Here is a 121,896-nt window from a genome sequence, read left to right on the forward strand (position 1 = left end):
AATTTACATGATTGGACTTTAAGTAAAGCTCCTTAAAAATTAACACATTTTAGCCTGAAACCAGTCATGCATGCACATTTTTATGTTTTATTCACTGCTCTGTCTGTACTTTTGCTAGTGTTGTTTAGTTCTCTAGCCTGCTTTGCACAGTTCTTAAATCAACCATTAACATGCCATGCAGGAGGTTCACTGGCTTATTGGGAGGGAAGTATCTTCAATACTTTGAGGGGAATTCAGTAGTACTTAGTAATTACCAGGCTGAATCAAAGAGGCTGAAAAGCAAACTTTTTTCCTCTGCTAGAATCTAATTGATTATCATAGCTAAGAGTTTGGCATCATAACACTTCAAGTCATTCAAAGATATAGACGTTATCGAGACACTATGCTAAGCATGTGATAAGACTTTATCAATCTTTCAGTACTAACTCCCACTATGTTTTCAAAGTCATGTGATCAGTGTTTACCAAAGTGCTAAAATGAACTCACTACTGAAAAGAAAGCAGAGTGATGTTATTTTGTTCTGTTTTTTGATATAAATCAGTGTCAAGTATAGTATAAGTTCAATGCAAAATCGAGTGCCATATACACTCTCACACATACTTTATCATCACTAATAAATACAACAAAAATGCCCACAACTTAATGAAAGACAGTGTCCCTAATTGCTATTTTTCTTTTTGATCTAGATCTCAGTGGACACAGTGCAAATGTAACTAAGCGTTGTTTGTAAAGCATTACGTCACAAACAGAAAGGTTAATAAAGGACGACCCATTGTTTTCATCATCTCCAGTAATACATTAATCATCCACTTAATTTAAAATAGTCTGTAATAGTATCATCATTAACAACAGTCAGTCGAGTTGGCTACACTGTCTCGTGATAGGTCTCCTGTTGGCAAATGAAGCACCAGTCTCTTCTACCAAAAGCCTCTCTGCCAGGCAGCAGTCCTCTCTGACCTACTTCAGACCTGGCCATCCCCTCTCTCCACATGAGACCTCTCCGGTGAAGGACAGAGGTGAGGGAGCAAAGAGGTCAGAGTCTGTATCTGATTCGCCCTCTGCTATGAAGGGTCTGACCCTGGCACAGAGTGAAGGTCCAGCTTCAGTCCCAGCTCCAGCACCCCCTCCTGAACCTGTAAAGAAAGAAGGCCCAAAGAAGTCCTCCTTGGCCTGAGAGATGCTGAAGCCGCTGAAAGAGCGCTCCAGCTCCTCGTGATCAACAGATGGGATGGAGAGGGATGTGTCACTCTCCACAGCAGTGGCATCCTGCTGACACCTCTGCCTCCTGTGGCGCCTCCTGCTCTGGGAGCCGCTCTCTTTGCTGCTGCCACCCGGGCCAGAGGAGGAGCGGTCGTGAACCGGAGCAGGTGGAGGGGGAAGGCGGAACAGGGTGGGTGAATGATCCCCACTGCCACCAAGTGGCGAAGGGGTATTAGCCACACTGCTGTTCCAGGCAGGCTGGCTGAGGGGGTGCTGCAGCTGGTGTTGCCAGGAGGTAGAGGGACGGCTGTGGCTGCCAGAAGGAGTACCCACCGATCTCGCCACAGGCCGACCCAGTAATGGATCTTTCTTTTCCAAAGATCCATCAGAGCATGGGACTTCAGCAGCTGAGCACGTCTTCATTTCTTGTAACTCCTTCACATCTTCTTTTCCTTCCTTATCCTCCTTGCTCTCTTCTGGGCTGTGGTAAGGCGGGGCTGGATAAGGCTCTTTGGAATTGAAAAAGGCCTCTGTTTCAGAGCGAGGGATACCCATGCGCTGCACATATACATTAACGAGGAAATCAAGTTTCCTGTCCATGCAGACCACCTGTATGGAAAAAGAAAAACACAGAATTAAGAAATTGTGTTTCATTACACGAAACAGGAAGCTATAAATACATCAACACCAGGAAATCTAAAATCAAAAACACTCAGTGAAAACCAACTTGTATGGCTTTTTAATACCTGAGCATGAAATTCTTACCTGTTTTTCCACTTTGACCAGACGTCCCATCATGCTCTGGTCTTCTGCAGCCTCTCCCTCAGCTTTAGGACCTTTACCAACTATCTGGTCAACTCTAGCATTTGAGAAAGGTAATGTCTGAGATTAAAAAAACACTATTCTGCCACAAAAATTAAACTGCTTCTTTATTGAACAAGTTCATGATGCCACAGTGTGACGGATTTCTACATGAAAAATAAGTAAAGAAATAATTTATGTCGATGATGATTTTCAAACTACAAATAAATGTGTTTTGAATTAATGAATGATGGTCCAACACTTGAGCTTTTTCTTAGAATGTATAGATTTCAGTTGGTGGATGCATGCATAATGAGATTAGGTCTTTAACAAACAAAGTGTGAATATAATGAACATTTTATCTCGGGCCAAAATGCATCACATGGCATGCTTTCGTTGTGCTTCATGCTTCATTTCCATTGCATCCTGTTGGGGGAGCTGTCTCTCTGTCTTTCTAGTATGAGAGCAAGCATCTAGCACTGTCAAACCCCTGTTGAGTGAGGCCATATGACATAGCTCATTAATATTTAGTGAAAAATCCAAGGTATGTTTCACCTATTTGGGCCTTTCTTTATAGATGGTGCTATCTATGCTTTAAAGACATAACAGAACTAAGGGTGCCATGGACAATCATTCCATGGCACCCTAAAAAAGCTGTGCACAATCGTTGAAACCATTTTGATTTAGATTTTAAATCTGCTTTATAATGTTTCCTTAGCTTAATGAGATAGTCGCTTGGCTTAAACTCAAAAGGGGTTCTATTAATCAAAATAATAAGGTAGCATGTAACTTCTCCAGTACTTGGACTATGGTATAAAGAGCATAATGCTGGTAGAATGGTCATTCTAAAGGTGCAGTCTGTCAACCTAACCTAGGACCTTCAGTGGACTTCTTATGGCGAGGTGTTGATGGGGGAGGGGGCCCGACAATCATATCTATCCTGGCAAGGCACACAGAGACGATATGAGTGCAATGCAAAATGAAGCAACGTGGGAATCACATCAGCTATGGAGAACAAGTCTCAATATATTCCACTCACAAGACATACAGTGAGTTGGACTTGCATTGTGGATGAAAAGTGTATGTATTTCACTGTTGGAATATATTTTTTTTACATGTTAAACCTTCAGGGGATCAAATGTGAGCAGTTTATTTGTGAAAGATCAATATAGAAAACAGTGTGAACTGCAGTATACTGAACATCAATATTATGAAAAATCAGTAAATAAGAGTTTACTAATATAAAACTGAGACCTGAATACAACACATGTAGCTGGGCAAATGAAACAGGCAATTTAATGACGTGTGTCACAACATGTGTGTATCCAGTGACACCATAACGTGATATTATTACATCACATTTCTACTTCTATACTGAATTAAAACACATTACTGAATTATAATACTATAACTGTAACAGTAAATAACTAGCTCAACTATACTGTATAATGAGTCTGTACTTGCCTGGACTGTAGGTTCTTAATACGAGACAGCATGTCCAGGTGACCTGCAGAGTACTGCTCAATCACATCCATGACATCATAAGGCCGCAAGCTCTCTTTGAATCTCCTCTTTGATACCAGGAACTTCATGACGCTGAGGAAGGACACATTGTTTTCACACATGCCAAAGTCAAATAAGTAGACACTTCATAGCAGGTGGTTTGTTGAAAAAGCACAGGGGTTACTAATGGCATGGCTAAGAGTACCAGAAGGCCATGACAGTATAAATATTCTTTTATTAATAAAGTGAAACCTAAGTTATAATAAACTGGCATCAAGGCTAGTAAAGTTAACTCCATTAATACAAAAAGAATGTCATAAAAACAAGCCACAATGTGAAGAGCTACAACACTCCCAATAAAGCAAACTCTTACCAGATTGCCCTTATTGTAACCTTCAATCCTGGAGGCAAGTCTTGAGTGAGAAACTCACAGTGGCAGCTTTTATCATCACCAATTTCTTCTCCTGGAAGGCTTGCCTCTACGGAGCAAAGACAAGGACATTCTTAACCAATATTTCATTATCTTTCACACAACCAGCGTCAACAGCAGAAGCAAAGCAGAGCTGTTGCTTTGAGCTTTGAAGGTGCAAAATTCAATTACCAAGTTGGTTTCAAGCCAGTTAGCCAGTTTGTGAGCGTAGTGAGCGAGCTTTGTGGACAAAAAAAAAAAAAAAAGAAACACTTGGTGCAGAATTGAAGGATAGTTGAAGGATAGGAATGCTGATGGGATAAAGCTTTACTGAAACCTTTAATGACAAATACTCTCTTCCCACCACCAATTACAGTCTAGATTAGCATTATAACTACTGTATTTAGTTTAGCCAGAAGGCTAATGTATTCATTTTGAAATATAGCGCAGAGAGGAAAAGGTGTTAAGGCCTAATCACTGTTGATCAAAAATTTGATGAGAATCTGGTAGGGAAAGTGAGATCTTTCATGCAATGTAAAGCAGGGTTTTGGGGCTTTTTGTTTCTGGGTCAATTTAGGATTATCTAGGCACCACTTGACTTGAACCCTGGATTAACTTCTACAGTCAAACTGTAATTAAATATGCATAAACACTCTTAACAATCCTAATGACTACTACAATCATTACATGCTTGTTCTCAGCTATATCCATGCTTCAGACCCTTCAGTCAACACCGGGGGAAAACACATATAAGAAACATCCAAATAAAAAGGGTTCATGTCAAGTGAACAAATCTTCACAGCAGTTTTTGGCATGCAGGTTTCTCAGACTGGTGAAGCTGATTCGTCTTTTAATTGTGTTTTGACATAGAAGCCAACCAACAAAATATCCCAATGTCTTACTTATTAAACCTTCAATTGCTGCAAAAAGAGAGAGAGGAGACATGGAAAAAGATTTGTTATGGATTCTAGCAGGATGACAATGGCAGACAAATCAATTCCAAACATGGGAACTTGTGGAGTCCACTGAATGGGTGCTAGTTCATGTTTGAAAGGGTTGGGCCCTCTTCTCTTACATTTTCACCATCAACTGTTACTATAAATCTTTATGTAACACAATTGGTAAACTTTACAAACATATCTAGACATTACAGAGTACATTAGAGTCTAAACTGAAGACTTGTCATGATGACTTGTCTAACCTGGAGAACTCTTCCGTCCAAAGTCTTCGTCCTGCATTTCAATCAGCACTTTAACATGCCATGAAGCGGGAGGAGAAAAACAACTAATGAGTATTGCTTTAAATTGTTGTCAACAAAAAGGCAAAGAAATGGTGACGGAGAGAAATATATTTGCTGATAGTGATTCGGTGGCCTGGATGACATATGGATGTATTTGGGTTGTCTAGCAAAAAATGGTAGCTGGACACCAGCATCCAAACCAACACTCCTCCGTCCACCTGTGTAATGTTGAAATGCCGGTTTGTCTTCCTCATATGTTAGAATCCATGCAGGAGTAACTTTATAGAGGCTTTACCTGTTGCTTGCTTGGATCAACACACTGTGAATGCTTAAACATACTGTTTGTAGTCGTTTAGGTTGGAAGACCAATTACAGCTCTAATTACAGGAATTACCTAATGTACAGACGTGAACAAAATTGTTGGTACCCTTCGGTAAAAGAATGAAAAACCCATAATGGTCACTGAGATAACTTGAAACTAACAATAATAAATAAAAATGTACAAAAAAATTAAATCAGACATTGCTTTTGAGTTGTGGTTCAATAAAAGCATTTTGAAAAACAAACTAATGAAACTGGCCTGGACAACAAATGATGGTACCCCTAGAAAAGATTAAAAATAACTTGACCACAGGGACATACTAAACTAAAGTGTGTCCTGCACATATTGCACATATCATTCACAAGCTTTAGGTCCACGGGACTGTAGCCAACCTCCCAGGATGTGGCAATAGGAGGAAAAGTGTTGCCATCTGTGCACGGTACAAATAAATCTCAGGACTATCAAGACAATTTGGAGCAAAATGTGCTGCCCAGTGTCAGAAAGGTTGGTCTCAGTCACAGATCATGATTCTCCAACAGGACAATAACACAAAACACAGCTAAAAACACCCTAAGAACAAAACACTGCACTATTCTGAAGTGGCCTGCTTTCAATCCAGATCTAAATCATATTGAACACCTGTGGAAATAGCTGAAACATGCAGTCTGGAGAAAGCACCCTTCAAACCTGAGACAGCTGGAGCAGTTTGCTCATGAGGAGTGGGACAAAATACCTGTTGACAGGTGCAGAAGTCTCATTGTGAGTTACAGGATGGCTTGATTGCAGTGTTTACCCCAAAAGGCTGTGCAACAAAATATTAAGTTAAGGGTACCATCATTATTGTCTAATGAAACTGTAAATGTCATCGCAGTGGATTTGTGGGAGAAAAAAAACTCTTCAACTCAAAACTAAAACGACTGTTTAACTCTATTTATATTAAACAGCATATTGGTTAGTTAAAATGCTCAGCATACCATAGTTTTATTGGCCTATTATTAAGGCTTGTTTCTCTCTGACCACAATTACAAGAATGATAACAGTAAATGTAATTTAATGCATAATTTTTGAATTTTGATGTCTGTTTTATAATACTCCAAATGAGCCTTTAGTTGCGTCAAAACTGATCAACTGACTTTTGGGAAAGATGCTTATTTGAGCTTTTTCTGAGAGCTGAGTTTATTATTTTATGATACTCTTCCAAATATTCCACCTTTACCTGAAGACATTTAGAGGGAAAATACATCATTTATTTCACTATGAGCCACTGGCTTCGCTTTTTCTAAAACAAAGGTACTGCCTGTGACACTGTCTTTGTTTGTCTAATCCTGGTCTGTACTATCTGTGATTATTAATCTGGTCAGATGTTATTTTGTACTGTGTGGAGATCTCTCACCCTCTGAGTTTTGGCGTGAGGTGCTGCCTCGGACTCTAAAAGCGTGCTTCGGTCCTCGGTTCTTCTCAGTGAAGCTCCAGCTCTTGGTGACCTTGCTGGGACTTGCCTCAGCCCCCTCCTCTGCCCCCGGTGACTGGGCCCTTGCTTTTGCAGCAGGAGCCTTGGAAGGACTGGGGAACACCTTATCCTTCAGGCTGGCTTTGCGACTACAGGGAGCAAGCATTGAGAAGGGAAATTTAATCAATTGAATTGTTTTTTAACCATTTTTTCAGCATCATTAATTGAAAATAAAGTAACCGGTTATCTTTATCCTACTGTTTAGATTGTGTAATCTTGGGATTTAGCAGAATTCAGCACTAAATAATCTTACCTCAGCAGAATTGCAATTTGGGCAATCTCCTACAGCAGAAGGAGCCATGTCCACATACGAACATAGTAGAGCATTCACTGGGCCAGGCAAGCAGCAGGAAGCTACAAGCAAGCATGCATGGGAAGCAAAGTGACACTGCACATCTCAAAAGGAAGGGCTGTGGTCTTACTCTATGCAAAAAAGTGAACGCAAACCATGCAAAAATAATTCACTATTATACTGTATGTGCTGCCTGATTCATGGGAATTGGTCAAAAGAAACATCATTTGTTAGGTAGTCAGCAATATGCACCTTGACTGCTGAACAAAAGTTTATAAGGGCTGATTAGGCAAAACAGGCAGCAAGCAAAAGAACAGCATAAAGACATTACTAAACAGAAACCATAAATCAACTGTGACAGGGCGGTAAACAAGGATGTATATCTGACTTTTTGCTGCATAAAAGGTAAAAGGTGTTGGCAAATTAGCTCTTGTGACTTATTTTAGGCATAAAACTGTTCATTTACACATCCTTGACAGAGCATTACACTATACTAGTGTAAACTAGTCTGATATTTATTGTTGAGTGAGCGATATATTAACTAAAATATTCATTTTCAATGATTCCTCTACCTGAACTGTACTCCTGTTTCAAAAGGAAGAGGAACAAAGGTAGGAATGATATGAGACACATAGACTTGCAGTGCAGTTGTTAGTATCTGTGTAGTATCTGTGTAGCAACTATACCTAATAGTTCTCGGACAGCACCCACAAAGTCTGTCTTTGTGTGCATTTTCATTACTGGAGTGGTGGGCAGTAGAGAAGACACAAAAAGGTAAAATAGTCGTGGATACAGTCACAAACAGCAGTGTGTGCTATACTGTGATGCCAGTAACACTTTATTTCAAATATATTCTATTGTTGATTATTGTATTGTCAATACGATAGCAGATAAAAATGCTTATCAATAACTGAATGATGTTACCTCTTCTTTTTTTTTTCACTAGAATTAATTAAAATTGCTGTTATTACCTTTACAAACTATGCAAATGGATTAAAAAGGGACTAGGTTGTGATAAAGTGTTACCACATTGTCAGTAATTACACTTGTTTCTTTTGTCAACAGTGTGACAAAAATCAAGCAAGGCTTTTAACGTGTTCAAAATCACTTTTTCTCAAGGTGATGCTGAAAGCTTGAGTATCAAAGAACAGCTTGTCTGTGAATATTTAATAAAGCAGCTAGTTGGGGTACGAGGCCAAAGTGAGCTGATCTTTGAGCACCATGTGAGCAAATGCAGCATGACCGTTCTTGAAGGAGGCACTTAACACAAAGCCAAATCCATTTCTGACATGTGTGAGGACTTACTGTAATGCCTTACTCACACAAACACACACACACACACACACACACACACACACACACACACACACACACACACACACACACACACACACTCCCCCAAGAAGAGTGCCTCAGCAGCAGCTAAGAGCAGACTTGAAGAGAAGCCAAAGGGAGGTGAAGAGAGATTAAAAAAAAAAAACAAATCAGATCACAGACCTGGGAGAGGCCTCTGGCTGAGAGTCCTTCCTGTGAGAAGAGAAGACACAAGCTGTTAGGTACACTGTGGAAATCAGTCATGTAATACACCATACATTATCATCAAATTGCTCCATGGTGTTAGGAATAAGTTGCAATGCCAAAAACCACTTGTCAACTAACAGGAAGAACAGGAAGAAATATTATGTCAAGCTGTTTGATAGTAAAAGAGGCACTGCTGCAAACCCAAATAATAGACAAGACCAATGAATTCTTGGCATTTAATTCACTAAATCAGTTGAACCAGGTGCTAATTCTCTAAAGAAGCTGGATCTTATGTAATATCAGCTGGTAGAGTAACGTTATCATAACGTATTACAGCTGACCACTTTCGTAATACAAATAGTTCCATGAGCTTTGTGATCTATAATAAAAATAACAATAAACTAAATCAATGCAATCTGCCTTTGTTAATTAAAGATTATTGCCTTATCATGCAACGATCGGCTCCGTAACTCCTACTCATACCTGAAAGACTTGCTCTTTAGATTCCTCAGCAGGTCAAGTTGATTCAAGGGTGGGATAAGTCTGCAAAAAAAAAAAAAAAAAAACAAAGAGCACCTCATCAAGATGTTTCAATCAGCTCAGTATGGAAAGGTTAAATCTTGCCGTTGGGCGCTTTGAAGCTAATTCTATGTTGATAGACAGTTATCTGTTTTGCTGGTCATAACCTTTTCACCTGAAATTACAACTGGATTGATAGAAAACCAAATGTAATTTTAACTAGTGCAGACAAGCAGCAGCTCGTCATCTACTTCTATTTGCACACATAGCTGAAATCTGCATTGTCAAGCACTGGAGCCTTTTTGCTGATTCATAAGTGGTTAATTTTACAAAGTAGCACTGGCAGTGTTTATCTTTTGAACAGCAATTCAAAGAGGTTCTGATGTCACTGCCAAGACTCATCTGCTGTAAAATTACCCTTATTAAAGCAGAAAGTGAAAAGCAACACCAGAGTGTGATTATTCATGGCAGACAGTAGTATCTGAATCAACAAAGGAGTTTGGAACGCAATAAGACGAGGACATTGTGTAGATTTTTTATTAATGTGGCTTCTCAGATCTTAGCAATGAGGCAAAATGCGATATGGGAAAACAGTTGTATTTATTGGAAATTCTGAATAATGACTTTTATTTCATACCGATACATTGGAACAGATACGTTCTGCTCGTAAAACTCCCAAGTGCACAGCAGATCCGTGCGGGAAAGGTTGGTTGCATAAAACCTCCAAGCAGCCTGGATGGACAAATACAAAAATATTTTTAGCTGTTTGTCAGAGCACAAAGCATCTATCATCTCTGCCTGATAAGCCTGTAAAAGGTGATGCTATCATAGAGGGTTTGTTATTTTTTTAAACTATACCTGGATGAGACCTGCTGCAGGAGTACGTCTCTTCTCAAAATGTTTCTGTCGGTGTTGCTCTTGGACTTTCAGGGCAAAGCCAGAACCCAGGATGCCCTGTGTAGATTCAGGGTGAACAGAGACACCCATTCAGAGATGTGTGACCTTTAATGACCTCTATTGGCCAGAAGTTAGAATTGCAACAACAGAAAACTCTCCTCCAACATCCTGTAAAACACTTTTGCCACAGTTCAGTGAACAAAAACATCCAGTGAACAGGCAATATCACAGATCTGCACATGTCTGCAAAGCCTGGAGGTAATGGAAATGCATGAAAATGCTGATTTTCCCTACAGCCATCAGACGTCAGTAAGGTAAAAATAGTGACTGCTTCCTGAGTTAACTGAGTGCTGATGCAGCAATCCACAGTATAACACACATTTTAGGTGCGATAGACTCAACAGATCTAATGCTGAGTATGAGATCATCAACTCTCAGTTGTAATGCTGAACATTTAACAGCATCTGACTGGAATTACATCAACACATTTCTGAATGCAAAGGAAAAACGACCAGAGTCTTTGTGGATTCAGAGGAAGCATTTAGCTTACTGCTAAGATCTAAGTGCCACAAAGCAGATTGCAGATACTGATTGCTGCAGAACTGTAATAGACTGAGAACACATCAGATGGCTGCTACATACAGGGCATTTATCAAATCAGATATTTCATAGCTGAAAAACCACAGTTATAAGTGTTGTGCATGCTGCTTGTTAATATTACTTTCACTTGAACCTTTTCAATAATGACAACTCAATATGTCTGCTGTGGAATATATCCATTACCGCCCTACATCTTCATTGAGCATATGTTTAAAATAAGGAACCAAAAATGTTGTTAAGTGCGCTGTAGTGGGATTCCGTGTAAGTGCCCTTTGCTAATTGTTTCCCAAACAATACACCTGTCCAAACAGTGGCACTTAATTAACATTAAAAAGTGCCTCCAGCTCTTCAGCATCTCTCAGCCAGCAGACTTTGCAGGAGCATTTATTTATCCCACTTTATTTGTTGTTTTTATTAACTGCAGCTTCTAATATAAAAACATAAAGCTGAAAAGTGCTAAGTTTCTACTGTGCTGGTGGAGCCAACGCTTCTTGGAGGGGTGAAGCGCAGTGACACAACACCATTAAGCACTTAACACCATGATGGACGGAAGCTAAAGCAACATAAATGTGCTCTTCTGCTACCAACACTGGGTACAAAGTACTCCCTCGTACTTACAGCAGGAAGTGCAAAGAAGGCCACCCCGATCATGCTGAATGTGGCTGCCAACAAGCGTCCATACCAGGTCTTGGGAACCTTATCACCATAACCAATGGTGGTGAGAGTGATCTGGTGAAAAGATAAACCAAGATCAACATTAGCCCTCCAGTTATTTTATCACTACATCAACGAGTGCTAGTTTTAGTTATTTCTCAAAATGTATGCTGTCAACATACTGTTTTATTATCAATGTGGTCTTACCAGTCCCCACCAAAGAGCATCAGCATATGTCTCAAACTCATCATTTAACTCCTTTTCCACAGAGTAGACCAGAAATGAGGCCAGAATCAGACACAGAAAGCCTATGTACCAGGCTGTGATGAGCTCCTACGGAGAAAAGCAATACAATAAGCATCAGGGGATTGAAAGTAATAAAGTGTCATCTGCAATGCAGCATAAACTAGTGATGTAACCCCTGTGAATTGGTAAGAAATGTCGTTCCGTAATGATGTTGGACATGATCACATGATTACAGGCCCTCTGAGACAAAATAAGGATTTCATAAACGTCATTATTTCCCTTAACTCCCTGTATTGTGCACACACACATTCTCTCTCTCTCTCCTTCTTCTTCTCGCCACATCACAAACAAACTTTCCACAGCTTAATAGCGTGGGGAAATAATTCTATTTTAAAGCTCATTAAAATAAAACTGAGAGAAATGTGTTTTCACAACATGACAGAATTACATGGAGGAGAATCAGCTGAAAAGAATGAGTCACTCTGCAAAATGAAGAACTGAAACTGTTTTAACCAACATTGTGGTTGATGGTTCAAACTCCAAGTGAAAAGATTTTGAAAAAGATTTGATTTTAATATATATATATATATATATATATATATATATATATATATATATATATATATATATATATATATATATATATATATATATATATATATATATATATATATAATGTTAAGTCTTTAAGGCTCTTATTTTTTTAAAGTTCTGTACAGGTAAGATGCTCTTACTGCTGTTTGTGCACTGCCATGAAACAATTCACTGCCACTTCTGTCTTACACATCCTACTGTAACATGACTCATGGCTCCAAGCTTTCAAACTAGGTATAACACCTAGGTATTTATGCCTAAGGTCAATATGATAACATCAGAATATTCCTATTTTAATCATTTCTTAGAGTGCTGGTACATTTAAATCCCCACAGTAGGATTCAGGTTCACTCATAGTCTGATTGTAGAGTTAAAAATGACTAAAAATATTAGAATTAAAATTTTGAACTAAAACCATAACACGGCCTACTTCACAAAAGAAGTTTAGAGACGTTATCAAATGCTCACTTTAACGCCATAATCAGCTATGGTTTTAAACAGCACATACGAATGACCAGCTAATAACCCCCAACGTCTAATCACAAACTTAAAAAAGGTAAAGGAGCAGTCAACACCTTGAGAATGTGTACAAAAAACATGATGCCAGTCACTCACCTTGCTATGGGCATAAACCACAGATCCGAGCAGTTTCCAGGTTCCTCCGCGGCGGTCCATGCGCAGCATGCGCAGGATCTGCAAGAATCTCAAACTCCTGATGGCAGAAGTGGCAAAAACATTGCCCTGAGATCCAGCTGCCAGTACTGATACTGAGGCAATCAGCACCATGATGTCTGGAGAGAGACACAACATACACTCATAGATATTACACACAGCAAGCCAAAGATACAAGGACCAAGTCGTGGTGAAATAGCAATAATGTTCCTATGTAGTTTGAAAGTTGACTGAAGGACATGGTGTTAGTGATAATTACTGAGGACTATGGTAACGAATACATGACTCATAACAAAGGTGGCTATCATCACTCAAACTCTCCTGCAAATCACACAAAACACAAAAACACAAAACACAGTAATGTGCATGTTTGTTTCTTCTGAAAGAGCAAGGTGAGAGAAGTGACAGGCAGCAAAACACAACTCAGCCCTGTTTTCTCACCTATGACACAGAAAGGCTTTCTGGCGAATTTTAGCCTTCCTCTCCACCCTCTGTATCGGCAGCAGCAGCCAGCAGCCCATATCCTTACAATGTACTCCACTCCAAACACCACAATGGTCACAATTTCCTTAGCAATGAAACAAAATGATGGAGTTAGCCCATCACGTGACATGTGAGCATATGCAGTGGCGTTTCACACCAAATAAGATAATACCCACCAGGATGTACAAGGCACTCTCTGAGCTATTTTTGAACTCTCTGATGGTGGCAAACACTGAGAGTATAAGACAGGAGAAGACCAAGAGGAACCTGAAAGAGAACAAAAACATTTGTAAAACTTTTTTGTACAGAGCGACATCGCATTTACTATAAAGGATAAATTGCAACCTGGGTGCCAACTCGAATATGTGACTATCAGCTGACGTTGCCATCCACGGGCCTCAGAGTTCATTAGGCATTAGTGACTGTAGCAGTGTGTTTACTGGCTGTTGGTCATTATTTGCATTCTGTAGAAGTCATTAAAGATATTTATTATATTCAAATCTGATGAGCATTAATGTCATAGCCAGCCAGAGGAGATCACAGTGCTTTCCTGGGAAGTAGACTACGTGTGATATGAAGAGGAAGAGGTGCAGCAGTAAGCCTGATGAAACCTGAAGCAGGGTTTTGACAGCAAGTACCTGAAAAGAGTACATCAGTTACACTTCAAACAATAATCTGAGCACAGGATCAGTTATTATTTAAACATTAAGCAGCCAGTCCCAATTAAGCTTATTGGTGTATCGCAATGGCAAAGCCTGTGTACACGCTAACTCTTTATCATATTCTTTTTTTTTGTTTGTTTGTTCCACTTCAGAGGATTAAAAGATATGCCAGCAAAATGCAAAACAAGCTATTTGAAAATTCATCTGTAGCTGAACCGTATGGAGGTCCTTCTCTCTACAAAATATGGGTGTTTTTGGTGGTTCATGCATCATTGATGGCTGCAGCAGTAAAAGCTTACTTTGTAGGGAGCACTGAGAAAGCTTTTATAACCTTCTGCCTGAAGTCTGTAGTGTTTCAGTATAGTTTTGATCAATAACTGTATGTATGGATCTGAACGTCTTCTCTGATACTTTGATTACATTTATTTAACAGTTAAGATAAGGCTGTGATAAAATTAACACTGTATGATTCTGGCCATGTTTTAGTTTTTGTATTCCAGGTCAGGAAGTGTTTGTCCTTTGTCTCCCTTGTAAAATTGATCACCTCCATCACCTTGTCTAACACGAGTGAAGGTGTAAATTAAACTTTGGGGTCAGTTTAAATGCATTTTATACATCCAGCAAAGCGATTTTGAAGATCTAAGGTTTATAATACTGTTTATAAACCAAACTGTTTCCCCAAAGTCTAGAAAGACGTGTGTTTTGTTGATTCATGTTGCTCCTGCTCTGGTTTTTTTGAAGACGTCTGGCATTTCCGCCCTCCACTGCAGTTCAGCCAACCATATTAAAGCCTGTCAATCACACCGTAACCCCAACCCTAAAAATACAATATCTTTTTATGTAAACTGAAAATATGTCTACAAACAGGCCACAACAGGTCACAACGCTGCATTGATTAGACTGATGAAGATATGGCATATTTAGCATTGAAAACTCAAAATGACCATAATCAAAACCCAACACAATAGCAAAGTGACACTTTTTCAAAATGACATTATAGGAGAGCTTTAATTTTTTTTATATACATGTAAACAATGAAATGAAGCGAGCTGGCTGCAATCTAATTAAACATCAATATGTGCAACTTTACTTTCTTGGTCTTGCCAAGCTCATCAGTAACTACTAATGAGACACTTGCTGATAAGGGAGAGAGACAGAACCTGCCTCCTAAAGCAGTCATATGATTAACCCCAACACCTGCTCATTTATTATTCATTTATAAAGACAAAAGTCCCCAAAACAATCTAACACGTTCATTTATAGATGTTTTATGTGCCTTTTGGTGAGTGGGCTTTCACCTTTTTATTTAATTTAGTTACAAAAAAGGGACAGAAATTCAACTAGTAAACTGTATAGTAAACGTGAATTTTTCAACATATCATGCTGATTTAGTAATGCGCTACAGCTTTTACTCATCGACGCAATAATATGAGGATCAATGATAAATTAAAATAATCTTCCGACACCACATGCCGCACTACACAAACAGAAACACACACATGATCCCAGAGCTCTATTTTTACCCCCATTTGATCTGGATTGCCACCAATGTCCTCAATAAAATCCCAGTTAGGATGAAAATCACACACACTGTCGCAGCTGACAAACATCTACACACACACACATCAACTTGCAGCCAGAGACGTCGCAACGAAATCAGAAGAAATGTGACTATTCAGAAACAATCAGCCACGTTGGAGGGACTATTGTTGGAAGCAGAAAAGCCTGCATTTCCTCCTGAGCTGCAGATAAAGAGCCATTGATTTGCCCGCTCAGCACAGCATTGCCTACCCAGACATACTCATCATGCTAAATTTAGACTGTGACAAACTCAAGGAGAGCAAATAATGAAGAAAGGATTTTTTCATTAAGCAAATAGCGTCTGTAAAGACCATGTGCCTGCAGTGCACGGTCCACTCAGTGGGCTCTTCGGGGAAGTCTGAGCGTGATGATGATGTCTCACTGTTCTTGTGTCAATGAATACACCAGTGACCCTGCTAGTGTAGCTCGCGGTGTCAGTGTGTTCCTTATGAAGCTCAGAGTTGCTGCATGCAGAATTCACTGCAGCTATACACAGCTTTGCTGTTCTGAAAAGAGCAGTCTTCACTTTTTATATAGTGTATAAAAATGAGTGCAATTCAATGACATCTTGGTAACACGTTATCAGGCAGTCAGTAATTTACAGGGTCATTTTTGTGTATAAATAGGGTATTAAAATACGTATAATACATTTATAGGGTATAAAATGTATGCAATCGTATGTCGCTGTTCTCTGTTTTTACATCTTTAATTACAAAATACAAACATGGTGGTTTAGCATTTGTTTCTGACTTTAGTTTCACAATGTACACGTTACAGTATTTACAAAAGTATGATTTATTTTTCCTTTACTCCACCCAGTGCCTGATTATTACTCACTTATTCCAACTATATCTTAATAAGTTGGAACACTCTATATATCTTAATATATACTGTAGTTCATACACAAAAATTACAAAATTACAGTCTGTATGCTGTGACCTCAGCAATATGAATAAAATGATTTATGTTTATACTGACCTTATACTTGACTAACTGATTAATTACCTGAAAATATTTGAAGCTAACATGCTATATGTAAATTTCATTGAATTCAACAGCTGCTTAAACATAGTGTATCAGTAGCATGAGTAGAAAAGAGTCTATTGTGTGTGATATTTCTCAAAGGTTTGCCTATATTAGCTATCATTAGCAAACACTGGTCATTCAACACTAAATGAGGCTGTAACAGCAAAACCCCAGCGTGTGTTCAGTGAATCACAGGGAGCTTTTTACGATAGATAATTATTATTTTTCTGGGACTTCTCATTAAAGTAGCAGTGGGAAACTTTAATTTCTTCATCCTAACCCATGTATAGATTACCACATGAGCCTACTGGATTCTTGTTTGAGCCCCAGAACCTATAGTTAAGCAACACACAGTGACAACAAAGAGATATAAAACAACAAAGAAACATGAAAGATTACTAAGAGGAGAAATAGAATTAGTACATGCCACGACCCACCAAAAGGATTTAGCCTTTTACTTGCTCACAGCAGAGCCCTCTTCTCCTAAAACAGACCATTCGATCACATACACTCCCAATCTTGGCACCAGCATCTGTCTGCTACTGTCCTCTGGCCAGCTCAGCAGAATAGAGAATAATTGGACCATGTACTCAATCTGTCTCTCTTAGTCACTTTAAGAAACTTTCAAAGAACCTTTGTTTTATTTCACTGATTGACCATTCTCCAAACTATTTGCTGTCCCACTCTCCTTCCTGTCATTTTCAGTATTACTCCTGTGTTCCACTTTGGTGCAGAACTGACACATCTTGTCATCTCACAGCTGCAGAGGCCTTTTAAGTTTCTCACACAGCTGGTGCTCCCTACTAGAGGACACCATAATGAGACTCCTGTTGGCACAAAATCAGCAACAGTAACTCTGAATATACCTTCACCAGTACCTGGCAATGCTGTTGAGCTGTCAAAAGATATACTGACAGACAGCAGCTGTCCTTCTGACAACAGGCTGCTGTTGCTGTAAAGGTTTGCACAGTTTCCTCCACGTATTCACTGCATGCTACATTTTACAAGATGTTTGATTCAGATTTACTGTGGAATATCCTTAACTGGAAATTAACTGATGAGGAAGGATGGCCTTGGTCTCCGACAGCTAAACAGCTACACAGAGAAAGACAGCGAGTGAGAGAAACATGGAGGCAGCAGGACAGACGGTTTTCTGCATATAGGTACTCGTGTTTCACATATCGATCACTCACACATGCATTACAAATGAGACCGCAGAACAAAACACCTGCCTTACATTTCCAGAGGAAACCCTTCAAAAAGAAGTAGCTGTTGTCAAAGCACAAGCACGTTTTCGCAAAGTTCAAGGCAGCGGGGTGATTCTGTTTGCCAAATGCCGTCATTTGGAGCAGAGATAAGGAGAAGAATGATGATTTGACTGAAGTCAGCACATGATAGTGTTATAAATCATCTGTCTGGAAATAAAAAGGAGTAAGGAAATGAAATCAAGTGTGGTGACAATGAATAATGTATGAATCAGACAAACGGAAATGAGGTGCAGTTACTTTATGCAGATAAAGGTGTTGTGCTCTTATGGATTTGCTCCAACTACAAGTGTGAGGATGACTTGAAGTCTGTTCAGTTCTATCACCTTTGTCCAAACATATTTCTATTAGAGGGAGTTACACACAAATTTACAACTGTATTTTCAGATAACTCTAATTTTAGACTTAACACATTGTACTGACCCTCTTCTAACTAGGTTGGTCGGTGTAGCTTGGCTCTAAATGAGGTATTGTTAGACAAAATATAATCCTGCATTAGATTCAGCTACAGTTAAAACAAAAATTAGTCCCAAAAATGAAATAAAGCACAGTCCTTAATTTTTCTGTGGAGATAACCATAAACATGTTATAACATAACGCTGTTTACAGTAGCTTACAAAAAAATAAAAACAAATACAAAATCTCCACTAAGTTTGAGCATTGTCAACAGGATTGAGACATGTGTTCAGAGTGCCACTTTACATCATCTTTCAAAATGTCAACATGATATTCTTTCTTCCTGATCCCCTGCACCTGAACAAGGTTCAACCGTGTGATAGGGTTGAAGGTCTCTCACTTCATTCGCCAAACAAAAGCAGCATCAAGGTGCAAAAAGAGCTCAAGTTCGGTCTCATCACACCAAACAACAGCTTTCCAAAACTCATCCTCAAGTTTCCGATGTTCACGGCCAAATTTCAATCTGGCTCCGACGTGCGACTGCATGAGCAACATACAGCTGTAGACACTGTGAGGTGCCTAGTTATACTTCTTACCAACAATATAAGAGTATTGAGTAAAGAGTGTTTAACTAGGGGCTTTAACATTGATATTTTTTTACTGGTGAATGTTTTATGAATGATGCAAACATTGGGCAGAATTTTAGGAAGATAGTTGTCTTTAACTATCTGAAGCTAGCTGTATCTGAGTGATATCAGCCAAGGAAGTTCTCCACAAAAAACAAAAACGAATGGTGAGCAGGGTGTTTTGGCTGGCTGTTATAGTATTCAGTTAATATTTCAAACTACCCAGAGGGCTTTTGTGAGTGTGTGTGCGCCGTTTCACATTAAAGCACGGGATTACTGTTGGGTATCTAGCTGTCTCAGGGGAGCCTATGTGCTGTGCACAGTGAATTCCTTAATGCTGTGGCCATTTCAATTCCTCACTCCCAAGCATGCGGTATCACTGAACCAGAAGGATTTGAGGCTGTTTAGAGGGCAAACTACTAACTGCAATTTATGCACCTTTCAAGAAGAGAGCTTACTAATTAAAATGCTGTGTAACTATGTTGGTGTTAAATCATTTTCTGACCTTGATAGCAGTTTTCTACAGGTATACCTGCTTGTACAAATAGTTGAATAGTGTCTTCTGTGGCTTTTGAGGGGTCTAATTCACGATGCATTGGCCTCTGCAGCACAAATGATAACTATTCTGTTTTAATCCGCCTCCTGCAAGTCGCCCAACTTTGTGGAAGTTGATCACCAAACTGCTGCAGTGCTTCATTATTATGTAAGGATGGACAAAGGCTTTCCCCTACAGGTTGTTGTTGTCATTGGTGGCTGCTTGCCTCAATGCTGACTACTCATCACAAGTCACAGATCATCAACCTACATCTTGATGAGTGCATCAGGAGGAGGCTACAAAAGCTCCCAGACTGTCTCATCTCCTCCTGTAGTATCCAGAACACTCCCTTTGCCTGAGCAGATACAGAGTCGAGTCCACATGACTGTGCAGAGCCGGACTGCACCGTTAATTAGTGGAAGTACTGAGGCGGAGCTGTCCACAGACAGCGGTGCTGAAATCAAATGTTGGCGCAACATGGATTAATTCAAAGTGACTGTAGACATCTTACATCATTAGAAACACGTAGAGGGGGAAGACATATATATTAAACATCATCCCAGCATCAACTGACAATATGACACAGCCTAAGTTATAGCAGGACCAATGCAGGTAAAAAGATCCCCCTCCTATAATTAAGCTGTAGCCGGCTGGCAGCATGACAGCGTTTAACCCTTCAATGCACCATGAACATGATCATCAGCCGAATAACTCCACACTAAACCCATGACTCAGTGAAAGCAGCGTGCACCAAAGTAAAAGGCCACAGGGACAGAATCAACACGCATCACTCACACATAAGCGTGGTAGATGAACGCCCATCCCCGCGGTCTTTCCAGCGCATTATAAAGGAAATTCTGTAGTTTCCGATAACTGGCGTTCTTCTTCGACGGCCTGGGTCTCCCGGCGGAGATGCTGGACCTCTGTCTGCAGAGGATGCTGTTCCGCTTGGTGCTTTCCGAACCCGCAATGAGCAGCGCCCCATCCCTGCTGGATTCAGGAGCCCCCGGGTCCAAGCCAACAAACCCGACTTTGTGCTTCTTCTCTCCGGCTTGAGTTGGGTAAACCCCGCCGTTGAGAGATTTCTGCACCATCCTAAAGTCGAGACGACTCTAACCAGGAGTTGTCCGTGCCCTTGCCGCGGGGATGCATCACCGGTGCTGAGGGGTGTGTGCTGGTGGTGAATGCAGTCGGTGTCGGTCCCCCCTAGAAAACCAATTGCAATGTCCACACGAAACTGCACAGTGTGTGCGTTTACGTGAGCTCCTTCCGGCCACTAGACAGACACAGCACGGGGGGGAAACGCACACGAATCAGTCCAGTCTGATCACGTTGGTCATTAACAAATTAGACTTATCCGCATTCATTTAATGGCCCAGAAAGGAGCAATGCTGCAAAGTTAAAATGCACATACATCCAGCACTCTTATACTGCAACAACATCTGGCGTGGTTTGTTAAACTGGAGCATTTTGTGTCTTTATCTAAAATATATCCCGAGATAACCTTCATCACTCTGCACTCAACTGCAGCCCAAGAGAGAATCTGCAAAGAAGGCTTTCATTTCATGAGGCATGTTCATGCAATATTCATACAAGAAGCCTTTCTCAGACAGGGTAATGGACAGATAAAACTATGTCAATCTGTGTTGTTAAGTTTGCATTCACTGAGTAAGCACCTGTGCATGATCCAGGCAGTAACTGGTGAAATGTGAAAGTATTCATCAAGACTGATAAGACATGAAAGTGAGAATTGGGACATCTCGGGCTGCTTTGCAAACACCTTTTTGCACATTTTAGTGTAAAACAACCGCACCTGGAAGGGATATATGATAGCCAAATCGTATAGCTGCATGGGTCAGGTTAGCGAGACCTCTCTCCTCTCCATCATATAAAGATGTTAAGACATGCGATGTCATCTGAAGCAGAGTAAGTGGATTGAAAGAAGAAACCACTTCAGTTCACTTTCAGTAGCAGTTAGTCATAGGCTGCTCATATAGCGTGTACAGGCAAAGATGTGTTATCATTTTCTGTGTTGTGGTGTCACTGGGTGATGCGATACAGTGATTTCATACGTCTCAAACTGCAGTTATAATACTGTCTAAACAAGGTTTATACACAACATGTGCAGGAAACGCTGCAAAGTAAGAAAAAAAACAAGATAAACAGGAGATAAACAATCTTTTCAGAAGGGAAACCGATGAACACCACGTCAGTACTGCTTCTTCACTAAAGAAACACTGTCATAATGAGAACATTTTATTTACTAGCTTGTTAAGATTGCATTTACAACGATAATTTTAGAAAGATTCAACAAAGATCCTTTGTACAGTTTCAAGCAACATAAAATTGCAAATAAAGTATATACAATAAGGAAACATTAGAATAATGTAAATAAATGTGTAATCGGTGACATATTTCTTTGTCCAGCTACACAAACATGCTGCAGTCATTAGCAAATTTACACTCAATTAAGACAAGGTTATCATAACTAATGCTGCATTCAGAGTTTATACAACGTACACTGCTCGGATTAGGAGCAAATTTGATATGGGAAAAGATGATGATGCAAATTGTTTGTCTTTATATCTTTTTGCCAGCTAAGAGATGTTTATTCTCAGTGGCCATGCTACTACTCGGGGGATGTGTGGAGACTATTCCAACATGCTCATCTGGAACCAGACTGCTTTTAAATAAATAAAATGGACCACGTGATCTGCCTAATGAATGCAGCATGCTGAGAAAGACTGTTGAAACGCATGTCAAACCATTTTAACTCTCAAAAACAACAAAGTGTCAGTGTCGTTACACTCCGCAAAGAGAAACTGTTTCTCTTCAAATACAGTCATGAATACAAAATGTTTTATATACTATATTATTATTTCCATAAAATAATGCATTTTAATTTATAGCATTACTCTGCTGCTGTAAAACATATCCTATCTTTTGCTCTGACATTGTTACAGTTTGTATGTACAAGAAATTAAAATCTTCAGTAAAATAATGTTACTGGGATTCAGTCCTGAAACAATCTCTTTGTTTACGTCATCCGCAAATTTCTTACAGTACTTTTTGCTAACACAGCAACTTGTATGGACCAATCATTGTGCTTCTTTTAATACCTACAGTACATACTACAGTCCCAAGACAACATAAAAGCCAATTTAAAAGTCATCATAATGTCTTAACAGAAGGTAATCCTTCAACTAGTACATTTTAATTAATATATTAATAATTTAACAATTATTCAGAATCCCAACCTGTCAATCTGGCTGCTTACTAACAAACAGCCTTGTATAGTTTGTTTTAGCTTCCTTTGTCCTGATTCTCATTAGCTAGCTTCTGTTTATCTTCGATTCCCTGCACTCCCTGAAGATATTTTCAACACTTCCTGACGTAAATAAATTCCATACACATAAATAAAATGAAATACACAAGCAGTTACGTCTAAAAAAACAAAACAAAACTGCATGCCACTGGTCCTTTAAATACTGTTCAATACGTAGGCTGGAATGCTTGTAGATTCTTTAATACCTGATATAGTTTAAGTGATTAAACGCTCCTTCTGGACACAATAAATAACTATCCTTCATACAGTGCAGTAATACAGTACTCACACTAAACCTACAGTAATTGCACAGTAACCACATGCAAAGGGCTGAAGAGCGAGTAGCCCCACCTATCACCCATCTTTTCATCTGTCCCTCTATCCCTACTTCCATCTTTCTGTCTGGTGTTTGACTTTCTTGCATCTATTCAGTCTGCTTTCTTACACGAATATCAAATATTCTACTTCACTTGCGGTCCAAATATTAAGCCCTGGCAAACAAACAGAAAATGAGACAGCTCTCTGGAGTTGCAGTCCAAGGCAAAATGGATGACAGTCAGCTACAGGTAGTTTGGTTAATCCAGTTAATAAGAAGAGCTCGGTTATGAGCGTAATCACTGTGGATGTTGTCTCTTCTCTTCTCTTTCACTCATGCTGTTAATACTTTGCACCAGTTGTCAAGTTGCTCATGTCACCTTTGTGCAGGCAGTCCATTCAGTAATAATACTCTCTTGGTGGTTCATCAGTATAGCAGTCCATGACTAGTTTTGAGCTTCAAGCTGTGTCAGTTTCACATCCAGGTGACTGACAAAAGTCATCTGTACAGTTTTGCGTAGCCTCTCTAGTGGTATTCATGTTGGAATGACCCCTGTGTAGCAGGGCGGACAAGAGGTTTTTAATTTTCCATCAACATGGTCTCTTGGAGGAAATCGGTTGATGCTTGGCCTCCTTTGTTACGGTTGTCTCTCATCTTATCGTTCCTTTCCACATTCACCCCTTCTCTTATGAGTTCTTTGCAGTGACAGTTTTCTTAGAGGTCTCCATCTGAAGGTGGCAAACAGAGTTTGAAGAGCCTGTTGTTGAAAAAAAAAAAAAAAACAGTTTAAAATGAGGGAAATTTGCTTCATCTTAGGTCACAAATGATGCAACGGCATGGGTTGATTAGCAAACTAGAAGTGGTTTGATGAAATACCTTGGAGCCGATGGGGGCATCTGGTCCATTACCTTGAGATTTTTAGCATAGAGCTCAACTCTAGCTCCCTGGTAGAAGAATACATAAACGGTTTAGAGCTCCACTGTGATTATTGCAGATTGCTCAATTGCACATCAAACATGAAACAGTAAAGTAGTGGTTATCTAGATCTAGACTAATGACCTACAATCTAACATAGCTGCTCTGTCAACAACTTTAATATTTATAAATGTAGACTTTATTGTGCTGTGTGCACCTCTGTATGATATTCACACCGTTACATCTCCACAAAAACAGAGTTCTATAAGCTACATTAAGAAGACATTATGACACAGCTGCTTCAACATAAAGACAATGGGTGTAGAAAAAAAGAAACTACACTTAGTGAGGAGGTTGTATGATCATTACTGCACTCCTGGTTTGAGATAAGCTGCATCAGAAGTTTACCTGTTTGCGCAGTATGTCTATGGTCTGCATGATGCACCGTGGCATGAGGCCATGGTTCCTGGCCAGGATCATCGCCTGCTCCAGTGTCACACTTAGCGTACATCTGCAAAAAACAAAAAAGCCAAAGTTTAATGCCCCATGTACTCTGTAAGAAACACACACTAATAGACTTGTCCATATGTGCACCTGCTGGATACTTGAAAGCAGAAATTAATTCAGACAGTGAGTCAAGACTGCACTTTTGAGGTTCAGTGGTGCGCGTCATCCCTCCTCCACTGTGTTAATCTTTATTCCACCTGACAAGTCAGTGATACTACACAAGCAGGATAATAATGTTGGCGTGGTGCCAGGCTGACCTCTGCATGCCTGTCCCACACATCGTGATGTGGCAGGCTCCCAGGCGGTTACACAGCTCAGAAGACACACACAGCACGCTGACACCTGACGGGTGGCCTTGAGCACTCTGGCGCACGTTGACATAGGACTGCATTACTCGACAGAGGTCATCCAGTGTGTTGAGGGGCCGCAGCAGCTGTGAGGGGGAGAAAATGAAGGCCAGAGAGGATCAGAGGTTAAATGGACTGCTAACAACATTACACAATACAATATCATAAACGTAGCATCTTATCAAGTCATTTGGACTGATGTTAAGTGTGGAGGAAAAGTGGAAGAAAACATGCACTTGCTTCTTTGAAGACCAATGACAGTGTAATGCAATAAGCAAAATACTAATAATTTAGTTTGAGAGTAATGAAATGCAGCAAAAATGAACAACTCGATTTGCATTAGAAACAAGTGAATTCATCGCTGTTTCAACACTTAACACTAGAACCAAGTAGAGTGGCTGTCTTGTTAAGATGCTGCACCAGGAGAGAACTGAGCAAAACCATCACAAACAACACAAAGAGGTGGAACTCTTTGCAGTCTTTCTTTTGAAAGACAACGAACACCTAAATACTGAAACTACAGTACATTCTATTAAGTTTTAATTACTCATTTCTATTTCAGCTATAGTCAGTTTGGGACACTAGAATTTTCTTTCTAATCTAATCATCACTGACGTTCAAATGGAAACAGTTTATAATGATGTGTTGAGGTTAGTTGGAGTTAATAGAGGAGTCTTGAAGAGCTAGTGGGGATTTCCAATGGACGGAGCAATACACCAGTTCATCTTACTTTTGAAATGGTTGGTTGAAGGTCTCTAACTTCAAGGCCCAGTATCTGTGCTTGCATTTATATTCAGTCACAACATTATATACAAATGAACGTATGTTACAGTATAAGAACAGGATATATTCTGCATGGAAAAAGACTAAATAGAAGGACACATTCTGAGAACAAAGTGTTAACCGTGGGAAACAGAAGAAAATAAGTGTATATCTACCTGGTCAATCTTCATAGCTGTGCTGTTCGAGTCTGTAGGGAGATTGGACTTCTCCAAATAAAAAGCCCTGTTGAGGCAAGAACATCTCTATTTCAGTTTTTAAAACAAATAAAAAAACCTAAATCTACAGACTTTTCTCCTCTGACTCACTTTGTAAGAGAGCTGAGTCATCTAGCATCTAGTGTACTTCACTATATAGGATATGCTTCTGCTACATTACACATCTCATCATTTATTGATGTTACATGAGTAATTTCCAGGAAACTGGTGCACACATATAAGAAATCCACATTAAACCACCACAACAATGGGATTTTGTTATGAACATTTCTGGATTAATGATACCATAACAACCTTGAAAACAGATAAAAGTAAAACAGCCGTTTCTGCTTGGTTATGCACCACCACAGGGTGAACTCTCACTTTAAGGTGAAATGTATCCACAGTGCTCATGAGTAAGCCGCTGGAGGGCTGTGATGCAGTGTACCTGAGTCTGCGGTAGTAGGCCTTGACCTTCTCTAGTGAGACAGCGTTGATGTGCTGCTGGAATTCCTCCATGGCAATGTTGTCCTGCTGGGACACTCCCTCTGGACGCTCCAGTGCTGGATAAAAGAGGCAGGAGGCATTTAGATCAACACACACTGACACACGGTAATGTGACTTATCAAACGTTAAGCTCAACCTGATTATAAAATCAATCCAATCCAATCAATTTTAAATATAATCCAACCCTTGTCTTAAAAATATGCAACTGTATAGATATATAGTGATCATACAGTAGATATGGCAACACACACACAATCACACAAGCTTCAGCATCCGCAATAACAAAGTGCTCAATAACTGTAGCCAAGACCATTTTCCAGTAGATGGTGATGTTGATCCACATATCTGCTGCATGAATTTGAAGCTGTGCTGTAGCACTTTCTTCACCACACAAGTATATCAGGACAATATGACCTCTCTCATTGCGTTCGTGTTCCAACTGGCACTTTTCTATGGAAAATCAATGGCTATTTGGCAGACAGGCATAATACGCTACTCTATCCACTCATACTAGTCCTGCAAAGACTGATGGAGAAATAAAAGGAGCATGGCAACAAAGGAGAGGATAAGGTGGAGTGTTTTAAATGGCCAATAAAGGTCTTCGATGTAATATAGTAAAAGCATGTGAGCATCAGCAAATGCACATATGTGAGGGGCTGAGTTTAAATGATTACATTATATATTATTATAAACAGTATTTATACTAGGTTTGGTGCTGGAATGGAGGTGTTACATTTGCCACTGTTATCTCCTCCTCTAACCCGTGGACCATGGCAGTTTTCTCACTTACTCCAGTATCTCTGTCCCAGTTTGCCCAGTCTTACCTTTGGTAAAGAGGACGGTTTGGAGCTTGAGGCTGCCTCCGTTTTGCAAACGACTGGGCAGCTCACTGAAGTGACAGCTGTCTAGGTACAGGGTGAACCTCAGGGCCTGTCGGGTGCCCTCCACCTGGTAACACACTGGTGTGTCTGCAACACACAAAGGCAGAATAGAGGTTAACACACTTATAAATTAAAATTTGAAAGTCTACACTCTCAAATATATTGGATGCAGAACTTAACATTTCAAACTCCCATCTACCCTAACCCTAAGCATAAATGGACAGAGGTCGATACACAATTTTATCATGCAGTGACATGTTAATGATGTATAATGTACAAAAACACAAGTAGAGTAACATTTTCAGATACAAACAATGCGTGACTATTAATAATTCATTAGTGTAAAGTTGACTTGTGCTGATTCCTCCTTACATTTTCTGACTGTGGCATGTGAGCAGTTCTCATAAACTAGAAAAAATGACCTTTACTGAGCGACCTCTAGGGTCAGTGCTCTTTCCTAGAAAACCCATCAAGCCATAATCCTGTGGAATTGGATGTGATGCTTCACGCTGAACTCAGCTGCCTCAGACTATGTGGTGCTTACATGACTCTAGACTACCTATAGCACCCAAATTGCTGAAGATGCTATTAGCAAATCAATACTGGACGCTGCCGCCACAAACCATCTGCCAACTCTGCAACAGTCTGAGCTGAATATGCAACTTCAGCAAAGCAGTTTGGTTTGGTTTTTTATAAACCATAAAAATATGTCAAAAGATATCAGGGTCTTCAGACAGCATCTACCTATACATGTCTTCTGAATTATAATGAATATAAGTACAGTAGAAATAAACAAATCATTAGTGCGGTCAATCATTGGTTTGCATACTAATGCACAAATAATGCATGTGTACACCAAATACTTTCTGTAGCTGAGCATGAACCTAGAATTGTGCATCCAAGCCTCATCCATTGCTTTGCCTTCTAAAATGGGAAGTGCATGTTGTGCTTTTCCTTTGAGCAGCAATCTCTGCTGGCCATATTGAGGCTGCTGAAAAGAGAACTGATTCAAGATGCAGGCGTCCTTTATATCTCCTGGTTTAAGTGCTTCGTGTAGCCTGCAGCTTGTTGGGTGAATAGAGATACTGTGGTTATTAAATTCACTAAAAAATGCCTAGGTCTTAAACTACTGTACATATATCAAGACAAGGCTCTCACAATGTCCACTTTAAACATCTTGGCTTCACCAGAATGGCTACAGTATGCTAAAATAAATATTCTGACCTTGAGCAGTCAGAGCAGACAGAAGCAATGCAAACCACAAAATCAATTTGTTACTGTCATGCTTCAAGAGAATATTTCTCTACCACAGCGCACACGGATTCTGATGAAAGAATATCACACACCGTAAGTATTTGCATTTCAATGTAATGTGTGTGTGTGTATGTGTAGATCTTTTGGTGCTTTGACCCATGTGTTAGTATTTTTATTTGAAGGGCCCTAAAAGTGAAGCCCTTCACAGCGTGTCATGTGGTACCCGGTTATCTGTAATACAAGGACAATGAGGACTCCAAGAGACTGCATGCTCTGGCCTTGTTTAAAATGATTTATGGGGCCATTATAGTGTTATTTTAGCTTCCTATTCAATTACTTTCCACTGAAAAAAATTAAATCTGCAATGGCAAAATGACAATTTCACCCCCAAAATCTACCATAAATCAACATAATGGAACTTTATTCAGACTTGGTCAAATCATACAGCTGCTCATTAGCAGCAGTCTGGTTTGAATAAACCAAGTCTCTCTTTGTTAATAGAGTCTCTTACTTGCAACGAGACACTCATCCTCCAGTTGCCTGAAGAACACAGTGACTTTGTCCAAGTCCAACAGGGCCGCCTTGGTGTCTTCCAGCATGGTTCGTTCCTCTTTCTGTTGAAGTAAAGAAAGAAAGCTCAGACTGCACACCGGGTAAACCGTTTTTGATAGTTGGAAAGACATCTGCATGGGTAGAAATTCATACAGGCACTGGGCATATGCTTCAGGACGACACTATAGAAAATATACAGCAGTTTATATAACACAATATAAAAGTTTAAACTGCATCTTTAAAAAAACACCAAACCTATATTATAAATTAGAAACCTTATTAGTTTTACTTGATTGACAAATGGAAATATCAAATCTGTCCTCACCACATGTGGTGCTAGTGTGGACTGGAAGCACAGTAAAGCACCAATCGCAGATATCTGTTCCAGCCACTTGTGGCTGGTCTCCTTGCTGTCTTCCTGGTACTCGCCGGCGTTATTGAAGCGCGACCGCAATGCCGCCAGCAGCTGTTCGGCCAGTGTGCACAGGGCACCCGTTGCTGCCTGGCAGAAGATCACATCCCGTCGCAGCTGCAGAGATGTATCTGGTGTTGGGAATTGGACAGAGAGAACTTTTGTCAACAGGTCATGAGTGCAGGTCATAGGAGTATGAAGTGGGGAGGTTATGGAGGAAGGAGTTGAAGAGAGGTGGAGCAGCATAAAAAGGGCAGGTACAGAAGAAGTAAAGGCATAGGTGAAAAAGGTGAAAAGGTCAAAGGGCAGGAGAGAGTGAGGCATCCCAACCTCCCACTTTAACCTTCTTCATTACACATGTGTTGGATCTGCTCCAATACATATACTTTATTCCATTAGCCTAGATCCCCTGAGAGGATTTCTCCCATTGATGAGGACCATATGCCACTGTGCACAGTTCAAAGTGACTGTAGCATAACGTGTTTCAACACCAAACCTCTTTTCTGTAAAAACATCCAAAACAACTGGTGTCAACCTGAATATGATCCTTCTCTGGAAAATTAAAATGGTACCGAAAATACTTTTTTTTCCATGGAAACTAAGTAAATTTAAACATCTGCTTTGTCTTCAGTATAAAGCAGATGTGACATTTGGTATGGGGCCACTGCAGAATCACTATTAAAATAAAAGTGGACATGCATAAATAAAAAAAAAAGATAATACCTAATCAAAATATAACCTCATTAAGTTATGAAAAATTAAATAAGAAAAGACAACTTTAATGAATGTTTTATTGTTCTTTTTTTTAAGTTGTTTTAAGGAGCTGCAGATGTTCTGATCTAGAACTGGCTGTAATTTTCATGTGATGGATGATCTCATTTGCAAAGAGCTCTAAATTGTTGGAACGATTTAAAGTGCTCCAGTTATGAGACCTTTCCTGCAGCTTGAGACTGACTCCTGCTGAGGGAATGCACAACACATTTTGACATTTCTCCTGGTAATTTTATGTAAAATTAGAACCGTGTTCTATCTACTTTGATTATCTGCCACCACTTTCCTCTAACTGTGAACTGTTTGTTAACACTACCTGTGCACTTGAGAAGAGCCAGGAGAAGCTGGTTCTTTCCATCTGTTGGGGCAGAAGAAAAACAAGATGGAATGAGGAACTGTAAATACACAGTCACAAGACAGAAGTGTGCATGTGTGTGTTCCACTCACCGTCCACAAATCTCTGCAGGCTCTCCACAAGAGTTTTGATAGAAGTTGGCAGGTTCCAAGGGTCCTCCTGGATGTTTTTGTTTATGACGGAGCGACAGCGAACTGTCCAGTCCTCCGTTTGGCGAAACTCTGTTCACATAAAACACCGGAAATGTGTGTATGTGAGTTAGTGCAGACACACACACATAGTTATGTGCCCACAGAAAAAAATTCTGTGTATACCTGGTTGGCTGTGATCAGAGTAAAAGTGCTTGGTCTCCTCACAGGCCTTAGTCATGACCGGCCCTTTGAGCAGGTTGTTGATGGAATCAACCTGTGCGTAGAAAGAGAGATAGATCATCTATCAGATCTGCTCTGGACTGTACCATTCAAACACACACACACACACATAGTGAAAGTTTCTGGCAATTGTCTTTCAGCATTAACAACAACACTTGTTTCCAGGCCCCCTGAGCGGCTGTTTACATGTGGAAAGAACTATGGCAGCCAAAGAGGCTGCACCCCACGTGGAGTCAAATGACACCGAGTGATCATAGGAAGAGATGAAAAGGCGGACGGACGTGTTGACCTATCTGTGAAAGCCTGTGTGTCTGTGTGAGCGTGCAGGGGAGAAAAGAAAATGATGGAGAAACAAAAATAAAGTAGAGGAAATCAAGTAAAAGATGAGAGAGAAAACCAGGAGCCTGACCACTGGACAAAAGGAGCTTCACTAGGTAACTCAGCCCAGATGTTGACCATCACAAACACCACTCCCCCCATACCTTTGTTGAGCCACTTTGCAGGGTTGGAGGGGTAGGGGGTTTAATTTGTGTGATCTTGCCTTTTGTTCTTTTGATTTGGTTAAAACGTAGTTGGTTAAATCAATTAGGAAGTCACAGAGTGCAGCAGATCAAAGTCAACTCAGGTTTCACTGCACTCAAACCCCTCAACTTACCTGGTTAAAAAGGTGCTCCAGGCAGCCATGCAGCTTGTCCTGTTTGTCTGAGGGAATCCTCATGTCACACGGCAACTCATCCCCTAGCAGCCGAGAAACACCAAACACAAAGATGAGGAGAGGTAACACATTGGGGCACCAGCATTTCACCTTTACGTCAATGTAAATGAGAGAGAATGAAGGCTGACGAGTCATTTGGGCTAGCCAATCACTGCGGCCGTTTAAAACTTGATGATCATAAAAACAATGTAATAAACAGCAGCAGACACATACTTGGCTCGCTGCGCAAAAATGTGGCTCTGGGGGTTATGAAATGAAAATCTCAAATATCTGACCTAAGTCACCCCAAAGAAGTCTCTGTGGTATTTCTCTACTTTGGTATTCTGAAAACAATCTACTGATCTATTCTAATGCAAACATCTATCATTTCTTGATTTGCTGCTTAGCTTATATTATTATTATTATTATTATACAGCGCTGTCTATTTACCCCAGCATCACTTTGGATATTAAATCATCATTGTTTCACTTGCAGTGAGACGTTATTTATATAGATTATAGATTTGTACAACTATAATTTTCAGAAATATCAATTCACGCCATTTGTTACCTGATCCCATCTCATCACTCCCAAGGTATGAGCTGTTACTTCGCACACTGGTGTAGGACAGCACTGAATCTCTGTTGCTGTTGCACTCACTGTAATAATGTACAGTAAAACACACACACACACACACAGTTAAAATGCATTGTAAAGAAAAGGGTTAATTACATTGTTAGACCACAGAGAGGATTTAGACAGTGGTGTAGTGGTGTCTTGTAATTATGCTGCCAAGCAATCCCTCTGATTCTATATGTTTTTTTTTTCTGATTTACAGTATGCGAGACCAACAGTAATTAAATGTTTCTCACAACAGCTACCTCGAGTTTACACGAAGAACTGGTTCTTAACATTTGACTAATAATAAATACTGTATTTACATTACTTACATTTACATTATTACTTAAACACTGAAATGAAGCCCAGCTGTTTACATGAATTCAGTGCTGCTAGTGTCTTTCTGCACAACCTCTGCCAGCCAAGGACAGTTTTGTAAAATAACTTCTGTCTGGTACGTGATTCGACATGATTACCGGGAGCATGTGGAAGATTTATGTGACTCAAATTATACATAGTTTGTGAGCACGCTCGTGATCCCCTCAGAGGAGCTCAGAATGATTCACAAGCTGAAATACCATGACAAATGTCCTACAAGCGACTGTGAGCAACAAAACGACAACACTGGCTTTGTCTTTTTTACCATTATCTGGTTTGGCTGGATGACAAAATGGGAGTCTGCGGTGGATTTCACCTGCCGGGTTATTCTGTGGTCAGGGCAGGCAGGGATGTCTGCACTTCCATTTCTCTCTTATGCTCATGCTCCCCATTATTTTTTACCTAATATACAACACACACAGTTTCCTCGCTCCCTAGGGGTCATGCATTACTCCCATTCTTGCTATTCTGCATGGGGGGAGTTGTGTTTTCTAGCTGGACTCGGCAAACACTCACAAACACACAAAGAGGTGATGTCCAAATTGAGTTTTACAAACCTTTCAAAGGTGCTGTTCACACTTTTTCTTTTTAAATGTGCCCACAGTGATTTATACACCTTGACATACAGGTGAGAATAAACTCATCAAACATACTGGGAACCCAGCATGTGTTTACTCATTAACAGCTGCCTCTAAGGCTGCTTCTTATGTTGTAGCCACTGCCTGTTCATTCAGTACTGTGTAGTGTTACATGAGGTTTTCACAGCAGAAAATAAATGTTAATAAAAATGTTAAACCACCACTGGATGATTGATTTTGAGTGTGGTGCTAATGGATATATTGTTGCACAATGCAATGCACAGGGGATATATCTTGGTTTGCTTCAGGAAGACAGGAAAAGCTTTGTTTTGGATTTAGTTTAAATGTGCGCTTCTCTGGGGAAACAGAAATGATGTACAGGACTATTTTGTTGCTGTTAAGCAAGAAACTATGATCAATCACATTCTGATGCCAGACAGGATAGAGCTGCTTTCTATCTCTGCTGGATCTGGACACAGTCTGATACCAGACCAAAGGTCTTAACAGGGCCACACACACATACACAGATGCGCATTTGAGAGTTTAACAATTTATGCCAGACACTATGTACTAGACTTTGGAATGAACACATTACTAGCATGTCTTCAGACACGCTTTTCTTTCCATCGTCTGTGTGTGTAGCAGCTATTCTCTCCCGTCTTTGTTCTCCTATTTCGTTCTTCACGGGCTGTACTCGGCCAGTGACCTCTGACTGTCGAGCTCTGCAGTGGTCTGTCACCACACTGGGCTTTAATGTCTGATTCTTTCAGCACAGCTAAAAATAAATAAAAATAAAATCCAACCCCTGCCTCTAAAACACAGTAGCATTTTTCATCACATCCAAACTTTCACAAGTGAAATGATTCATTCACATTTACTATGCAGCCTTGTTCTGCTACTTTAAGTATTTGTTTTCCACTGGGCTTCAAAACCCTGAGTAAACACCTCAGTGTGTGTACCTTAACAGCCTACACTTTCCTTTACATTTTATTGCAATGAGGTAGTTGTGTTTCGCATGCCGTGGCCGCGCTTTAATGACAGAGTGGGCGAGGAGGCCGCGCCCCAAACTTTTGGCTCTATTATACACCAGCCCACCACACCAGCAACCAATAACTACATCTTAGTGGGTGGTGGAGGGTGGGGCTCAGTGGAGCACTGCCCAGTGAGCTGCAAACTCACTGACACACACACACACATGCACGCACATCTGAATGAACTCACAACAAGCAAATGACATAACCAGATCTGACCAAAACATTTTGAAGTAATTTTTAGCCCTCGATCTCGACTGAAACATCTGGGATGAGTTGAAGCCTCCAGCAGGGGGGAATGAGCAGTATCACAGATTTGGGAGATAAAGGAGCCTGAATGTTCTTTATGTTTTCATAGTAAAGTCCACGGATTGAAACAAGAATGTCCCAAGTCTTATCATTTGGTTTATATAAGGCAGCTTACTTATAAAGGAAACTTGACACAGTCTTTAACCAGTTACCTGTAGGAGTCCCTGTAGCTCATGGTGTCATGACCCGAGTCTTCCTGGTCATCCTCGTTCACCTTAAAACAGACCCTCTTAATGCCGCCCTGCTCCACTTTGTCCTGGTCACAGCCATCGTCGCAGGGGGCCAGGTGAGATGGCTGACTCGGCTCGTAGACTGGAGGCTCCTGGCCCTCCCCTTGAGGCTGTGTGGGCTCCGTGATTGATGACAGAAGGCTAAAAAAAGTAATTCCAAAGTTAGATTTGAAAAATGGAAATAAATGTAGATATAAAATATAGCTAATAATGTTTAGGTTAAGGTTAGAGTTGGCCAGGACAGCCCTAACCTTATATTTACTATTATACATGTGCATAGATCCGTTCACAATCAACATACAGTACACATCCATTCATTCACACGGTCCCGCCCCTTCCTCGGCACAGACACACACTATGTCTCTCTTTCTCTTGATGTTACTCTGGCTTCACTCCCTGTTCCTGTAACGGGACCGGCCCATAAATATTTTGGGCCTGAAAAATGTTCCTTTTGTAAATCTTCAGCTTTAAACAAGGCAAAGGTCAAACAGACAAAGAGAGTCTGACAAACAGCCTCGGGAGACTGGTGTGGGGATAACAGCTCCTGGCTTTTTATGCAGAGATCTCTAAATGTCAATGTGAGGGCTACAAAAATAGTCTACGCACATATAAACACCAGTGGAATGTCAATATTTGAAATCCAGCTGCTGAAGATGAAAATACATTTTCTATTTGGATATGAGTAAACACATTCTTTTTATTTGATAGATGGCATATGTCATGGGGGATAAAAGTGAGCGACTCATGTGAAATAGGCCCAAAGAAATATCATTTAAACATAGAACAACGATAGATGGATCCATACTTGTATAAAAAAAAAAGGGGTTTAAAGCTGTAATACTTACACATCTATCTGAGCGACATACTGCCTCATCTCCCTCACAGCAACATCCAGTCGGCTATACAACTGAAGGTAGGAATCCTGGGTTTCTGTGTCTTCCTGTTTGAGCAGGAAGCTCAGCCCACCCTCTCCATGACCACCCTGTCGACTGTCCATCAACCCCTCTCCTCCGTCCACGGTCACCTCTCCATTCCCCTCCGCCTCGTCCCCTTCCAGGCCAGAGCAGTTCCAGGAGGGAGCCCCCATGCTGGTCACACAGTGCTGAGTGTGGGACATGGGGTTCAATTGTGCTACAAGAGAGTAGAGACAAGAGAATAAACAACATATTTCTGTTGGTTGAATGAAACAGACTTCACTCTCTGACAATTATATCTGTACCAGATGTTCCTATGAAGTAACACTCTTGTCTGTTCTACATTTGGACTTGATGGAAAACAACTTCTTAAAGGGCTCTCGTGCAACTTTCATATGTGCAGCGAGAGCAAGATGCAAAATTATTTATTTGGGTTGATTGCCAAAACAAGCTCCAACAACTGTAGATATCCAAAAAGTGCAGACTAATGAAGTTCTTCCAACCCAGAGTGTGTATTAGTACCCAACAGTCACTAAGATTAAAAATAAAAGATCTTCTACGTGTCTTTAAAAACATGTATACCGTATGATTTTTCATTATTTCAGGATATAAGCCTAGTAATTTAATTCAGTTTGTAACTGCAATACTGAAGCTACTAGCTACTCTCACTGGGGAAAACATCATCTCGCATGGATGTTGGCTGGCTGAGCCGGCAGAATGCATACTTGAAAACTACCAGAGCTGAACATCTTACCCGTACAACTGCTAGGCAGATGTGTGACTGGCAGATAGAGCTGAGAGGAAAGATGAGGACAAGGCATCCTGGAGCAACGCAAGCAATGCTTACTGTTTGTCGTCTAGACAGCTGGGTTGCATTTTAATCTAGCATGCTGCAAGCAGAGGGAGTTCAGCAGCCGAGCTTTAAGATTCTTAATTAAAGCTGGGTCAAATAGACAGACGGCAGAATAGTTGTTTGTATCTGTGGAGATCAGGATTTCTAAAGGTTTTTAACCTCTGCCGCAGCAGAAGTGAGTGAATGGTACACATTCCTGCACTGCTTTGAGGCATCTTTGCTGACATCATTCACTTTTCATGAGTATGGCCTGGGGCTAATGGAGTCTTAATGGCACACTACTTGTCTAATTTACTGTGAGAATTCCTGGTGAAACCTTTTGGCTACTAGGCTTAGGTTGTGTTTCCTTCTGTGCATTGATTGGTCATAATGGTAGGTACTCAAAACGATCACTGAGCCTGTGTTAAGTGGGTTAGGCTATATCGTCATATATCGTGAAGGAAGTCTTGGCTATATCTTGGATAGAGGTGTATGTTTATATGTATGTGTGTGTACTGTGCCTACCTTGGTCAGGGTCCAGGCCAAACAGGGAGTTTTTGCGCCCAAAACGAAGGTTGAACGTCCTTCCAGCAGAGGTAGTGCTCTTGGGATAGGAGACCTGCATCAAGTTGACGTGGCAGTTGGTGGGAACAAAATCCATGCAGCTCAGGGGGTGAGGCTGAGCACCAGCCTGCCTGAAAGAGGGCCACACCTTGTTCCTTAGGTCCTGAGTAAACTGGGGGGGAAAAACAACATATACAGTGAAAACCCAACACATACAAAATGAAGGTAATCAGCCTATTCTGATTAGCTTAGATAAACATCAATATTATTCAATAATATTAGTGTGTTTAGTAGAGTGTGGATTTAAATGTCCATTTCCCACTGTAAAGCCTCTGGTGGCTGGAAAACAATAGCCAGTAAGAAATATATGCTGACAAGTGTATTTTTTTAATCACAAGTGAATAAACAAACTGTTTAAAGTGGCATACATCTAATCGAACCGTCTTATATGTACTGTATGTGTCTAAGTGCAAGTGCATCTTTGTACCTGCTGATAGCTGCTGATACGCCGTCGGATACTCTCCAGCTTGGTGTCACAGATCTGTCTGAACTCGTACTGAGGCATGGTAACTACTCGATCGTTCTGGGAGATGAGCTGGCTGCAGTTATGAACAAAGAGACTGTCATCACTAGAAAACGCCTCCAGGATCTGTAGAGACAAGAAGCATTGGAAAGGATGGATCACTGCGAGAATAAAAGTTTAGATGTAGAATAGCAACATACGGCTGTTTTGGTTCTCTCAGATACAAGTGATGTGATACAGTGATTACAGTCAACTTGCCAGCTAACCCAAACACTTTAATTAAGCTTCACCTTATCTTTCCTCAACTACCTTAGCAGTGAGGCTGAAGCAGCCTTTGGGCTCCACTATCTTCTCCAGGACGTGGCTCTTAATGCCAGCAGTGCTGACGTACTCGTAGACCACGCCATGCTCCAGGTGGATGTTATCCACCGTCAGACTAACCAGAGGCAGATCATCAGAGAGGGAAAGTCTCCCAAGTCGGTAATCTGTGGATCATAATATTTCAATTTATTTTCAATTAAAAGTTTAGAAATTATATGAGCTAAAAAAGTTATTTGTTTATCAAAACATCATTAGTTTTGGACAGAAATAAGATATAAATGTCTTTAGTAATGACACTTGAAAGGGTGTACTGCACATCGGCACATGGGCGTCCATAGGACAGACACACTGTGATTCTCTTTCTCTCATCTAAAACTCCTTAATCACACTTTTAAAATAATCCTAAGAAGAAGTGTTTCACCTGTTCCATTGGGGCCGTTCTCCTCATGGTCAAAGCCATTCTCTACTGGATAAGGTCTGAAAGGACTCTCCTCCTTTTCTCCTGCACCTCTTTCTCTTTGTAGCTCTTCCACGTCCTCAAATGCACGATACACCCACTGACACTAGGGGAAACAGGTTAGATCTCAACAGTCATATGAAGTATGACTACAATGTGCGACACATCATTGCACTGGTAAGAAGTACAGAGTATAGTAGGTGATTTAAGAAAGAGAGCAAATGAAGAAATGAGGAAATTGTTGGGTACGTATTTCTATGTGTCCCATGAGGAATGGACACGTTTAACAAATTTGACTGCACCTCCCTGTTTCCCGTCAACATCCCGGCAATTTATCCTGCTGTTTAATAAACAATCAAAGATTTACTTTAAGTCCAAAATAAGGCAGCTCAGCCGAGCCTGTTCACTGGGTGTGAGCAAGGAGGATTAATCAGACGATAAGGCCGGGCTAAATAAAACAAAACACAACACTGTGTTTTAAGGAGGACATCCTACTCTGTCTGCGCTCTTGTGAAATACTGCCTGGGAACACGGATATCTGCTGTAGGAACATCTAAACAACCAGACATGAGTTTTGCATTTTGACATTGACCATGTAGTACAATCCTGAATTTAAATCAAACACGCTTGTCAATATGAATGGATGCTATATATTATATGGGTCACTTCTTTTGCTCGGGGCAGTTTAATATGTTGCGATGAAAAATGTTCAGATTTCATGAGAAAATGGCACATAGTATTTTTAGTTGTAGCTCCTCAGGCCACACACCACTGAAATATGAATGTTGATGGAGAAACACGAGGCATGATACCACCTAATATCTAGAAATGAAACATCCAGTTGAGAAGAGGAAATGTGCTGCACTTGATGCTGCTTCTCAGAATCAGTAGTAGTTTTTTTTTTTTAAGTAACTGTATTTAAACAAAGCATTTTTCTGTCTCAGAGTGATTTTGAGAAACTAGTCCACGCATTTGTTACTTCCAGACTGAATTATCGTAATTCCCCATTACTAGCACGTCCTACATCACTACACTACAAACCCCCTGTGTTAGTTTGTTCTCATGTGTCCCCTCACCATTTGAGGAGGCTCCAGGTCTGTGTGCTGCGCGGTGAAGTGCTCCAGGACCTCTGGGTAGTCGCTGTGGTTCATGTTGTTGCCATTAACTTTCAGGACGACCTGGCCAGGCTGAAGACCTGCCCCGACCGCCTCCCCACCTGCAATGTGTGAACACAGGATCACAGATGAAAAATCCCAGGGTTACGGAAATACAGAGGGACTGTATAAGAGACATTTTATCTCCTTGTGGCCTTAATGTCTGTATCTGTACATATTGTTTTGTTTCTGCAGGAAAATAGAAAATGATTCAGTTCAGTGCTCTAACATTTTGCCCCAAGCAGCTATTAATGTCTGTAGAGCCTGGACGTTCAGTCAACACCTCCATCATCTTCTGCTCTGAACTAAAAATACTAAGGCTGGAATCACTTCCACCCAGGGTGCCAGCAATTACCCAACTATGGGAATACTTGACCCATGGATGAAAAGCTCACGGGGAGACTGATTTTGGATGAGAGAAACACAACAACTGGAGACTCCTAATTCTGTTTCTCACACAGAGAAGACAAAAAGAGAAGTGAGAGTGGAGATGGAGAGAAGAGAGAGGGAGAAATAACCATAACAAAGAAAAGTTAAATCACGTTGCTTGGCCAAATGACAACTCCTCTCCTCACTGCTTTTGTGCGTGTGTCGTATTCATGTCTGGTTTACACAATAGAATTCATGCCCAATCCAAGTTGTTATAAAACCCTTGTTTTCCTATTATGCCTCAGTCCAGGTGATACAAACATCTGGTGAGCTGGTTCAGAAAAGAGAGCAGAACAAAAGTGTTTGTGTCTCTTCAGCTACCTATTGTCCTTCTAGCTGTGATCACAGAGCAGCGTGTGTTTGTGTGTCTGTGCTTCAAAAGTAGCCTTTGGTCTATCAGGGGTTGGAAACCTGACCACAGGCTGTCTGGTTGACAGGTGGCCATAAAAACCTATTAGACGCTGAGCCTAGTATCTCATCTTACCCTTGAAGTCACTCAGAATCATTCTTTTATCTGAAACCGCAAAAACTTTGAAAGCATTTACCATCATTGAAAAAATCAGATCCTTACAAATCTATTCACGGATTAACAGTTATGTCTGTTGTAACCGGATTCTGATTCTTCCTGGGATTTATTAAAAGAAAAACAGATGATTCCTCTATTATACATACAAATGGACGGTTTCCTTTTACTTTTTAATGTTAATAAGATGTGGTGTGATGATATCTTGTGATATGGTCTCTTGAAAATTCTCTCTCTTACTAAACAACCCTAGTAGAATCAAAAAATATAACAACAGGATATAAAAATATATATGTAATGATAAAATGCATCGACTGATATCACTTGAATGGGACCATCTGCCAGGGATAAATACTATACTTATACTAATGGATTATATAATTATAGTCTCTGCTTTAGTCTTTTGCTCATAGCTTATAACAAGCTTGCATGACATGCATGCAATTATGCATGACACATCTGTCAGAGCTTGAGTTGCATTTTGGGAAGTGGAGTTTCAATGGGAAGAAGCATGAAACCCAAATTAATTCAGATTCTGCTGATTAACCTTTTTTAAAATGTCAGTTGTGAGTCAGACAACGTTGAAGCAAACCGTTTTCATCTGTTATTGTTATCACACTCTTCCAAACATGAAGCAGTAATTTTGAAATTAATCCACTTCCCTGAAATAAAAGTTCAGGACTATGGTGACTGAACTGGCTCAGTGAGACAGGTGAATCACTGTCACTCACCTTTCCTGACAGCATGGACATGAGGAGGGGCAGAACCACAGAGTCTGAAGGAGAGCCTGTCTGGGTTGTCAGGGATCTTCACAATTCTGTCAGAGAAAAGACCAGTAAGACCAGTGCACACCGTCTGCATGTGTATGTGTGTGTGGATACGTGTTTTAGTGTTTCCTCACTCCTTGGCCTTGGTGGCGACCAGCAGCCGCAGAGAACGCCGCATGCAGAAGGCCTGATTGATCATGGTTTCCACCTCGGAGAAAGGCCTGAGGAACAGCAGGTCCTCGTTGATGGTGTAGATCTTCCTGCCGACCTGCAGACCAGCCATCTGGACAGACAAACAGGCAGGGAACAAGCTCTTACTTTTAGGCTGCTGATTGTTTTCTCCATCTAAACTCACTGTTTGTATCCTGCTCTACTATTTCCAGGTGTGAACTTCATTCGATATATGAATTAGCTTCCTGGTTTGTATGATTCAAGTTTTTACCTGACGCATTACTCAGAATCAAGTCTCTCTTCAGTACAGTATGTGCCTCCAAGGAGCACGGCATAAACAAACCATAACAGGAGAGAGAAAATCAGTGTGCACAACTCCAAATATTTTCACAGCCTGTTCAGTCTTGTCGTGTATTTTCCAATATATTAATAGTTCTTCATGGAATCAAGATTGGCTATTAGATATTATAAAGGTGCGTGACATTTACACCTGAGTCTCCTGTCTGCAACTTTTCTTCTTTGGTTAATTAAATATAATTTAATCAGTCACGATGCATGTAAATATGTGGAAATACAGTAACAGCTGCACAAATAAATAAAACATCCTCAGCTTTGCAAAGTGAGTTATCACCTTCTAAAATCCCTTTTTTCTATGACACAGACACAGCACCACAGCCTGCTGCATGCCTTTAAATGCAGTCATCTTGCACATCTTCAGTCACATTGAGGGAATAATGCCGCCTCTGTATGTTGGCTGTGTGAGTTCAGTGTCCTGGGCACAGATCCGGTGGGGTGGCCTTGGCTGAGCTGGGCCCCGTCTCTGGATAATGGCCCAGGATGGATGTAGGAATGACTGGGAGGAGCCACCGCCATCTGAATGTGGAAGGGTGTGTGTCTGACTATACAACATACCACCACATACAACATACAACCGCTCTGCACGTGACTTTCTATAACAGTATCATATATTGAAAGAACCCTGTGTGTGAGTGTGCGTCTTTCAGCCTCTCTCAGAGCCCCATGGGAATCAGCTGAGCTTCATTCACTGTGCTGGCACACGGGCTGTGTCACAACTAGCAATCCTGTTATTGTGTAGGATGAATAACAGAGTAAGAGGGGGAAAAAGAGAAATGGAGGGAGAAAAAGGACTGAGAGGAAGCACAAGAGCGAGGATTTACTGAGGTGGAAGCAGGCCGAGGAGAAAAAGATTATCCAGCAACAGAAGAGAAGAAGTGTTATGTGTAAAATAACAAAAAGGTCCATCTTATATCAGAGAGACACAAGAAAAATGAAGGTAAAATCAAATGGTGGCAAGGTATTTAAACCCAAGCAGCTGGGGGAAAGGTTTTTCAATCTCTGGATCAGCAGAAGAGGAAAATTCCACAAACAACCAGGACACCGTCTTGTATTTTCGAATATAAAAACATTGGAAAGATCGCAAAAACAGGCTTTTGCTGCTGGTCATCTTTGCCAGATGTTTGTCCCCTGTCCAACCAGAGTGGGGTGACACGACACAAAAGTTGAATTACAGGAAAAGACAGGCAAATGGTCTAGTTTTAAGGTGGATTTTTTTTTTGTGTGTGGCATTGTGTGAATAATGGCTCAACAGCCAATCAGAGCAAAGTCCTTTTAAAGGGATCACAGGCAGACTGACAGAAGCCGGACAAACATTAGACAGCCATTACCTACTGTAAGTAAAGCCCTGGGGTGGGGAAGGAGATACAGTATGTGTGTGAGAGTGTGTGAGAGTGTGTGTGTGTGTGTGTGTGTGTGTGTGTGTGTGTGTGTGTGTGTGTGTGTGTGTGTGTGTTGACCATTACCTCAGCATGTGAGCCCCTGGTGACAGATTTCACTACAATGGACTTGCTTTTCTCCTCAATCTCAAATCCGTAGTCTTCCTCCTCAGGGTGAATCTAGCACAGAGAAAATCCCCTAATTACTCCCACATTTACACCGGCGACAGATTGTTAGACTTCTTCACAGGTTTGGTGTAATGAGTAAGAAATAATACACATTTTCATATGTGATCTTCATTTCATCTGGTTCACTATGTTCTACAGCTAAGATAAACACTCTTTCTAGCTATCTAACTATCTAACTATGTTATCATGGCTTCGATCCTGCACGTTTGCAATTTGTGATTTTTATAACTGTGTGTCAGGTGTCTTGTTGCTGATGATGTTCTCTCCCTCTCAAACTGTATTCCCAAGTGCTGTGAGGCTTAGTAAAACGCCGTCATCACCAAACACATTAGCCCGACCTCCATTAGGTAAGCTGCTGGGGCCATCTTCCTGCTGCTTTGCCCTGATAAGATAGGGATCTGTGCTGTTACATGAGAGGAGATGGCTGTGGTAAATAAAGAGTTCCTGCACTTCACTTCACTATTCGCCATGAGGTAGAATTAGTTCAGCTAATCAAAGACAAAAGGCTTTTCCACTTCTTGTAGAAGGCCGGCTAGCATGTCATCTTCCCACTCGGATGCATCTAGGTTTCCCTAAAGAAACCCTGCTGCACTGCTGACTTTCCGTTTCAGGCTATGGATAACACTCTCTGCTAAGCCCAGATCAGAGTACTAATTTATGTGGCAAATATAAATGAACATGCTACATCAGCGATGGCAAAAACTACATTTTACTTGGCCCAACTGTACGAGTTGGGCAAGTTGTTCCTTTAATTATGCAGTTTTGTTTACTAAAATAATCTCAGCACATATGTGTTAACCACATGTTCTGATCATGTAACTCAACAGCACAGAAACACATTTCCTGTTTATTGTCTCACAAAATAATGGTGGGTGGGACGGTTTTTATCTAACTTTATGGCACTAGTTCAAATGTGCTTTCAAGTGGTGCTAACAGCCAAATGAGATATTGCAGATTATGGATGTAGTGCTTAAACTTTTCACTTATGGGGTTTGTTCTCCCAGCACCTGTTTTCTCATGTCATGAACAAGGATTGTTAAACGTCAAATTAACACCACAGCTAAAAGGAAATGAGTCTCACATTAGACTTGGTGTTGAGGAAAAAGAAGGAATGTAAATATGCATGCACTGATAGAGTCTTTATGAGGAAGAAAAACAGCTTTGTGCTGATCAGACTGTGCTTTAAAGGGAACAAGGCAGCATGTTAAAAAAAAAAGAAAGACTGGTGTGACATGAAAGGTCACAAGTTATGGCTGTGAAACCATTTTCATGTTTCATATTAAAACAAAACAACGTGTACTAGGCCCTGTTTCATGGCTGTCTAGTTAAATTAAAAGTTCCCATCGTCAAATGAAGACAAGTGTATAATATGTCACCATCTGCTGTCACCTGTCAGTGTTTTATCTGCTGTCTCAGCAGCAACACCAGTTATTTAATCCTAATACCAATTCAATCCAAATGATTATATTTGCACAGGACAGAACAGTCATTAAGACGCATCTCATCAAAGCAAATATGGAGGTGTTCATTTCCATCAAAGCAGCCACTAATTCTGGGAGGAGGGGGTCTTCATGAGTGCATGGTCATGCTAATTCCCAGCACACACAGGCCTAAACAAATTGCACTGATGGATATTGTAGATGTCACTATGTTAGTTCAATTAGCTAATGTAAGTTCTGTATCAGGATACAGGGCAGCTGTATACAACTTTGTAGAAGCAGCTTTTTTCTCTATTGTATGCGTCCTTCCACCGTTTCCCATCCGGCGCTACATTTAGTGTGTTTTCTGCAGTATAACACATTCCTTTTATTATTATCAGATTTGTTTTAAGAGAAAACAAAAACTACAATGTGAGTCTGGCACGTTAGCCAGAATTTGACAATCTGTTTATCCATGAACAATTTATGTGCGAGAACATTTAGAAATGCATGTGTTTGTGTGTGGGTGCATTCGCATTGCAACTCACCACCAGGGACTTGGCCAAGATGTTTTCGATGAGTTTGAAGTCATTGCGTTGAAGCTTGCTGCTCTTGGTGCTGGTTCCCTCGGTCTCCTCATCCGCATAGAAACGAAAGAACTGGGAGTCATCTTTGAACTCACTCTTTTCTAAGACTGAGGACAAAAAAAACACATCTTTTGATCAAAAAAGGAGCCACTGCAGAAAGTAATAATGAGACAAATAACAGTGGGATATGTCTCAATCTAACATTCAGTGTGTTCCATGATGGCACAAGCACTGTTTCTTCAAAGACCTGTAGAGATACACGTGTTCGCCTGAGCGGAATCAAAGGGAGCTGCCACTTAATGTGTCTTCATGCAAACATGTTAATGGTTAATTAGCTCATTAAGTAATGATGCTAGGTGAAACATCTGGAGCCAAAACCACATCTGGGGCACAAGTAGCGCATGCCACGGCTAGCGAGACTCTCGGGACACGAGGAAATAGTCTGTTTTGTTTCTCTGAGTGTGTTTGTGAATCCCACTGTTGTGCTGAGCCTCATTTCAACAGATGGGGCACGTTAAACAGGTGACGAGCACATTATAGATGCTTCTCCAGTCACAAAAGTACTATAATAGATTTGTTTATTGCTTGTTTGTTAAAACCAGGAAATTAGGTTTTCAATTACTGTATGTTACAAGTTATTCATCCTATTACTTTCACTTTAATTTTCTTACTTTCTTTGACACACTCTGGGAGGAGGTAGTTAGCACATTGCTCTTTTTACAGTAATTTTCCAGCCATGATGACTTGCAGATTTAATTTCTTCAGCTCAAAACACTAACTGTGGATGCAACAGCAACAGGTGCAAATACGCAAATAAACCTCAGCTTTTTGGTGTTCGTATTTGTGCTATAAAGCCCTGATGTGATATTTTATTGTTGGACAGAATTAGGAAAATATGGTAGCAAGCAGCATAAAACTGACTTTGAAAAACATTTAACACAGACACAGACATGTCCTAATCCGTCATGTCTGTGTGTGGGTGTCGCTGAATGACTCTCTAAGACCACTGTAACATTTGGGCTTGTACAGGCAACACAGAGAGCTAATGGTACCCAGCTGTTCAGAGATTCAGAGAGCATCTGGCACCCTCAGATCAACAAAAACCTTTACAAAATGATTACACGTGCATGCCACGCCCCCCCACACTGGCCTTACACCATCGTGAACATGACTTATTTCCTGTAAAACACAGAGGCTGTGGCAATACAATGTCATAACGCAACATATTACTGGGGGGTGTGTTAAACCAGAAACTCATACTGTAATACATATTACATGTAATACATAAGTACACACACATACACAAACACTATACCTCTGCTAAATAATCATTTACAGATTTGTTAGCTGACCAAAGAAAACAGGCAGTAGAATGCATAACTGTGTAATCTACAATATGGTGTATATTTTTAAAGCTACTTGTAAATTACTTTTTGGCTTAGGAACTATTTCACTCTGTCCTATAACAGGACCAATGGAGGGTGTCATCTGTATACTGAGTTTGCCTAAAGGGCAAACTGCAACAGGTGTTCATGACAGATGTATAGATGAATGATGTAAGTAGGCAAAGACAGATGAAAGGCATTTAGCTGTGTTATCTGTTATCAATGATCTTCCCACCACTGAGGAGACTTATAACCTCATAATAAATAAAACCAAACAGACAAAGAGACACAGAAGGCAGAAGGCAACAAGGTCAGAAAAAAGGAACAGTTGTGCTGAGTAAAGACTTAAGAGAGTGACGTGAGGAGAGGTGAGGAGTGCAGACAAGCTGGGAAGAAGAAGGCCATGACCGTGAAGAAGGGCAGAGAAGGAGACAGAGACAAAAGGAAACGAAGAGTTGACACCTTTCAACAGATGGCAGTAAGAGGTAGGTGTACGCGCGAGCACCACTTTACCATCAAAGAGTGAGAAAAAGTGAAAGCTGGGTCTGGGAGTGGCTGTGTGTATTACACACTGAACAGTTGCAAAATGGATTAATTAACTCTTAGTCATGTACAATTTGAATTGTGTAAATCCAAACCCTGACACTGGGTACATTCTGATTCATTATTTGCACTTACTGCTGCAGGACATGTCAATACACAACCTGAGAAACACCAGGGAGCCAGAGTAAACTTTTATTATGTAATTTAAAACCACAATTGTTCAGTGCTTGTGGGCACAGGATCCCCTGGGATTCCAAATATTTAATTTCAATTTGAACTAGATTTAATTTTAACAAACTTGTCCATCTAGATCCTGGAATTCTAGCATCATTCTCTATGTACATCGGGAAACACTATCAACTAAGACTGTACTACTTCTTCTGAATGCACAGTTTAAACTTAATACACTTGGCCGATGACGATGACCAGTTCAATTTTAGGCTGTAACCAGTGGTCATGGTTCAATGGAGTGACCCAGACAGCCATGTGGCAAAGCAAAACACATCTGGTTAGGGTACACTGCTAATGCTGTTTACATTCAACAGGCTGGTTTAGAACCAAAGCCGCTCCACTACAGTGTGGTCACTGTGGCTACTGGGACTTGGCTAATTTACATTCCCCCTTTTTTAACCTATGACAACATGACAGAGAGGCTAATATTAAATTTTTGCGGTTGATTATGGGGGGGGGGGGGGGGGCAAACGAAGGAAGAAATGCAAGATGAGGTAATATGCATCACATAAAAAGAGAATTACAGGGCAAACAACAACAGCTGTAATTAAATGCAACCTGCATGTTTAGCAAAAGAGAACACTGTAAATGATCAGGAACAGATCAAAGACACACAGCAAGTGAGCTCCTTTATATCTTGTGCTGAAGAGGGTGTAAAAATTTCAAATGAGTTATTCTGTGTTGGCCCATCCTTCACATGTATGTGTGCGATAGAGAATTTCACTGACCGTGGTGCATGAAGCCGCTGTTGCAGAGCCCCACACCCAACGTCACAGCGTCTTCTCGGGTTGAGCAGTCTCCCTGGGAACCCAAATCAGTGACGCACACAGCGGGTCAGTTACAATGCCTGTTTATACCTTGTTGAACAGAGCAGACTGCAGCACAGCTTACCTGAGTTACATATCTGTGTGTTTGTTGGTGCAAAGATGATGATTTATGAGCTTGTTAATGAATGTGTCTATAATGCAGATATCGAATTTGAAATTAGGAGACTGCTTTTATATATGCACATGTATTTATTTATTCATTGAAATAGCACCTACTGCATTACTTTAATAAACTGACTACGAGTTTTCTCATAACTACACCTTTATAGAGGGAGAAATACACATTTATCTTTTTAGACATTTTTTACAGTCTGTACCAATTTGTTATGTAAGAACGTACTGAACTGTGACCACTGTGGCTATATTTTTCCAGAATTGTGAAATTTCTTATTTTTGGAGGGAACTCAAAATCCCTGGCTGTGCTCGTAAAGGTCATTAAACGAGGACAAAAATCTAAAACATCATTGTAAAATAATCACTGTTCCACAGCCATATAAACCTAACATGATTAAAATATATTTTTAAAGGGTTAGTTCATTTTGCATTGGAATGACTGCAAAACAATGAAATGCACTCCTGGAGTGAAACTGTATAATTGCACAAAACATATTCAAAATAAAAACTGTGACTTTCATTTTGTGCACTGTGTAGTATGTTGTGTATTTAGACTAGATTTTACCTGTGACAGCAGCCAGTCCACCAGTTTGGCAGCAGGCACTACAGATTTGAAGGTTTTCAGATGGTGATCTCTGTCCCTAAAAGAGTAAAAAAAGGTTTCAGAAACTGTTTCTACTCAAATCTAAACAAAAGTTGTAAAATCTCTATTCTATTTCAGTTAATGCAACAACAGCGGTGTTGTTGAGACCGACACATTTGCAAGTACAATAGAGAGGTTTCACTTTTTTTTCCCAAATCTGCCAAGTAGTGTTTTTAATTTCTGATGCTTTGAGCTTGTGTCACATTACGCAGTGGATCAGCATGCTCAACATGTAAACATGCAAAACAGGAAACACTACAAAGGATGTGTGGTTAACTATATGCCTTGATCAGGGCTGATAAAATTAACAGTATCTACTATTCGTTTTAATATCTCAACATTGTAAGTAAGACATGGGTTGTGATGAAAGATCAGACTTTTTTTGTGTTATTATTTTAGGCACATCATGTTTGTTAATACTTAGACTTAGATGAAGATACTTTTTTTTTCCCCACTGTATTCAATGACTAGAAGTGCACTGGTTGTTAGTGCAGCCTTAAAACGACAACAAAACATCCCTCATGTGCTGCACAGCTGTTTTCATATCAGTGAGCACATCATATTCTCCAGAATAATACAAGATTGATTACATTTGGTTTATATCTACTTTATCCTGCTATTATTCACTGCTTTGTAATGTTATAAAAGCAGCGGGTGCTTTGTCACTCAACAAAGTTTAATAAAACAGAAGCAAAGTTTATGATTATTTATGATTGATAGAGTGCCTAGCATCCATCACTCAAACGTTATAATTCATTGGTGCTACTTGCAATGCCAATTTAGTGATGGAAAAAAAGCTAGGACACATTACATAATAGATGGGTGGCAGAAAGAGGGATTGCCTTTGTATGTTAATGAGATTTGTCCCCAGACCAAAAGCTCTTTGTTTGTACCAGTGGCACTTCAGTCAGCGAGTGAGCGGTGGAGGGACAGATAGGGAGATGGACGGGGAACAGTATGAGGGGAAGGAGCTGCAGTGGACACACAACGTGTGTGGAGAAAAGTGTTTGCTGTCATCATTTGAACTCCGACTTTCATTATGTAAAAACTAACAATATAAACATAAAATTCATTAAGTCCACAACACTGCGAAGACTAACAAACAAATGCTCACAAAAGCAGCTTGTTTTATTACCTTAAGACCTCCCTCATATAACCTCAGAGTCATTAAAACCTGGCATCTTCAACCTGAACTGAATCTTAAACGCACAAACCTACACCAGCTCCAAGTACGGCTCGCTGTCCAAGAGGTTTTGGGGGTTGTCATTTTTGGCAGAGCTTATGTTTGTTCAGTCATTACAGAAAGGGTGACTCAGGCCAAATATGAACCCTTCATAAATATTCATTCATGCACCTGGAGAGCAGGAACATTAGCATGTGTGTGTGGCGGGGTGAACGGAGGAGGAGAGAGAGGAGGAGGAGGGCAGGTACTTACTTGATGACAGGCGTGTGGAGGCTGTGAAGGCGGCAGTACAGCCTGACGCCCTGTAAGAGAAGAACAGCAGAGGCGCTGAGTCACAGAACATGCACACCTTGGGTAAGCAAGTGCAAACAAGACAAGAGATTTCACAGTTGACTGTGAAAGAGTTACCCTACGGCTATCGTTTTAGGACAGAAAAGGTAATGTCTCTAAATGGGAGCCGAGAAGCTGCGGTCACCTACATTAGCTGAACTGAATGAGAGAAGTAACTGTTATAAACAGTCACACTGACGCTTGTATGAATTACAGATAAGTGCATATGTTCAATAAATGCATCAGCAAGTGTAGAAAGGCCTTTAAACAATGAATACTGTGCCCCAATGTTTCCCATATTTTTATTTTTACAGTCTATCCAGAAGCAAAGTTACCTTGGACATGATGTCCTCCATCTCGCTGCGGGCCTTGTAGGTGCCATCGTCATAGCGGAAGCGGTACAACACTTGCTCATTCTTGAACTGATGCTTATCTGACACTGAAATAACACCAGAAGGAGAACATGTCATCTCAGTTGGGGTCTAGCTATAAATATATCGTTGACTCATATTACTTCATTTTCTACAAACTGTTTTGTTTTGTTGTCTACATTTGTTTACCTGTTCATATGAACATCGATGTTTCTACTTGTTTTGTCTCTCCCTAATTACTTTACATGGATGACCCGTCTGTAATGCAAAACTCAAAAAACGCCATGATTTCTGGTACCGCTGCTCCATCCACTGATATATTCAGACATCAACAGCTAAAAATTGAGTTGGCTCAAATTGAGTTTGTTTTCACCTCATGTAAGCATGCATAAAACGACAGCATAGAGTTCATCCTGACTCATATCTGAGTGGACACACACAGACACATCCCAAGTTAATCAATAAATGTCATCTGAGTTGAAGCATCCTTGTATTGAGCTCAACTTGGAAGAAATTTTGCCAAGTGATGCAGAGTTCAGACTGTCATTAATCTGCCTGCAAACAAGTTTCATTTTGTTTGGAGTATAGTGGAGAGTTTAGGCTTTTATTGTATTCTATTGCCAATTGTTTACGCATTCAATGTGCTGGATCTGTTGGGATGGAAGTACAGAAAAGAGCCAAAGAAGAAGCACATTTTGGTTGCTGCAGTAAATTCTGTGTTGGTTAAGTCAAGACATTCAAGAATTTGACATAGCAGGCTGCCAATTGTCATAAAAATCTCCCAGCCAGTACTAATAAACCCAGAAATACCCCTAACAAGTTCTTATTTATAATCAATCCAACAAAGAAAATGGAAAATGACTAAAACATTCACAAACAGATTCCGGCTCAAGAAGCTAACAGTGAAATCTGCCAAACGGAGGCAGTTTGGTTCTACCACAACAAGTTGGCATGAGCTCAAACAAGCTGCTGGTTTTCTCAGTCTAGACTTAAAATGCCCTCATAAAACCTTAAGGAATGCAACACAAATTCAGCCATTGTAAAAAAATCAAAAAAGGAATTTAAAGTACGTGAGAATGATAAATAGATAGACTTATAATGGGAGCAAAGAGGATGTCAAATCCATAAACATTCATGTATGAACTTGTGTGTTTTAGTAGCTCAAACTGAGCTGTTTGGATAAAGGCTGCATGTTGTACTACAAAATATGTGTGGCTGACTGTCTCTTCCTTTATGTATCTCCACACAAAACTAATGCGTGACTCAGTGGTGGTAAATAGACAGATTCAATTTGCCACTCCGTCACATAACCTCTCTGTGTCTGATGTCTTTTCACCGACAAACTAGTGACTTTACCTGCAGGGCATGAGCATCTCCAGTTTGCCCACAAAGCCTCATCTCTATCCCACAGAGCCCTGCATGTCATCATTGTATCTGTCTGTGGTTGTGGGCAACTGGTGGGGAGAGTTTTAGGGGATTTTCCACAGGTATTCTAGAAAACGAATGTTGGGTCTCTGCCACTTTCCCTGGGAGAGTGGGGTGTTTAAACTGTGACATTAGTTTGGACAACAGCCCTTTTCACCACCACTGGACAGTGGACAAATCAAAGATTTATAATTAGCAGACAGTGCCTTTGGATCATGGAGGCTTCTACCCAAAAACATTAAGTTAGGAGGTACAGGATACATTCATGGCATGAATGAGTCAAACAATTATAGGAGGAAAATGTGAATCAGAGAAAAAGAGAGTTGGTAAATTATAGCAATTAAGACGACCTTGTCTTGTGACAAGAGGATTTAGAAAAAGTATCTAAATATGAGTAAAAACTATAGAAGTAGATGACAAAGGCTGAGGAAGCAGAGTAGACAGAAATAAAACATTCTATTTTGCCTCACCGTGGTGAATGATGCCATTTTCCAGTAAGGCTTGTCCCAGGTTGACGCCTTCGTCAGGATTACTGATCTCTCCGCTCTCTATCAGCCACGACACAAACTCGCTGGGGACACAAGACAGAGCGGTGTATGATAAAGCCTTTCCACAACAAAATAAAAAAAAAAAAAAACAATCCTATACTAATCCAACCCTTTATGTATATTGCAATCAAACAATCAATGACGGAAAACAGAAAAATAAAAATTTGTTCATGCCATACAGTTCTTTAAAGAACAAAAAGCCAGATAAAGATAATGCTGTGTTTACTTAAAAAAAAGGTATGCTATTTATGTAAAAATTAACCATTAACAAATCAACAATTAAACCTTAAAATGATTTGAAATTAAAAATGAAGATTATCATCTTCAAAAATTGACCTTTAAACTGCGTGTATTGCATATAGAGTATGTTTTGCAAGCGCAGTCTATTGCTTTCAGAGGGCCCATGAAATATTTTATATTCATTCTGAAGCTGAGCTAGCCTTTATGTTGGCTCCTGGAAGCCTGATGATGCAGTGGCATCAGCATGTTACTCAGTCAATAGAAAAGGTAAATTGTTTTAATAAATAACTTTGACAAACACTGCATTTACACTGTATCCCTCACACCTACTTTAATAGGTACATTAACCATTCAAATTGAAGCACTTGAGCTCTGCTCACTCCTTTTCACACCCAAAGTGCACTAAACAAATGTTTGAGGGCGAAAAAAAAACAACAATGTTCCTCTTTTATACTGCTGAGTGAAGTCACTTCCCCAGATAATGGTCAACAGTGAATATGAGAGCACTGCAGGAGTGTGTGTCTATGCATGTTTACATGTGAAATGTTATGGACTACATACTAAGTTTTACGTTACATGTGTGTATTATAAAGACGCTTTAGCAGTAAGTAATGAAAAGTCAACATACTAGAAAATACAGTATGGTTTCCACTGTACACCAATCAAACCGTAACACTGCAAATTAAAGTTCAACCAGAGAAAACAAATGTTTTTGAAACACTTCTTTCTTCTTTTTTCTTTTTCTAATATCTTTCTGGCGTTGTCTCATCACCACTTGTCATTGATATCAATTTGTTCCAGCTTCAGTTTCTTCGTGCACAGCATCAGCAACAGCGTACATCAACACCACACAATAACATTGAAGACACTGACTCTTCTTCTCTCTTCACTGTGCTTAGTTTTATCATGTTTGCACTGTGAAAGCATCAAAATCTACTTAGAAGTAAAGTATAGAAGAGAACTAGGGCAACGTTAATATATTTTCCCCTATAGAGGTTATTTAGTTAGGACCTAAAAACCTCAGAGATATGATGTCTAATCTTATTCTTACCCTAGATGACAAAGCATTGGGCTCAAGTAATATTGTGAGGAATATCAGAGTTATCTTTGACCAGGATATCTCCTTTACAACATAGAAATCTGTAGAACTGCCTTCTTCCACCTCAGGAATATTGGTAAAATTGGAGCATCCTTTCTGAAAGTGATGCTGAAAAACTATGCAATATAGTATATACTATACTAATGTCCATGCATTTGTTACTTCCAGACTGGACTATTGTAATTCATTATTAATAGTTTGTCCCAATAACTCACTAAAAAGCCTCCAGTTAATCCAAAATGCTGCAGCCAGAGTTCTGACTGGAATTAGACAGAGAGATCATATTTCTTCTACATTAGCTTCTCTCTACTGGCTCCCTGTAAAATGCAGAATAGAGTTTAAAACACTTCTCCTCACTTATAAAGCACTTAATAATCAGGCTCCATCTTATCTTAAAGACCTCATAGTTCTATATTTTCCCAAAAGAACTCTCTGTTCTCAGACTGCAGGTTTACTTGTGGTTCCTACAGTTTCCAAATGTAGAATGGGAGGCAGAGCCTTTAGCTACCAAGCCCCTCTCCTGTGGAACCAGCTCCCAGTTCAGGTTCTGGAGGCAGACACCCTCTCGACATTTAAGACTAGACTTAAAACTTTCCTTTTTTATAAAGATTATAGTTAGAGATGGATCAGGTGACTCTGAACCATCTCTTAGTTATATAAGCTATATATTATATAGCTTAGTCTGCTGGGGGACCTCTACTGATAAACTGAGCTCCTCTCCTCTATCCATTCAAAGACTACCACTGCATGTCATTAACTTTGTCTTTTCTCTCACCTTTTCTCTCTGGTTGTGTTTCCCCCTCTCCATCTCCCTCTATCTGTTCTCCTCTGCAGGTATGCTTGTTGTTGTTTTTTGTTGCCTGCTGTTCTTTTCTCTCTCCTCTTTCCACTAACCCCGACCAGTCGAGGCAGATGGCCGCCCACCCCGAGCCTGATTTTGCTGGAGGTTTCTTCCTCTAAAGGGAGATTTTCCTCTCCACTGTTGCCTAATGTTTGCTCAAATGGAATTGTTGGCTTTTCCGTCTTTATGCAATTATATTCGGTAAGGTTTTAAACCTTTAACACTGTAAAGTGCCTTCAGATGACTTCTGTTGTGATATGGTGCTATACAAATAAAATAAAATTGAATTGAATTGAATTGAATTTCAATACCCATAATGCTGCAAGGCAAGCACTGGCATGACTACAAATGTACCAATTATCCAATAAGAAAATGTAAAACATGTTACCACAGACTATTTTCCACTGTGAACTGCAGACAAATGATGGAATTACACCATCACGATAACAGGGTGCTATCAAGCCGGCAGTCAGCATTTCTGTTTAATGCAATAAGCACTCCAAGTTAATTTTATCAGTAAAACAAATGGCAGCTAATGCATGTTGCACACATTGGCAGGAAATGACTGAGTGATAAAATGAAAAAAGTGGAAGATGGTAGAAAGCGACTGAGAGTGAGGGAAACAGGCACACTGGCATCCAACAGCGGAGCAATGACCTCCGACCTACAAGTGGATGAAGGCAACACGGGATACTAAGGACACTAGGTCTGACAAGATGTGGACACACACACACACACACTCACACACACACACACACACACACACACACACACACACTCACACACACACACACAGTATATAAGAATATAATTCCTGGAAGGTTGGAGGATCCAAACCGTCTAAGAATATCAGACACAGAGAGAAAACACCCAGATAAGGACTTCATATGACGCCACCAAGATGAAACATGTCTCCCAGAAACACGATTAGATTTTTAAACAGCTCATTAAATTCACTTCTTGGCAGAGACTGAGGAGATACTAGTTAATGCGCTGTTATCGTCCACTACGTTTACTTCCAGAAAAAAAAAAAAAAAAAAAATCATAATGGGGACGCATTTAATGATTTGTACATATCACTGTAGGGCTAAAATTAATGGTTCCTCCCAAATTTAGTTTTTAAAGACAAGCCAACAGTCTCTACCATTGCCTTGTCTAGTTTTTTTTGTGTGTTTGTTTCCCTAAGATGGTGCCAGAAAGAATTTTAATTGCTGCTCAGGATCTCACAAATAAAACTTAAGCAAGTCTCTCATTGTCTATTCATTGCAGTGAAACATCAAGGGGACAGAAAGGGGAATGGCTTGTTGCAGAGCCTCAGTAAAAGTTCCTCTGCTAATGAAAGTGTGGGTATGTGAGTGAGTGTGTGTTCAATGATATGAGAGTGTAGGGAGCAACTTGGCTCTTTCTATAACCCGTGAGAGGAGACTATGAGGGGGGCTCATTACAGACAAGAGGATGTAGGGGTAAAACTGTTTAGGCATTTTGCCAGGACTTGGGGAGACTGGATACCAGCTCTTTTGAAAGCCTCCTGATATTACGTAACAACGATTTGTAAAGATCCCCTTGTGAACAGCATAACATTGCAGTCACATTCTTGGAACCTGAAGAAACCAGGCACTGAGTAAGCAAAGGAACTCACTTTCCCATGAAGCACTTAGGAACGATGCTCAGCTTCCTGCGTCTATCCTTTATCAGGTGCCGACTCTTGGTCATCATCATGTGGTAGAGCTTCTCCCCCTTCTCTGCGATCATTACATAGGCATCTCGCTCCATTCCCAGTTTCAGACCTATGAACATGAGAGAGACAAAAATCTGATTCAAAAGAATCTGTGGAGTTTAAAGAAGTGAACATCTGGGGTGAGAGTCGATAAAATATCTGGGAATGAAAAAAAATGAATAAACAAACGTTTAGCTCAGTAAACTGACTAGATTACAATGCCAAGGAAAATACAATTATGGGACACAACTTGCTTTTCACAGCTATCTACACGTTTCAAACCCAACAGGCAATGGTTCGCTGTCTAGACGGCCTGTTGTGTTCTGGTATTGTGCATACGGAACCACGCCAGAATCAGAGCATGGCTGCCTGGTTCTGCCACATGTTTCTGAAACAAACCTAGATGCTGATCTCCAAAGTTAATCTCAACAGTTGTCTTTAGAGTAAGTAAAGTTCATGAGGGCAGTGTGATTTTGATCTTGTTTCTGTGCTTATTTGTTAACTACTGTTCCGCTATTGTAAAGCAGAACATGTGAGGGCCCATTGTAAGGCCTGCCACCCCAGTAAAACCTCTCCAGTGAGTACACTATTGAGCAGCTTAACCTTATCACAGAGTTTGATGAACTCCTGAACTGCACAGCGAGACTTTCTCACTGGAACGACTCACTGCGCTGACTCCCTAAGCTGCTTAACTCTACTGGGAGTTGAGTCAAGTATTCGATTTAAAAGCAACAATCCACCTAATTATCCCTATCTCATATATTTGTGACACCTGTAGAGAATTCTGATTATTCAACAACTCTATATTTTGTCCATGAAATGTCTGATGTAGTGATAAATGACCAGGATTTCTTCACATTGTTTGTCTTGTCCAGCTAAGAGACCAAAATACAAGGATTTCAAGTGTATTCTGAGTAAATGACCAAACAGACGTACACTGTTTGACAATAGCTGTGTGAATTTGCTCGTCTTCCTGAGATATTTTTCTGAATAGAAATGCAGATTACTAGACAGGTATGTCTTGTGATGCAGCTACAGATCATTATGTGCACACTGGTATTTGCCTATAGGCTTTGCAGAGTGTTCAAGTGCAAATTTTAGCAGAACACAAGAGATACCAGTGCATATGTTAAGTCAGCCTTTGTCATGAGTCTTTTAGGTTAGCTTGGTGTGTCAAGGTCTTTAATACTTTCTGGCACTCTGTTCAGTACTATGCAATACAGCTGTAAACAAATATCTTTTGAAATGCAATGAGCAACTTAAAGCATCTGAAGGCATGAAGCTGAGTGACAAGAGTTGGGGTGGGAGTCTGACCAGCTGAAAAGGAATACAAACAATGTAAGAAGTTACACGGCTAACTTTTGAATCCAATTTTCCCATTGAGTCTTGGGGGTTCTGCACTGGCAGCCTGTGATGGAGGTGGGGTTATATTACATTTGACAGCAGCTGGAGTAGACTTAAACAATGAATGTCATTGAACAACAGACGGGGTTTGTCCAGTGCGGAGGCCCCACAGCTTCTGCTCCAGCTGTCAGAGTTCATCCTCCACCACTCCTTGTCTTCCTGCACTCACTGGCATGAGCTAATACTCCTTTGCATTTTTCTGACATATTTTCCCTATACTTACATGAAAACAGTGATAAGACAAAACACCTCCAGCTGGCAGTTGTTGACTAATGAAAGTCTATTAGGAGGGTTGAGGAGAGCCACATGTCCAACACAGGGAAGAGACACAGCAGTGCACAGAAAAGGTCAAACTAAACAACATAGTTCAGGAAAAGCAATAATGCATGAAGGAGGAGAAGTGAAAAAAATCATTGCCAAGATTTATTGCAGTCAAACTTAATCATGTAGCTGTCTAGACTGGAAAAAAAAGACTGAAAGCAAAGTATACTGTCAAAAGGGTAATGGAGAGGGAGAGTGTGGGGAACCTGGGCACTGTGACTGATCTGGCATCTGTTAGCCTCAGGTCGATTTCCGCCGTGTTGAAACTTAACACCACAAGCTACAGCACACTCCTCCATATTTAATCGTACTCTACAACCCTTTCATCATAGGATCAGATGCTGATGATGTTGAATTCTGCTACGAACACTTTCTTAAAAAAGGTCTAAATTCTAACAACAAATAACAACAATAAAAATGCACATAATTTTATTGACTCAACAAATCGACTACTACATGACAACTCATTTTCATCCAAATTGCACTGTAATAGCTTTGGGGGTCCAATTTTTAAGTGATCAATGCTATGAGGTGACATGCTGGGCAACCCATAAAACCTGGTTAAAGTCATTCACACTGTCTAATGCACACACGGTAACATAAACAGATGGCCAGATGGCCAGAGTTGAACAGGTGGGAACTCATTTTAAGGCAAAAGAATCACATAATTAAGAGTAAACTACTTAAGAAACAGTTGGTTTTGAGTCTGTTTTAGCTCTGGAGCTTGGAGAAGATGGATCAGGATGCACTTTAGTTTCTCTGCACACTAATTTGAATGAGTTCGTTCCTTCATTGCATGGCTGCAACACAAACTGTTGAAATGAATAACACTCAGTGTTTCCTTTGCAAAAAACACTTTTAAAGTAAAAATAAATCCAGGACCATTAAAGGTGATGTGAGTTATGTAATTGTACTTTGCTTTCTTTGAAATTACTATTTTGAGCATTTGACCAGGATGTTTTTAGCACATCAGCTCTTTGTGAATGAGACAAGCAATTTTACAATCGTTTCCAACCCAGGGCTGTGATTAGTCAAATATGTCTCCTGCAATGATTTTGTAAAATCATAAATAGACTGTTGTTGCAGCCTCTGCTTGGTGCACAGAACAGCCAGCCCGACAGTGAATGTAACGTCATCTAAGCCTCTATTTAGGAAACAAAGGCAGGCAGCTTGTTCAAGGTGAGCCACAAACACTTCACATCAAAAGTGCAACAGCAGAAAACTTCTGACAACTGTACAACTATAAGTGACAAGCTGAAAGGCCAAAGCTAGCACCTTTAAAATGTGTTTTTAAGGATATCACATCATTAGCTACACTAATAAATGATCTGTAGGAGGTGGAGGCCAACACAAAAGATGGTTAGTTTAAAAAAGATGTAATTTTTATATGTTATACTACATACAAGTATTAAGTTAAAGTGTTACTCACTCTCTCTCTGCTCTCGCTCCTTCAAGATGGCGTCCAGCCATTTCTGCTTGTCCTCTGCGTTTTTGGCCATGCAGACAAACCACTTGTTTTTAGCAGTGTTGTGGATCTTCCAGCCGTTAGTCACTGTGTAATTGTTGCTGTGATAGTCCGCTGAAAAGCATAAAATATTCATTTTAAAACGGGAGAGGGGTCATCATGAATAGCACTACAAGACTTGACGTAGGGTGAGCAATTAGTTTTACCAGTACATCAGGCCTGTGCTGAAACAGATTTTGTGGTTTAGTGACATGATTAAAACAAGTCATCTAATTAAAATAAAATATACTGCTGCAAATGATCTTTCTGGTTCAGAGGGTTTTGTCAAGCTTTTTCCTTTCTCTGGTTTCTTTCCATTTATAAAATACAGTCAGTGGTAAGTAAAGGAAGAAATAATGAGCCTAATCAAATCACAGTTGTAAAGATGTTGTATACATTAACATTAAAGTTATCTCCAAAGTGGATTTACCACTTCAGCTGAGATTTATGAGCCATTTAAAAAGATAAACATGAGGCAACGTGGGAGCTGTAAAAGACCATCTTTCCACTGACTCAACAGAATCTCTCCTCATAACCCCTTTCTAATTTTATAATCCATTTAGCTGCAGGTGAGCAGCTACTGAATAATGAACGGCCTTTGGTAATGGGGTACATTAGTCTCACGCTCAAAGGTCATATAAATAGATCTGATACTTTGGGCCCCACAGGGAGCAGCTGTTCTGGGAGAGCAGGGAACTGGAGGGAGACTTGCATACTAGTGTTTGGAGCTTCTTTTTAGCCACCAGGAAGGATAAGATTGTAGTAAAATCTTACGTAAGTACATGCTGAGATCTGCCAGGTGGCATTTATTTATTAACACAGAGAGGTGCACGAGTCAGTGACAGAGACACACATTTTTAGTTCAGGTTTTTCACTCTGTGAGCAGCACGGTTAATGAAGAGATTGAATGGACGAATTATCAATTATTAGCATTTTTTTGCAATATCAACTTTAGTGTTTAGATTCACACCTTCAGCACATACTTCCAAATACTCCCACATGCCATTTCCTTTCCACTTAGTACTCAGACAATCTGTACTCTGTAGATGACATATGTACACATTTTCAATGTGGGACCCCTCAGTTCTGCGAATAAGGCATGTTTTTCTTTGCGGTTTCCCTCTACAGCATGCTAAATGTGACAACCAACAGATATCATGCAGAAAAAAGGTCATGTGAGCTTGCAAAATATTCTACCATTGCAGAGGAGCCAAAAAAAAAAAAAAAAAAGAGGAAACGTGACAGAGAGGAAGACAAAGTGTTTCTACAACAGCGGACAACATGTACCAAGCCCAGCACAGAGCCTCGCAACAAACCACAACAGCAAAGAGAGCTGAGTGACAACCATATCGCTAGCAGCCCAGAGATGAGTCGTTTATCTTTGGCACAATATCTAAACCAATAAGAGAGCATTTCAAGTTTATCACCTAGCTCGGGTTGCTTTTGCACCTCTGATTTGTATCAACACCTCAGCCCATTACTGAATAGCTGACATCAAAAGGTGGTACGTAGGGCTGCAAGCTACATCCTGTTTGAAACTAGGTGCAAGTATGACACTCCACCCAAACTGTCAACAAGAACCCGATTCATATCCAAACACCAGTTTTTAAAAGGCACAGTTTCATAAACTAAGACCTGAAATTAAAAATTAACACCGTAGGCAAACTGAAAGTAGCGAATTATTATTGATTTAGCATAATTTAGACATCAAAGTGAATAAATTAGGAGCTTGTGTTACATTATATTGCATCAGGAACAACCAGACTTTAAACAAATGCCCCAGGAGAGTTCCATGAATGAACATATAGACAGTCTCCAGAGGTAATGCTGCTGGGCAAATACAAACCTGTTCCATCTTCCACATTTTCCACCTCCATCACCTCTGTGTTGATTCGGCCTCTGAACACATACAGGGGCCCGTTGATAGACTTGGTCCTTTTGGTGGACTTCTTTCCAGAAACCCTAGGAAATGGGACAACACTGCGGTTACACTCAGCTGGGAAAACATCTGTTGATGCCAGTGCCGTAGTAAGAAATGAGCTTGTGTTTGTAACACATGCACGTTCAGACAGACACAGGGATGGCCGTTACAGACACATGTAGGAATTTTTGGTTTGCTTGCATAAATGAAATCTGACTATACAAACAGGAATTTGGACTCTTTATGTGTGGCTTCCTTCAAGTAGTCGCGGAAGAAAAATATTCCTGAAATGCTTTTTTATTCGTATCACATTTCAGTGGTAAAAACGGTTTAATTATCTAGATGTTGCATTTCTCACCTGGACTTCCTCTTACAGTAAACCAAAAGGTTGTCGAAAAGGAAGAAGACACGTTCCTGGATATTGCCAGCTGAGATTTTTAGGAGATTTCCGTGAAGCAACAACTCTGTGCAGATGTCCGTCAGGTTGGTTCCCTTAATAAAAAGTAAAGAGCAGAAAACTAAATCAGCTACTAAATTCATAATGTGTGTATACTTCACTGAAAATATTACAACACTATACAGTAAAGAATAACTTATTCATCCCTTGTTTTATGTGTTGATGCTTTGCAAACACTTAGTTTTCATTTCACTGTCGAAGATAAAAAGCAAACTCATCCTTCTTCAATTTAGGTCCAATGCAAACCACAAAAGACTTTACTGATATTTATTCTAATCCCTGCATTAAAATTGTGAGATATCCATTGCATGTTTTCAGGAAGATGTGTCATGCTTCTCTGCAGCCTTCACAGGATGTGATCTGATCCTTCCTAAAAGCTGTTTCTCGTCAGCTATCAAATACACCACAACCCATTTCAATTCTCTTTATTGAGCTGTGCAAAAACTGTGTTGGTTGAAAAAAGTGCTATGATGATTAACCTCAGCATGGTGTCTAATTAACCTTTTCACAAAATGGTTGCACTTCAGGACCAATTACTAATATTACTTAGGCTTCATTATTTTTAGAAAATAATTTTCAGTGTTTTCACATTTCCGACTAGGGGACAGAAACTACTTTCACAGATACATGCATGAGCAACCATGCACTCACATGTTCCTGCCCGAGTTGTAAATAACAATTTCCTAAAATCAAAATTCAAACCACCAAGGAAATATAAAATGACTTCATTTAAAAAGGATAACTCGAGTTCATGAGCAGGAGTGAGTAAAGCTATCAGAAACGGGTACCTAAAAATGTAAATAATGAAGTTAAAAGACACATCATTATTCATTGTTAAATGGATCATTCCACTTCAAATCATCTGGAACTAAATAGACCCATGTGTGGACCTAGAGCAACCTCCCCCCAACTTTGGCTTGTAGACTACCCCACACTACCCCCCACCACTTCCCCACAGGCGCACACATATACATCAGATATGGGCTTCACTACGGCCTTTGATGTTTCTGACATGGATCCACCATAAGAGACGGCCAGATTTGTGGAAACCCCCGTCAGCCACGCCCACTCTCAAGCGTCCATAATTGATTCCCATGAGTATATATATTTGATGGATGTTCATCACTGTGGAGCTGTTGGTGAGAAAAATGATTCTCTGAGCTTGTCTTAAAGGCGAATACCGACTTGGTCTGAAGAGGGAACCATCTCAGCTTAGTGTGTAAACCACACTAAGCTGAGATGAACATGGGCATGATGTGCATAATAACTCAGAATTCAGCTAGTCCTTATGTGTGCACATGCATGGACGTCTTGCAGAGCGTGTTTGCAGGCGTGTGTACGCTTTTCAGCATTTATGGTGTTGGTGTAAGCATATGAATACATGTTGGGACTATATCTGTGTGTGCATGCACAGAGTATCTGGGCAGCAGTAATGCGTCTGCGCCTTATTCTGCATTACTGGTGGACTCCATTAGGGCTGGAGGTGATTAGCCTGGAGAGTAGCTGGAGAGAGGAAAGAACAGCGAGACTAATGCTGTTAGGCTGAAGGCTCCATGGGGGTGTGTGGTGGTGTGGGGTTAAAGTGCCTTTCCAAGCTTCTAATGACTTGTTCAGAGCAAGAGAACAAGGAAATTGTCTGTACTTGACGGCAAAAATTAACATTTTTGACATTTTCAGATATCCTTCCATTATTTAAAGTTTGGGTTTTGGTTTTACGGTGATGGCAATAATCTCTTGAAAGGCTATCAGGTGACATGTAGCTCAGGAGGTACAGCAGGTCATCCACTAATAACAACAGGTCCACACGTCAAGGTGTAAAAAAACATTCACAGAGAAAAAAACGTCAACCGATTAATTTTCACAATAGAGACACAGAAATATTCAGTGCAGTATTTTACTGCCAATATAGCCAAACCAAATAATCATTTCTTGTTTTTAGATGTTTGAAGGACAATTATTGTTGTTGATTTGCAAACTAGACACTGAGATCTCCCAGAGGGGCCCACTCTCTGGTTCCATCTTTCATTTTTTTTCCCCTAGCCCTTGCAAAGGTCCCCTCATATAACCCTCCAAGAGCATGTGAGACTAGAACTCTGCTTCCTCAGTCTCCTCTAATTGGGCAGTATGCCTGTTGGCATCCCCCTTGGCACCCTGTGTGGGTGGATTGTCCCATTGGTGCTCGCTAAGACAAGGCCTCTGTTGTGGTGAGTGAGAGAGGCGTGAAAAATTCACTGGACCCTTTGCTTGGGTCCCAAGCCCCATCCGTGGCCCCTGAGCTCTGTGCAATGATTTGGCTGCAATGGCACTTAACTCCTAAGATAGATGGAGACCGTGGTGATTTATTTATTTATTTTTTTCATGTCGTGGTTTCTTTTCTTTTCTTCGGCTGCTCGTGTTGCATGTCAAGATACCTTAATAAAAGTGTATTTAGCAAGATTTTCCATTCTACTTCTGTTTTTCTAAACGGCACAGTACTAAGACCCTTTACTCTTCACCCTGAACCATTTTCTCTACCTCCGTCATTCTTGCTCTCACCTCCCAGCCCTCAATGTGGGACTGAAGCTGCTCTAGAGCCTCCAGTTTCTCCATCTGCCTCTTGGTCTCGTTGATGTTGGAGCAGACCGCCTTCATGGCCTGCAGAGCCTCTTCCACTGCTGGATAATCAACATGCTTTTTAGGCGTTCTCTTCAGCAGTTCCTATGTTTTGGAAAGAGGAGGTTGATAGAGATTTAAAAAAAATATGTGTCCAGAGGCAGGCACATTAAAAAACACAAGTTATTTTCACGCATGAAGTAGTCTGTGACCTTTAGTAACAACAAATTCTTCCTCATGAGTTACAAAACTGCCACCTCTGCAGTCGAAAACATGAGTAGGTGGGGAAGATTGGGTCTCTAAATGCCAGTTGGTATGAAGTTATTGCACCAATATGTCAAATAACATAAAATGAGTTGGCACAAATACGCTATGATGTAAGAATTTCTATGGCGATAACGATCTAAATAAAACAAAGGTGGTGTTATTGCTTGATACGGCATCATCACAATATCACTCAGCAGTATGGTACCTTCAGCAGCAGAGGGTATTTGCAGATCCTCTGAATGGGAGTGAGAAGGTAGCCCTCCAGGGGAATATCTGTGCTTTTCTTCCCACCAAGTAGCATGCAATGCTATAGAAAAAAAAAACAATATCAATATTATACACCAGTGACAATTCTTTAAATAGAAATTGCCATGCCATAGTTGTATGTATTATACGGTACTTAAGTCAATTATTGTATACATGCCCATATTCATCATTCTTCATATATGACTTTTACAAATATTTTAATTATTTATTTAATTGCATTGGAACTTGATTTCTGTGACCCCTGTGCACAATCTTGGTTTTGGTGAGCCCAAACCACGACAGCTGTAGTTGACGGAAAAGCATTGCCGCTCGTGACCACATCCTGTTACTGTCATTTCATTTTAGCAGTTCTTTGGTGTTTCATTATTGGCAACAGCAGCTCTGTATATGTTTAACCTATACTTTCATATTTATATCAATACAAGAGTATGTATTGCACTTTATTGTTTACGAGTCGTGTTTTTATTCTAGTATTCCGGTTTATGAATGTGGGTCTTGGCAGCATCCAAGAGATTAAAACAAACAAAAAAAAGACTTCTTTCCATGGTTGTTTGACTAGAAACTAATCTCTGCCTATACAGTGCTGTAGTTCTTGCCACTGAGCCACAGAAAAACCCTTTCCTTGTTTACATCCAGTATGCTGTGAGCTCGCTGGATGGGATGAAACATCAAAAGAGGACATGCAGATAAACTACTCGTGTCCCAGTGGGACAGAAGACAAAAGAACAGTATAAAGCGTTATAGTTATATGGCAATGCTCTCTGAGGAAGAAGGGATACCAGGGGGTTGGGCAGAACCTTTATGGTAAAAAAATAAGTAAAAGAAAAATCAAAAATACTACTGCCACACTCCAATATCTATCTAAACGTCTAGTTTCCTTTCTCTCTCATCCTCTGCTTTTTTGTAATCTGTTAGCCTGAAGCCAAACTTCCCTCTGTTCTCCACTATGACCTAATTTTACTTTCTTCGCTTCTCTCTCCTCTTCCAATGCAATTAACACTTCTTTTTTACATACAATTATTTCTACATTCAATTAGCATGGAAATGGTTTAATCCCTGAAAAAAAAACGTCCACTGGAATTAAACACAGCTGAGAAGAAGCCAATGGCAAGACACATCACACTGCCATTAATAACTATGACAGTGATTTGCAATGGTTCCCCCTTCTGAAAATGGAAAAACTTGTGTGTTCTTTGCCAAGTCAATACATCTCACAGACTTTGCTTTAAGCATTTTGTACAGTTTACTAAATCTGTCTTGTTCTATTTTTCTGATGGTTGCTGTATAAAAAGCTAGAATTCATCCAATATTCAAAAATAAACTGAGGTCTGACGCCTGCTTTGATAATATAACCAGATGTTGTGCAGTGTACTTTATTTTGCAAGCATCAATGTTGCATTAGACCAAACCAATTCACCACTGCTACGAGAGGCAATAAGTCAAAGCAAACAGCTACACTCTAATCCCACTGTTTCCAGTAGTGTGGATCAGAATAATACCATGGAAGCAAACCATCAGGCAGCGACAAATGCAGGGTCTCAGATCTCTAAGCCAGCCCCAAAAAGACTGCCAACACGCCACAGCTGGCTGGCCCACAATCTGCCGATGATTTCACTGGTTGGGCCCCTGCTCAAAGGGACCATTGACAATTTTAATTTCATTGTCCAGTGCCCGAAGGTATAGGTGTCAAAACACGGAAACAGCTGGCAGTGGAAATGCTACTAGACCGACCCCCTTGTGTCGACCTTGATTGTTGTTGCATCCTGCCCAGGCAGGAAGAAACATCTGACCTTGTTAAGGTTTCTGGCCCTTATTGAAATGTTAACATTGAATTGGAGGTGATATGATGGAAGGAAAATGGATGAGGAGGATGGATAGATGATGATGATGGATAGAGATATGTATGAGCAGAAACACAGGAAGAAAGAAATGTAGGGCAAAGGAAGAAGGTAGGAAAGATTCCACAAAGGAAATGAGGTGAGAGTTTTATTTGGTCACCAGTCCAAATACAACTGCATACAATAATTTACTACACTCATGACCTAGTGGAAATAGAGATTTTATATATATAATTACAAGTAGAGACATTGGAGTGAGAATGAGAAGAGGAAGGATGTCAAAATGCAGAAGAAAGATAGGCCTGATGACTTATGGTGTACAGAAGCCGAAAAAAGGAAAGACGAGATCTGCAGAGCAGAGGAGAATGTGTTTTACCAGAAGGAAGGTCCTGATGTTGGGAATCTTGTTTAGTTCCATCAGAAGCCGCAAAGCCTTTTCATGGTTACTGCAGTACTCGCCGTATACTGAGAAACTCTCCTTCTGCAAGAAATGAGAAAAGACACAGGTCAGGATTGTGGACCAGGGACGTAATAACATATTTCAGTAGATCGTTAGCAGCACTGAGGAATGCACAGAGACAACTGACAGGAGGAAAGACTGACAGTGTAGAGCTGAAACTGGACAGACGGCTCCATTCCTACACTCTAATGAGATTCAGTTGTACTATAGCAAGGGACAAGCACTTCCACAGCTGCCATTACTTAAATTAGTAATAGTAGCAGCAAAAGCATTTGTTATGCCACAGCAACATGGGAGGCTAACCACAACAATGATTCCACATAACTACTGGAAGAACACTGGCTTTCATAAAGCTTTTCAAAGCTTTATGTACTACTTTTCGTCGGCATCATTTGTCACACTTCTCTTTTTTAAAATAGTCTACATCATAGTGGAAAAGCATGCCAACACACTTCCTTTTCTCGCTAAGTGACAGCGTCACACTGTGCAGCAAGACAAGATACTCCAACTATTACAGAAGCCGCTGTCAAGATGCCACTTAGTTTTTTTTTTTTTTTTTACACCAAGTAAGAAAACACCTGTTGTGAGTGAACATACTGTAGCCTGGAATGCATTATTCATGCAGCATATAGACAGCAATGCATACACAATACAGCTGCAGTTGAATTTACACCCCGAAGCTCATTGAAGCCTATTGTGTGTTCTTAACTATGCTACAGTAATTGGGATGTGAAACCATGTGCACAGTGGGGCCAAAGCTTAAGGTCTAGAAACTGAAACTGTCATCTGAAACAGCCTAGTAAGTGAAATCTAAACCTGCAGGTGCTCGCTTTCAATCCTTCTGCCTGGAGGCGCTGCATTTACAGCTAGCTTGGTTAAGATACGATAAAGCAATAATCAATATTCATTCCTAGGGACCAATCAGGCTAAAGGGGTTTATAGCTTGATTGAATAATTTTATGGGTTCCACAAAATGACACCTTCAAAAAAAAAAATGCAAATGGTTAACAAGCCAGCATCCGGTACAGGAACGGATATACAAAAGTATTATGCATGTGGTTTTACTCCCCCATGCACACAAACATTACCCCATAAACTGTGTCACTGTTCAGTGCGTGCATGTTAATGTTTTACATGTTAACCCAGCAGGAAGCTGCCTATTTAATATACAGATATATATTTAACATCTCTCCTTTATTATGATGTGTAAAGGAGGAACAGCTGAAAATCTTCGGTTCCATTCACTATAATACTCTTTTATAGATCTGTAACACAAGCAACACACAAAGAGTCCGATGTAAATGATGGCCAGCGTTTACCACACAAGCAGACAGGAACACAAACACACCCTAGGCTGCGTTTGGCAGGAGATTCCAGTCCAAAGCACCACTGGCAGGAACAATTGTGTCGACATATGGCGTGAAACCGCAGTTACTGTCAAACTGAGTTAATACACTGCACAGCAAGGAAAAGGGAGCACAGGAGGGTCAAGATTTGTACATATAAAATCCATGTACCACTTTAATCTGTGTTCATACATGCAGGTGGAGGTTACAGCAACGCATTTTGAACTCTGGACAGAAGAGGAATTTAAAAACTTAATTATAAGCCTCAAAGTATTTGACACAAATGTCATTTGCACACAACAATCATGGTCATTCAGAGTCTGACCCTGGGTAGACGAAGCATGGTTAAAAAAAAAAAAAAAAAAAAAAAAAAAACATATTCCAATCGTGTGCTAGTCATAAAATTGTTAAAGTAAACTTGTCTTCTGCAAGGCTGCTCTCTTCATTTATTAGCTACAGCTACGAAGAACATGCCAAAACTGTGAAATCCAGAAGTAAACAGGATGACATGTTTCCAAGCATCAGTACTCCAGATAACATCAGACATCTTGTTGAGGTTTATTGTACCTCATCTAAACTGTTCCAACCTATTGTGAATGAGTACAAAAAAAAAAAAAACACATGGTTACAGCCACAAACACTCAACATTGAAACGGAGTATCTGTTTACACTTGCATGCTCCTGAATATGGCTGCGCTTTAGTGGCTGTACCTGAAATAACCACTGTAGCTCTTAAACACCGTGCCACTGAACTCTCGTCACAAAAAACACGCCTATTTGCAGCTCTGTTTACAACCAAAGCCGTGTTGTCGCCTCAATTAAGTAAATCCAGGCACCTAAAGAAGGCAGGGCCAAATTGTGAGCCTTTAATTTCCACAGAGTCAACTCTAAACATCAGGACTAGACTGAAAGACATCAGTTGTACCCAGAATAGCTCCAAGACGTGAGTTTTCCCTTTGATAAACGTACGTCTCTATTTGAATTCTTCATCATTAGAGTGTTATTCCGGAGGTTAGATGAGAGGGTAGTATCACACGCTGAGGAATCACATTGAGTCAAAGCATAATGGCGGCAGTTGAGAAACCATATAATGATGTGACTGTTGCGTTTTGCACAGTCCTTATACATATATATGCTCCCAGAAATAGAGCAAATATTGTCTCTCATTTCTTTTCTAACATGACTCACTGTTTCACCTTTGCAGAGTCTGAATAATCCTGACCATACCATGACCTTGAAATGAGGGCTAAACATCTGTGTGCGTTTGGTCAGAGTAAACACACGTTTCTCATGTTACCAATAAAATGTTGCTCGATTTTAACTGCAAAATGCTCTATATTCATAAGCAGTGGTGCTTAAATGAGCAACATTGACAAACAAGCATGGTTATTTTAATTCAAACTCACAGCGTGGTTTACTTTATATAAATATTCCACAAGACTGTCTGCCACTCAGCCAAAGTTAGGGATAAATAATGGGAAGATTCATTTCTATTCAAAAAAAAAAATATATATATATATATATATATATATAAACATATATACAGCCCTCCAGGCCGTGTTGGCAACATCCGATTTTGAATAGAAATGAATCTTCCCATTATTTATCCCTAACTTTGGCTGAGTGGCAGACAGTCTTGTGGAATAATGCAGGAGGTTAATGAAATCCCAGTCATGGCGTTGACCTCTAGTCGAGGTCAAGGGCTACGGCTGGAGGGCACCAGCAATGCAAACCGATTGGCTGAGAGGTGTCAGTGTTGGAAGCAGACAAAGGTCGTGGGTTGCCGAGGGAAGTGTAATGGATATGCAGTAACACAGATAGTGTGGAAAGATCAGTAACACAGCGGCACATTTTATCAGACACATACACAAAGAAGAACACAACCATGGAGAAAAATGATACAGAAATGTGTTTGTATGTAGAGTCCAGATGGGATCAATGCAAATACACATTGTTTAAGGCAGTGAGCTTAGCGTAGCATAGCTGAAAGAGTGACACGGCAAGCCTGGCTCTAAAGGTCTAAAGGTCCGAAAACCAAAGCTTAAACTATGTTGTGGTTTAAAAAAAAAAAAAAAAAAAAAAAAGATACCCATCATGATCTGGCTTATCTTTTTGTATTAATTAATTAATGATGTTCGCTTGCATACTGGGAAATTGTGAGGGATGCTATTTTTGTGATGGATGTTATATGACTAAGTGATTGATGCATATTCAATTATATACTGTTTATATAAACCACTGCTACAGTGACATATTCAATCTTGCTTTATTTCTGTGACTCATCATCATTCCTGAAATTGATTTGAATTGTTGTCACAAAGATTTCTTCTTATCGCTGTAACCAGGCAGACATGAAGAAAAGTGAAATTATGGAAAGATTGAGGTTATTTATTTCACCACAGATCCTTTAATCAATTCTCCCTGATACTTGGCCTGACAGGCTGAATTACCATGACAGCTCACATATGTGTGAAGGCACGATTTAATGAGCTAATTCAAGTGGTCTCTCCAGATTTGATTAAATGTCATTCATGTCACAGGCAGAAAGCGGATAGATTATTACTGATCTTGTCATTTCACTGCAGAGAGGTGCTGTGGTTTGTAAAATGATATGTAATTCGCAGAACTAACTTAGGGGTCAGAAATATGTTTTATAAGATCTGCAGACGATTGGCTCCAACATTAGATGTGTGACAGACTGGACTAAAAGAAGCCACGGGCAGAGTAGTTTGTAGTTTGTAGTTTTTTTCTTTTGCAATGCAGCAGTTTGTGAAAATCCAAAACTCCAATCTGCTATAGAGTCGTTCTACAACACTATCCCATAGGGAGAGATAGAAAGAGAGAAAGAGTGAGAGAGAGAGACAGAGAGAGAAGGAGGAGACTGAGATTGAGTGCTACCAGCAGAAGCATTGTCCCCTCTCTGAGTGACACACCATCTCTTCCTCCCCGGACACAGACACTTCTTTGTTTGTTCCCTGGGGCCAAACGAGTTCAAACAGAGGGGAGAGGTGGGAGGTGTGTGTGTGTGTGTGTGTGTGTGTGTGTGTGTGTGTGTGTGTGTGTGTGTGTGTGTGTGTGTGTGAGAGAGAGAAATCTTTGGATGGAGAGATGGGAGGGGAAGAAAGGAGATGGCAGAGAGTGACTTGCATAGACTGATGAAGAGATGGAGGAAAAAGAGAGTCCTTTGCCTGACAGGATGCATGCCTGTTTGGAAAAGGAGGGAAGGCAAAGGGGTGGAGGTGGTCTCTGTGTGTGTGTGTGTGTGTGTGAGTGTGTGTGTGAATGAGAAGTCCAGGAGTTGGGAGGGGTGTGCATGTGAAAAAAAAGAGATTTAAGGGGTATTTTCACAGCAGGCTTTGCACGCTTTCCCTGAATCTGTGGTTACGGGTAACCCATGAAAAGAGTTTGTGTGTGGGTTTTTGCATGGAAGAGGCATTCATGCATGCGTGTGCCCCCACATGCGTGTCCGTGTGCGTGTTTATGCGTGTGACTGTCTGCTGTTTTAATGCGTGTTTTTTTGTGTGCCACTTACAAACTGTAGGAACACATGTCCCAGTGCATGCTGAGGACTGGGTTCAGGCTGCAGACTGGCCTCCACGGCAGACAACACTTCTTTGTGCAACTCCAGGATGTCCTCAATATTTGAAAACAGAATCTATAAACAGAGAGACGATGTAAAGGGAGGGGATCCAGAGGAAGGAACACAAGGAAAAGAGCAAGGAAGTGACCCACAGATGTACAGAGATGTGGGAAAAGAAGGGAAATCAGCAAATAAATATTAGAAAAGAAAGAAAACCATCTTTTGTCTTTTGGCTGCACAAAAAGTATTTAAAATCCTATCATACCTTGACATGTTCGGGTGAGAGACACTGTTGGTCATCTGCCGTTTGTCTGATTCTTTGCAAAAACGCCTGTGGAGGAAACAGAAACAAAGCAAGTTTAAAAATAAGCACTTGATAAGGCCTGGGTCTGACGTTTTGAAAAGCACAGCGAGTTTTCGACACACTGAGAGTCTCCATCAACAAGAAAACAAGACAGTTTTTTAATCCTGAGAGCTGTCTGGAAATGGAGACTGCTTCTGATTATTAGTGAGTCTATATGGACGCTGTGCTTTGAAGAAATAGAGTAGATACAAATATATTACGTCACCACACATGAGCATAAACACAGACACCTTTGAGCAACAGAAGAGTGCCTTTCATGGTGCAAGACAGATGTGTCACAGTCCCCTAGGTACCCCAGAGTTTTCCACTATTTGACAAGAGATGTTGTTTTCACGGTCTTGTAACACTTGCAGCTCACTGTGTGGATCACCTGAGGTGGAAACTAATGCACCTGTGCCTTCAGCTGTAATACATCAGCCCAAGTAGCAGCATCTACATACGCCACTGAAGACGACCCTAATGAGCTTGTGTCAGGTTGAGCTTTGCATGCATGTGTGCATTTTGTCTGTCTGTGTGTGTCTGTCAAAAATCCTGAGTTAGGAAGGAAGAATAAAAATGAGGGGAAGTGAATCTGCAAACAGTGTCTTTCATTCTCTCTTCCCCATTTCTTCATCTCTTGCATCGTGTCTGACAGGCTTAACCCGTCTCTGTCTGCCTCATCTCCAGACGCCAATACTGCCTTGATAAGGGATAGAGGAGAGGAGATATGTCTCCCCAAACCACAAAATAAAGCTCTATTCCTGAAGCCTCCTTCATCTGGCAGTCTCCTGCTGTTGTGTCTGCCTGTACTTCAGTGCCTTTGGTCTGAAAATGGATACCTTGCCACACAGATGAAGGGTGTTACAAAAGATAAAAGCTTTGCATTCATTGAATGAATGTACAATATGTATTACTGGAGATTAATATTGTTCTAACTTCTCGGTTGATTTTCACCAGCCACTTCAAAGCTACAATGATTAATCAAGCAGCACAATGATCTATAAAAATACAGCTTCATGTTAAAGGGTGAATGGTTCTGGTGGTTTCTAACCAAGCAGACAGCTTTTGTTTTACTTGTCAACATTTGTAAGGTGTTCATCTTCATCCCAATGCAATGCACAAGAGCAGGACTTTATTTATCTTACAGCAGTGAAGGTTCATACTGAAAAGCCAAAATGTAACCCTGAGTTTGGAGAATAAAAACATTAATAAAATATCACAGTTCAAATTCCACCCTAGCAAATTTTACTTCTACAAAAGAAATATCTTATGAAAAAGTCTGATACCACCTTCTGCAGCTATGCATGGCTACGGGGGAAGAGGAGAAGAGGTAAGAATAAAAAGGAGTTGTACAGAGGGATGAACAAACACTTGCATGCTCTGTACAGTTCAGCCTACTACATGAATTACTTACAGTAAGTCACTTGCCTATAATGAAAGACTGACACTTCTAATCACACATTAGCTCTAAAAAAAGGCACCCAGTCAACCAGACAGTCAGGCAGCAATCATATCATTTCCTCGAGACCAAATACTTGAGGACTGTTCAGAGTCTTTTTTCTTCTTTACTAGCTTTTGCGTAGGATACCAAAATAGAAGGCAAAGGTCGTTAGCAGAGAGCTGCAACCTCGCTAATTGAGACCAGTATTAAAGGGAAGCAGTAGACACCGTGTTCTTGACTGGTTTTGGGAGGGAGCTGATTGCGCTTGAGGCGTACACTAATTAAATCTCCCATATGGCAACTTGTATCGTGTCCACACTGGAAAAGAAGTCACTCAAGTGAGAGATTGCTCCCTGAGAGAGGAGACAAGAAGAGGCAGGAAACAAGGCCTTTCCTCAGCTGCTTTCAGATGAAGGAAAGCAGGAAGAGGGCAGGGTGGGTGCCGGAGAAATCAAAAGGACTAAATGATGAAAACAAAGTGGAGGGTGAGAAAAAAAAAACGTATGTATTCAGGCTGCAGAGTCAATTCTTATTGACATCTTAGACAGCTACCATCCAGACAGGATTCACCCTTTAAACGAAATGTGCCACACAGATGTGGTGACAAGGGGGATCAGCAGGGAGGATGGTGGGAAGGAGCAACAAAGAGATCCTTTCAGGCCAGGTCTCGCCTCATTCTTACCCAGTCTTGTATTGGCTGTCTTCATTGTTCCATCACAAAGCACACAGGTTTATTTGGAGGGAAAATTGGAAGCTTTCTCAGCCCACCACCATCAGCAGACCCACAGTCGATGACAGAACAGAGCATAAACCGGGCATGCACACCAAGCGTGTCTGAGTTTACTCAAACACAGGACTGTAATATTTTGAAAACCTGATGGGAATCCAAAAATCAAAATTACCCCCAAAGGATGGTATAATGGGTATAATTGGAAGGATGTTGACATGTGATGGACAGGCGTTCACTGTGTTTGGAAAGCCAAGCGTCATAACTGGGCAACCTGCAGTCTAGACTGACTTTGAAAGTCAGCTTTTTGACAGTAATGACCACCAATCGAGATAACATCCTGTCAGGAGAACAGACAAGTCAGTTATACTTAGCAGAAGTTACAGAAAGTGGAATCGGATTGGTTCCCCACAGTCTAAATCTGTAACACAGCAAGACGACACCTTACAAATACTCGCAGACAAGCTACGAGTAATTCCACACCACAAAACTTGCCGGAGTCCAGCTCATTCCCACTGTAGTCGGTTAAATATAAAAAAGCAGGTTTTAGTAGAGTGGACTCATCTAAAAGTGCAAAAATTCAACAGAGGTATTCAAGGTATGTTTTTCCACTCTGAATTCAATGAAATAAAAAGAAGCAGGTGGCATTGCACCTTCAGACATAAGGTGAATTATGAAAGAGCCATCTTCTGCACAGTAGGGAGCTAAAAAACAAACAAACACACATGAACAGCAGTCATGACAAACGCTGTGACTCCACTCTGCCCACATTGGACACAGTTGTCCAGCTCATTACTTCTTAATCAACATGCTGATGTGCAGCAGGATGCGACTGACGGCCCTTGTTTACTTTCATATCTCCTTCTCAGGTGACCTTCCTGCCTTTTCTCTGATGCACACTGTCATCAGTGAGCCGAGGGTGTATAATCATGTTAAGTGGAGGATCAGACATTGATGAATAATATTTACATGAATGATGGACAACAATCTCCATGTCATCCTGTATTGGTTAAGATGAACGGATTTCTCCATCAGTAATTGTCTGAAAATCTAATTAAAGCTCGAGTCAAACTTAATCATTAATTATGTTGTATGTAGATCAGATATGTCCTTGACTAAGATACAGCTCTGTACAGTACAGTATATACACTATAGCACTCCCTTCAGTTTCCCTAAGCAGCTCACCAAGATGCCCAATTACTGTTCAATACCTAAAAATAGCAACAATCAATGTGTTAATAATAGCTGGTCAACTGGGACACAAATTCATTTTTTGATATCCTTTGACTCAATTGTGAGTCAGAGTAGCTGCACGAAGGGGCTCAGCTGCTCCGCAGAGCACAACAGAGATACTGCACGTGATGGTTTCTTGCCACAGGGGTGATAGGCTGTTAGGGGAAACTGCTCATGATGCAATCCCACAGGAGACTAGTAGCCAAACCATGAAGCTCCTTGTTAGACCACAAAGTAGCTGGCAAGTACAACACTAACGCTGAATTAGACCACTGATATTTCAGTGTAATAAAAACACCACAAAGGAAATAGTTAAAAGTATATAAAATATAAAGTATAAGAATATATGCTCTGATTGGCCTGCTGAGCTGGTATTTATCATAAGAAGAAATATATCAAAACTAACAACAGCAAATCAAACTGACTGCTGTAAACACAAAACACTTTATACATTTATAAATTATGAGACTTTACTTATTTTACTTGTGTATTTTTTTCATAGGAATAACCCTCAACTCGGTACACGGGGCTGTTTTTGTTTTTTCTTCACAGATTATCTCCGGCTCCATCAGATTGGATAGGAAGTGTCTGTGGACTGTCTTACCACAGAATTTAAATGGGGGTTAAAGTCTGGGCTTCAGTTGGGTCATTGAAGGACAGAGACTTGTCCTGAAGCCACTCCGGTGTTGTCTCGGCTGACTTCTTTCATTTCACATCTACTGAGGCTACTGGGTCTCTGGGAAGACATATCTTTAAAAAAGCCTTTTATACCTATCTGTGCGTCTGGATGCAGCACTCGATCGCCCCAAGGTTCCAGAAGTATATCAGCTTTAGGTTAGCATTTCCACACCCCTTCCCTTGCACTCATTTGGAAACTGTAACAAGGGTGTTTTCACACTTTAACCACAGAGATTTTTCTGGACAATATTGGGTCAAGAGTTTTGTAAGTGATTAAGTACTGAAATGTGAAATATCTGCCTTTAACTTAAACGCTGCAAATTATTGCATACAGTGTTCTTGTGGTAAAATTTGACATTGTTATGATGTCATTGAAATCTATTCACAGTTTCAAAAGGGATTTTATATAAAACAAACGCTCCCTCCCAGATAACTGAAGACACGATCTAAACGGGCCGAGTGTGAAACTACGTAAAACTGAAAACGTGCCACTTGAACAGGCACATGAGCAGCCTAACGTATGGTTGTGGGACCTCACCGAGCTGAGTCACTGTCTTCTTTATTGCAGCACTTCATGTGCACGAAAAGGAAAATGATGACAAGTTAAAAAAAAAATTAAAAAATTCCACAGGAGAAGTGAACACAAATGCCTCTGCTGGTGTGTTTGTGTATGTGTGGCATGCAAACAGGAAGTGCAAAACACAGAGCAATCACATTTAACAAAGGCCTCCACAAGTTAAACTCCAAATCATTGACAACATTTTCCTTTCTTTTTAAGCAGATAGGTGGTGGTTCAACTCAGCAGGGAGGGAAAATAAACAGTCTGCAGAATATAGCACTGCCTCTCGACACAAAAGCACCAGATGCAATTTCTGGACAGGATGTGTGGCTTTAGTGAAAAGGAAGTATGTTTGACTGGCCGCTAACTCGACTGTGTTCTAAGTAAAGACTGACGGTTTCGAACTAGCATGCAACCAAACCGTTACAAACAAGAGTACAAACAAGTAAATCACTTTGTGCTTCACGGTGGTGCCAACGTGGAAGTCGTTGGACGTCCTCACGGATCATATTTTTTTTGTTGCTCAATAATTCTGATTGTCAACTATGTAAATCTACTGCTCTGTTCTGTAGAGACAACACCTATTGCGTGTATGTGCAACATATTACAACATATTAATTATGATCTTGTAATATCATAATTAGCAATACACGAAAAGCAGTGTATCAGCTGCGTACTCATGTTGTAAGCAGGTTAATGCAATGCGTATGTATGTGTTGCGTGTTCTTTTATAGCCAATAACTAAAGCACAGTGACAAAAGTGAACTGAAACAAAGATAAACTTGAGCGTGCGTATGAGCATCTGTGCAATTTTATAATGACATTTTGTTTTATTATTTATTTTGTATTATAGGTAGATGAAACCTACCAAGCCAACCAATGCTGAGGGGGAGTTAAAAACTTAAGCGGAGGGCAAACTTGACTTGGAAAAAAAATCCCTCCTGGACAATGTGATCACAATACTACCTTGTCTGGTGGCATATGAAGGATCAGGCACCATCTCTTATACCAAACATCCAAACGCTCAGATGTGGGTTTGATTCGACATGTCGAGGTTTATCAGACCGAAGAGGGGCCAGACAGTAAGGTGTGATCATACGGATGGACCATATGCTGGTTTGGGCTCAGTGTTCGCTCCACTGGACAGCGAGTAAGACGCCTGCTGCCTTCACGTCTGCCTCGTCTGCTTCTGAACAGAGCTGTACCTGCAGCTCGGCCAACTATGTAACCCCTAATCCAACACTGTGTCCCCTTTTCTTTAAGGTTGGGTCTTTGCTTTACTCCAGAACTCTTGGTTGGTCACAGACATTAAATAATTGTTATGAAGTCAGTGAAATTAGAGACCTTTAAACAGTTCAGGACTTTCCGAACTTAAAAGCATAAGTCGTTTTAACTAAATGTCAAAACTATTCAGTTAACTCATCCAATATTTTGCTTATTTACATATATTAGTCAGCACTCACTGAACCAGGTTAAATCCTCATTTATTTATCTGATAAATTTTGTTTGTTTTATATTTTCTTTTCTTGTTTTATACATGTCTCAGAATCCCAACATTGAAAAACCAGGATGAAGACACGTTTGCATGTCTGCACCATTATTGTTTAACCGTATTGAGAAATAATGATCCTGTCATGACTTGACTTGGTAGTTTTCATAACTACTGATAAAAGAACCACAGCTTATTAAGCTAACATTTTCAACTATGACAACATTAACAGACGTAAAAAACGTTGGATGTACTTCAAGCCTAAAACATTAAGTTCAATTGCTTAACTCAAACTTTTGCTGACGCTTCTTGTCTTTCAATGTTCTTTTCGAATGTGTAGAAAGAAGTACGGAAATGTCATAACTGTCCAACTCAGTCGAATTGCACAAGGAGTCAGACATACAGTCAGGGTTGGAGCCGCTGGAGCTGCTGTCACACTGCTGGCAGGGGATGTTGACTCGAGGGTCACTTAAAGTCGGGAGCACGAGATCTATGGATGTTTATCTTCAGCAAAGGTTATCCATGTTTAAAAAGGGATTAATGGGAAAATGAATGCCTGTGGGAACATGATCACATGAAATCTGCTGCTTTCCCCTTAATAACAAGACAAACATTTTAAGTTGCAGCCTGAATACTTTTAGAAACTAGATTTACAAATGTTTGTGTGTATATAGCTCAGTACCCATTCAACTAAGAGATCAATGTCATAATGGGATGTAGAAAACTGATGGAATATGTACTTCGTGTTGGTCATTCGACGAAGTGCAAATTTCTAACTAATATGTGGAAACTCATTAGCAAGAAGATTAAGTCATTTTATAGAGCTGACTTTGTTTATTGGTGGACCTGGCAGATCACAGCTGGCACATTATTTCCTCAACTGCTTTAACATATTAAAGAATTTCTCTCATTGTAACAGCTTCGCCATAATGAAACTAAAGCTGTGGACCTAACTGAACCATGTTGTGTTCAGTAATAGCTCGGCCATCTTGCCCAATTCTAATATATCACAAGAGACCCCGTATATCAAGAACAAGCTCTAACACTTGTCAAGGTTTTTCTACCAGGCCCTGGGAGCCTCTTTTCAATTTGCTTCGGTTCCCACACCTACTGAAACAACCCTCAAACAGAAACACAGATCCACAGATTGAGGACTTTTCTTTGCTAGTTCTCAGGTCACCAGCCTCCGACTCTCTACCCCTCCTCATCCAAGAGAAAACAACAACAAGCTAAAAACAATGCACCCATTAAGGGTCTGTCTTTTTAGAGAGAGGATTGGGATGGCCAGATACAAAGGAGGACAGGGCAGTTTTGGAGTGGGAACGGGGGCCATTTTGGGGTCGACATGGCATGAAATTGAATAAATAAATGAAGAAATCCCCTCTTTGTGGTCCGAGTGCAGCAGAGCCAGAGAAGGGCCCGTGGCGTTGCCACAATGAGGGATCCCAGCCTCAGCAAACTTCTTTCTCTCCAAAGCTGTAATTCACATCTCTCCCAGACCCTCCAAAAACTCCCTCAGCACCCCCCCCCCCCTTCAACCAGTCCCTCGCTGTCTTCCAAGAGAAACCCTTTTTGGCAGAGCCAATCACCAAAACACAAAGTCTTCTTTGAGTCTTGTCCAGTTTTTTTCTCCCCCTCACTCACTTCCGCCTTGAAGGACTTTAAATTTCAGGGTTCTTTGAGTTGCTCACATGAACGGAAACTAAGCACCACAGGGCACGAGGCAGCATCTCAACCACAGAAGACTGACATACAGCACTGGACCAGGGACTTCCTGTTTAATACCGCCTACTCATCAAACCCACATCGGATCTGACAGATGAGAGAATGGATGATGCACCTGATGAATATGTGAAGTACACATTTACAGCTTCAATCTGGATTATAATGCTTTTACAGTTCAATACAACTGGGCTTTCAAAAGGTGTCACTACTGCAAACATTTCTCAGCATGTTGGCATGAAGCATTTAAAGGGATAGGCATTATCACCATCTTGTTTATATAGACGCTCCAACTTTCACAGTGGCTGTATGTACTTAATGTGCTATAAATATCCTTTGTGATATCTCTGCTTTTTCAAGTATTCAGCTTCTGCCACACAATTATAGACTCACAAAGCGACGGTAAATATGATCACTCACACTGACAGAGACAAAATACAGAAGCACTCAACACTCCTCTTGTGTTAATGCTAATAGAAACTAATTGTTTTCCTCATTTGTACACTGACTGCCAACAGCCAGAAATGTAGACTTGCACATCTGCTTCCACCTGTAAACGTGTTCAATTGGTCCAGCTTCATCTCTGCTTGACATGTTTGTTTACACCTTGGCTAAAGAATCGCGTAATTTCACATGAACAAATTTAGATCTGTCCGAGTCCTTTTTCGAAGTGGCTTTCCTGTTAAAGGGTGACATGTGGTGATCTGGAGATAACATCATGGACCAGATTGCAGAGGCCATCTGGACATTTGGACGTGTGTTTTATGGTGCTGACAGACATTGCGATCACAGACTGGATCAGAGTGTGGCGACTATGGTGTTGAGTGAGCCATCAGGGAGCCATGACACTTCCAGCAACAGAAAAAAAAAGATGCTACACAGCTAATGAATTATTAATTCAGATTGTGATTTTCAATAATACCTGTGCACATGTTTGTGCGTGTTTTCTTTGATGTATGTGGCAAAAACCAAACTAAACATGCCACACCTGGCATTCAGCTGAGCAGACATAAACAGTGGGCACAGACAGAGAGAAGCCGGTGGTAAAGTCAGTGTCCCACTCTACACTATAATGGTCATTCGGCCAAGCCGTGCTGTTGCTGATGGAGAACGCCCACAACAGTAGTTACCAGACTGGACCAGACTTAAAGAGAGACAGCAGCTTGTTAAAGTCAATTTTAGTCTTAAAAAGTCTTTTTCTGGCTCTGAAACCACTCACCCACATTCACTCTACTTCTCAATTTTGGCAGACACTAATGCAACTAACATTGTGTCAGTTTCCACTTTTGAAAGTGATGGTTCAAGGATCATTTTCATTCACAATGATCTGATCCAGCAGAGAGATGACAGGGTGTGGATTTCAAGACTGACTCACATGTAATCACATGATGAAAACAGAAACAGCCCTGATAAAAATCCTCATTTCATGAAAAGTGTATCATGTAAATAACACTTTTCACAAAATCGCCTTTGGTAACCCTGTGTCAAAATGTGGCCCCATGTCCTAAAAGGTTTTCTGTCAGCATGTGAGAACACAGTTATGATAGTAACAGCTCAAGTATGTATGACTCAAGCCTTTAATTGTGCCATGGTAGTTGGCATCACATTGGATAAAGGCCAAAATAAAAGCACTTCAGCAACAAGGCCCAGGAATTTGCCAACAGCTGCGATGGACAGTTGTAACATCACAGTCGACAGCCTCTTTAACATGCAGGGTTTAGTAACATAAGGAGACAAAAGTTCCACTAATTAATAAGTGAAATGATTTACTTTAGAGCTAATGTTTAACATAGACATGATCATAACATGAGAATTGGAACATAAGCCTTCCTAGTTCTCAACTGTGTAAATGTTCTGCGTTTGTCAACCCAGCTAATCCATCTTCCCTTTACCTTTACCGCCACTCACTCAGACTCTTGCTGAGTTCGCCCTGTAGGCATTCTTATGCTGCACAAAGTATCATTGTCTTTATTTTTCCAGTGTTGTGAAAAAACACGTATACCAACAGGCTCTCAGAGGAAGTGGGAATGCATGGTTGACATTAAAGAACTGACTATAGTCTGCAGAGAAAAATAAAAAAAAGACAGAATGAATCATCCACATCAAGGCCGGACCCATCCTCTGACCCACCCAGGGCAATCAAGGTCCACACAGTCCTGAAATCTATCAAAAGTTTTTGCCATATTCTTTACATTCCACAGAATGTGTGTAAAGTTGCTCTGTGGTTGCCCAAAACTTTAAAAATCAAAAGAGATATGACCTCTGACCTGAAAATGCACCACACATCTGGTTGTGTTTGAGAATGTAAACAAACACTGTAAGCCTGCTGCTACGGTCTGTAAACCAAATAGGAAGCTCTCAGGGGAGCGCAGGTATCGATGCACTCCAGTCATTCACCCTTCCAGAGTGTACTCTGAACCATGCTGCACAGCTACTGCACCCAGCGTTTACACCCGGACAAAGTATCTGTCCCAACTGTGTCTGGGTTATGATGTCCAAGGAGACATAAGAGAGCTCAAGTTGCCATGTTTTTACGATGTCAGGCCTGTTCACCCATTATATCATATATCAACCTTTTGAAAAACACTTCCTCAAGCTTTTCATAACCAGTTATGGTTACTGTGTGGTTCTCTCTGGAAGTGCACCTGAAAATGTCTCTGAGCTGCATTCTTAACATTGCATGGCCTGGCCATGATGAAGAGAAATCACAGAGCTGATATAAAGCTTGACTGACTTTTGATTCCTGATGTTTTTACCTCCACAATTTATTCATTGCAAATACATCAATCCATATTGATGATGTAAAATTGCTTGATAATATGCCCATTCACAGTTCTAAGAACCCACAAGCATCTCTTGTGGAGGGAGGAGGTGGGGTGTTTTTTCAACACCATGCCTTGGGTGTTACAGTGGTTTAGACTTGTTAAACTTGAATTCTTAAAATTCCTGCTGCAGTCATATGCCTCAAAGAAATGGCTTAACAACGTGCATCACTAAAAAAAAAAAACACTAGATTAAGCTGGAAATTGGCATTTACTCCATTTGTGTAGCACACAGCATTGCAATCAGTCAGTCTGGCACAGTAGCTGCACTGCAAGGTACCAATTGTCCAGAGCGAGATGGAAGGGTGCACAGTTGGAACTTAAAGCATTAACGTCATGTGTGCATCAAAGGCAGGTCTGTGATTTATGCACTGACCTGACGTTAGGGTAGTGCTGTGGGTCTTTTATGCAAACACAAAAATAAACTCTGTCCTTTATGACTGAACATAACATGCAGCATGATTGATTAAATTGGAGGGTGCATTATGTTGAAACCAAATGTTCCCTCCCTTGAACTCCAGCAGGACTGTCTCACCTATATAAATAAACTTTACTTACTAAACGAATTAATATTGTATGAAGGTTTGATTAATCTGGGAGTTAGACGATGACGCTACTGCATGTCCTGTCCTTCATATCTTATGTACCAGCAGAGAGTTTAAAGCTCTGTAGCAATAAAAAAAACTCACAAAACCCCAGCAGTCTGTCATAGTAACTCTTCTACCTGCTGTGAGGACTCGAAGGGCTCCCGCCCCCCTTTGCTCTATATGTAATGTGTGCCTGTGTTTGTATGACTTCAGCAAGACTGAGGTTGCAGTGAACTGCAACCACCAGCGTTGTGGCCAAGATGAGATGTAGAATCCAAAGCTATTTATACCCCCCTAGGCCAGAGAAACTTGATGCCGGTCTTTCCCACCAAGTGGGGAGGGCTGGAGAGATGGAGCACAGGGGAGAGAAAAGAAAGGAAAGAGGCATATAGAGGCTTAAGTTAAGGGGAGGAAGCTGAAGCTTCCTGCAGTCCGTCTTCCTGGGCAGCGGTCGGATAATGTGCTGCGTGTTTCTGAGCAAGTACACTTGTCATCCTGTTTTCTTAGCAAGTCTTGTCAACAGTAACCACAGGTGGACGTATAGAAAACCCAACAACAGCAGAAGACGAGACAGAGGTGTTATAAAAAAAAAACTGCAGCAACATATGACAGTTTAAATGCAGTCACACACAAAAAGACAAACCAATTTATCCACACGAGCATGCCTGAGTTTTAGACATTTAATCCTACTGGTGTGTGGCCTAAAGAAAGGTCACAGGGGGGCAGGATTTCCAGATGTTTCCTATTATCCTGCAGCACTGATGCGACCTTCCTGGGCACCCATGTCTCCATCTCCCACTTCTCAAAGTGGAAGCTCAAAAGCTGACTAACTCATCGGCCACGTTGTTCCACGGTTGTCTTTTCTGGACAGGATTCACCAAGAAGCTTTCGAAATGACCACCCCTTATGTTTTTTTTCTGGTTTTGAAGGAAAATCCCAACATCTTCTGGGTATGACGCCACTGACCATGCTCTTGTCATAGATGGTCTGCTTTTTGGTGGATCATGGCAGGGAAAATCCAGTTGCCTGGATTAAAATCAACAAAGCACTGCCCTGTAGAAAGTCCCCACGAATCTATAGCACTATAGAATGATCAATTCAGACACAAAGGAGCAAATTTGTAGCAACAAAAGCTTGAAAACAGCAGTTATCATAAACCTGGAATTGAGAAGGAATCTGTTTGCGGCTGCTTTCACTGCATTTGAAGTGGAAGCAATTGGTTCACAATGATAACACTGAGCAAAATGAATCCTCTAATCCCTCTTTTCACACCCCCAGCCCCCTTCTCACCTCTTCTCATCCCACCATCCCTACATGTTTCACTCCAGCACGTCGGCTGAGCTCAATGGCGCTGATAATTGCCAGGGGATGAGTGACATGCAAAACGGCTGAGATGCCAAAGCTGGATAACCGTCGCTTTGGCGTGTCACTGCAGTCATCATTGCGATTGAGCGGGGGGGCTAAAGATTCAGGAGGTTGTGGAAGAGCACAAAGGCAAGTGGAAAATAAATCAGTGATAAGGCAATGGAGAGTGAAGTGGGCGGCCAACAACGAGATGTCATTCAATCAGCTAGAGCTTACTCTCTGGTGCACACATGAGGGAAAAACCCTAATGAGAAAACAAAACCATCAAGTGCCTCCAAATAGCTACAGTGAAGCTTGACAGCAGAGAATATTAATGTTTCCTTCTCAATTTGCAGGGTCACTTCCACAGAATCAAAGGTAACGTCAACAGACTAGAAAGCACTGAAACCTCAAACCAGATTGTGATTTCAGTTCTATCTGTAGTTCACTTTTTCTTCGCCGGGGAAAACACCTGGCATCGTCCAACTCCTACATTATCTCCTTTTCTCTCCACGTGTACACGTATAAGTCGCAGGAGATGCTGTCTTAAGCTGCCAAAGGGCATTCTGGGTAATGTAGGAGTTAACTTACTTAACTACATGTGGTTGAAAAATAAAAGCAGAAACTTAAGACATGTGAAAACGATCACTTATTATCAAAAGCATCATTCAGTGAATATTCTATAACCACTTCATTCAGAGACACAAACTGGGACTAGGCCTCCTCCCCCCACCCTGATACACTCTATATCTTTACTGAAACCATATGTTCTGAGCTCCCACGGCCAGACCTTCCTTATCAACACCATAGGGAGCTGCATGGTGACAAAGCCTCGGCTCCCACTGAGGGAAGGGGAGCAGGCTCAGCTGGGTCCTGGACGGACTATATTGGGGAGATTTGTAGGGGATTGACACTGGTGGTGCAGACTGATGTTTCTGTTTCCCTTTTGTTTTGAATGTACATGCAGGCACTTAGCAATCTGAGCCACGGATTAAGTCGATTTAGGGGAGGGTGTCACATGCACATACAAAGTATATACACACATATAGACTATATTAGTGCAGAGCAGCTGACCTTGTCACATAGTACAGATATGTGAAGATGATTAGTAATGATGAGGGCGACTATGTCCATCCATACTACAAAAAAATCATGTCAGCACATGTATTTTTACTGGACAGAGCGATGGCACATGGCTGGTGTATGCTTTTCCTAGAAATACAGGTTGAATCTTGTTTACTGTACAAACAGCAGTCGATGGAAAGACACAGGTCAACCCCGAGGAGCTCAGTCTCCTCTGGCTTTCCACCATATGGCTAAAATCAAAAGATGCCAATGGATGTGGTGATGGGAAGGAGCATGACGGAGGGCACAGGCACTGACAGCTTTCAGATGTCCACAGGAAAAAGCTCCCAGACGCTGATAAATCATTGGAGCTTTGTCTTTATCATTGTGCCAGAACTGGGTTTTGTTGGGGGGGGGGGGGTCAAAGCAAGTCCCTCTGCTGCCTGGTCTGTCTTGTAACAGAAGATAAGCTTCGGCTGCTCCTTGTTCAACAGCGAAAGGAAGCAGCGCCACACAGATCGGTCCCACAATATTAAACCATTTCTTAAACACAACAGCACAGTTTAAAACTACTTCATAAACAGACAGGTACGTCATCCTGAAGTTACATTTAGCAGATATAACGTTAGGGGAACAGCAACAATGACTTGAGGACTGCAGGAGCTCCGTGACACCAGGTTACAGATGAACTATTCAAGAACTTTGAGGAAGTTTCTAAACATGTGACAACACAAGAGAAAGAAGGAACCACCATCATTTTGCTTGTCAGATGTTGAAACTGGAAAATGTACGGGGTCATTAGCTTGATGAAAAGACAGTAACCTTTTATCAACAAGTAAAAATGAAAAGTCCAAAGTCTGAAATCCTGTCCGCTCAAGGGTGATGTTCCAGTGTGGAGTTAATGTCACAATCACTTATTCTCAGCCTGCAGCAGGAACCACCTGCACCCTGCATGCGTGTACCACAGATGACAAGGCAGAGATGATGTGAGAAGAAGAGTGTCAAGGAGAAGCAACAAATTAAACTGTCTCCTGCAGGTGGGAGACGTGTGTCCTGGCACTAGGTTGGCGGCTGGAGGGACCATGCTAAATCTGCAGGACACCCATCAAAGGCGGCTGATGTGCAGGAACTGAATGAGGATCTGAGAAATGGTTTCTTATCTCTGTGTTGACAAAAAAAGGGGGAGGCGTGGTGGCCTTGAGTCCTCATGAATATCTATTTATTTGCAAAGACATTGTGAATGGAGCTTCTCCTGTGATTGTTTTAAACCTGCGCTTTAACACACAATAGAGAGACGTGTGAATGATGCCCCCCCCCCCCCCCATGACTCATGGCCATGAGGAAAACCCGTGCATGAGTCAGAGCAAATCTACCTAGAATATGCTTCTAACCCGTGGTTCCACATTTTCATCAGCACCAGGTGAAGATGCTTCTGACATTTTCACCAAAGCTGTCAACAGCAGCCACGTTGTGCAGAAAACAACATCTGCAGCTGCGACGTGTCCAACTTCAGGGTCTGTTAATGTGCCACATTAGCACAGGATCCAAAAGTGAAGCTGCTCATGAAGAAGCTTTCAGCGAAGACAGAAAGTCGCACCAAACCCCATGTGAAATTACAGGTGGTTTATCTTCACACCCAGCCCACAGGCTTCAACAGGAGCAGAGCTTAAATGTAGTTTTTCCTCTTGCAACATGTGCCACTGAAAGTGTGGCTTGTATGCCGAATTACAGAGTTCAGCCTGTCTTTAGATTAAACGCGACAAGCTGACTAAAACACCGTGCGAGGTGTGCGCCGTGGCCAAAAGTAAAGGAACCCTTAAATTTAAAGATTTATGACTGGAGTTTGACGTCATGTTGTGCCCGTGTAGAAGAGAGCGGAACATGGATGTGGGCAACGCGAAGGACGATGTCAAACTTACCGACTGAAGGAACAGCAGTGTCCGCACATAATCCCTCTCAGTGTTGAGTATTTCATTTAAAACACAAAGCCGGAGCCGCTGCTGTCGGTCCGAGTCCTTGGTGGCGTGGACCCCGTTCTCCAGATGCCCCTCGTCTTCTTCCATGGTGGCAATTCAACCCTGAGACAGGCTGCTCTTCACAGAAATCCTCTTCTTTAAGTGTCCACACTTTGCTGCGTTATTGCTTCAGTCCATTTTGCAGCAGCAACTTGTCCAAAATAAGAAATCCCCACAGGCAGTGATGCGTGCGCAACGCACCGCGCACTGGAAATAAAGTTCATGAAAAAGTGGCCAAACAACAAGCGGAGCCTGGACGTGTGCTCGCAAAAACCAGCTGAGAGCGAGCGAGGCGACAGAGGATCGACTCAGACCGGAGACGACTGAGCCGAGGAGGGAGGAGGAACCCTGTGCCAGCGCGCACACACCAGCGCACACAGGGGCCAGAGCGCACGTCTCCTCTGGACAGCGAGTCAGCACACAAACAAACAAACAAACACACACACAAACTGTTGGTTACCTATGCGTAAAGTAAAAACAATAAAAAACACAGAGGACTCATGAGTCAGAGAAACTACTGAGATACATCCTCAGTAGGAGCGAAGTGAGTCCAAAGTAACGAGTGATTAGTAAAATGACTTCAGCTGTAGTCTCCAGAGAACCAGTCCACACAGACAGTACAGCGGACGGCTGAAGACCAAAAAGTCCCCCCAGACACTATTTTATTCATTTTGTCATCATAGTTCTGGTCTTTCTGAGCTCTGTGATGATTTCTATTTCTATCAGGGACACACAGTCCTGTTAGGGGAAAGCGCTGTTTGTTTAAAACAGCAGAATAAAAAGATGCAATAAAAAAAAAAATAAAAATAATAGATTGAAACAAAAACATACAGCATTTGAAATGTTATTGAGATATGCAACCACGCGAGCAGGTGTTTTAATGTGGAGTCACGACGTCATATTTTTCCAAATCATGTCTTATACCTTAAATTAATATCTAGACCCCCTGAAGTAAGGAGAAAGGCGCCCTCTGGTGGCTACAGGCACAAATGCAGCTTTCTATTGGTGAACGAGCACAGGTGATTTGTTCATTTGTCACCTTCAGGTCTGGAAACCACTTTTTTTGTGTGATATGTCTTGTGCAAAGACAGTAAATGCTCATTTTCTTCTGGCTGCAGTCTAAGACATTAATAGACGGTGTGTATATTTTTCCATTCTTCCAGTCTTTGTGTTGCAGCACAAAGAACAAACTGTTTTTGTTATAGATCAAACACAATTATTATTTTCAGTTACAGCTTCAAGGCATCGAGGCACACCCCAGAGTTGGTTGTTTTTTCAAGTCATATTTGCCTTGTTTCACAGTGATAATACCAGACCACAGTTTTCCGCCACAAATCTACTTTCAATCTGAACTCACAACTGAATCACTGTGTTTTACTCTACCACACCTTTTACCGTTTTACTTTATGCTAATTAACATGAGATCTTCCACTGGAAAGAAAAAAAAGTCTATCGATTAAATATTAAAAAAGTAAAGTTGGAACTTCATTTTATTTCTGATAAAAATTCCAAGAACAAAAAGTCAGATATTAGAGAATGGGAGAAATTAAAATGTCAATAATAGTTTTAATTGATGCATGTTACATTCAATACCCATTGTGATCCTCCCACACTTAATTGCATACACACAACTTTTCTCGCCATATCAGGCGAATACAACAGACAACTTGTAAATGCCTTACACCATCACATATTTACATATTATCCTCCGTTTCTGTACATGGAAAATCCTTAAATATGATGAAACATCAGAGGGGTAACATAGAATACAATGTATGACTGATTGTATGCAGTTTCTTTGAAGCATATTTTATGTACTTTTTCCTTCCAAAAAAGGCATGTGCATAAAGCACGGTCATAAAAAGTGAGTCACACAATTAGACATGATAGGTTAAAAAGTTGACGACGCCTCTTCTTCATTCATTTTTCACAAGATAAAACTTTTCCTTCAGCAGGGTTTTCTTTCAAAATGCACAAAAGTACAAAAGACTATAAGGTAACCAAAGGGAATAGAAAATAAACGTAAAATGTGCTCAGTGCATTAAGACTTTCCAATATACCAAAGAAACTAGAGGTGTTTGCCCTGCTCCATCTCTGTGATAAATAAATTCACATTGTTACAGACAGTGAAAGGGCTTGAATAAAAACCAAAGTACAGTGAGTAAACAAAAGTGAAACAAACGGTGAAGCAAAAAAAGTAGTTACTAAAACATCTGTGAAGGCAAAACTGCACATTTCAGTAATCCAAACTTAATAACTGACAAGTTAAATATTTTCTTTACTGGGTAAAAAAAACAAGCTTAGCTATGTTGAGTATTTTGGCCTTTGAATCCATCACCGTAGATTAGTTTGGAGCAACAAGACACTTAAAATGTGCTATGGTATCTGTTTGGTATTGGCAGAGACTTCAAACCTAAAATGTCTGTTGTCACTTCGTGTTAGCCCTGCAATCTTCAAGTGCAAACTCCAGAAGCTCTGCAACTTCTCTCGTTATCAGTAAACTCAAGTGTTACTCAAGTATTAACTAGAACTAGGGTTATGTCTTGAAAATGGTTATTTTCAAAACAGTAATATCTTGAGATTCATTTTTAAAGTGACACAAATCCTCTTTAAATGCCAAGTGGGGTGGGGGTGGGGGGGGGGGGGGGTTATGGGGGTCAGTGTGACTCATTGTAGTGTTAATAATTTCACTGGCTGAATAAACATACATTTGGCCACATGTGCGTGCATGCACACACACACACACACAGACACACACACCTAGTAGTGAGATGGGAGGGGTTTTAGACTGGCACAGAGGCAGAGCAGGTGTCAAAAATGACATACAGTAATACAACGGAGGAGTCCTAGAAATTAGCTGTAAAATAAAATAAAAAGAACAGCAATGTTTGCGTGCTCAGTCAGCTGCTGCAATGGCCGAATGTGTTTGCACTAGGAAGACATCAGCAGGTGTCTGGGTGTAGATGGCAACAGAATCAGATTAGATGTCAATCATCTCAGTCGTCTTGAAGCCACATAGATTGAAAAACATGGTATGACGCTTACATGTTTATCTCCTTGGCTATAATTCAACCATAAATCTGCTTAAAAGAAAAACAGATTTACAAACAAACAAATGTACTCATGTCACAGAGTTTAAAGACCAAACTTTTTACAAGTTCAGAAAGGCCAACTATTGTATTGCAGGTAAAGACAAGCAGAAACTCTTTTGCCACGTAGCATGAACCTAAATGAGCAGAGACTGTCACTGTTGAACTTTCGCCATTCAATTCTTCAATGAGTGGCTGCGACATAGACGTGTAGCTTTTTCACCTTGGCATGGTTTTTGACACTTTGCTCTCAGAGTCAAAGGCAGACAGTGTTGATATATGTATTCATATAAATAACAAAATTCTACAGTATAAATATAAAGATTCTATGTGTGTGTGTGTGTGTGTGTGTGTGTGTGTGTGTGTGTGTGTAGGTGTGTGTGTGTGTGAGCACGCACAGTTGTAAATGGTGTTCGAACGTAGGATAAGAGCGTGTGTTGTGTACTGTACGTTTGTGGGCCAGTGTTAGGACAGGACAGGACGGGACAGGGGCGTTAGAGATTAGGCTTTCCCTCCCCCACCTCGTGGAAGAGCGAGGTGTAAAACTCAGGCTCCAGTTGTTTGCTGCGATAACGCTGGACAATCTCAGTTATTTTCTGCTTCCGCCTCACGTGAGGCGGGTTGTACAAGTCACTTTCCAGGCGCTTCCTTCGGCACACATTGATGACGGTCTGACGAACAAGAAAACCTGATAGGAGGACGCAAAAACACAAACTCGTGAGTAATCAAATATGACAACTAATGCTACATGGGAAGTTAGAACCACAGATAAGATTTGGGTGTGGTACTACACAAGCAACAATCAAACACAGCTTCCAACTATTTCATCTGTAGGCCAAGAGCGGCATTACATGTATTTTGTAGCCTGATATAAGTTCAGGACCGACATACAATTTAACAGAAATTCAACATACAACCATAAAATATTAACCTAAGCACACTACTATTTCAGTAAGCTAATCAATCATCCTTACAGATGATATGTAATGTATTAACACTACGATTATTATTTCTGACAAAAAAAGGAAGTGTGGTAGGGATGAAATTAGAGCTACTACCTAGAGCTCTGCGGCTGACCACCATGCCATCCACCAGGGGAATCACCATGCTAAATTTGCCCACAGCTCCATGCAGCCGGACCCTAAAAAGCCCCGTCTTCAGAGGGTGGATGAAGATCAGAGGAACGTCCTTCTCAAGTAACCCCGACCTGCAGCAAATACAAAATAAACATGTCACAGGTTTGTTTAGTGTGCACTTGTATGTTTAAATGTTTGAATGATCAGACCACACACCTTCAGACAGTGTTAAACTGTTTGACGTTTGATGGCCACAGTTGCTGCCTTTTAGGCCACTGCACACCCCTAACTGTCCTCACAGCTTTATCACAGTTCCCCTTCTTTGCCTGATTTCGCACACACTGCATGTTATACTTCCTGTTTTGCACTCTTTTATGCTGCATGTCACATGCTGTTTTGCAGAATGTTTTTATTCATTTTTGCACCTGACCAAAACCAATTCATCAACATTGTGATCTCCAAAGAGTCAACGCTTGGTGTAAACATCTGAATACCTGCAGGAAGTGCTGTTGCTCATGCTAGCTTCCAGGCCTGTGCTGGTTTCCGCCAAAAGGTCAGACAGTGGGAAGTTCTCTAAAAACACAAAAACAAACACCGATGTATCAGAACTTATTGGTCACATACTCAAGAAATACTTCTCTACAGATACCCAAGAGATTGGCAATTTTATACCAAAAGATATTCTGTGGACAAACCTACTGCAAACAGAAGAAAAAACAGGAAGAAGTATAATCTATGAATCTATGAAGAGTGATGAAATATTTTCACCACCAGCAGTCTCAAATTACAGAAGAGCCGTATGAGCCTACCGATATCATCAAAGCACTCCACCCAGACCACAAACACCTTAGTCTCAGGACCCAGTGGTGGGAAAGACTTTCCAGTCGATGACCTCTTTGTCTTCACCAAAGGACTCATCTAAAGATACAGCACAATGTGTGGTGAATTGGTCACATATAAATAAGAAGTCATTATCAACACTGTCAGCATGCATGTCAGCTAAACACTAACATAATCCAACGTTTACCTTTTTAGCAGACTCCAGGTTTTCAGAATGGTTGGGGAACAGCTCCAGTGTGAGATTGGGTTGTTTGAGTAAACCAGGCATGAGTTCTGTGTTGGTGTCTGCCTCCACAGTGGAGTCACTGTGCACTGATGATTCCTCTGGGAAACAACAAAGTGCTAATAAAAAACTCTGCCAGCTGTGAATCCCTCACTGCATTTTTATCAAACACAATATCTCAGCTGATATATCTCTAATACACAGTGTACAGCATATACAAGTGCATCTCAAAAATCTTCATAATTTAATTCAAGAAGTGAAACTCTCAGTGCCAAAACTACAATTAATCAGTTTGTTGACCATAATATCACTTGTGCTTAATTGACCATCCAACTTGGCTGACATGAACCGCACAGAGAATATATGTGGTTTTATCAAGAAGATGATGACACAACACAACAATACAGAGAACCTGAAGGCTGCAATCACAGAACCCTGGTCTTTATTAAGCCCTCAACTGTGCCAGAGGCAGTTCACCTCAGATACAGTAAAGTGCTAAAGACGTCCCTACTGAGTGTACTGAGTAATTGTTTATTTGTGTAATTGTGTAAATCCTCCTATTATTTTTGAGATACGGGAGTTTTTATTTATATGAGCTGTAAGCCATAATATTTGACGTAAAAACAAAAAAAGGCTTAAAAGATTTCACTTTTTTTTTTGTTTTTTTGAGGTGCACTAGTATACACACTGTTGATATCAAGCAATACTAAGCAGTGTATACTCACCTGAATTTTCTGTTAAAGAAGGGACAACGAAGGCAATCTCTGTCAGAGCATCAGCATAGTACAAAACCTGCTTCTCCCCATTGAAGACTGAACCCCCTGTGTCCTCAGGAGTAGCTGCTTCCTCTGTGTGTGTGAATGTGAAAAGTTCCACATTAGCTTATTTATCACATATATATCACATATCACATATATAAAAATCACACACACTAATAATATAATTCGTTGAACTGCCTTTAGCTTTGATTACGGCACGCATTCATCAGGGCATTGCTTCAATTAGCTTCTGCAATGTCACAACCTTTGTTCGTGTCGAGAGTTGCTTTCATTTTTCACCAAGATCTTGTTTTGATGATGGGAGAGTCGGACCTAGGCATGATGGGTGCATCACCTCTCTTCTTACCCTGATGCACCCATCACTCTGGAACAGGGTAAATCTGGACTCATCACACCAGTGACCTTCTTCCATTGGACAGTTCTTAACCCAGTTTTAGTAGTTTCATCAATCGCTTTTAGATGTTTTCTTTACTTGATTCATGTCAATAATTTGACCCTTCTGAAACAGATTAACATCTTTTCCAGAACCACAGGATGTGTCTTCTAACATGGTTGTTTAAGAAATGAGAAGCTACTTACTGCATCAGTTAGAGTTAAATAACTTCTAACCAGCTGACAATAATCAACCATGCAGTAATTATTCAATAGGGAGGCTCTTACCTATTTGCTTAGTTAAATCCAGGTGGTGACTTTTCTGGACGGGCAGTGTATTAAACTTGTAGATAAACAGTTAAACATTCTTCCATAATCTTCTTCAGAGTTAGCTTAATATCTCACCGGTTTGTTGTATTTCATTGCTGTCAGAGCAGGAGTTGAGGGACCAGCTTGTATCTAAGTGTCCTGTCCACCCTGGGTGGCGTCCCACGTCCACAGGCCAGCCCAAGGACAACAGGAACTCTAAAAAGTGGGGCTGGACACTGGATGATGACTCCACGTTTCTCAGGATCTAGTCACCAAGAACAAGCATAGAACCACTCTTACAATAATGTTTACACTCATGTTGTGAAAGAAGTAACAACTGATTTGCATATGTATATTTCAAATGTAGGTAGACTTAAATTACGAGTGCACTTGGCAATTATTACATAGCACACTGTATTATTTTATATGTAATGTGTTGTGTCTGCTCTGCCTGATTTTTATCTTACCTCAGCACTGCTTTTCTGTCCAGCTCTGACATAGAAAATAAAGACTGTGTCAAATGGTCGGCAGGGAAGCAGGTCCAGGTAGCTGATGTCATCAAAAAACCCTGGGGATGATTCTAGGCCAATTAGATGAGGAGGTAGACGACTGTTGCTGGGCTCCTAACAATAATAACCAAATTATAAATACATTCTTCATAAACTGTGTTAACAAGCACAGTATTATAAATGTTGTTCCATATATAGAGGTACACAGAATCACAATGCAAAACTACAAATTAAAGCTAATTAAAGTTTTTCACTACGTTGTTCCAAGAGATTTTCAAATGATTTTTATCAACCTTAAGTGCCTCCAGAGACAGAAAGCCAAAATGGGAGAGGAAGAGGCGTGCTGTCTGGAACTCCTGCGAAGGTGGAGGGGGTTTGCAGTCAGTCTGTGGGTCAGGGAAATGCTTGGATCTCCAGATTTCTTCACTGTGCCTCTCCAGAGCGTTCTCATACTCTATTTGCTTGGTCATCAGAGTACGAAGTCTGTCGTGCTGAACTTCCAGCTGAAAAGAGAGAGATGAGAAATATTATATAATAATAATAAGGCAAAATTCCAGAGGATCATAAAGGGCACTGGACTGTATAAATTCAACCAAAAAGGACAACTCCCAAAGTCCAAACAGAGATCACCTCCCAAAAGTTATGTGAAAGGTGTCACTGCTGTGCATCTGTGTTGGAAAACATTATCAAACATCTAATAAGACAAAGAGTTACTGAAAGGGTACTGCACTGAATTCAGAATCTGCACAAAACAATCATCACACATTTGTCACGAAACCAGATCATTCGACTCTTCTTTTCCCTCCAAGATGCACCAAATGAAATTTAATCTTTCCAACAACTCACGTGTGGGTAATTACTCAGCAGTGTATTTGCAGCTCTTGAATCATCCTGCCAGCCCATACAACACACCTGAGTTTATATAATAACAAATATTAGGATTCATTATTTATTTACATGGCTCTATTTCAGCCATGTTACTCCCATAACAGAGGGATTTGTGGATACAAGATCGATAACAGAATTTGCTAGAAAATAAAACTCACCTCTTTACTGACAATGTCATCCAGGTCTGGAATACTGACATCTGCTTTAACAAGTGGAATCTTATCCACCTCCTCAGGAAAGGGCCTTTGCTTGACATTGTACTTGATACCGACATCATTATTGGGCGTTGGACGGCTCTCAGGAAGAAACACCTGCTGTGGGAGGAGAGAAGTCGACAGAAAAATGGCAGTTGTGTAATCAGTGAAACAGATGTCAGAGTTTTACAAATCCACAACTGCAGCATGTCACATATGTCTACGGTGACATTTTTTTTTAGCATTACTGCCTTATGTGATGCAGTAATTTACAGTGTGATCTCACCCTCTGATTGGCTCGAGCTCCTCTGGGTTGGTGGAAAAGCTGCATGGTCCAGGCATGTCTGCCAGCTGTCCCTCGGATCAAAACGGTCACTGATGGACTAGGGTCTGTGAAGACAGAGATGCTCTCATTTACAAACAAATTAGACATCCTACAGATTATTTAAATTTACCTGTGCTTTGTACTTAGCAGGTGACACTTTCCACTTGTCACCAACTTGACACTTTTAATTACTTAGTTCTATCTTATCTCCCAATAAACTAGTTCTATGTCAAAACATGGATGATAAACTACTTACTCTGCTCATTGCCCAGAGGTTGCTCCAGCATGGCTAGAATGACAGAGTTGTCCAGGACAAAATAACGGAAGTTGCTGCCTCCTGTGGCACTGAGCCTAGCATAGCGAATCAGAGTATCTTCATTCAGCAGGCTGCATGTGGAGGCAGGCCCACTGGGAGAAGGGAATGCCCCCAACACCTGCATGATACTGGGGAACACCAGAAGAACGCAAGTACACAAATATGAGTAAACTGGGTCAATGGGAAAACATGTTTCTCTTTTCCAACAGCCATCTGTGTGGAGGTACAGCAGAAATAGTGGAGTAACAAGTTCACTGCAAAAGCAGAAAAAAATGTCTGAAATGCTGTTTTAGCCCGATGTGCTAGTTAGGCTGTACCAAATGTTTTTTACATTTTAGTGTGTGAAGCTGATTTTTGTAAGCTGTTCTGTTACAAATGGTCCAATTAGCACACCTCCTGTGTACATTTTACATCAAAAGATGTCCCAATATGTGTAATTTAAAAACCATGTACGTATGTAAGTTCAAGTCAAACTGCATTTTAACTTTAGAATAACAAGCTAAAGTAATGAGTGCCTACTGTATATCAGCAAGTCTGATACAAGATTTATTAACTTTAAGGTGTCTCACCAGGACAAAGTCGCCTCAGCAGCATCTTTCACCCTCATTGAAGCTGGGTTGTGCTCCTTTTCTCCTTTATGTCGGACTTCCTGTTCCTGTCGGGACTTGCTGCCAGAGATTCCCAGCTCCACAATTTCCAACACTTCTACTAAACAATCCTGATATAAAAAAAAAGTAGTAACAGTTTATCTTAACAAAATACTAAACCTCTCTTAACACAGTGACATTTGATATACAGTCTTAATGCAAATACCTTTTCATCCAGCATGTCCGGATGCTCGGTGAGCCACACACAGAGAAACTGAAAGGCTGCTACAATCATGGAGTGGAGGTCTCGGGATTGAAGAGGAGCTGGACGGCTGCACTGGTACACAATGTACCCACATATAGAACTGACAGCACGTTTGCGATCTGCAGAGTCTACTCCCACTTTTACCTGGTTTGGGTATGTACAAAACATAGTAAGGGGAAATTTAGTTCATTACATACATTACTGAAAATATCTGGGCGAGAAATCGGTGAGAAATTCCTGGTTTAATCCTCCATTATCTACATTTAATGAAACTGGAGAAGTAGACGTTGTGCTTGCGATTTTATATAAAATTATGTAATAGTGATAAATACATACAAATAAATACATTTTTATCAACAAAATTCTACCTTTGAAAAAAAAAAAAATTTCATTGAGCTGATTTTTTAAAAATAACGTGTTCACTGTTATTTTTTAACACATAATAACGTAATATAATGTGTATATATGTAATAATTAATAATAACCTTTGAGGTTGCACAAGCACTGTCTGTCATCATAAGCTGATAATTACTAAATCAGCATCTGTCTGATGTCTGATGACACTATATAGCAAGAGCATTTGCACATAGCAACACAAACACAACCTGTGTAGCCCCACCCTCATACCTCAAAATGCAGACAGAGCTGCTTGGACCCAGTGACCTAACAGTTAGGAGATCATAAGGATCATGAATGACAGACTCTTGAATGGGCTTTACTGTGGAATCTAGACACACCTTATCAGACAACAGGAGAATGGGCTGTGTAGGAAACCAGCTGGGAAGTGGAGGAAAACCAGCTGGGAACCAGCTGGCAGCAGCAATTCTGGGTGAACTACCTCATAACAACAGTCTCTTACAGATGCTTCTCGCATTCAGGTGTTATTTGGTACTTCGCTGACACATTGAGGGTAACTACCTTCTAATAAACTTGGAAAATTGACTCCGAAGTTGACAGAAACCCACAAATTCTCCCACAAAAACATTTTAGTTTCAGGACAGACTTTAAGCAAATCTAGTTTTATGATTAGGGACTTTTCTGTGAGCTTTGGTCGCTATGAATCTTTATGGTGTTAGCTTTACCTTAGCGAGCCCAGCCAGCAGCTCCAGCGCAGCCAGTGAGATGCTCATGTCTTGCCTCCACTGGGAGTTGAGTCTCTGAGTAACCAGGTGGATGCTGCGCACCAATAAGCCTGCCGCCGTATCTGGAAGAGCTAGATCATATAACACCCCGAAATACCAAACACCGCAACGAATAGAGCAAAGCAGAATTCAGGCAACAAAGCTTAAGTACACAGGACTACAGGATGTTCAGAATTAGTTGATACAGCTTGGCATAAAGAGAGTTTGATATAGCACAGCACACAATGTTGAGGGCTGAAGATGTCAACATTTTTATCAATATAAATCAAAATTTTTGAATAACTGAGGTATAAGTATAGACATTTTGTCCTGTTAAAGTATTTGCTTAATATTGAATAAAAATGAGAGAAAGGATAAATATACTGCTGTTGTGCATTTCTGTAGTAACAGTTAATAAATGATGTGAATTATAACATTAGAAATGCTTCATGTGGAGCTGGCAGTTGTCAGTCACCACCAGCACCAGACTTTCTCAGACAGAACCGCAATTTATAGGCTTAATACATTATCTCTAGGTTAATATTGAAAAAAGTATTACCCTGTGGACATAACAAAGCTACTGGTAAAAATTATTAAATTACTGAATTTATTTATTTTTTTGCCCAGTTCCATTTCATTTCTACCTCTTCCCCTACAACCCATCAACTTGTGTGTTCTTAGTTTATTCCATCAAGCGAAACTATTTCACATGCTGACTATCCTTACGACCTTCTATATAAGTAAATCCAGGAGAGCTATAGATCGCATTAATAATGTATTCAAATGTTTAAGTTATAATGTTTACACAGCATTGCACCTTTCTAAAGATGCAGATCTGGCTCCATATTTAGAAATCAAGCTGCTGATTTTCTGAATTTATGATAAGCATACAGTCCCAAATCACACAGATCTGGCTGCAACAACTGCATTCATACGCATGGGCCAGTCTCAAGTCGTGCTGCCTTTGCGGTCCTGTACTGAGGCACACAACACTATATAATAGTCTTTCTCTAAGCAGCTCCACACTTGTGGTCAAATGTGATTATTACCAATGTACTTCAAACATGAAAATAAAACAATACCGCACATCAGGTATACCAGTTGAGCATCGTTCAGCCCTCTTAAGAAAATACTTGATTAGGCGACATTAGGCAACCAATCAATTAGAGAAAAAATCCAAACCCTGGCACGCCACACATCTTGGTGCCAAAATGTTATTGAACAACAAAGCATCACAGCAACAAATAATTATTAGTATCACCTACAAAGACATTTTACCCAACGCTTCTTAACTCTGAACACCACTTTAACCACGTTAGCTACAAAGACAAACATCTTAATTTAATAAGTTGATCAGCATTGATCAGCAAGTGTTACTCATGTTACTCAAGCAAGTTATGCATTATCTGACTAATGCTGGCATTGTCGTGTTAATTCGCCATGCACCATATTAGTGCATAAGAAGCAAATGTGTGTTTTACCATAGTCTCGAAGCAGTGCCTGGGCAGGACGTTCAGAGTCTGGACTGGTGGCCTCTGTGCTGCCTCCACTGGTGAAACTGATTCCACTGTTGGTACGGCTGTGACTATTACTGTTCACTGTCATGTGGCTTCCATCTATACTCCCCTAACACCACAAAAACAAAGCAAACTTGTTGTCCAGTCCATCACACAGCAGTCAGCATAATAAAATGTTAACTGTTTACCAGTAGAAAAAGAAGCAGTTATATTAGCCTTACTGTTTCTGTCTGTGCACCTATGGACTCCAACAGTGCTGAGTCTTGAACAATATTTAACATTGCGCCTGAGAGGAAGGAAATGATTAACAATAGAACAATATAAAGACTTTAACTGTGAAAAAGTGATTCAGCCCCAGTGATATATAGAGAGGCAAATTAATTGGATGAAAAAGATATAAGAAAGCAAGTACCAAGAATGAGCTGTGTGTTAATGGGATCAGTCTCAGTCTGCAGTGCTCCTATGAGGACATTGACAAGACGTAGCCTCAGGGACAGAAAAGACACAGGCTGATCATGAGGCCATCCATCCTCCTCATTGAATTTTCCCTCCAACAGAACCTAGAGCACACCAGGTCAGTATAGTTAAGATTCTGGTTTACATCAAAATAATGAAAATAATAACTGCTACTGTTGCATTAATATTATTAAGGCCTCGTGTTGCTGAAAATCTAAAAAAAGAACAGCCTTGTGACTTCAAAAATTTCAAATAACCTAAGACAAAAGGACATTTGAGCTAGTGATGAAAATGATTCAAAGCCAAGTCCTGCACTAAAATATCTACTGAAAAACCAATAAAATGAGAGAGGTAGACTGTAATATAAGTTCAAAGAAAAGTAAGACAGAAATCAAAGCTTTTACCTCTGATTTGATATTGCCAAAGTGATGCGGCAATGGCAACATGGCAAGCAGGATGTTGATGGAAGCTCTCCTCAAGTCAGTAGGGTTTACATACATCTTGAATTTCGACAGCTCCCTGGAAGAGCATTTAGAGCACAACAAATCTCACACAAATAAGCTCAACAAAACATGCTAATTTTTTATTAACTGATCTAAAATATGTGTTAAGATACTATTAGTCTAACCTGTCTGGTACAATAGTCTCCAAAGCAGCTATGAAGTAGGGCACCACCACATTGATGCCCTTCAGGTCAGTACAAAAGAGAGAGGAAGAGTTGAGAATGATAGAAGCCAGAACTGGTCTACAGATGAAATCAGAGATCTGGAGACCTTGAATCAGGACCATGTAGAACCTGCAGGAAGAGAATGTGTAGCAATATCTTTAGAGTATTTTATTTTACTTTTCTCCCCTCTTTCTTCTTCTTCTTATTTTTTTTTTTACAAAATGTATCTACACCAAAAAAACATCTACAGTTACTTTGACTTTGGGATAGTAAACTAACTATGTTACCTTGAAAGGTACACAGGCAGAATCTCTTCTCCAGTTTTCTTGCTACAGAATATGCGGCAGAGAGTCCCGCAGGCCTCAGCTCGTCCTGCCTCATAGCTCTCTGGGAATTCATTGGCATCAAACATGGGGTTAGACACCATGGAGTCTGTGGACATTTGGGAACCCTTCCTCCTCAACTCCAGACCCACTTGAGTAGCTATTGCTATAGTGAGTGGGAAGAAACAGAGAATGAAAGAACTCTGAATTTTAATGTGATTATTGAAATTCATGCATGTATGAGAAACAAGCAAATATAGACATGTATCTATTATATGCACTATAAATAAAAAATAAACGTTCAAAGTTGGAAAAAAAAGCGCCACAAAGCATACATTTAGTCACTATTACAACAAGATAAAACAAAGGATTCAAAGACTGCAAACACACACTCACATCGTTTAAATGCATTCAATAAAGGGAACTCTGACACAAAGAGTTTGCCTTAGACGTTCTACCTATCACTGGCACAAGACAAAACCAAGTGTAGTATGCTGATAACAAAATGAGTCATTCTCGGCTGCCAGACCACAAAGCAAAATCCCTGTGTCAGCTCCCTTGCTGTTGCAAATATATGACTGTCACTCAAGGTACAGGACATTCACTTCATGCATTGAGGCACCAAACCAATAAAATCAAAACCAAAGTTAACTGACAATACAAAAGGAAATTACAAGAAACAAAACAAAAGATTAATGCTGAACTTGAGGGGGTTCTGAAACTAAATAAAGATTAGTGTGACCCAAACGAAAGAAAAATGACAGCTTAAAACTGGGTGGCGTCACAAACTGGCAACATTATGATTGAGACAAGTGGTCAGTCGGTGAAACTCATTCCATCACCTCTGGAGAAACGCTGAGAGAACGCTGGTGAACTTTTATATATGACAACGAGTGGGAACAGAAAACAATGATGATAATGGCAATGATCATGAAGGAACTCAAGTAAAAAGCAGGAAGATTTGTCAAGAAACGCAAATCAAGTGAGGAAAAAAAAGCTGCCGTTCCTACTTACAAGATTTATAAGAAAGGAGAATTTGGATAAAAGAGGCTGCAAGATAACAGAAATAGTGGAGAGACACAAAATCAAAGCAGATCCAATATTTTGGGATCAATTCATAAAAGGCATGAATTGTTTTTTGTTTTTCTCAATACATGATTTTTGACCAAATACAAGTCTAACATTAATCAGACATGGTAGACACGTGCAGGACACTACACCAAAAAGAGAAAAATAAACAGAGAGCCAATGATATGCCAATGTATTTTCAAATAGTAAGTACTGTGTGTGCTGTCATTGACTCCTCTAGTGATGGTTTTACCAATTAAATGAGGCTGTATGAAGTCCTTAACATATGGTTAATAGTATATATGCAGTTTTAGCCATGTTTAAATAGTTGGTGGGTGTAAATGATTTAGAATCAAATGGAAATTTCATACCAGGCCACTTCTAACCAAGCCCTCCACACACAGAAAAGCACAAAGAAGTTTCAGAGAAAATGGTGAAAAAAGGAAAGGAGATCCCAACAACATACAATAAATGATAACACAGACACCAAAACCACAAATAACTCCACAGAAACAGATACTAACAAACAGCAACATAACACCCACCTGCCCATGCATTAATGGAAACGCTATTAGCCATCGTCTCACTTCTTACCGGTCATGCTAGGGTCTCGACTGAGGCCACTGTGGAGCTTACAGTGGACCAGAGCAGCGTCAAAAAGCCACTGGCCGAACAGGTTGAGGATGCTGTTGACCTTTGGTCGTGCTGGCGCCGGCAGTGGCCGAGACTCCCAGCTGCTCTGGTTGGGGCTGGACAGCAGTGTCGGGGAAGACGAAGTTTGCTGCTGCTGCTGCTGCTGCTGTTGCTGCTGGGATACTTTGGTTGGTTGACCACTGCCCTGCATGGGTGGGAGAGACAGTTGTTGATAACATGTTAAGGGTTACTTACCAAAACATAAATAACATAACACAAATCGCAGGACATCTGAAGTCACAGCTGTATTAGCCCTTTTCTGTCTGTCGATCAAGTGCAAATAATGTCATGAAAATAAGAGACCTTACAGTTACAGTTTTTTTAATTCTTACTTAGGACTGACAATACATTACTGTTTAAATTAACATTTGGACTTACAGTTGAACTTTTGCTTGTGGTTTTCGTGACCACTGTATGCCGTTGCTTGCGGCTGTGAGGGGGAGTGGTGTTGGCAATAGAAGGGGGAGGAGACATGCTCATTCTATTCACTGGGGTGGGTGGGGCACTGTCAGCCCTAGGACGTGATATACCTGTTAAGAGGAAAAGTAAATTAGCTGGAAATCTTCATTCCCCCACTTTTCAAACAGAGCTCGCTTTGGGTAAATATAATCATTTCAACCGTTTCCCCATTTCTGTTATGAGAGAGAAGAAAATGTGGCATCAGAGTCAGCTAGTTGATCAGAGTCAAAATTCATTTGTAGACGTGCAAGGCAATGGTTAGATAAAATCACTCAATCACTCATCATCTCCATCCATCATGATTGTGTTTTTATGAGCACAGGAGACCCACTGTTGATGATCTTGTAGTTTAGTCTGAATATTTGAAAGTTGGGACATATAATTTTTCTACAGCAAGGCTAATCTGAGTTGTTAATACTAACACCACCAGTAAATAGATCACTCCATCAAATACCCATGTCAATTTTATGATGTATCAGCTGATGTCTGTACCATGAGAGAGCAGCACTGGACAAAAAGAGAACACCCTCTCCCGTACGTCTCTCTTTTCAACAGAGACACCTACAGTGTAAAAAGAAAAATTACACACTGACATTTTTCTAAGTCAAACATTTAAACAGATAGTACTAACTAAAAATCATCCATCTTGATTTTACACACCAATAAGGAGAAACGGTCCTATATTTACTTTTGTCAGGGTAACGTCTCTATTGCATGTAATTCAGGCCAGGCTTATACTGTATGTTTTGACAAAAGTAAAAGTATGTTGAATGTATTGGGTTTTGTTTGTTCGACAACACAGCAATATGACGTAGTGGTGACATGAAGCAACATCAATGAACTGGAACAACACATTTTGCGATTCTAAAGCCTAACATCATGCATTGCAAAATGGTTTGCAGCATGATAACTTCACAGAGCCAGCCTCTCCTAAAAGTCCAATGACATCCTCTTACCCAAAAAGGCATCCACGAGGCAGCTGACGCCCCGCATAGCCCTGAAGAAGATCTGGGGTAGCTGTTTCAAACACGGATGCAACACCACTTCATGAGGGATACCGCTGGAGTTGAGAAACTGTTCCTGAAACTTTGGAGTGGTGCTCACTATTGCAGGATTGCTAAGGTCCACTGGGTTGCTGAAATTAACAGACCACAAATTCATGGATTAAGGAAAAAGCACACAAACACAGGCAAGCAAAGGTTTGTTAGAATATCTTATATGTGATAATGCCGTATCTTGAACAGGGTGGAATCCGTTCTCTCACACTAAAAATCATCAGCACTGCCATGATGAAAGAGCTTCACTTTTTGGCAATAAAAGTCTCTCACTGGCATCATATCGTGATGATTTTGACTTTTAAAACACACAACGAACGAACCCACAAAACAACAACTCGCTTGAGTTTATAGTCATGTCATTAAAAAAATAAATTCTAACCATTAAATCAGGAAGTGCAGCAAATATAGAAGGGACGAAGATAAGAGGAATTTTAGTTCCACTTTGTGCTTTAACTTCTCTGTCCCTTAAAACATAACACAAATAAACTGTGTGTAATGTGAGTAATCTGTGACAAGAAATTTTGCACCTGAGCATGTGGAGGAAGCGGTACCATGTCTGTGCCACACAGTCACTGTCCATCTCCAAAGGAATCAGGTTGGCATCCTCATCAGGGACTTTAAAAGGTGGGAAAGACGGTCCATGGGTAGAGCGCAAAAGTCTGGTTTGGAGAAAATCAACAGGAAGGCACAGACTGTCACACTTAGTAGAGTGATACAGTAGAGAATACAGACTTACAATACAGACTACAGAATACCCTTTTGTAATTTCTAAGTGGATAATAATCTTTAGTTCAAAATTGATTTGCCTCTCCCCTCTGTAGGCATAAGCGCTTAATAGGATCGACAAACACATCTTAAGTCTCATGTAACAAATACAAATAAAACTTGACTTTAGCAATAAATATTTTTGAAAAAATCCAAAGTCACATGTAGTTAGGAGTAAGCCTTTCTAACCTGGAGGTTAGGGCGCAGGTCACTCTGCTCCACTGCTCTACCACAGGAGGGTGGTGTCTCCAGTTGGCCAGCATCTCCCTTGCCGTCTTCCAGTATGGTGGCGTGGGAAAACAGCGAGCACACGCCAGCAGCCACACTTCAAACAGCACTGCCATTAATTTCTCTGCCAGTTTTTCTGCCACACCAACTGGGAAAATTGGTTAGATGTTAAATGTTAAGTGACTATTATTAATAATGATCACTAATAACAAATTAAATACATGAAGGTGAGATTAGGAAGACCTAGGCTAACCTCCAACCGTGGGTGGGGCGAGCAATGTGTCATTGATGCGAAGCAGGAAGAGCAGCAGCACCTCCCAGGTTTCCCTCACCATGGAAACAGACTCTCTTGCCAGTTTCTGGACTGCAGTTAAAACCTGCTGGCAAAGTCTGATGTGGTTTAGACTGTGCTGTTCAGGCCTGGAGGGAAACAAATAGTGGTTGTAATAGAAGAAATTAGAGAAAGAGAATTAATCAGTGTGTAATAAGAAAAAAAAGCAGCCAGAAAAACTTACATTAACGGTGTGAGATGTATTAGCATGACCACAGCACTAATTACATATGTTCAATTACAAGCTGCAGCTAAATTAAGCCTCATCTCAAAAACTTTCATACATACCTTGGTACAAAGACGTTGTAGAGATGTTTCAGAATGGTCTGCACATACATATTGGGCTCTCTAACCACTGGCTGAGGCACCAGGTCTCTGGGCGATACCAAGGCCATCATCCAGTCTGTGTACACATCTACACAAAGCTTGACAGTGTCCCCTTCAAGGGGGAGGGTGAGGCCATAACACAATACCTCCATGGTCCACTTAACCTAGGAAAACAATTTTCATTCATTTACATTAATGTTTTAATTAATGAATTATTGATTATTTTGCAGCATTTCACTGTGTAATATATTGTTTCTTACGGCACAAATGGTGTCTCTCAAAACAAGTTTTCAAAATAGTCTTATTCTACAAGCACTGCCAATCTGATATAATGCTGTACTTTTATGTCAGTCTGCACTACAGCACGGAGGTAAATATAAACTGTTTATTACATCTAAATTGGCGTCTCCTGGCAAAGACAGTTAATAGTTAAGCATCTTTAGAATTACCTGGGTGTGCTGCTGTGAGAACCCAAATGTTTGAGTCAGATGGCCTGAAGAATACCTGGACTTTATCCCACAAGCCCCCTAATACAAAGTCTGGGTAATATTGGAATATGATCTCCACTATGTTATGTCATGCCTTCTTCAAACTGTAGACAAATGCCCCCGCCCCTCATTACAAGAAGAGTTTCTGCCCATGTGAGAACACGTCTGACTACAGACAATCTCCTGCAATTTTCAAAAGGCACATTATGAAGGAAAGTCATCATATCACAAACAGGATGTTCCAATCTTGTTTCCTAGCCCATGAAAAGGACCTGAACCCCTAAATAAAAGCTCTCTCTCTGTTTTGTCTGGAAATTTCTAGTGTCCTATGTAATACTCATTAAAGAGGTAAGGCAGTGTGGATCAGTAGTGGCAGGAAGGTTTATCCAAGCTTTATCCTCGGCATGAAGTGCAGTTCAAAGAAGAAGCAGCACTTCAGATACATGGTGTACCTGAGATATATTGCTGAATTATTTTTAGCCCAACACAACTCCTTTCACATCACTTCCTAATGCAGAGTGTAATGCATCATTGACTGAAACTCCTGCCCTACTGTGGGATCTGTTGTTCACAATAGTGTGTAGTCCTTTCAGACCTTCCAATGTAAATCAATCAAGCTATTTAGACAGGGAAAGTTAGCAGTGACCTGTTATTTTAATGGCAGAAAGTGCAAAATGCTAAGGAATAAATGTGAAGCCAAACATAGACTATTACTTTAACAAATCCTGCTCCACAGACATATTTAGGGAAATTAGGGATGCCCTTAGAACACACAGAGCAGAAACCAGCAGTCAATGTTTTCCCACTTTTGACTAGAGCTTTACATTTTTTCAGTTTCTGAACATAGCTTATTGATGTGATATATATAAAACAATACAATTTCCCTTTGGGACTAATAAATCACACCATCTAGTTGCCTTGATGCAGTTTATAGATGGCACATAAGACAATAACTGCAAAATACTTTTAATTTTAAACATTTAAGTTTATTACTGATTGATAAATCATACATTGATTGTGCTGACAGACACATCACATCATCATCTGAAAATATCAGATGCCCTAAATTTCTATAATTGCTAACTATGTTATGCCACCTTGGGTGACAGCACAGTATACAAAAATATGTTCACATTAATATTTTTGCATGTAGTTTTCTATTCAAACTATTTTCAAAGAAAGGTCAGGTGAATGAACAGCAAGTGTCTAGTTTACATGCTTACCATGGTGACATGGTAATACAAAATAACAAAGATAGCCACACACTAAGCTTTGACAATCATCAAAAGATTAGACATTTTTCAAAACATTAACCTAGGACAATGATAGCACCACCTAACAGTGTAGTTTACATTGACCTCTGGTAATGGGTGTTGCTACAAAACATCTTATGTTGGATTATTGAGGCCAAGCTTCCTTAAGTTATGTGTAAAGAAGTGTTGAAGCAGACAGACTCTCTCACGTCTTAATGATGGAGCTCACACCTTGGGCAACTACCAAGATATGTAACTTGTGTACCAAGCGCTGCATAGTGGTCACTTTTCTTACCTCCTTGTCTGTCTTGAGGATGTTCTCTGGGGCCAAGGGGTTTACAGCTGTGCCCAGGGGTCTGACCACAGCATTTGCCACCTCCGTGCCCACATTGGAGGGATAGGTGTGCAGAACACTTAGGTGGCCCTGGTCACTCTGCACCACCAACTGCAGCGAGCGCCACTCGGAGTACATGCTGCTGTTGTCTACTGCTCTCTACTCACACCTCCTGCCTCCACCTGCAGAAACACAAATCCACAAGTCAAGTTAATGTTGCATGTTAGGACAAATATGAATAATGTAGCTAATATCTAGAAGCAACACAGTCGTCTAACGTTAATCTACTGCGGGAAGTAGTTCTGCCAAAGCTGTGTTATTTTATCCAGCTAACAAAAAAACATACACATATAAAGTATGATGCTCTTGTTGACAGTCAAACATCCATCAAGCAGTATTTCTCTTTAACTGGTTTAACTACTCGTCTTACGCAGGTTAACGTCAATATATACCAAAAGCATCCAGGTCAGCATTACATAGCATATATTGAATACTATCTTTGCGCAGTTTCAGCTTTACACAGAGTCGAGGAATGAAGCACACCACCCATTTCTTCAACCCGGAGTCGGCTAAGTTAACAAGCCCAGCTATCAGAACCAGGAAACGGCTCACAAAACGTTTAGCTAGCTTGCTAACGTTAGCTAGCACTGACACCAAAACATCTTCCTCTTCTTGCTGGTGACATTACCTGAAGTTAGCTTCTACCTTAACGCCCCATTTACAAGACTGGCTCACTGAATGCTGCACAAAGCTGTCGTTAGGAAACCTCAGCAGATGTGTGTGTTAGTCTATCAGTCATCCCAAATTACGTTGTAGTTGATCCGATGCTGCTAGCCTAGCTACTGTGCGCTGCACTAGCCCATTCGTTGACATTCGCTGTAGCTGGCTGTCCTCCGTGCTAGCTACAGAACTTTGCTAAGACGCTAACGATTTCCCGCTGGCGAAGTAACCAGGATTTATTTTATTTACCTGCACCAAATGGAAATGTTGTCATAACAGAGCTCTGAAACTCGCAGGCTGTGCTTTCTATGTATCCTGGTCTAGATCATAACAGCCTCCATCTTCGCAATGTCAGACTTGGGTAGTGCAGCTTGGAGGGCTAACGGAAACCGGAACCCGAAGATCGACGCCCCCTACTGGTCGGTCCGGAACTGCTGCTGCTGCTGCTGCTGCCTTCAGGTGCAGTTTACAAACAGTACTGTTCCACAAAGTGCTTCACGATTAGAGTGCTAAATGTGCTCTTATTAACTTTAGGTTTCATATTTAGGAGATTGAAAAAGATCCCAATAACTAACTGATATAAAAAGAGCTCGACTTTGGTGTTTATTATGTAGAGATTACTTTTCTTCACTCACTTTTGTTAGTGTTTGGTGCTTTTCACATATTTTCTGGTGTTTCTCAGGACACTAATAGACTAATATTTCAAACCCGGATCTTTACATCATTAATCCATTCAATCACGTGTATTACGGTTGTTATCCAGCTGTCAGCTCAGTCTCTAATGTATAGTCAAAAAAGTTGTACTGTCTACTACTTTGTTTAAGCAACATTATTGTGCTATACAATCTGCCAAATAAAGCATTATTTATCTTTAAATTAAACATTTTTAATTCAAGAAAGACAGACCATCCACATGATAGCTCACAGTTAAACAGTTGAAGGTGCTTTCTTCATCCTTTAGGGGGAAGCCTTGATACACTCCACCAGGCCATTCAGTAATCTATTACAATATGTACTTCAGTCATGTCACTCCGTTTGTTAATGTGACCTAGATACAAAATATAATTGTAATATACTAATATCAAGAAACCCTTCTTCATAGTAGAGTTCATATATAATGCACCTCCCAATAAAATGCATGTCATCTCTATCCCATCACACTGTGATATGACGGGATGTGCGGTTACTCTACATTTTCCTCAACAATGAAAGAGTTAAATTCTTATTCTTATGCATTCATTGTTTTTACATGATAGATTTCCAATAAAAAACAATGGGTTTTATTTTTCGCCACTTGCATGTTAAAAAAATATGCCAAAAAATGTCCTACTCTATGTTTTGGCAAATCTACCCTCCTCTTACCCGGGAGATGAGCATATTTTTGATAACACATGAACTGGAGTATTATGCTCTAATTAGATGGGAGGAAATAAAATTAAGAAAAGCCTTGACAGTAAGATGTGTCATCCCACCACATCATAATTACAGATAGTATTCAGTAGGTTATATTTTACCAAACTAAACAAAACTTGGAAGTGAGCCATAATTTGATGTTTCCCATGGTTTGGAAACAATTAGAAAGGACAACATAACAAATGGATGCATAGTATTTCTTGGATGAAAGTAGACTCTTTAAGGTTTTACAAAACCCTTTGTTTTAGCTTGATATTATATTTTACTTTTATTATTTCACAAAGGCTATTTGTGAGGATATTTGGCACAAAACTATGCTATAATACAAAAAAGACTACAATTAGTATAATCAAAATAATGAAAGGACTTTATTGCAAGCTCATGTTAAATTTCAATAGTGGTTAACAAATGTAAAACTATGCAGTTCCTCTGAGAGCATAACAGTGGAACACTGGGTGTAAGCCTTAAAATATCCTTTCAATAGACCAGCTTAAAAAAAGTAACAGCGTTAAAATGTAAACAGCATGTCAGTAAATACTGCACAGGATTAATTCTCATACATATATGAGTCTTGATTAATAAATATGAATAACAGATCTGCTTTGTATCCAAAGACCAATGCAAGACAACTCTCGGTGAAACTCATCTGTATCAAATGCAGCATCTCTGTAACTTTCAGGGCATGTGGCTGGTCTGTTTGTAATTTCTTTGTAAGTTCAAAGCAATCCTGAAGATCCTGTCATTAGAGACTGCATGTTTCACACAAGTATCCCATGTTTTCAGATGTGCTGAAAGAGTAATTTAAGTCATAAGAAGTTATTATAAATGTAATGTTCTCTGTGGTATTTAAAAATAAAAGATTTGGGCATGAAGCCCACATATGGTGCAACGCCTTTCTCCAAGTCACGTAAGAAAAATCCCCTGTATGCCCTGCTCTGTATTTTCAAAGCAGATCCAAGAAATATCTTTAACTTGCACTTGCATCTTTAAACTGAAGCAGTATACACTGAGCACAGGTGTAAACCAAATGACACAATAGAAACTGAAAAGCAAATAGTTCTCTGTGTTGCAGGTTGTAGCAGTCAATATGTAGCCACATTGTCCTAAGTGTGGCTTCCACATGCACGGCTGCACATTAAGCCAAATCAAATGTCTCTCCTGGAAGATGTCCTCAGAAGGGAGAGGCACAGAAAAGAATTATGGATGAAAGTCAGTTTTCTTCTCGTCATCGTCCCTCCATGTTTGTTAAGGCGCACTCGCAGATCAGTGATGCTATGATAGGTAGCCATACAGTGATGCATCTAAATGGCACAGGGAAAAAAACAGCCATTAAAATGTTGACACTGCTGCATTTAAAATGTGGTCAAGAGTCATTGTGAATGTTCTTTCTATCTATTTATGAACACTGCCATCAAGTAACAAAATGATCATTCTGAAGCTATTTATTCAGCATGTTTTGTCAGTTCCCTCATATTCTAAAAACACATCTTATAACCCACTTGTGGTGTTATCTAGACTTGTAGACAGGTATTATTTGCTAAGGTTTTGAGATAAATGCTTATGTCATTTCCCTCTCCTCTAATACAACAGAGGGGAATATGGTCATATGTAGTGTATACGGTTTATTACTCAGCTAAAAAATAGATGTAAATTTAGCTTCACTGCACAATAATCTCAGAGAAAGACACTGTAAAACGTGCAATACAAGCCAAAACAATTTTAATGGCAAATACTCATATTCACAATTTTTCTGAGAGATAGATCAAGAAAGTAAATACAACACTCATGTCTGTGATTTAAAGAAAGGTTCAACTTAAGCTAATAGTTGATAAAAAATTGTATTTCTAGTTGTGCTTAAGTCATAGAACTTTATTAGCCAGGTACTTCGACTAGTACCTTTTGAGCTTGTGGGATTATACCGCCTTTGTCTAAAACTTTATGATGGGAAATTATTATACACCCTGTCACCACCACTCACCTGAATGAAACTGTGCTGTGCAACATAGGCCCTCCCCCCGTGCCGTCCGGTAAATGGGTGACACACACACTCTAGTCAAAGGGGGGAGGTGTGTGAGACGTGTTGACAAAGAGTCAGGTGGTAGATAAAGGGAGGAGCGCTGGCTAGCGCTTTGCTGTCCCTCCCAGGTGAGCCAGTAGCCCCTCAAACCAGTTGCACTGCCCCTCCAATCAACCTGAACTGAGTCACTGCTCACTGTAGTCAGCTGGAGATCTGCCAGGGCTGGAGTCACTGAAAAGAGAACAGAGAAGTTAGTAGAGAGATTTTAAAATGAAACATGAATCAAGAGGAAAAGAAACTAAAGGTTGTGGGAAACACTGTAATATAACTCATATATTACATTGTCCTTGAAGTAGTCAATCCTGAAAGGATCTGCTAGTAATTATCTGAAATTTGATCTGCAGAAAAGACTAAGCTGTAGGATTAGGATTAGCATGCAGAGAATAGATCCTTGTTTGCCAGGTTTGACTGCATTTTCTTCATATTTCTTACCTTCCTGAGTACACACTTTGACAGACATGGCCTTCTCCTTGCCAGAGGCGTACCGGGCAGTAACAGTGACCAAGTAAGTGGTATCTGGCTGGAGATCTCTGAGGAAAGTAGAATTCTGCGTTCTGCCCACAGTGGCAGTGTGGAGTTTGCCCCTGGGCAGGCCAGAGTATTCGATGTAGTAACTTGTGACAGTCTCTGGTTGAAGAGGACCCCAAGTCACTCGAACGCTGGTTTGTCCCGATTCAGAGATCGTCAGCACAGCTGGGCTCAGAACCTCTGGTGAGTGGAAAATTGCTTCTACAATTAAAAATGAAAATAAAAGCAGCAGATTCTAATATTTGAGGAGCTGGAGGTAGTAGATGGTTCCCTTTTTGTGGTAGAGATTAAATAAAGATGATAATAACAATTAAATAATAAGATTGTGTAACTAGCCAGGCAGGTGCACAGTTATGAGTTATGACACAATTAGAATTCAACTCCACCTGGTTTTGTTTTGAAGGTGACAGAGAGTGTGTTAAACACATGCTCATTGGACTGAGGGATCAGTTCAGCACTATAGGTGGTGTCAGGCTTCAGGTCTTGTAGCCTGACACTACTGGAGTCTGAAGGCTGGGTAAGTCTCTGGTAATCATCACCACTGGTGCTCGGACTGGTCCCTGTTTCATCTCCTACAACTCCCGTGTTTCCTGTTGCATGAAAGCGAATGTCGTAGTAGCCTGACATCCCAGACAGAACAGGTCGCCAATGGAGTGTGGCAGAGTTGGTGGAGACATCACGGACATGGATTCGTTCAGCTCGAATAATCTCTGTTGGAGGCAGGATTAAAAAGAATGACGTTACTGTGTGTGTGCACGGGTGTGTCAAGATGAAAAGTTAGTTATAATTTTGTAAAAGGATGGTCACAGGAAAGATAACAAAACAGATAGGCCTCCGCTAAAAATGCCTTTGGCTGCAGACAGCCACCCACGTTGACAGACTTAGGTTTCTAAATTCAATTATAACCCTTGGAAGACAACTTGAAATAGCCTGCAACAAAATATTGAATGCAACAGATGCATAGACTATGATGCAATTCTGCACAGGCAGATAACCCTGGTGCATTTGTCTTTATTGTATGCTAGTTTTATTTATATGATGCATCTTTTCTTATAACAAAGTGCACAGTATATTGTGTAACCGCCGAGGTGTCCCTTTGAGTGTTATGCAGTTAGCTAATAGAAATGGGTGACCTCTCTGGTCTATTTATATAAATATATATGGATCATGTCTGGCATAGTGTTGTAGGATGCAGCGAGGGAAGTTGAATCATTAATCCATTAATAGATCAGCCTCTCTCATTACAGGGACTCTTCCACATAGACATTCTCAGCGCCCTGGTTCCCATTTAGCCTCACTGTCTTCTGGAGCATGTGTGCAAGGACAGACAGATGTAATAACATTTAGATTGAATGGAGGGTGTTTGTCCAAGCAGCTGAAACAGATGGGTGTTCATTTAGCCACATGTATAGAGTTTACCATCTAAATTTAAGCACATACTAAAATATGAATTCCGAATTTATTTTTTCAATGTTATTTATTACAAAATAATTAATTATTATTTTGATGGTAAACTCAAATCACACATGGCATACTCACCAATGATGGCATCCCGTAGGTCCTCTAAGATGATACTCATATCATCTATGTCCACAAAATACAGGTTGTTTTCCAAAGGTGAGCTCACCACCTGCCTGAAAATCTGATAGTTGCCATGTCCAGTGGAGACGACCAACACTGACACACCCTCCTCCCGCAGCTCAGCCATTGGTCCAACCACATCCCCTGGTTTTACCCCATCCGTTAACCACACCAGCACTCTTGGAAGCCCCTTTCGGGCTCCATTCACTGCTCCAGGTTTTAGCACCCACTCCTTTGCCATTCTCAGCGCCTCCACTGTGTTGGTGTCCCCCCTGAGAGGTTTGATGTTCTTCAAAGCCCCCTGGAGACCACTTTGGCTGCTATAGGTGTCAAAGCCAAACTCAAGGCGTGGTTGGGTGCCCACCTGGAGAAGTCCTACCCTCACCTGGTCTTCACCCAGCGAGAAGGGGCGGAGGAGCTCAGAGAGGAAGTGGAGCATGCGGGAGTGCTCGTAAGATGATACGCTTCCCGAGGAATCCACTAAAAAGAGGACGTCTCCCTCACAGCAGTTCAGCACTGTGGAGAAAAAACAGAAATGACTACAGTAATTAGTGTGTAAATCAAACTGTCAGGATGATTAGGCCTACATGACAGCCTTTGATGCATATGTGAAAACTGAGAATCATTCCTTTGTACTCCTACAACTTTTTCCACATGTCCTTTTCCATGCTTCATTTACACACAAACACACACATATTCAGAATCTCCCTTCCCTCCCTTTCTCCGAACAGCTTCTTGGAGCAACGCAGTTTTTAAAGGGGAAAATGTCAAAGTGAAAGCAGCAGAAAGTCAGACGGGACTAAGAATTAAGTGATTACAGTGAGGATAAAGAAAAAAGCAAAACAAACAGGGGAACAATAAACTGATGCCAGCGTTATGATAACTTCAAAAGTGGTGTTTCCCCCAAAACGTCTGTATTTTAAACAAGAGTAAATTTAAAAGCCAGGAAGAGCGAGATGTGAAGAAGAGAAAACAGTAGCTGCTGGGTATTATTGGCAGAGGGAGAGAGAGTGAAGAAAGATGGTGGGATAAGGGAAAATAAAAGGCGTTAAAAGGAGAGGAGTGAGATGGGGGTGGGTGGGGGTGGCGTACTGGCAAGTTCCATGTGAGAGACGAAGAGGAATGTTGGATGGCCATTTACAGCGCGGAGAGAGAGGGAGAGAGAGAAAATACAACATACAAAACTGCTGTAGATCCTCACCCTAATGAAAGACACACTCTGTTAAAGTTTCCGAGCAGTGACAGGTAAATACCTTATAGATTACGTCTAGATTAATAATCCTGCAGTTATTGTGCAGGCACTCAACTCTGTTTTTCTTCTTTTTCCTTGAATACCTCCCAATTTTTAAAAATGTGATTGCTTGATATGAGGTGTTGATAACACTTGAAGGTGTTGAAAGCTGAGAACGCAGCCAAGCATGTATACACACAACTCAAACATAGCAGATGTGCATGCTCTCTCCATCACCCTGAAGAATTACTCACATCTCTTGACTTGGACTTTGGAGCGAAGTGACTGCTCCATATCACTGCCTCCTACCTCTGCCTTTGTGCATATATGTCTTTATCTAAAAACCATATGTTGACATCCTGAGATAGCCTCTTCACTGCTTATCTAGAGAAAATACTTATTTAAATGCAGCCTACTGTTATCTTACACACAATAAATCAGATTTATTGGTTCATTATCAGCACTTGAGTGATGAGATGCTGGAAAAATAAAGTGCATAACCTCCCATCACTGTAAGGGGGCAAAGCAGGTCTTGCAAGCTGCTGAATACACAAGCACTCTGAATCTGACACTGAAACACGTAGAATCAAGTCTGACTAATATAGGTTTGTTTTGGTGAGCTGGGTGTCCAGAAATATAGCACGCCCAACAAGACCACACACAAACAGGACAAATACAAACAGGATGCATGATGGTGTTGCAAGATTGGTGGAATTTGATGGGGGGTTTTATACCCAGTCCTCAGAATAAAACAGAATAATCAAGCTAACGAACATCTAATTTCAAAGAAGAGACTCAGGTTCTCTTAAATGCAAATTCTTTATTATTAATTAGCATTTAATTACTCATTAATCAAGTTTTTTGTAACCTCTTTTTCTGTGGATGTGCTGTAGGTTCTGTAGGGTACCTTCATTTAACAGAGACTGTGGTAATTACAGCAAGTGCACTTATAAAAAGACTATTTAGCTATGTTAGTCTCATCAGATCCCTGTTAATGGAAATAGCAAAGTGACAGCATGTCACTCAGTAACACAGTCATACAGATCTGCTCACACTAACAGACTCACTGGTGTCACCCCCTCCACATTTAGCCTTTCAGACACTTGGTCCTCAGCTTTACCAGCAACAAGACATTCGTTTTGTTACTGATAAAAATTGACCTATAATCACTGAGCTGATTGATGAAACTGATGACAGCCAGTTTAGAAACTTGGTTGTCCGTGTTAATCAAGCTTTAAATTCAGATTTTTATCATACATATCATATCATCATGTAGTCTAAATGTGGAAAACTGAATCACATCAGCAGATGAAACCTGTTTCTCCTGCTCTCAGTTTTAATTTCTTATTGGATTTTAAAACACATTATTAAAATATTAACAAAAATAAAACCTTTTCAAGCAGATCTGCACAATGCGTTCTCCTTCTGTTAATAGCCACTTCTGTACAGCCAAGAGATTTCATCAGCTAGCAATAATGTGAGACTTCATCCACCCTTTTCGGTGTCATGATGCCTGAAGTCATCTACAGGATGCCTATGTATAGTCCCTGCACCCACCCACTCCCCAGATTTTGGAAATCGCTGCCCCAGGCTGGCGGATTTCATCAACTGACAATTGAGTACCTGGAGTCATGCCATTTCACTGAGAACACTGGTGTAATATCAACCCCACCCTGATCCACCCTGGCCAGACAGTCCCTCCACCTCCTGTGGGAGCATCAGTTCTTAATGAAAAAGTCACAGCATCTCATATTACGCCACCAACACCAGTGTCACTTTATATTAACTGTGGAAAAGATGTGTAATGATGCTCTTTGTGTTTAGCTATAAGCTCACCAACATAATCTTAAAGTGATAAGTGTTGTTTAATTTTGCTGATTTACTCAAAATGTATGTATTTTATTATGTTATATCAATATAATAACTAGTATAATCTATTATGACCACAAATTGTATAAAGACTCTATGATGATGATCTATTACAGTATCATATTTGGATTCCACTGAATGAACAATGTCCATGTTCTCCTCCTTGGAGCTTACCTGCTTCAGGTGCCTGGTTTTGAGCAGCCAACGGCCGCAGAAGCAAACACAGCAGCATCCATGTCCACACCGTGTGGCTCTCCATCATAAATTAGCTCCACCGAAGCAAATTACAAGACAAATGTTATGTCTTCTTGAGTTTACCGTCTATCCACCACAGCCCGGAGGAGTGCACTTCCAGCCAGTAAATCACAGAGGAACTATTATTTATTTCGGTCTCATTCAGCGCAGATTTCTGTTGTGCTTCTTATCTTTCTCCTTCGTTGAACTTGACCAACCAATCGGGGAACTGCAGAGTTCCTGGGGGTTCAACTAAAACTACAACCTCAGTCCATGTGCGTAAAGTCTGGACGCTCCTGTGAAGTGCGAACGCGCTCTGCTTCAGCTCCGCACATGAGCGGCAGGAGCGCGTCCGGTGCGCGTTTCAAAATAAAATGTTTATTTACTCAGACCGATTCATTTTAACCAAATCCAATCTATTGATTACAAATGATCATAAGTGGCAGAGGGGTTGTGTCATCCGTCACTGAAAGCCACCACTGCCCTCGTACCTAAAGACGCCTCTATTTTGAAGGTGAAGCGTCTTCTCTCACTGTCTTGAGTACCTCACTCCTCCCTTCTCTCTCCCATTTCACTAGTAACCCATAATAGCATATAGGGCTGTGTTCACGATCCAGGCATCAACACCTTGAACCAGAAGTAGATTTATGTCTTCAAGCTACCTTATTTGCACCTATATAAATCCAGGAAAAACTCACTTTACATTTTATTTGCAGCATATTTTTCGTTTATGTTCATGAATTCCCTTGAGCCCTGTTGATCAATTTTAAACACTTTGAATTAGTCATATTTATACCTTTGCACTTTTTCCTGAATACTTCCTGCCGTCCAAAAGATTAAGGAACTTCTGGTTTACCAAAAGAAACCACAAATACTTGGAGCATTTAAACCACTGGGAGTGTAGCTTTGAAATTACACAGCATGCAGTCTGAGAGTGGAAAAAGTTCAGCATGTAGTCTACTCTCAGCTGTCAACAACTTAGTCTTTTAAAACAAAGTAAGGAATAAATGAAGAAACACAGAGAACAGACTTTGCGATTCAGCATAGAGATGTTATTGATATTGTGTGCGAGTGTATGTGAGTGTGTTCATGAAAAAAACAAAGAAAAACAAAGAAGAAACAAATCCGGTAGGAGGTTATAAATGGATCGGAGAGGATGTAGGAATTCAAGTGGGACCAAACAAAAGTCACTATTTTCCAGTGGCTTATCATTTCCGAATACATCTATTGTTTCAACTGAGACACTGACAATAAACACACCCTTCTCAACACACGCCTTTGTAACTAAACACTCCTACACTACAGTGCAGACATTGATTGAGAAGCTTCATGATAGCTTTGTCTGACCTGTATTCTATTGCAACTACACATATAGAAAGACTGTTAGTAATGAGTTTTAGATAGAGGACAAGTACTAGTGCTTAATCACACTTGTGGCTGAACTCTTTTATTAAACTTGCATGTACAAGATGGTTTTTGTTTGAATATAAGTCTTTGCTTTTGTTTTAATTTGTGCTCAGTTGCCACAATTGTTTTCTTAATGTTTGAGAAGCCAAGTTCCCTGATGATCCATCTACACCCGTGTGCTACTGCACAACAGACATGCAACATTAATTTCTCTGCGGTTTTTGTGTACCTCCCCTCTAGAGCTGAACAAGTTCTCACATGCGTTGCAGCCCCGGAGCCCATGGTCAATGACACAGTGCTGTTAGATATTACTCCAGATAGGAGTTCTCTTCCTCTGCTTTTTACAGTCTAGTCAGTGGACTGTAAATCAGCTTGATGTACACAGTACACCCCCACCTGAACAACTTGACACTGGCGTGTGTGCGAGAGAGAGAGAGAGAGAGAGGTATCTCGCCATGTCAACTTTTTTTTATGGCACTACATAAATTGTACTATGACAGATTACATGAAGCAGACTGACTTGTGTCAAGCGCACAAACTGCAGCTCAGGTCAGTGCTGAAATCCACTGACATCGAGGCTGTTTCAATGCAACATATCCTCATGTCAGCACGTTGTCTCCACTTTCTAAATCAGTATGACAGTATGATTATGCAACCTGAATGGTGATCTGTTTTTACTCTTTTTCGCATACCATCACAGTCCTGGTGGGATGTCAGCGAAACATCCTTTTTAGAGGGAAGACATGCAACAGCACAGTAAACTTGCCCTTTTGAGCTCCTGGCAAAGAAGCAGCACGGGGGCTGGAAAGACAAAAACAGTAAGATGTCATCTTTTCAGTGGAGGATTTTACAACATTCTGTTCATTAGAACTGGGTGTGATAACATGGAAATAAAGACCAACAGCACATACTTTGGGACAGGGTTGAAGCCACTCTCTCTTTAAGCAGCCTGACTTACTGCCTCTTATAACTTTGGCTCTTGTAGCTTTGGCCCACAATAGCAGCTCGGTTGTAATTACCCATTAAAACTTTG

General features: G+C 40.5%; 4 protein-coding genes across 17 annotated transcripts; all 4 read right to left on the bottom strand.

Annotated features, from left to right (window-relative positions):
- Window positions 1-663: 663 nt before the first annotated feature.
- Window positions 664-20,648, bottom strand: LOC113167638 (potassium voltage-gated channel subfamily KQT member 2-like). 5 transcript variants are annotated; one of them, XM_026368422.1, is made up of 19 exons: window positions 20,350-20,648; window positions 13,640-13,730; window positions 13,422-13,548; window positions 12,924-13,099; window positions 11,676-11,801; window positions 11,433-11,543; window positions 10,176-10,271; window positions 9,955-10,049; window positions 9,282-9,341; window positions 8,775-8,804; window positions 7,964-8,017; window positions 6,869-7,074; window positions 5,115-5,162; window positions 4,816-4,833; window positions 3,878-3,983; window positions 3,466-3,597; window positions 2,873-2,941; window positions 1,966-2,059; window positions 664-1,809 (listed from the first exon to the last, which is right to left on the bottom strand). In XM_026368422.1, exons 1-19 carry the CDS (start codon window positions 20,646-20,648, stop codon window positions 958-960), a joined length of 2,790 nt encoding a protein of 929 aa, XP_026224207.1. In that variant the 3' UTR covers window positions 664-957. The 5 variants fall into 5 exon arrangements, with proteins under 5 accessions (XP_026224207.1, XP_026224208.1, XP_026224209.1 ...); XM_026368423.1 differs by lacking the exon at window positions 7,964-8,017; XM_026368424.1 differs by lacking the exon at window positions 2,873-2,941.
- Window positions 20,649-21,797: 1,149 nt separating this feature from the next.
- Window positions 21,798-89,340, bottom strand: prex1 (phosphatidylinositol-3,4,5-trisphosphate-dependent Rac exchange factor 1). Its single transcript, XM_026367610.1, has 40 exons — window positions 88,848-89,340; window positions 73,184-73,249; window positions 72,871-72,993; window positions 67,909-68,013; window positions 65,633-65,734; window positions 65,104-65,265; window positions 62,470-62,603; window positions 62,037-62,152; window positions 60,116-60,265; window positions 56,884-57,031; window positions 52,987-53,087; window positions 51,056-51,159; window positions 50,643-50,692; window positions 49,130-49,205; window positions 48,352-48,424; window positions 45,426-45,571; window positions 43,358-43,450; window positions 41,501-41,649; window positions 41,331-41,416; window positions 39,570-39,709; window positions 38,458-38,599; window positions 38,025-38,200; window positions 37,680-37,841; window positions 37,154-37,364; window positions 35,728-36,013; window positions 34,805-35,023; window positions 32,309-32,397; window positions 31,700-31,782; window positions 30,988-31,078; window positions 30,766-30,894; window positions 30,635-30,676; window positions 29,461-29,678; window positions 29,095-29,197; window positions 27,273-27,416; window positions 26,390-26,504; window positions 25,903-25,969; window positions 24,875-25,050; window positions 24,519-24,621; window positions 24,072-24,139; window positions 21,798-23,952 (listed from the first exon to the last, which is right to left on the bottom strand). The coding sequence occupies exons 1-40, from the start codon at window positions 88,989-88,991 to the stop codon at window positions 23,910-23,912; spliced, it is 4,935 nt and encodes a 1,644-aa protein (XP_026223395.1). The 5' UTR covers window positions 88,992-89,340; the 3' UTR covers window positions 21,798-23,909.
- Window positions 89,341-90,485: 1,145 nt separating this feature from the next.
- On the bottom strand, window positions 90,486-110,908 carry LOC113167056 (Ral GTPase activating protein non-catalytic subunit beta). 9 transcript variants are annotated; one of them, XM_026367392.1, is made up of 32 exons: window positions 110,773-110,908; window positions 109,765-109,985; window positions 107,690-107,892; window positions 107,324-107,490; window positions 107,032-107,218; window positions 106,605-106,736; window positions 105,976-106,154; window positions 105,512-105,580; window positions 104,939-105,090; window positions 104,462-104,705; window positions 102,764-102,965; window positions 102,438-102,605; window positions 102,214-102,328; window positions 101,766-101,913; window positions 101,575-101,639; window positions 101,318-101,462; window positions 99,798-99,928; window positions 98,677-98,859; window positions 98,433-98,581; window positions 97,804-97,991; window positions 97,509-97,612; window positions 97,187-97,342; window positions 96,987-97,052; window positions 96,434-96,643; window positions 96,099-96,254; window positions 95,728-95,896; window positions 94,897-95,019; window positions 94,136-94,272; window positions 93,918-94,026; window positions 93,603-93,681; window positions 93,091-93,239; window positions 90,486-92,720 (listed from the first exon to the last, which is right to left on the bottom strand). In XM_026367392.1, the coding sequence occupies exons 2-32, from the start codon at window positions 109,939-109,941 to the stop codon at window positions 92,527-92,529; spliced, it is 4,656 nt and encodes a 1,551-aa protein (XP_026223177.1). In that variant the 5' UTR covers window positions 109,942-109,985; window positions 110,773-110,908; the 3' UTR covers window positions 90,486-92,526. The 9 variants fall into 9 exon arrangements, with proteins under 9 accessions (XP_026223177.1, XP_026223181.1, XP_026223179.1 ...); XM_026367396.1 differs by lacking the exon at window positions 105,512-105,580; XM_026367394.1 differs by lacking the exon at window positions 110,773-110,908 and having other exon boundaries at window positions 99,798-99,919; window positions 109,765-109,941.
- A 1,368-nt stretch (window positions 110,909-112,276) lies between these two features.
- Window positions 112,277-119,963, bottom strand: vwa1 (von Willebrand factor A domain containing 1). Of its 2 annotated transcripts, none has more exons than XM_026368793.1 (6): window positions 119,397-119,963; window positions 116,081-116,638; window positions 114,928-115,251; window positions 114,446-114,742; window positions 113,915-114,184; window positions 112,277-113,237 (listed from the first exon to the last, which is right to left on the bottom strand). In XM_026368793.1, exons 1-6 carry the CDS (start codon window positions 119,482-119,484, stop codon window positions 113,209-113,211), a joined length of 1,566 nt encoding a protein of 521 aa, XP_026224578.1. In that variant the 5' UTR covers window positions 119,485-119,963; the 3' UTR covers window positions 112,277-113,208. The 2 variants fall into 2 exon arrangements, with proteins under 2 accessions (XP_026224578.1, XP_026224579.1); XM_026368794.1 differs by having other exon boundaries at window positions 114,446-114,721; window positions 119,397-119,962.
- Between the last annotated feature and the right edge of the window lie 1,933 nt (window positions 119,964-121,896).

Source organism: Anabas testudineus, chromosome 7, assembly GCF_900324465.2.
Source record: "Anabas testudineus chromosome 7, fAnaTes1.2, whole genome shotgun sequence".
NCBI classification, from domain to species: Eukaryota; Metazoa; Chordata; class Actinopteri; order Anabantiformes; family Anabantidae; genus Anabas; species Anabas testudineus.

Coding starts and splice junctions, on each gene's coding strand:
- LOC113167638 (XM_026368422.1), bottom strand. CDS start 20,648: ATGGTGCAGAAATCTCTCAACGGCGGGGTTTACCCAACTCAAGCCGGA. Junction 9,342..9,954: donor GTATCTGTTCCAATGTATCG/GTATGAAATAAA, acceptor TTTTTTTTGCAG/ACTTATCCCACCCTTGAATC. Junction 2,060..2,872: donor AAGTCCACTGAAGGTCCTAG/GTTAGGTTGACA, acceptor CTCAAATGCTAG/AGTTGACCAGATAGTTGGTA.
- vwa1 (XM_026368793.1), bottom strand. CDS start 119,484: ATGATGGAGAGCCACACGGTGTGGACATGGATGCTGCTGTGTTTGCTT. Junction 114,743..114,927: donor CACCTTCAAAACAAAACCAG/GTGGAGTTGAAT, acceptor TTTTAATTGTAG/AAGCAATTTTCCACTCACCA. Junction 113,238..113,914: donor CACAGCACAGTTTCATTCAG/GTGAGTGGTGGT, acceptor TGTGCCATTTAG/ATGCATCACTGTATGGCTAC.
- LOC113167056 (XM_026367392.1), bottom strand. CDS start 109,941: ATGTACTCCGAGTGGCGCTCGCTGCAGTTGGTGGTGCAGAGTGACCAG. Junction 107,219..107,323: donor CGCCCCACCCACGGTTGGAG/GTTAGCCTAGGT, acceptor CAATTTTCCCAG/TTGGTGTGGCAGAAAAACTG. Junction 95,020..95,727: donor CAATGAAATACAACAAACCG/GTGAGATATTAA, acceptor TCACACACACAG/AGGAAGCAGCTACTCCTGAG.
- prex1 (XM_026367610.1), bottom strand. CDS start 88,991: ATGGAAGAAGACGAGGGGCATCTGGAGAACGGGGTCCACGCCACCAAG. Junction 29,198..29,460: donor CCACACTAGCACCACATGTG/GTGAGGACAGAT, acceptor TTACTTCAACAG/AAAGAGGAACGAACCATGCT. Junction 25,051..25,902: donor CAGCTATGAAGATTGACCAG/GTAGATATACAC, acceptor TCCCCCTCACAG/CTGCTGCGGCCCCTCAACAC.